Source organism: Eleutherodactylus coqui, chromosome 13 (genome assembly GCF_035609145.1).
Source record: "Eleutherodactylus coqui strain aEleCoq1 chromosome 13, aEleCoq1.hap1, whole genome shotgun sequence".
Taxonomy (NCBI): domain Eukaryota; kingdom Metazoa; phylum Chordata; class Amphibia; order Anura; family Eleutherodactylidae; genus Eleutherodactylus; species Eleutherodactylus coqui.
Window position 1 is genome coordinate 53632680 of NC_089849.1, and position 144179 is coordinate 53776858.

A 144179-nucleotide genomic window follows, 5' to 3' on the forward strand; every position below is an offset into this window, starting at 1 on the left:
CTGTGTACAGTTCTGGACACCGGTGCTCATCAAAGTTGGGATTATTAGCCCTGGAAAAAAGATGGCTTAGGGGCGATCAAATAACTATGTATAAATACATTAAGGGACAATAGAAGGAACTCTCTCATGATCTGTTTATACCCAGGACTGCGACGGTAACAAGAGGGCATCCTCTACGTCTAGAGGAATAAAGGCTTCATCACCAACACGGAAGGGGGTTCTCTACTGTAAGAGCAGTGAGACTGTGGAACTCTCTGCCTGAGGACGTGGTGATGGCAAAATCCATAGAGGAGTTTAAGAGGGGACTAGACGTCCTTTTAGAGTGCTACAATATTACAGGATATAGACATTAAATTACCAGCGAGGTTGTTGATTAGGTGGACATTGTCTGCTTTCAGCCTAACATACTATGTTACTATGTAGAGACAATGTGCTTTTAGTACACCTCACCAATATTCATAACCCCAATACATTTGCAAGAGACCCCACCTCTGTGCCTGCTCCCCTGTAATGGCAAATAGCCTCGGCTAATGTAACGTAATCCATATGATTTATGTCTAATTGAGCCTTTTAGTGATTGAATTGACAGTAATGAATGAATAACATCCTCCTAATACGCTTTTTCCATTTGGCTCCATCCTGGAAATTTCTCCCTCCTTCCTTCTCCACTTTCCACAGGGGGAGGGTGGCAGAATTTTCAGCTTATCCATACAATATGTTCCGAGGCTGCAATCTAATGTGCTGTTTACAATAAACGCCAAAGCATCCTGCATTGATTGTCCATCCAGCCTGGGTTACATTAGGTGGCTAGAAGGTTAATGCGAGTCCATTTGATTGGGGAGTTTGTGCTACCCAAATCCGCGTGGGACACGTCAGTGTTTAAGTAAACATGAGTAAATATCCGCATTTGTCAAAATATTGATCAGCTTTAAAAATAACAGGCTTGATTTATTCGTTCTCTGCAGGAGACGGACAAGTGTGCAAATCATCGCTCTTATATTCAATTTCTTGATAAAAGAACCCCGGCGGCAGAACGTTAAAAGGGTCATGTGCATTTAAAGCAATAGGACCGTGGGGAATTTAATACAATTATTGTTAAAAACACTATCAAGTTCATTGCGTCATTTCGGAGGCATTGATCGGAAATAATAGTCTGCTTTGTCTTAAGGAGTCTTTCAGCACAGTTAATCTGAGAAGGTAAGATTCCGATAACTTAGAATCATGTGCTGGATAATGGGAGAGTCTAAAGTACTGGAACTTTAGATGTCCTGTCTATCTCTCTTCGCCAATTTTATGATACTTAGATCAACCCTCCGGCTTTAGGATAAAATTCTATCCTGGGACTGAAGAGGTTGGGGTATATTACCTAGTTTTTCCAGTCCACCAGTTCAGGTCCTGGTTTTTGGCTATCCAAGATGGCGGCTACAGTTTTCTGCAATCAGAAATAACCGCTACTTCAGCATTCTAGCTAATGAACTCTATACACTTCCCTATGATTGGCCAGTGCTGATCACATCGGCAGCACTGACCAATCAAAGAGTGTTGGTAGTCTAACATTACCAATACATTAAGGGATTAGGCAATCTGAAGATTGCATCAGCCAATTTTAACGTTCAGAAATGGAATGCAGAACCAGAAGATCAGACAGCAGAGAAGAACAAGTGCAGGTAATATGCTGCCCACCCTCTCCAGTCCCAGGACAGAACTTTGTCCCGATAGCTAAGGGTTGCTTTAAAGGGGTTTTCTAGCTGAGGATTAAGGCAACATACTACCTCCGAGTTTTACTGAGCCATAATAAGGCACTCATAGGCTTGTTCCTGATTTCATATAGAGGAATGTTTTACAGTATGTAGGAGTAATAGAGACTACAGCAAACAAAAATGGTGGCATGATCCATCGGAGGCAGTATAATGGGACTATATTGTTCTAGATGAATTTCTACTATTGGAGAATAATCCCGTCATTAGTGTTGAGTGAAGTGAACCAAAAGAACCTTGTTTCTGGTCGTACTTTGCTAAAAGTTTGGTTCGGCACAAACCCGAACCGAGCTTTTAACAAAGTTTGACCCAAATAGGGTTTTACCTGTTGACTTCACTCTACACTGGTCCTAAACACTGGTTTGTAGCACTGTTTAAGACCCATAAAACCCTGTATAAGACTCAGAGGGTTATACAGGGCTGTTATGGCTCTTAGACAGTGTTGCAAACCAGTTTTAGTGCTTTCGATGAACTTATGCTTTAGTTCGAACTAATTCAGACCAAACCAAAATTTTTGCAAGAGTCCGGCGAACCGGCTAACCGAGCTTTTGAAATGTTTGTCATACAGAAAGTCACTGAACACCATACTGCAGCACATGGAGTGCCTATGGCTCCTTAGTGCACAGCCTCTGGAACTTCGTGTATAAACTCCCCCTTGTGCATAAGGCCTTGGTCTGTTCCTGTGATGTTCCCATAGCATATGCTATATGTAGTCTATCAAATGGGTCGTGACACATGGACAATAAAGTTACAAAACATGATCTACATTTGCTTTGTTTTATTGTGTTAATGAATTTCTACCATACCCAAAAAGAAATGGAACAAACACAAAAAAAAATGTTGAGAAGAAACAGAGTTACAACGCTTACTATCCTAACCACAAGGATTGATAATAGGCCTGACAAAGAACACTTCATCAGGAAACAGAAATTAGGTCTTATTAACCAGAAGTGATTGATCCAATCTGCTTAATGTTGATATACATCTCCCAATAGATGCAACGTTGACCTTGATTTTTCTGTCCATGTGGTTATGGAGCATGCATTAGTGAAATACATGTCGGAGATTGCGATCTGTTGTGGCCCTTACGAGTTACGCATGAGGGAAGAAAAAGCGAGAGAACACAAAATGAGATGTTCTGATAAAGTCTCCAGCAGTTTGATTTCTTTGTCATCTTTCCGTCGTGTCAGCAGAATGAAACTCACCCAAAACAAAAAAAAATTGTCCAGATACAGAGGACGGCATTTCCACCACTATAGTGACAGGTTTCGTAATAGTATTTTAATTTAGCGTGATAAACAGCCCAATCTCATGATCTGACCAAAAAGACTTGAAGTACATCAGTGTTAACACTTTACCCATTGTTCTCACCCACTGTATAGGATAAGAAAAAAGAGCAGACATCAAAGAAACGTTCAAAAGAAGGACATGTAGAGAGGACCACTGGCCCTATAGCAAAAATCAGGCTTTACGTCTAGTTATGGTTGACGCCAATTAATTATCTCAACCTTCACGGGATAGGAATGCCCATGAAGATGGAAGACTGTAGAAACCTAAGCTTGACTCCCTCTATACTCTGCCTCTATAGTATATACCCTACATCTTTGATTTATAGATATATCATGAGGGTTGGACTGTCCCACAACATTAGCGGTTAATCGTCTAGTGAACTAACCTACAAGAGTCCATGAGGTCTTACAAGGTATATATGCTGCTGATGTTCATCACATTTAAGGGTTAGCAATCAATATATTCTTCTGACTGTATGTGCAGAGTATAATATGCAGTTAAAAGTGGATATGCACTTGTTCTGTTAGCTGCTTGGTTGCCCGATCATATTACCTTTGGTTGTCCCAAGTTTCCACACAGGGATAAGCATTAGAGATGAGCGAGTATACTCGCTAAGACACATTACTCGAGTGAGTAGTGCCTTAGCTGAGTATCTCCCTGCTCGTCTCTAAAGATTCAGGGGCCGGCGGGGGGCGGGGAGCGGCGGAAGAGAGCGGGTAGGAACAGAGGGGAGATCTCTTTCTCCCTCTCTCCCCGTCGCAACTCACCTGTCACCTACGCTGGCCCCCGAATCTTTAGAGATGAGCGGGGAGATAGTCGGCTAAGGCACTACTCGCTCGAGTAATGTGCCTTAGCGAGTATACTCACTCATCTCTAATAATCATGTCATACATACATATTATTGTTATTTAAGGGGGCTTTGAATCGCATGAGGGAAGCTATGCAAAGATCAAATGATCCTCGATTAAGGTCTATCTTGTGCCACCTAGAAAAATGTGTTTGTTTCACCCTTCGAATACTTTCTAGTACCCTAAAGCCAATTACTTCTTTGCCAGCAGTGCAGTTGCTCTGAAGATGGAAGTCCTAGAGAGAATCTCACCACCCAGTAGCAAAAGACTTTGAGAAAAAAACAGAATCAGCTTTCCTTTCTCTAATGGACAGATAGAAAACGCATGGGCTTCCTCTATAGTATGTACGTACCATTGCAAAAAGAGTAATGTTTCCCCATGGTTGGTTAAAGGGGTTGTCTGCTCTCTTTTTTTACTGATAACTTATCCTCTGGATAGGCTATCAGTAATTGATGGACGGTGGTCCATCGCTCGGGACCCCCATCCATTGGCTGACCATCCAGTCCACTGTCCAGTGCTGCAAGCAGGATATTGTCATCGATGGACAGGGGAGGAAGTGCATGTGCCAGCTTCCCCCTTATTAAAATCTGTGGGAGAACCATGCTGTTACAGAACTTCCTACTTCTCTCAGGACTGGATGTGACACCTTGACCAGCAGGGATGCAAGAGGTGCTGTAACAGCGCTGCTCTCCTATTGACTTCAATGCCAGTGAAGCTGGCGTACAAACTTCCTGAACTGATGGCTAATGACAATGTCCATCCCGATGCAGTGACATTGCTCTGGACGATCAGCTGATGGACAAGGGTCCTGAGCAGCAGACCTCTGTCCATCAACTACTGATAGCTTATCCAAAGGGTAGGTCGTCAGTGAAAAAGAAGACAGGCAACTCCTTTAAGGTTTACTGGGTGCAGAAAACCAAGAGTGTCCCAAATCTCTTTCAGTCAGTATTCCTATGTTACCAAATGTCCTGGACACAAGTACCAATATTCTATGCTGATAGGTCCCTCACAATTAGGGCTTAAACAGATGGGTGTGATTTTGTCCCATTATACAGTCGTTACTATGTGCGAGAAAGATAGGGCAGGACCCATCTTCCCACTTTTTTTTTCAAACTTGCGCACACTAGCGGAGTTTGAATGGCCCGAAGACAAAAAAACCTGGTTCATGCACAACTATGCTCCACAGTGGTGAACGTAGTCCATCTATTTAAGCCCTTAGACCTGTCTGCTTAAGAAAACCCTCTGTCATCTATGACCACCCAACACAGTGCTATAAGGTGGGGACAGACAGTCCAACAGCACTTGCTTTCGAACGTTTTTCTTTACCCCATTGGACAACAATGTTTGTTGGTTATAATCTGTACAGCACACAACTCATGGCGGTTCTCATGGAGAGGTGGTCTGTTTCCCTGGCAACAAGCAGTAAACAACCAGAGGGCAGAGGAATCAATATCTGCAATGTCTGGAGAACGGAGCATTTTGGAAATAAACATCCTATGGGTAAGCGCATTGTTTTGTGATGTCTAACACATTGAAATAGGATTCCATGATGGGAATACCACTTTAAAGTGGCCCTCTGATTTTCGGACAACATTCTGGAGGTGATGAGTATATTTCCTGCACTTGTTTCTCTACCATCCGTATGATCAGCCGATTATGGGTCCTGTTTTCAGCCATCCAAAATGGCCAACGCAAACCTAAGACTACCTAATCCCCACAGTAGTGTTATACTTGTTCTCTGATTGGCCAGGGCTGCTCACGGGATCAGCATCAACCAATCAGAGAACATTGCACTGTGTGCATTAGCTAGATAGAAAATTGCAGCAACCACCTTGGCAGATCAGATGGATGAATGGCAGAGAAAAACAAGTACAGGTAATATACCCACCGCCACCTACGGTCCCGGGACAGAATTTTGTTCTGAAACTGAAGGGTTGCTTTAACTTCCCCCCACAGTTCCCCCTTGCTTATAGCACAACCTGAGTCCCAAGTTCAATTCAATAATTTTACTGAAAAATGGGTTAAAAATATTTGATTCCTTAATGATTCCTACCCAAGTCACCAAAATAATAGTAATAAGGGAAGGAATTGCAGTCTCTCCTTGAACTACTCTCAAAGCACAAGGGTAATAATAGGGGATAGGCACCTCCGCCCGGCCCCTACATGTGAACATCCCATTCAAATACCACAGCAATCCATTTCATTTATTTTCCCTCTAAACAAGTTCTTTTATCATGAAGCAATAAATTTGTCTCGGCTCTGGCAAATTTGTTGCGGGTGACAGAACACCGGCAAATTGATTAATCGCCCTTGTACGCTGCAAAATGAGAAAAGCAAGGGATTATTATGAATTGCGTCCTTCTTATGCAGTGGAGAGTCATTATTCACAGAGCATATGCTTCCTGTACCCTCTCCGTGCAGTGGATCCCATCTATTTGCTGCAATGCTTACACAAGTCAACAAACATGCATTTATTAAGATGTGAGGGGGATGTTATTAGAAGGTGAAAAATAGCTCCTTTTCAGATGTTTGCTGCTCAGGATATTTCAAGTGTGATGTATTTTCAAGACTATTACAGATTTTCACATTTTCTTTAATAGTTTCTGATGAAGAAAGTATGAAATTATCCACAAAATGAATACTATCTACATGTGCTCAACCTCCAGCAGGGGCAGTACAGCACCGGATAATAGTCATCCTTTTTCTTCTTTGAAAGCCACGTCGTATAATTTGAAGAAATTGACAAGAATAGGTTTTTGTAAGCGTCTACCAGCTGCTGCCATAAAACACTCATATAGCATTTTGTCTAGACAATGACTTACTGAAAAGTATTGCAATTTGCGTCTTGCCACTACTGAAATTCCATATTCTCCAAGAACCGATGTGGAACCGTTTACCAACCAGTATTGCCATGATACACTTGATTTGAGTCAATAAAGTGAGTAAATTAAAAGAGTATGTAAGGAGTAAAATACTCATGTATAGATACATATCAATATTGCTGTTGTACTATGTTTTATGGCCCTACCAGGACCTTCAAGAGAAAGGTCACATGACTTTATTCACTCTGATTCTGTTTCTATGGATTGACAGGACTTGAGCTACGCACTCATTGGTTGAAGGGCCGGGTATAAAAAAGAGGTCCTGTTCCTGAGCTCAGTGTGACTCAGGAGTTTTAAAGAGTGCAGAGAAGGGAGAGATATGGCTATTGGAGCTGCACTAGAGAGATACCTGCAGATGGAGTACCCAAGAGGGAGAGCCTTGGGTGAGCTGCAGCAGAGCTGACCTGCATCTGGATTTGTGTACCCAAGAGCTCAAGAGGAGGATTTTGGGGTAATCAGCTCAGCATCTCCGAACTCTACAGGAGTGTGAGGGAAGCCTGCACCTCTGGCCAGGGGTTTGCTCGCTGTTACAGGAAGGTGTTGGCTTGATGGGTACCCAACAGAACGAGCTCCAGGATCAAGTGTGCCAGACCCAGCTGCTTCAGGAATACCATTGTGCAATTATCCTCATAATCACACAGGGACATAAGTAGGGATTTGTGTCCTGGCTCTACTACACTGGTTCAGGAGATGGCTGAGCCTGGGAATAGACCCTGTTGCTAGCCATGGCATGGGGACTTTACTGGTAGCTAAATAAGGCTCTGGAACAGAGATACCTGCTTGTAACAATGAACTTTAATGAACTAGATGAACAATTGAACAATCAGAATCCATGTTCCCAGGTCAAATAAGTCCATATGTGGGTTGACAAATCCAGCTAGCAGTTTTAGCTATACAGTCACTGCCCATATATCAGGATCAACAAGTTCCTTACCAGGTAACCAGGAATAAGAGTCCTTATCTGGATAATGAGTGGATATAGTAGAAGGAAGGAGAACAAGGAAGCGTACAATTCCGAGGCCTACTTCGGCAATGTCCTTGCATAACCCAAGGAGACCGTGCCCGTAGGGCAGCAACTGCTTCCCTGCAATGTCTAACAGAAGAGGATCTCTAGCTTATTTCACCACAGCGTAGCTGCACACACATTTCGACTTCTGGTTCACGTTCCTGCGCAGAGATTCGCTCTTTGTTTCCACCCCTAAAGCCACAGTTCTAAAACACAAAAGAACATAATGCAAAACATTACAATTCTTAAAGAAACTGTACTCCACTTACAGGAGAACCAGAAGGTTGTGAAAATGGGCAGTGCCGCCACCTAATGCACTGTGGGGGGGTCCGGACCATCAAGGCCAATTTAAAGGGAACCTGTCATCACCATCTCACCCCCAAACTAAATTCACTGGCCTACAGTGTATGAAAAGTCAATCTCCTCTAGTGCCCTCTTTTTTTCCTAAAAAGTCCATGAATCCCTGCAATTAGGTTCCAAAGTTATCTTGCATAATATGCAAATTAGTAGAGAAGAGTCATCTAGCTGAGAAGAGTCATGCTGATTCATAAGCTGCCAAGCTAACCTCGCCTCCTTACTCTTGCTTACAGCGCTACTATATTTATATAGCTTTTTTATGTAGCAGTATTTTTAAAAATGAGACACCTTTTTTAAAAAAATGCTTTCTGTTGCCATTTTTTGACCCTAGTAACTTTTTCATTTTTCCATCACTAGGGCTGCGTGAGACTCGCTTTTGTGGGGCAACCTGTAGTTTTTATTAGTTCCATTTTGAGGTAATATCGCTTTCTATTCAACCTTTTATTGGTGACAGGGTAACCAAACAGCACAGTTCTTGCATTGTGTATTTTTTATCATGATGTTTACCGTGTGAAATTAATAATTTAATATTTTAATAAATTAGACCTTTACAGATGCGGTGATGCCAGTTTTGTTTTTTTTTAAATGTACCTTTTTTTAATGCAACAACTGGGAAAGGATGGATAAAACTTTTAATATTTTTTGTAAAAAATTAAAAAAGCATTGATTTATACTTTCTTTTTAGTCCCCATAGGGGACTTGAACTTGCAATTGTTTGATCACTTCTACAGCATAATGCAATACTATTGTATTGCATTTATACTGTAGTTTAATAGGATTCCTACTAAAGATGTGCCACAGGCATGTCATCATAGACGATCAATCTTGACAGCTCTGGAGGCTTTCAGAAGGCCCGAGGCTGCCATGACACACAGATGGCACTTATCATGGTTCGGCCATTTGGGACATTTCAATCCCAATCGATCAGGACATATGAATGCCGCTGTCAGAATTGACCGCAGCATCTTCAAGGGTTAACAGCCGCAATCTGAGTTATCTACAATCTCGGCTGTTGTGGGCAGATACCCGCCATGGCCATACCTGCCATGTGCTAGGTATGTCTATGTCCGGCCTAACTGCATTTGGCATATGCAGTCAGGTTTGCATCACACTGGCGTATTTGTGTGCATATTTGAGTGCTCAACATTTGTGCAGGCTATATGCCCACAAAAGAACCCATTGATTTCATTGGGTGTGCGCTCATCCCCTTCTTTTGCGTTCGCATTCCGCATGTGTGCAAAAAAAAAAAATACAGCATGCTCTACTCCTGTGCGGGTTGTTGTGTATGGGCGTTGCGCAATATGCTGTGTAATTCCACGTACTTTCTGGAATCAGACAGCAGACCAACCAAAAATACGCTCATGCGAATCAGCCCAAAGTCTACTCCTACCAGTAAATAGGTCTTATTGATGGCATGCATTTAGCAGGCTTCTACAATTTGGACCAAAGTGCCTTATAAACGTATCATTAGTAAATAATTGTTACACATTATAAATCCATAAAGAAAGGAACATTTATACAGTTATAATGAGACGACGCGTTTTATGCAGACCTCATCCATTCTGTGAGATTTACTGAGTCCCTTGTCAGGCCCATTACAGATTCTATGACTTATCAAACCTCTTCTGTTGTAATATAGTGGCTGCATATTCTTGCACATATAGATATGCGCCATCCTGTATATCTCTATCAGTTCTGCATCCCCATGAAATGGAGAATGATGCCCATATATATAGGAGTCTCCACCTTTACATTACTTCTAGTCATTGATTAGTGCATTACTAGGATAAAAGGAACCATTCACAGCACAATCAATTCTTCTCTCGCGAGCCAAACTACTTGATCAATTAAATACTAAGTCATTCACGCTGTGAGAAGCCAATTATTCATTTATTTGCTGGAGAATAACTTATCAGAGACAGGGATGTAAAACATCTTGTGACTCAAGTGTTCACTTGGAAGGCCTTAATTAATAATAGTAGGCACTAAATGCTACGAGGGCCACTAGAGGGCAAGTTCATTAGGGTACTACTTTGAAGTAGTTTTGAAGTACACCAGTCATCACATGACAACACTGATGGATGATCATTGGGAAAAGAGGTCCGGGTCATATCCAAGATATTAAACTAAATGGACCAAACCAACTGGACTGCGAATATGAAAGTCCATCATGTCCAGAGTATGAATAGACTGGTATTTTGGGTCAATGTGGTTCATCTATAGGAATCATTTTTTCCACTGTGTCTCTAATGGATTTTACTTTTGGCTAAGTCTGGGGGCTATACCTGGGACTTGGTGATTTTTATATGTCAACCCCACAAATTGGGATGTGGTCTTCACTGTGGGGTGCCCCACACTGCTTCCCTTGAAATAGTCTTGCTATAGAGACAGCTGATGTTACATGGTCAGAAAAACTGCAATGAAGTACCAGAAGGTGTAGACAAAGACGTAATTGAGGAACAGATTGAAGGTCAGGGTAGGTGGATGTCTTGCTTCGTCTAGAAACAGCTGGAGGATCAGGGCAGGCGGATATCTTACGTAGTTGAGAAACAGGCTGGCATTCAGAACAGGCAGCAGGCAGAGAAGTGTGTAATCAATAGATGAGCCAGGATCGGGAAGAGAGAAAATCAGAAAAGCTGATTGGTTTAGGCACAAGTTTATTACCCGGTGATCAAGGAAACAACTAGCCCCTTTGCACTTAGAGACTCAAAACTAAGGCACCTTCTGATGGTTGGACTAGCCGTAAATAGCCCAGGAAGTGTCAGGATTGGTTGGGGACTGGAAAGCTGGGTATGAACATTGACCATTTATGAGTCGGATTGGTTGCATGCTCACACTCTATTAAAACTATGAAATTGCCGGAAGGATATGTGTCATCTGCCACAGACAACAGAGGGGACACAGCACTACCTACATCCAATAGCAAGAGGAGGTAGCGTACGCTATAAGTCATTACCAGCTCCCATAACACGTTACTATGTAGGGACCACTGGGTCTTTACACCATCGAAAGCGTTGTCCTGGACCACACCAGCAAGGAAGGACTTGGGTTAGGAATGTAAAATGTATCATCACATTTTTGAGGATTGTGACTTATACTTGAGCTATGAAATGCGTGGGGACCTTTAGTAAAGTTTGATACGCACCACATTGGAAAAACACAACAATTCTATCAATCTACAAAAATGCATATGCCCGTGTGAAGAAGCCCCTACTGTCTGTAGGCTAATGCGAAGAACACTTAAGGTCAAACTACAGGATCAGGCTATGCATACAGTAGGCCTTGATTTGTTTTTCATGCTCGTCTTAATACAAACTATACCGGAGTAAGATGCGCCAACTCTATCAGAAGGCACACATTAAGCTATGAGCTGGTATAGATTCACACCATAATTTATACCCACGTCTCACGTAAATTATTTAAAAAAAACTCAGGCTGTTTTAGAACACCCCTCCCCCCATTCTTAAGCTCCACCCACCAAATATTTTGTGGGAAAAGAGCAGAACCAAACTTTGCATAACCAGTAAACTGCTGCAAGTACTTTCCCCACTATAGGGTTTGCTTATAGTCTCTAACCATAGACATGCATAAGTCTGTGTAGGACCTGTCTACTGAAAATGGTAAAATATGTCTAAACCAAATTATTTTCTAATTAGCATTTTTATTCTAGATCAATTGGACTAATAAACAAAAATGATTGCAAAAGCGTATATAGCCTGTAAAGAGACCGCTCTTAAAGAAGTAGAAGACGACATCTCCTGACGGAGTCCGTCAAAAGTAGGTTAACAGCAAGTTTGTGTGATGTGGATAATATGTGCACCTATGCTAAAAAGTTTCAGCTTGTTATACATCCCCATGGCCTACAAATGCCAGATGCCGACTTTTTGGACAGGCTGAAAAATGACAACACAGAGACCATGTCTAGTACTTGCTAATTGCCAATATCCTACCTCAGAGGTGGCTAAGTAACAAGACTCCGGCAGCATGGGCCTTTCTGCATAAGAAATGTTATGTAAATAGCGGAAATTATTCCATAAGAAGCAGGTCCAACATCTGACAGCTATGTCTGCCTCCAGAATATTGCAGATTTGCCCACCTCCCTACGTCCCCCCAACACACAAAAATAAGAATAAAATTCTCTTTGATACACATTCTTTTGTAAGTAAGCTGTGCAATGCCTGCAGTACACAGGACGCCTGGCATAAGCGAGGGAGAATTTAATTACCACTTCTGATGTTTGGCTGACGTCTGAACTCGGCATATATTTATAGCAAGCGTCTCATCCCTATAAATTCACTCACCTTTGAGGTTTTTATCTGAAGGGACGGAAGACTCTTTGCCCAGGGTAGACTATCTTACGCCAGTAGGTTTAGCCTGGAAGTTTTAGAGAATGGTTTTGAAAATGTGTGTGTTCAGCTAATAAGTTGTAGTTTTGATCGCGGTTCCAGGAATGAGAGAACTCACATGGAAGGAGAGAATATTCCAAAAGATAAATCCAACCTGTTTCATGTGGACTAGCCTTTCCTTGTCAACTTAAAACAACTTTAACCCCATTGAAGTTTGTTGACGGTAGACCTTTTTAGAATGTTTGAACCTGGCTCTGGTCTACAGAAGCTTTCTCGTAACTTCCACCATACGTAATTTTCAACATGTAGATAGACAAGTCACTTTAATAAGTGGTTTTCATCATACAGCTGGTGGAAATTGAAAGTCTTACAACCAGAAGGAATTGGTGGATTATCATGAAGCATGGTAGATGTGTTCCTAAATATGTACCTAGGTAGAGGCATACGTAGAACAAATGATAGCAAATTAGAAAGAATCAGACAAAGTTTATTACAGTTCGGTACAAGTTTCAGTAAGAAGTACCCACCATGGGAACCTGAACGCTCTTGGATCTTTGCAGGCATTGAATCAATAAGTGTTCGGATATCTTGTTGGGGTATGTCTCTCCATCCTGTTTGACTTGTGTAGTTAGTTGTTGTACAGTATGAGGTGTGTGGCCATGTGATGTAATGCGTCTACCTACAGCGTCCCAGACATGCTGTAGTGGAGATAAATCTGGGGACCGTGCAGGCCAATTCATGGTCGTGACACCTTGCAAGCATGTCTTGTGATGGCTACAATATGTGGAGTGGCATTATCTTGTTGGAAGATACCATTTTGGATGGTGGTCATGAAGGGTCTGACAACAAATTATACCACTCTGTCAACATACTGGTGGGCAGTCATTGTGCCTTCATCAACCACCAACTCCATACTGCTGTCATAACTGATTGTACCCTAAACCATGACTCCAGGGGTTGGTCCTGTGTGAAATTACAGCAGGGTGGTCCCTTTGTGCAAAACATGCCAATGGAAACTGTGACGATTATCACCTTGCCCCATACAGAATCGTGAATCATCACTAAACACAACTGTTCTTCATTCATGTGTCCAGTTGTGTCTATCACTACATCAGGGTAGTCGTTGCTGGCAGTGAAATCGGGTTAAGGGAACACACTGCATGGGGGTCCAAGAATTCAACCCAGCTTCAAGCAATTGGTTTATAATTGTTCATGGGGTGACTCTCACACCAGCCACTGCTTGGATCTGTTCTATAGTTGCCCGTCTATCAGCAGCTACCATCCTCAAAATTTGGCAGCCTTCAGAAGGCATTGCCCTTCTGTCTGGACATGTGCCAGATCTGAGAGAACTGGAGCCTTCATGTTCCCACTGAATAAGCACTCTTTATACCGACATTGCATTATGGCTAGTCCTTCAGGAGATTTAACAATATAATGCCTTCATTTCAAGCATGCCAATTATCCAACCTCTCTCAAAGTCAGACATTTGGGTGTATGGAGCTCAAACTCTACGATTTGGCATACCTCGTTGCCGACAATCTGGGGACAAAAAAGGACCTTCTTACATAACTCACTTTATGACTTAAACTAATGCTAAGTGAGTACATTTTCTGAAAAGGCTTCCCAACATGAGTAAAGCTTGTACCCATGGAAGTTATCCATGTCAGGGGGCAGAAAGACTGTCCACCTACTCATGGCCAGTCTCCTGATTGATGTTTGAGGAGGTGGAAGTAGAAGAAGAGGAAACTGGTTTATCTGGTTAATGATTAACCTCATCTGCAGAAAGTCTTCAACTTGGTAGACAGATTGATCTCCACTATGAGAGTGTTGCAGAGCGGCGTCCTGCTGAGGTGGTACAGAAGATCTGATTGTGTAGGAATCATTCCCTACTGTCAGTCCCAGAATAGGATACAGGCTGGAAAAGCTGGTCAGCAGAAATTAAGACGTGAGCGCTACAATATCCCAAACTAAATACCTCACATTCCTTCTTATGTCCGAAAAGTATCCAAGTGTGTAGATAGTAGGTCTAATAAATGAAATCTGCAGTATAATTCTCTTGAGGGACCTTTTTATTAAATATTAATAAATAGGTTTATCCGGTTAAGTTTAGCATGGCCTAGATATTTCGTATTGAGCAATGAAGGTATCTTATTTACTCTGTTTCAATGTACAGGGTATAAATACTTTTACTGCTATCATTTCTCAGTGCAATACAAGATTTTACTCAGCAGGACCAGTTTATGTGGTGCCTCATAGTACACAAACATGTATTAGTCCAGTTACGTTGTAGAGATGGAATATATTCATCCTTAAGGTGGTCTCATTAAAAGGAAATACGTATGCTTTAGATCAGGGCTTCTCAAGCTGTGATGATGGCCTCATTGATGAGGCATCCCCCACTTGTTGGAGAGGTACAGCTGGGACTATTGTATTATATGCCTCACAAGATTTTTAAGGTTTGCACCAATCTGGTTATTTTAATGTTCTACTGGGTTTAGGACACACATTTTAACAGAAATTGAGGTAGTTTTCAAAAATGTTTACATGGACTATCACCAATGGTAAGGCCCAAGCATCGTCATGTTCTGTCTGGTCATCAAAAGGGAAATGTTAGAAAATCTCATTTTTGATAACCTGCAGCCTATAGAATCATAAAAACCAATCAAAAGTGCCACACAGCAACCGTGGACTCACTGTGCCGCTGGCCAATTCGGTTTCAGGCTACTCCGGAGGGCATCACCTAAGGAATCCCTGTATTTTATTGTTTAGCCCCTACAATTAGGATATGGCCTTTAACTGCAGGAACCCTTAGGCCAGTACTTCAAGAGTAGTCTCGGTTCAGTGGCAGCAAACACGGACAGGTCAAAAGCATCGTAACATGACAAGAATAGGCAGAAATCTAGTCATTATACAGACCAAGGTCAGAGGGTCAACGAACAAGCCAAGGTTAGGACTGCAGAAGATGGGAAAGCTGAGTGAATCAGGAATGGATTGGAACCAGGAATCAGGCAGAAATCAGACGCACCTTTGAAGGAACAAACAGAACCTATTGCTCAGGAACCTTCCAGGGAAGTGTCCAGATTGGGTGGTAATGGGAAAGCTGGATGTGCTCACTGGTCATTTGTATACCCCTTCATTGCATCATAACCCGATATAACTGCAAACACAAGTCAGTTTGTTGAATAAGCCAAAAGAAGTGATTGACCCCAAAAGTAAGAGACATGCGCTAGTCTCTTCCTAAGGGAGCCGCCCAGGCTGGATCTGAGGGCATTATCCTGCTGAAAGAGACCACTGCTATTAGGGAATATTGTTACCATATAGGGGTGTACTTGGTCTTCAACAATGATTAGGTAGGAGGTACAGGTCAAAGTAATATCCATATGAATGCCAGGACCCAAGGTTTACTAGCAGAGCCTTGCCCAAAGCATCGCATTGCCTTCGCCATCTTGTCTTCCTCCCATAGGGCATCTTGATGCAATCTATTTCCCAGAGACTGTAAGTGATGCAGACATCCAGCCCTTCACATGATGTAAAAGAAAACGTGATTCATGATACCAGGTCACCTTTTATCATTCCTCGATGATCCAGTTCTGATGCTCGCATACCCATTGTAGGCACCTTCAAGGAACCTTCAGTGGTGGACAGAGGTCATAAAAGGCAAGCTGAGCAGTCTGTGCTTACACAGCCCCATACACAGCAACCTGAAATGCCCTGTGTGTTCTGGCACCTTTCTATTATAGTGACTAATAACTTTTTCAGTAATTAGTTGCTACAGTTACTCTTCTGTTGAATCAGACCAAATAGGCTAGCCTTTGATACCCAGTGTGTCTGATACTCATGACTAGAGATGAGCGAGCATACTCGTCCGAGCTTGATGCTCGTTCGAGTATTAGGGTGCTCGAGGTGCTCGTTACTCGAGACGAGCAGCACGCGGTACTCGTCTCGATTAAACGAGCACTGACCATTGAATTCAATGGAGCCGGCAATACAGCCGGCTCCATTGAAAGCAATGGGCTGCCGGTGAGCGCGGGATGAATTTTCGGGAAGGGCTTAAAAATATAAGCCCTTACCTGAAAATCATCCTAAAATGTGTAAAAATAAATTTATACTCACCTTTACGCTGCAGCCGGAGTTCAGCCGCGTCTGGCCAGCAGTTCTCCTGAACTGCTGTGAGTAGTATTCACCAGCCGGGGATTTAAAATCCCCGTCTGCTGAATGGGCTGCCTCTGATTGGTCCCTGCACTGAGCCAATCAGAGGCAGCACTCACTCACCCATTCATGAATTCATGAATGGGTGAGTGAGAGCTGCCTCTGATTGGTGAGAGCTGGGACCAATCAGAGGAAGCCCATTCAGCAGGCAGGGATTTTAAATCCCCACCTGCTGAATACTACAGAAAGCAGTTCAGGAGAACTGCCGGCCAGACGCGGCTGAACTCTGGCTGCAGCGGAAAGGTGAGTATACATTTTTTTTTTTTATACATTTTAGGATGATTTTCAGGTAAGGGCTTATATTTTTAAGCCCTTCCCAAAAATTCATCCCGCGCTCGCCGACAGCCCATTGCTTTCAATGGAGCCGGCTGTATTGCCGGCTCCATTGAATTCAATGGGCTAACATCGTTCTTCTCTGCCACAGCTGTTACAGCTGTGGCAGAGGAGAATGATCTTTATGCTGACAGTGCAGGGGGGGGGGTCTCACTCTTGCCACTATTGTGGCTTAATAGTGAGACCTCGGAGCCCGAAATGCAGCCCTGCATGTTGCTCCTTGCCTGCCCTATCCGTTTCTGTGTTTTTTACATGACTTTGGTGATTTGCTAAGATTTTCACAAATGAAAACCTTAGCGAGCATCGGCTATATACAAAAATGCTCGGGTCGCCCATTGACTTCAATGGGGCTCGTTACTCGAAATGAACTCTTGAGCATCACTGAAAGTTCGACTCGAGTACCGAGCACTCGAGCATTTTGGTGGTCGCTCATCTCTACTCATGACCCTGTTATTGGTTCACTGGTTGTCCTTTGATAGAACCATTTGGCCAGGGAGTGTCATTTTTTTGTTCCCCAAATGGAACAGGAAAACAGAACTCCCTAAAATTTATGTGAACAAGCCCTAAGTTAAACTTCAGGGATATCAATCCGTCCAGTTAGGAAGCCGAAGCGATTGTGAATCAATTTCACTTGCTTTGGTGCAAATGAAAGTGACAACAGGCAGACTGGAGAGGCAACAGCAGGACAACCCATTGATCATTGATACTTCATTTGGTTTTCAACAAATTACCCAATTTACATCAATAAAGTGTTTCAACTCAAATCTTGTGTTCTTTAAAATCCTCTGTGTGATTTAACCCTTTCCAATCCACTGTCTGACGTCTAAAGACATTAGGATTTTAAGGCTGTACAACTCCGATGTTGGAAGACATCTGTCGGGGTTCTCTTACTGTATATGGCCAGCCTCTCTGCTGTCAGAGTCTATCCAACATGTCCCCTTATGCTGTACTGGCTTTAGCCAGCATATAGCGCTGTTGTATAACGGCAGAAAAAGAGTAAGCCCCCTAGGAAAACTAGGATACAAATTGGATTGGAAAGGGTTAAGTGTTTCCTTACTTGTTTTGAGCCGTGTATATAATTGTATTCACTAATTCTATAATCATTAATACACTGTTATATGAATGTCTTCTGCCTCCTTATGAAGAAGACAAAAGAATATCAAAAGGTAATTCCTAAATGCATGTCTCTGCCACCTTAAGAAGGGTTGCACTCTCTTTAATGACCTACACGTAGGGCATATCTTATACTCTCTTCAAGCCGGTTACTCTTGTGAGAAAGGAAAGGGTTAAATTTAAAAAAAAGGAAAGGCCAGCCAGGCAAGCCTCCTCTCTTGTTAATATGGTGTCATTAAGACGCAGTCCCACACAGGTTAATATAATTGGGTCTGTGTAGGATCGCTGATCCGCAGCCAGTTACTGCACAGAACAAATGACATTTAAGTGTGAGATGTAGAAGTTGGCTTGTTATCCCTGGGACAGGAACGTCACTTCAGCAGTGGGGACAAGGATAAATTGGCCGGGAAGTGGAGAGAACAGTCTGCATTTATTAGAGAGGCAACTTAACACAGTGGGGAGTGCTGTGATTATCTCTACTCAGACTAACATGGAGACAGCCACATTACACTTTCTAGGAATGCAAGAAAAGATACATATGTGTAAATGTAGATGTGAATACATACTGTATATACTCGGATCACAGATGGAATTTGAAGCTCCTGGACCACAATGCAAAATTTGTAACAGGCCCCTCATGTACCATTTTTAATACTGGGATCTTTCTATGTAGTAGCGGGGTTTTTGGGCTTCCTCTGGCATCAGTGCTAGTCCAGCATCACCACTAGTCCCGACACCACTGCAAGCAGAGGCAATGGTGAGTGTCAAAGGCAGAACATGTAATGAGCATCATGAGACCAAATGTCTTCAAAAAAGCCCTGGAAATGGTTCTGACAGACACAGGGGCCTCTAACGATGGTGTCACTTCTCCCTGGACAGTAGGCGATGAAACAGTTGGAGCTGCTCATGCTTGTTGGACAATCAGATGGTTCTCTCTACTGGTGGTCTGATCCCGGTCTCCTTGTGTGCCCACAAGCATCCCCTGTCCCAACATGTCCTAACAGTCTGGTCAGAACGGCCCAAGTGGCAGACAATTAGTCGATACGACTGTCCAGCTTCTCGCATTCCAATAATGCGCCCCTCTCAGACTCTGGTAACGGGTGAAATCTCTTCTCTACATTGTAGAGGTGTCTAGTGGTCAACAAGCTCTACACAAGCGGAAGAAGAGGTCTCTACACAGAAGAAGCCTCCAAGAGCCTTTTATAGGCCAAGAGGGGAACCACTTTTAGGGCCTCAGATAACAAGAACATTCATCTAATTGCACGACTTATCATTTGCATATTTGCCTGAGATGTAACTGCATGCCGAGTTTTTCAGTAAAATGACAACTTCTTCTAGGGGCTTGATTTTTTTTTTTACAAAGAGTGTATTAACCCCTTTAGTGGCACGCCCAGAAAATCTCCTAAAAATCAGTGTTGAAATGTGCTTAAGACTACCTTAACCTGCCACTGAAGGGGTTAATAAGTACACCAGTCTGGAAAAACACTGACAAATCTCTCCAAATGTTTTTTTTACAGACTATACCAACAGGATTCAGTGAGCATGGCAGCCACAATTCCCTTATAATCATTTTAAGACAAGGTCATAACTATGCTTTTGGATTCTGAGTAAAGTAGAAATTCTGCAGGTGGTTTCAAAATCAAACAAAAAATCTTGACGAACTAGCACCAACAAAATCAGCTATAATTTCACCTTCAACCAGAGTCAAATCAAAATCTATTGAACCAGGCGCATTGCTATAAGTAGTACAGAACTAGTAGTTGTGTCAAGGTCATGCTGTCTCAGGGGGGCAAACGGCCCTCACCTCTGTTTCAAAGCCTAGATTGCCATAGGCCCCCTCAAACACGGTGGGCACTGTCATCTACCCAGGTTAGCTTGGTGCTAGTGCCAGCCCTACCTTCAATATATCAATCGGTATTGTAGAAAAACTGGAATTGCATTTATAGATGTGGAACCTGAGCCGCCACAGACACAGCGGCAACACTAGTACATTCCCATCACATGGTGGAGGAAGCCAAGGGCACTGATATAGATATAATATGGTCTGTGCATCTCTGAATAGCAAGACATTTCTAACTTAGCCACCATATCATGATAAGGGAGGCTCATATCACTCATATCAATGAAAATATATGCTGAATGGCTATTTTATTAGAGACACTGGTCCTTTCACAATTACACCTTCCTTGTACAGAAATGAGATGTGTGACGCAGAGTGCTAAGAAAGCAGAAATGCAGTCCTAAGTTCTCGACCTGAAGGTTGCATGTTCAATCCCCGCGTGGTTCAGGTAGCCGGCTCTTGGTTGACTCAGCCTTCCATCCATCTGAGGTCGGTAAAATGAGTACCCAGCTTGGTAGGGGGTAATAAATAAATTACTTGAAAGCACTGCGGAATAAGTTGATGCTATACAAATATCAAGATGTATGTATGATGCCGGAGTGCGGCATAAAATCAAATGACAACTTTCCCATGGATCAGTTTCAGAGTGAATCCTCATTAGAATGTATATCAAAGGTAAGATCAAGTGAGCTGAGCAACTATTATTAAGGCCTGGTCAACAGTGCTAGACTAGTCGGGGGCCAGGATTTCATACACTGCCAACATCGTGGAGTTTTTCTATTGCATGTGGATTGGTGACATTCTGACAAGATTCCGCATTAGTGTCCAAGGTTGGAAGGAAGGCCTATAAAAACAATAGCATTGTAGATAAGAAGGTGTTAATATGCCATTGTACATCCTAATATATGAAAGATTATGATAATACGGACACACAAAAATATGAAGATTATGTTTGGCTATGTTAGAAGATAAATGCTCAGAATTTCTTTGTATATCTATAAACCCTGAGGCAAAACAATATTGGTGAGGTCAAGTGTTGCAGTACTAAGTCACTGAAAGTAGGAAAGAGATTTATGATATGTCTCCTAGTACAGACTGCCCGGGGTTCAATACATGAAATGTACATGTAATTAGATATAATTTCTATGAATAAGTAAAATTAAGGAAACTTGGCAAGTTATAAGATCATTATGACTAAGATTAATGGCCCCCTCATGTTGTCCTGATGCTATCCTATTCGTTCTCCATGATGGAACTTCTAACCCGAAGAGTCCAAATTTGGTAACCAGATGTAAGCTAAGACGTAGAAGCAGTAGAACGTAGCTGAGGTCTTCCCGTCTTGTCCTGTAAAGTGAGATTTGTCACTGTCAGCAAGGAATCTGAAGTAATGATTTTACTGTACAACATTGGGTTGGGTACCTTAACCCTTTCCAATCCACTGTCTGACGTCTAAAGACATTTTGATTAAAGGCTGTACAGCTTCTGATGTCAGAAGACGTCCGGCAGGGTATTCTTACTGTAGATTACTGGCCGCTCTGTTGTCGGGGGCCTCTCCAGCATGTCCCATACCGCAGTACTGGCTATAGCCAGCAGATGGTGCCATTGCAGAATAGCAGAAAGAGAAAGCCTCCTAGGAAACCCTGAACCCAAAATTGGATTGCAAAGGGTTAAAGAGTAGTAGATGTCAGCGTGAGATAAAACAGACAGAAGGAAGACGCTCAATAATTTGTAGCGTAATTTGGATAAATCGCACTGGTTGAGCAAGGCTGTCCTCATGCTTCTTATCACTAGTGATGATACGCACTATTAGCATAAAGGTAAATAATATATTGGACAATCTACATCAAATCCGTGACCTTCAAAAAATCATATTGATGTTTGGCGGTATTACAAATATTAGTTTTAGCCATGTGGAAGGCATTTATAAGCCCAGATTAGGAAATGTTCAAAGGTAACTAAACTTTAGAAAAAACTTCTGACGGGTCACAGTGACGTATTAGAAGTTTTAATCAGTGTGGATCGGGGTGCTGAGACCCGCGATGATCATTGAATTGAAGGAGCAGACACACTCAGTCGAGCTCTATGCCTCTTCAACTACCATTGTATAGCAGTTTATGGGCTCACAGACTTCATATTGAACTCATACACGTCTCAGAGCAAAGACAAAAAGAACCAAGGGGGCGCAGTGTTCAGATGAGAAGGTCTTCCCATTTGTTTTAGCGATTAATGGGGTTCTCAGCACCCAGATCCCCACAAACCAAAACTTCTGACATATCACTATTAGTAGTTAGTGAACTGAATCCTCATGGCTCTGTTTCGACCCCTCTGATGTTCCAAAGTTCCACTATTAACCTATCAGCATTCCTGCAACACAATTGTTTCATTTTGCTCCTGTATTTATGCAGCGTCTGAGGAGCGGGCCTTCAGCCTAGGAGACAGCGGGGTAGAGTTTGGGCCTTCTCCCACCCTGAGGGTAGCCTGGGACCCGTCCAAGTAACCAAGGGCAGGCCTTTAAAAGGGTAACCCAATCTGTGATTTACCTTAAGTCCTTGTCACTTGTGATGCTACCGTTGCGTCCTCTGTGGTGAATCCATAAGATATCAATAAAGAGTCCACACACAGAGTTAACGTTTCAGAGCAAAACCGGGAACGGTCGGTAGAGCTCGTTTACTTGAAGTTTAAGTTATAGTCCAATACAGAGTACATCCACCATCAAGACACTGGTGCAGGCAAATTAGTGATGTGAGAGGGAGGTTCTCATGGGTTGCTCCAGACGATCCGTAGTCGAGTTATCTGTGTGACCAGGTCCCCGGCAAACTCCTTATCTCTTTCTCTCTCGCTCTCTACCAGTACACACTCACGTTTAGGTAAAGGGCACTCAGCGCTGCATGGCTGGTTCTCACACACTTGCAGTACTTCAAGTTACTAGCATAGAGGCCTGAGTAGATTGGGCCCCGGGCACACACCTGGCAACTGCTCAGCCTCTTCCATCTTCTTCACACACAGACTGAAGGTGTCTGTATGCAGGCAAACTCTCTTCTTGCCAAACTCCTCCCTAACTCACTCCAACCACACTCAACTCTCTCTCTCTAGGCACCTTGCAAACCACATATATATAACAAGGTCACATGCCACACAACAAGATACATTTTCCAGCCATAACACAGACAGTAACCCATTCAGTGCTGCAGAGGTGCAATACACATCAAATTCATGCAACATAGAAGACACTGACAATACATAAGCACAGGACAAATGTATTCATACTTATGGAGGGGCTCTGTTACTCTGGGCCACTACATTTCTGTTATGAGCTTGGTTCTGGTACTGTATTTATGTTATGAGTTTGGTTCTGGTGCCGTATTTATGTTAGGACCTTGTTTCTGCTACAGTTTTTATTTATTGAGCTGTTCTGATATGTGTATACTGCTATTTTGCTGTTTCTACATAAGGCATACAGGCAGACTGCCTATCAGTACAATATACATAGTTTTCTTTCAGGATGGAGGGGGAGGGGGGTGTAAAATAAATTACATATAGGTTGCCATCTAACCTAAGGCCAGCACTGATGGACAGTATGTATAGTACAGAGTGAGCACAAAAACAATTGATTTCAATCTCTATCTCTTGGAAATGAAGGATTGTTTTTGTGCTCACCCTGTACATGATGGAACTGAAAATCTGCCATGGAAGATCTGATCTGAAGGGTGATATTTTGGAGAGGTCTTAACATGTCATATTCTTACATTGCACCGTTTAAAGTGGTAAGAGACCTTTGATACGTCTTACGCAACTTCACACACAGTCATCAGAGAGTCAGATTTGTGTTCTTGTACTCTTATAGGGTTGTGTTGACTTTCTCATACAGCAAAAAGGATCCAGAAAAAACATGTACGGGTATTAATGAAAGTCAATTAAACATTAAATACACTGGTATTTATGGAAAACTCACTATATTCTTGTTGCGATCAATGTTCATCTCCTTCCATGTTACTGTATAGTAGTGAGCCGGGAGGGTGAAAATCAAAGCCCCAGTGAGAATGTCTTTTTATAGAGGATTTTTAGGTTTATGTTGGGTGTGCTATCCTCTACCTTAAAGGGATACATTTATATGTTCTCCTCTAGTGTTAACCAGTGTGGTCTATACTCCATCATGTTACGTCCTACGAAGAGGCCAGCAAGAGCCCTGTATGGTAGGATTGTCCTCATCAGACCCACAGATACTGTAGCAGCAGAACAGGACAAAGAAGACTACATTAAATGAGCAAGGAAATACAGGAGAGGGGTAGAAAAAGATAGTCAAAAAGGCGTATTACCGAGTAAGGGATAAAAGACAAGACTGACATAAGGTATAGCAGGAATGAAAGAGGAGCAGGCACTTTGTAAAGATTTGACAAGTTATATCTGACATTACAGGAAGAAATACCATTAATATTAATATGCACATAAGAGGAAAAGTTCTTCAAGACGTCGGCAAAAAATACTGTGTCAAAAAGGCAAAATAGATGTTTGAAGCCTTAATGCAGAAGAACGCACCAACACACCCAAAGCTATAAGCGATCAATCAGCCAATAGCTTTCAGATCACTAATAATTAGATCACTATAGGGTTAATGGCTTTCCTGCAGGGATTTTTTCATTAATGACCTAATAGTTATAAACCTTGGAAGGCAGAAACTCGGAATCTCCACATTCATCTCCAGCTTTCCAACACATACAGAACTGTTAAATGCTGATTCCTCTTTCATATTCATAAAAATAGTTAATTAGCGTTATTTTTCATTTAACCCCTTAAAGGGGTTGTCCCGCGCCGAAACGTTTTTTTTTTTTTTTTCAATAGGCCCCCCGTTCGGCGCGAGACAACCCCAATGCATGTGTTAAAAAAAAAAATGTTTAGTACTTACCCGAATCCCCACACTGCGGCGACTTCTTCCTTACCTTAGCAAGATGGCCGCCGGGATCTTCACCCACGATGCACCGCAGGTCTTCTCCCATGGTGCACCGTGGGCTCTGTGCGGTCCATTGCCGATTCCAGCCTCCTGATTGGCTGGAATCAGCACACGTGACGGGGCGGAGCTTCGAGGACCAGCTCTCCGGCACGAGCGGCCCCATTCACCAGGGAGAAGACCGGACTGCGCAAGCGCGTCTAATCGGGCAATTAGACGCTGAAATTAGACGGCACCATGGAGACGAGGACGCTAGCAACGGAACAGGTAAGTCAATAACTTCTGTATGGCTCATATTTAATGCACGATGTACATTACAAAGTGCATTAATATGGCCATACAGAAGTGTATAGACCCACTTGCTTTCGCGGGACAACCCCTTTAATGACACCGCCTATTTTAGCCATGAGGGCGCAATGATCTTTTGAGGATTTTCATCTCCATTTTTCAGAAGCCATAACTTTTTTATTTTTCCGTGGACATGGCCATTTAAGGGCTTGTTTTTCGCATGGCGAGCTGTATTTTGTATTGGCGCCATTTTGGGGTTATTTTAATGTATTGCAAAACTTTTATACATTTTTTTTGGAGGGCAGGGAGAGTAAACAGAAATTCTGCCATTGTTTTTTTTTTCTTCTTCTTTTTACAGCATCATCATGCTAACGTTTTTTTCTGCGGCTGGTCTGATTGCAAGGATACCAAAAAAAAAAAAAAAAATTCTAGGTTTTTCACTTTTGCACAATAAAAAAATTTGGGGGGGAATATTATAATTTCTTTCCACTTCGTTGCATTCAAAGTGTCATAAATTTTTTTTACTTTTCCATGGACGGAGATCTGTGAGGGCTTGTTTTTTGCCTGACAAGCTGTAGTTTTTATTGATACTATTTTGGGGTACATACAGCTTTTCTGATCCCTCTTAGGGCTTATCCAGACGTACATATATCGGCCGGGTTTTTACGCCCGGCCGATATACACTGTCCCTCCCACTCACAGGCTATCTGCTTCTCTCCTCCCCTCCGAGCGGTTTGCAATGGAAGTGAACCGGACGGGGCGGGAGCTTAGCTCCTTCCCGACCCTTGTCCATAGTCAGCAATGGTGGTGGGCGGGACAGAGTTGGACTTAGCTCCGCCCCCTCCCATTCCATACGCAGGAGTGGAGAAGAGAGGCAGAGAGTCGTTGAGTGGGAGGGAAGGGGGCACTGCTTAGATGAAAGCGTATGCTGTCCGGTCGTGAAAATGTCGGCCGATATACCCTTGTGGGAATAAGCCCTTACTGCGTTCTTTGAGAGGCAAAATGACCAATTTATTGTACAGCTCGTTACGGATATGATGATACCAAATATGAGAGATTTTTTTACATGTTTTATTTTTTGGTACTTGTGGGTTATCTGTCACTACTTTTTAATATAGAATAAAATTATAAATATCTATGTTTTGGAGAAATAAAGAGAGTTACTTAAAAAGTGGTGACTGATGACCTACAAGTACCTACTTTTTTTATACAAACAGTGGAAAGTGCATGCATTTTTTACATGTTTTTTTCTTACACGTTTTCTTTTTTACATTTTTTATTTCCCTGTTGGGAATTTGAACCATAAAACCCCCTATTGCTATGATAATGCATTGCAGTACTTCTGTACTGCAATGCATAATCGCTTACAATAGCGATCGAAGACCATGGCAGGCTGTGACAGCAGATAACATTTCGGAGAGCAGATGATGTCAAAGTGCGCTCCCTCTGTGAACCCTTTACATGTCGCAGTATACATTGAATGTGGCATGTAGGGGTTAACAGCAGGGATGGCTGTTCTCATCAATCCCCACAGTTGCAGCGGGAGGCCGGTTATCATTTACATCTAGCTCCCGCTGTGGGATGGCATGGACTCACTTCTGAGCCTGTACCATCCACAGAACATAAGTTCATTTTCTGTTGCACTAGATAACTTCAGCCAGCACATAAACTTATGCCTTGTGGTATTAAGGGGTTAAAAATATTTTCCACTTTCATAGCCATGCAGATGTAGGGGGGCCAGAAAGCTTGGGGTAACTGGCTATAGATTCTGAGGCTAAAGGGAATCAGCCTCCAGAAGGTCACGCCTAACATCAGAGGAGACCAAACCGTCATTCCCTGGGTGTGGCCACACTGGCTCTGTAGGTGGCCAGGTCTTAAGATGGACTTGCCTGCAAGGTAACACCCACAGAGTACATTGCTTGGTCATGGACTCTTTTGAAACCGCCATTGCAGTAACAACAACTTCTTTAATAATAACAGTACAACGGGGAACAGGCAAAATAGTTCTTCCCATGTGAATGGGTGTTGAGTCTCTAATGGGTGTTGAGTCTCTTTTATTATAATCGGGTGTATCAATTCTTCCATGTTGAAGCGGTGCAAAGTCCTGTGAAAACGGGTGTAAACCCTCTCCGGTATGAGCAGGGATACAGTCTTTTCTGTGCAGGCAGTTATGAAGGTCTTTTCACTGTTGACGGTTAGCGTTGCTGCCTCGACCCTCCCGGCACCAGTATCAATTACAGATTCTTTGGCCTTAGTCACACGGGCGTTTTTTCACGCGATTTGCGCATCGCATGACGGATGCGCATGCGCAAATCGCGTGACCGGCGCCGAAAAATCGGCCCAAAAATCGCCCGAAAATCTGCTCCTAGCCGCGTTTCATTAGAAACGGGCCGGAGCTGTCCAGCGCATTGCATTCAATGGAGCCGGCAATACAGCGGCTCCATTGAATGCAAGCGCTGCGGGCGTGCGCGGGGTTAATTGTCGGGAAGGGGTTAAATATATAACCCCTTACCTGCAATGCATCCTTAAATGTGAAAAAATAAAAAAAAAGGATGTACTCACCTGCTCCCGGCAGCTGGAGATCCCGGCGGTCGGCCTGCAGTGGGTGTGAAGGAGGTGTGACTCAGGCTTGCCCCTGATTGGCTCAGCGCTGAGCCAATCAGAAGCAAGTCTCAGTCACACCCATTCATGAATTCATGAATGGGTGTGACTGAGCTCAGCCTCTGATTGGCTCAGGCTGAGCCAATCAGGGGCAAGCCTGAGTCACACCTCCTTCACACCCACTGCAGGCCGACCGCCGGGATCTCCAGCTGCCGGGAGCAGGTGAGAACATCCTTTTTTTTTATTTTTTCACATTTAAGGATGCATTGCAGGTAAGGGGTTATATATTTAACCCCTTCCCGACAATTAACCCCGCGCACGCCGGCAGCCCATTGCTTTCAATGGAGCGGCTGTATTGCCGCTCCATTGAATTCAATGGGCAAACATCGTTCTTCTCTGCCACAGCTGTTCCAGCTGTGGCAGAGAAGAATGATTTGTCTTCTATATGTTCTCAATGGGGTCGGCGCTGCTGCCGCCGGCCCCGTTGAGCGCATATAGAGAAGAGAACAGGAATCGCAGATCGCAGATAGGTGCGATCTGCGATTTCTGTTCTCTAATTTATCGGACGAGCGCATAAAAAGCGCTCATGTGTCCGATACCATTGCAAAGCAATGGTTTTAAAAAGTCGCCGGACGCATGCGCATGCGCAAATCGCGGCAATAAACGCCCGTGTGACTAAGCCCTTTATCTGTGACCTTTTTTTTTAGTCCATTGGAGAGATCACAGCCAAGCAGCTACTCTAACCCTTCACACACACTTCCACCTTCCACTGCCCATACTTAAGACAACTCTTCCACATCCGCCCTTCTTAAAGGAACTCCAACCCATAACAAGCATAACAATTCCCCCCTACATAGGTAAAATTAAGCACTTTTGACAATAGTCTTAATTAAAAATTGCTTCGTGCCTTCAGGTTTTATTCAGAGCCACAAACTTGGTGTAGTCTGGGCCATCAGTTATATAGCTATCCATCTGTGCCCTACTACTCGCAAACCGACCATACATGAGTTAGTAAGAGGGACAGATGAAAAACCTGCAGGATCAGACTACATAGAATTTGTAGTCTGTTACCATAGAAATACAAAACTCTGCAAATAAGCTGTAAGGACACAAAAAATGGCCATATTTTGACCTTGAAACGAGCCTTAAGAAAACAGCATAGAGTGTATTCATTTATACAGATAGCCTGGTGGTTTGAGACACAACTCTGCACAAACATTAAGGTTGTAATGATCTGGAGAACATAGACTTGGAGGTCCACAATGAACGACTTAAAGAAACCCATCTAGTAGTACATTGGACACTCTTTGGCCATGGTGCAACAGAAATCTGGATCATCTGACCAGGTGATGTTTTTTCATTGCTCAGTGATCGCATTTTTGTGCTCTTTTGCCCATTGGAGTCTTGCCTTTGTGTTTCTTATAGATGGTAATATCACTGGAACTGATCTTCTGCTGTTGTAGCCCAACTTTGCTAAGGAAAGATGATTTATGCATTCAGAGTTATTCAAATCCACAGGCTCCCCTTTTGCTGGATGTTTTTACTCGATAACATTCTCCATATACTCTCCACAGCGCTGCATGGCAAAACCCTACAAGTTTGTCAGTTCTTGAAATCCTGACACTGGCTAGTCTAGTACTGATGTCTAGATCTCATTGGCAGTCGCTCAGACACTGGAGTTCCCCATTCTAATGTGGATTCACAATAATGGTGATCCACAGAAAAAGTGCTCCCTTGCTTTTATGCTGCAGTCCGTGGTCACAGGTCTAACTTCCGTATACAGAAGTTTCAATTATGAGAGGGCAGGTGACTCTAATAGAGATGAGCGAGCACGCTCGGATAAAGTAGTTACTCGTGCGAGCATCCCTTTTCTCGAGTAACTGCTTACTGGTCCGAGCAGGCTCGGGGAGTAGCGGGGGGAGAGTGAGAGAAATCTCTCTCCCTCCCCCCTCCCCGAGCCTGCTCGGACCAGTAAGCAGTTACTCGAGAAGAGCGACGCTCGCTCGAGTAACTTCTTTATCTGAGCGTGCTCGCTCATCTCTAGTCTCTAATTAAGTGTCATAATACACTCTTTTGGCATACCTTGCTGCTCCCTGACACGTTACCTCCTGTAATGATGAATATCAGTCAATTACACATCCACATGTGACTTTCAGTGTTCTCTGCATGGGTCCTATTGGCATATATTAAATAGCAGCTCACATTGCCATCCTCGGTCCATTATTTACATGTGATTAGCATGCTTGCCTTTCCCCATTAGATGACTCTCGTTTACCCTGTAGGGTACACAGTGCATGCTCCATCACTTGCCTGTTAGCAGTTGTCTGCTACTTCTAGACATCATTTAACCCCTTGAGTGGCGGGTTTCCTTTCACCCTGTCGTGCCCGCCAGGGCAGGTTTTTAAAAATGGTCTAATCATTGAATTTCAACTAATTTTGCAGTTGCATCTCAAGAGCCATAAGTTTTTCATTTTTCCATTGACATGGCCATATAAGGGCTTGTTTTTTGCGGGACAAGTTGTGATTTTTTAAACAGGAGGGAGGAAAAAAAAGAAATGGGGAAAAAAGAAAAAAAGGGGGCCATGTCATTAAGGGGTTAAATAATGTATTACCTTCCTTCTCTGGGTCATTACGACGCACGGATACCACATGTGTGATTGTATTTTTGATTTTTTACAAAGTAAAGGGAGACAAGTGTTTTTATAATTTTTTTTAATTTTTTTTATTTTTTTATTTTATTTTATTTTTTTGGTCCCTTTAGGGGACTTCCACAGGGACCCATCAGGACCCCTGATCACATTCCGGGGGTCCGATGGTGACAGCCCTTTACATGCTGCAGTCACATAGACTGCAGCATGTAAAGGGTTAACACAGCAGATATCGGAGGTTTTCTCTGATCTCTGCTGTAAGAGCTGGTACCTAGCTGTCCTCTGACAGCCAAGCACCAAGCTCTCCCTGCCACAGAGACCATCGGCTTGCTTCTGACAAGCCGATGGTCTCTATGGCAACCTGTAAACAAAGCAGGAGATTTGCCGGCATATCGGCAATATCTTCTGCTGGTTTTTCAAAGCCCTTGCTTTGTTCTCTGTGGGTCTGTGCAGGCAGAGCACACTGTCACAGCTTGTGGCATTGTGCTCTGCAGCTCCCATAGTGATACATAGCCCGGAAATCTTCCAGGCTATGTCACTATGAGCAGTGGAGCTCGTCCCGGAAAATTTCCGGGCGTGCCACTCAAGGGGTTAAGAGATATAGAATACAAATATATTGGATTGTATCTACTTAAAAAGACAAAAAATGTATGAGTCTAATATTGTAAACTTCCGACATTCTTAAACCTGTCCCCTTCTCTAGGACGGTGGAGTACATTTACATTGCAACATGAAATCTACTATTCATTATGTTCAACTATTGCAAAACTTAAACAAACTTGTATTTTTGCAACTGCTGGAGAGCGACAGGTTGGAGACATTATATTCAGTGGTGAGCCTATAGTAGAGGCAGCAGTCACACCCGAGCCCTCTTCTAAGGAGATACCAGTACTATAAATGGCACTTAGTAGGTGAGGCGTCCTGTTACAGATTTTGCACTGAGGTCCAGGAGATTCTAGTTTCACCTCACTTTATAATCCTCATAGGATTTTAATGATCACTTGTGTTGTCCAAAATGTCATTATTATTACATGAAAATACCCTGAATCAATATGGATGAAGGAGATGCCCGCCTAAGTAAATACATAGAAGAAACTGACCTGTAACCAATGCCAATCTGTAGGGCACCCAACTATCTGCACTAAGAAATGCATGTAGTATCCAGGTTAAAGAAGAGCAACACACACTTCAGGAGCAGGGACAGGCCAGTAGTAATGGTGCACTGTGAAGCCATATATCAACCGAATGGGGACCCCAACCCAGTGTCGGACTGGGGTGCTATGGCCCATCAGAAAAACTTATTTTTGGGTGCACTGTACAGCTATGTGTAAATAATACCTGTCCTCCCTGCTATTTACAGCAGAATTCTGGCTGCCTGGGCTTGACTTAAGACTGTTTCTGGCCCTGGCCTTGGACTAGTGGCCCTCTCAGTTCTGTGACACAGCACCAAGCCACAGGCTGCAGCAAGAGGCTGCATCATGATTAGTAGAGGGGGCCCTTACGTTGTTGCAAGAAGGCAGAGACCCAGGGATGGAGGGCACTGGCCACTGGATATATCAGCTTGGTTATTATAGGCTGGCTGAGATACTGCTATCTGTATGTAGTGCAGCAAGTGAACTGCACTGTGCATCACTTGCATTAAATTCTAGGGGCCCACTCTTGGCTTACAACCCACCAAAGGATTCACCTATTCCACTACAGACCTGTTTGATCCTGTGCTTACCATTGTTATACACTCCAGAAAGAAGTACTTTTTTTAATTATAAGATTCACTTTTTAGCAAAACAAAAACTTGCTAAAAAGTGTGTGCACATTATGGTCCAAAATCAGGGGGGTCTGACAGTACCAGAGCTCTCAAACAGCTTTATTAATGATCGGGAAGAGCGCTAATAAAGCATCTACCTGATCACTGAGAGAACTGAGTGGCTACACAGTTCTGGCTCTCTCTGCCCAGTGCTTATCTCTGTTATCAGCGTTGGGTAGGAAAAGATCGCACCTATAAGAATCACTGACCTTACAGCAGGCAGGTCCTCTCAGCCTCAACTGACCACGGAGCAAACTGCAGGCAGCAGCAGTGAGAGAGACCTTTTAGGACCTTCCAGTCTTCATGGTCATGTAGATAGATGTTGAGAGGATCAAACTGGGGCAGTAGAAGGCAGCAGGGTAAGGGAATTATAAACTCTCTTATTGGTGTCAGAACTATGTCTTATGTTTGTGTGAAGTGTATATTGTTTGTGGTCTTTAGCTGTGTGCATATGTACTTAGATGCAGCAGAGCTGTGTTTGTGCACTGTGTGCACTTCAGAGCTGTGATATGTGTTGCATGTGTAGTAGACCAGTACATCCATTCCTGGCCCCCATTATGTCATACATGTCATGTCACTGTGCAAAAGTGTCTAGTCATTCTGTTATATGTATTGCACAGCTGCAGCAAGTGAGGAGGTATGTGTTTGCAAAAGCCTGCAGATTGCCTGTGAATGTATCAGTTTATGTCCTGTCACGTGGTATAAGTGTGATGATAAATAGGAGTGTCTGAGAGTGGGAAGAGGTCCATGTCTTCTGTGTTCATGACCAGGAGTGCCAGCTACATGAGGGTAGATTAAACCCTCATGTAGTGAAGAATGAAAGAATAGGAGAGGTTCCCTGGATTGACTGTTCTAGCATGAGAGAAGAGTGAGCCCCTAGTGGAGAAAGAGAGTGAACAATCAGTAAGTGCACTTTTTCCCAAGGCCAAGTGCAAAAGTACTCTTTGTCTTTTCCTATGCGGATCACTGCGTAGAGGTACACCTATTTGTCTTTCACAGAAGTCTGGGATCACTGGATGGAGGTACTCTTAAGTCTATTGTTCACTCACGGCCATCCTAAAGTCTGGGATCACCGTGTGGAGAAACTACTTCACAAGTCTAACTTAAAGGGGTTGTCCCGCAAAAGCAAGTGGGGTTATACACTTCTGTATGGCCATATTAATGCACTTTGTAATGTACATTGTGCATTAATTATGAGCCATACAGAAGTTATCAGAAATTATTCACTTACCTGTTCCGTTGCTAGCGTCCTCGTCTCCATGGTGCCGTCTAATTTTCAGCGTCTAATCGCCGGATTAGACGCGCTTGCGCAGTCCGGTCTTCTTTTCTCAATGGGGCCGCTCGTGCCGGAGAGCGGCTCCGTGTAGCTCCGCCCCGGCACGTGCCGATTCCAGCCAATCAGGAGGCTGGAATCGGCAATGGACCGCACAGAAGCCCTGCGGTCCACCGAGGGAAATGATCCCGGCGGCCATCTTCACCAGGTAAGTAAGAAGTCACCAGAGCGCGGGGATTCAGGTAAGCGCTGTGCGGTTTTTTTTTTAAGTCCCTGCATCGGGTTTGTCTCGCGCCGAACGGGGGGCTGTTGAAAAAAAAAAAAAAACGTTTCGGCGCGGGACATCCCCTTTAATACCTGCACTTCAAGTACTGTCAATTGTGCCTTGTATTTTCCAAAGTTTATTCAAGTAAAGTTCTTCCAGGCCTTGATCATTCCCAGGGACCTGAGGTGCAGTAATTCTGTCTGCAGCTCATTTATTTACCGTTGAGGGTCATACTGATGGGTAATGGAATGGTGGCGTCACCTATGACAACCCTTATTCTTGTTCATATGTTTATTGGGCATCCCTCTCCGAGGGATGTTCGGAAGAGGCCTGGCGCTGCCCTGGCCGAGGCTACATGTGTCCCTCCAGGAGGGAGCGTGGTGCGTGCCCCCGTGACAAGCCAGCATCTTGCCCTCCCAGTTCCTCAACGTACATCCTGTGTCCAGCATCACCCTACGAGACACTGCACATGGGTGCGTTCACAAAAGTTGCAGATTTCGACGCAGATCTGCTTTGAAACCTGCAACAAATGGTGTGACATTTGGTGCAGATTTTCCTGCTGCAGAAAGTCCGTAAATCAATGGTTTAATTTCGTCCCGTTATGTGTCCGAGATTTTCACGGCCACATAACGGGACTAAAACATGCCCATCTGTTCTAGCCGTAAAATGATAAAAAAGCATAAAGCAACTGGACAAGAAGACATGTTATTCAGACATTTATGAGGATAGCAGAATGTAAGGTATGCACGTGCGCCATTGCAATTTGTTTCATTGGTTAATAGAGGAGGGCACATTAAGTTTAACTGGCCAGAAGCTCCCGGGCCCCAATGCAAAACCTGTAACAGGGCCCCCAAATATCATGCTTTAGTAACAGTACTGGGCTCCCTATATGGAGAAGAGAGGCCTTATGGGCCCCTTAAGGCTCCTGGGCCCAGGTGCAACCGCATCCCCTATAGTTACACACCTGCTATTGGTAGTTAACTCTTCACATAGCCCCTAGATTACCAAAAAAGGATGCACTACCTTAGACTATAGTTAGTGACGTTGACTCCTCAACTTCCTTAGGAAAGTTTGAATTTGTAGGAAACATTTGTTTCCATTTTTTATAGTGTAAACCAGGGGTGCAACTTGTAGTCAGCTGCATCTCGTGGTCCGAAAAATACGGGTTATGTGTTAGAGCCGGCTGTCTATGCATGTGGCTCTCTTTACTGAAGTTTATGGAAGTTGTAAAAAGTTAGACTGTTACCACAACAGCTATCCTCTACAAGGAAGAGAGACGCGTCCATGCATAGTCTCTTCTCTCTGCAATGCTGATTGCTCCACCAAGACATTTATGACATATACTTTTTAATATGCCATAAATGCTTCAGATGCCCCTTTAAGTTTAATTGCGTAACTTAGAAGCGGTTCAGTATGACAATGGGGCCCTCCAACCAAAGAAGGCTGTGCACCCCTGCTATATTCCAACGGTGTATAGAGGGTGTCCATATCAATTCAATCACATAGCTGGGTAGTATATATGTACATTTCTACATATAGGATTTCTATACTAGGGCGAACAACGACCAGACCCCAATTCATATTCAAAATTCCTGCCCACTTCTATTATTTATGGCCATTTGATGCCCGGTTTGGATAAGCAGTTTAATATCTAATTTGTCCCCTACTGAAACAGTAGACACATGAATTACGGGGCGCTTGAGAATCTGTTACAGCGCCATTATTTTATAGTAACATTGTTTATAATCCGTCTTTTATATCTATTGTTTCTTTTATGAACTGTTGCTAATGACCAGTGTTACACTGTGCGCTAGCGTTTTACATTCACATATTCGTGTTGGCTTTTTAATCTGTACAATATTCCCTTTATTAACAGTGCCTAATTAAAACATCTGTGTTAAGAGGCAGCCACATTAACTTTGCAGGCACAACGGAACAGAATTATTGTCGAACTGTCGGCTTTTAACAGTTTTTTTCCTTTTTAATTAGCCGCTTTCTCTGCCTCCCCCTTGTACAGAAACATTACGGAAATTAAAAAGCGGGACCCTTTCTCTTCTGTAGATCGGAGCGTGGTCAAAAGACTGATTGTGAATATGAGATGGAGTGTGGAAAATGCGCAGTAAGGTTTTGAAGGATGTAATATTTCACGTTTTTTGGTGTCTCTGTAATGGCTCGAAGAAGTGTTGGAGCCACTAGAATGAATTGAGGGGAATAAAAGGAAGGAGAACATGAATGTAGTCCTAAAATATATATTGTCGCTTAACATGGTTGACTATTCTTTCTTTGTGTGGTAGTACATACTCAATGTTAGGTTATATGAACATCATTAAAGGGTGTCCCACGCTAGGAACCCCATTCATTAGCCAGGGAAGAGGGACATATAATTCTGCAGGACTCAGCCCATCTGCATATTACATGGCTATTTATTTGGTTGGCACCTTTATACTCTCTCCGAGGGCAATATAATGTAATGACTGGCACGCTGATCGGAACGATACATCTGTCTTATATATCTGTGAAGCAGTTTGTCCAAAACTTACACTTTATCAGTAGCAGTACACACAGAAGACTACAGAAAGTCCTCCATGTTCATGAGCTACAGGCCATGCCCACTGTTTAGCACCCCATAGGGTATCGGGAAGGGGGTGAGAGGTATCAGGAACCGACACAGGGGTTTTAACCACCTCTGGGCTTGCACAACCCAGTTGCATCACTGTTTGGGCTCTTCTGCCTTCGAAATAGGTCCAGTCACATGGCCCCTAGTAGACTCCTCGCCAGGCATCATCCTGTCAATTGTTGCCAAAGTGAACTTTTATTTATGGCAATGAAACAGGCCTCAGTCTCTTATTGTCGGCCCATGGGAAACAAGAGATGCAGGGTTGGTATCTCTCAGGAATTAGTTGCTGCTTCACAGCTTTTGGGGACCTTCTTCAGGGTTCTTTCCAGTAAAGGAATTTTATCGCACAACGCAATCTGGAAGTGATTATGACAGTACTAAACTGCCACGTGCATAGCTCGCCACAGTACCTATGCCACGTGCATAGCTCACCACCGCAGATATTCTACAAAGCACAGAACGTGTTAGGGCTGGAGGTATACATTATGGTGTCACCTATTTTTAACTGATTAAGCCAGCATACTGTTACTAAATAAAGAACAATACAAAGATTGGTATAACCAATAATAAGAGCCAATTAATACTCCAGACTGGGAGAGAAAAAGACTGATCTACCGGTGGCAAAACATTTTTGTGGTCAGGGACACAGCGTAGAGCAGATGAGAGTTATTATACTGAAAGACAATTTCAAGTCGCAGCATCACAGAAGAATTTGGGACTACAAATTTATGGTCATGTTTGACACACTCAAGAATGGAATGAACCCCAGCCTGGGATTCTTGCACAAGTGGAAAATAAGAAAGGTCTGAAGGAGGTCAAGAGGGATGTCCTCTTCCCAATCATAATTTTTTTTTCTCTTGAAAACTTCATAAAAATTCAGAATTTGACTTGTAATAATGTTGCCATCCAATAGGTGCTGGTGCATCTCCTTCCATGTGCAGGTTGAAGGAGAGATAAGACACATCATAAAACTGTCCTGAGCTCAGTAGACTGAGTTCCAAATCTCTGTGTGTGAACATTTATTTAGATCAGGAGGAATGTGTCCCCCCTCCCCTCTGCATCTGTACATTATAATTATGTGCCATCCAAACTAGTTTCATTCATTAGCCTGACGAAGGGGGCGATATCCCTGAAAGCTTGCTGTAAAATCATGTATTTTTGTTAGCCATTAAAAGCTATCATATCTACAAGATTACTTGGTTTCTCTCACTGAGAACAATCACACAATACTCCAGACAACATAATACCACCATACTATTGTAGATAAAAAAAAACACTAATCAAAGACTAATTTTCTACATGCAGTGACCAGATAGCAGTAGATACCAGGTGTTCTGCAGGCTATATAAGTGATTCACAGTACCACTTTATACAGTGATCACAGGCAATATCTTCTCTGACTGAAGTCGTTCACTTTCTCTTTTCTTCTACATCCAGCCCAGACCATCATGATAATTTTTCAACAACTTGCTCTGCAGAATTTAACACACAGACATCTTTGGCTCCTCTCTTTTACAGCACCCTCCCTATGTTATCCATACCTCTACACAATCCCTCCTTCTATAGTGCCCAAAATAGTAATAATGCCACCTATGGTGCCCCACACAGTAATCGTATACCCTATTTTCGTACCCCCTGTAGGCCCCGCGTAATACATGCCACTTTTAGTGACCATCACACAGTACAAGTGTCTACACTTAGCAAGAATGTTTTTTTTTATGTTCCCACACAGTAATAATACCCCCTTTTGCCTCCAATTAGTAAAAATGACCTTTTTGCTTCCATTTACTAATAATAGCCCCTTTTGCTTCCATTCAGTAATAATGCCGCTTATGCCCTCAGCTAGTAGGAATGCCACCTTTTGTCCCCATTTAGCACCCCCTTTTGCTCCAGGCAGCCATAATGCCTCCTCTCGCCCCCTTTTAGAAATAATGGCACCTTTTGCCTCTTTTAGATATAATTCCAACTTTTGCCTCATTTTAAATATAATGCCACCTTTTGCCCCTCCAGATATAATGCCCCCTTTTCACTCAAACCAGAGGGTCCTGCTAATCCTGATACACCAACCAAGACCCCCGTAACTGGCCCACTGGTATTTCTCTTGGTGTGGTCAATGGCCAGTCTACCCCTGAACACTATGTAGTCGGGTCCTGCAGAAAACTCCCTTCCCTCTGGCCTCTATGTCTAATAAACCTACTGAATGTATGTTTTCAAGAAACACAGGACACACTAAAATAACTATTGAGACAATGACATCTGCATACGAGGCTTTAGACAAAAAATTGTAGATATTTATCATCTACAGGGTGTTTCACTGGAAATGCAGCACTTACTTTAGCTCATAATTTGTGTAGAACAGTACTCGGTTTCAGAAGGTTAATGTTTATCAGTGACTCGGGTTTCTGTTTCCCGCCATGAATATATTGATGACAGTGAAGAATAAGAATTAGACATGACATTTCCACAATTGATGTGGACATGTTGCAGTTTCAACAACATGGAGCACTGGGTTAGGAAATGCTTGGAGGTCACCACTTCCAACATCTTCTGTGAAGACTCAAAGCTCACCAAGAACCAAGGTAGACATCAGTATCTATTACAGAGATCATTGTCCCAAACACAACTATTGAGAAATTCCTGGATTTCACTTCAGGTAAAGTTGCTTCATTCTTTATTTTAGATTCATTGAAGCAATAAAAAAGATGGCTGTACAGGTGGAAATGAGCCAACCCAATGACATTTCAAATATGACACTGTGCTTATCAAATTGAATCCCATCTCTAAAGATTTGCCCGATTATACAAGATCAGAAAAATATTTTCCTAAATTCGAGACTTGTCTGCTGTGCGTCGACAGCGAGCGATGTTCCTATTATTGCACATTACCCTGAGTGTAAATGCATTAACTTTAGTGTATAATGCTTAAAGGCAACACTTAACCTTACCGAGAGGCCAATGCTAGCTAAGCATTCCCTTGGAATAAAAACTAATGTATAAGTCTCTTATCTTTTAACTACCTGGAAATCATTGCTCTGGACCTGAACTCTGCAGGGAGGAGAGCTAAACGTGGCTCAGACATAATCTTTTCTGATGAGTTCATGTAGTGTAATGAGAACTGTGTGGCCCCTGGAATCCGTCATTCTACAATGCACTGGAGATAGTGACTCGGCTTTTGTACCGGCTGGTGTGTTGCTCAGATCACATAATATAAAATAACACAATATAATGTGCTTATAATCTTTTTCTTTTCTGATTGCACTAACTTTTTTAGGAAAAAATTGTGTTGTGGGACCAAATGGGGCGGGGGTGGGGTGGAGGGAAATGCCTGAACTTGCTCTGCTATGCCGTCCATATGGTTCCAAACCTTACAAGATGGCCCATGCGATCTTCAGACTACCTAATTCCCACAGTGCATTGGTAGTGTTGGACTAATAATTTATTATAGCTGCTTTCTGATTGGCCAGTGCTGCTCATGTGATCAGTGCTGACCAATCAGAAAGCAGTGCACAGTGGCATTAGCTAAATAGAAAATTGCAGTGATCATCATGGACAGCTGAAAACTTGAACCAGAACTGGAGGATCAAACGGATGGTAATATATTCCTTCCCTCTCTGGTCCCCGTGCAGAATTTTGTCCCGAAACTGGAGGGTTACTTTAAGAGTTTTTTTCCTATACCGCACATTTATTATGTGAAAGTCCTTTTTACATTACCTTATTGATATGTAGAGATGTTATTGCTGATGTTACAGGGTTGATGCATAGTAAATCTAAGTTTCAATGTTCTCAGATAATACATCCTGTTCTGTGTGCTAGCTTTACCCCTTCTACCACCTATGTGGCTGTGGCTGGTAATTTGCTGACGCCTGCCTACTTGTGTTTGCCACACCTAATACATAAGGCCACTTTGTTTTTTTTTCAAGGGCCCTTTAAGTTCCCCTTCCATCCCTGAGAGTATTTGTTTATAGTCTTTCACCATGGCAACACCTAATTCTACATAGTTGCTGTAGATATGCTCAAAAGCCATCTTTTGAGCGCTAACTGTTGCGTCTAACTGCACTGCCATCGTGCACTATTCATTCATTGCTGATTTTTAGCAAGCTAGAAATCAGCGATGGCTCTTATCAGCGCCACACGCTGAGTTCTCAGTGGGTTACCGCTGATAGCATTCTTTCAGCTGGTATCCCACTCGGACTTCTCAGCGATAGCTTCGAGAACAAAGCAGCTCCTATTAGCTCTGCAGTATACCAGCTGAAAGCTCCGAGAACTAAGCAGCTGTTTGCATATACAAAGTAGCTGCTGTTCTCGGAGCTGTCAATGGTGTCCCGCGCCGCCTTCATTTAACTCTTAAGCAGCCAATTAGCTAATTAAGAGTTTATGCAAAGATGATCGCTCAAAATTGTCACTCAAACTTTCGTTTGAGCGATTTTTGAGCGATCATCTTTCAGTGTAAATGGGGCCTTAGGGACTATTTAATCATCTAAGCATAAGTGTGGAAGGAGACCAAGTATCAGGATAACACTTGTGTAAATGCAAGGAAAATAATCAAACAGATTTTGGCCTGGCCAGATTAATGGCCCAATATACCCATACAAGACATTCTTACTACAAATATAGTTACTGGGAAGCAGTGACATCATGGAGGTACATTATGCCTCAGCAATATGAAGACTTTCTGGAAAAATTAAAAGGCTTGATAACACTTCAACCCACCATATATCAATCTTCATTTTGTGATGGTGACAGCTATAGTTTATCAATGTCAAGGAGCGAAATGATTGCAGTATATTACTGGGATAAAGGGATGACTGATGGCTCTAAAACTGATCTGTTTTCAGGAATGTAAGTACTATATATACCTGGAAGTCATTGGTTTTTTTTTTCTTGAGTGGCATAAGAAGATCCTGCAGTGTAGAGAACAGTGGGGGACAGGAGAGAAGAAGGTGGTGGAAGGTTTCATTTGTATTGCATTTATGTCATTTTCAATTGTGTAACCATTTAACATCACAAGGATGGTATAAAAGGAGACACCTGGTACTATCATATTCAGAAGGTTATTGCTGGTTGTTTTCTCTTCATTTAGTAACTTTTTGGAGAAAAATATTGACTTAGAAAGAACAAGCTTAAAGGGGTTGTCCAACATACACCATCCTATGAAAAGTAATTGGACACCTGAGCAAGATACAAAAGTAGTATTTATTTACACATGTTAATATTTAGTGGGGCTCCTTTGGTCCTAATGACATAATATACTCTTCATGGTATACTTTCTACTAACATTTGATACACTTCAGCTGTATTTCCCTCTATTCATCCTGCAAACGTCCAGCAAGTTCTCTCAAAGAAATTGTATCAGCCCATCTACAATAGTGCAAGGAGTGTCGTCATTGGACAGTTGAGCAATGGAAGAATGTGTTATGGAGAGAAGAATCACACTACTCCATTTTCAAATTAGATGGGGCAATGCAGAGATCTCTCTCAGGATCTATTTAAACCCAGAACAGTGACGGTAACAAGGGGGCGCATTTAGGTCTAGTGGAAAGAATGTTTCTGCACCAACATATGGGGAGTTCTTTACTGTAGGAGCAGTGAGACTATGGAACTCTCAGCCTGAGGACGTGGTGATGGTGAACTCACTAAAAGAATACAAGAGGGGCCTGGAGTCGATGTTATAATATTACATGTTATGGTCACTGATTACTTCAGAAGGGTTGTTGATCAGGGATTTATTCTGACTGCCAGATTGGAGTCAGGAAGGAATTTTTTACCTGAGTTGAGATAAATTGGCTTTTTTTTTACCTTCCTCTGGATCAACATTGCAGGATAATAAGATTAACTGGATGGACAAATGTCTTTTTTTCAGTCTGACAAATTCTGTTACTGGAGGATCGAGAACTGGACATGTGTGAGATAAAGCAGTGACCATGGTGCAAGGATATTGCCCCCCGCCCTCGTGTTTTATTATATTATTAAGTTCTCAGTTTATAGACCATTGGCCACATTCCAAGGGTAGAGGCTAGTCACACTTACTGGTGAAATTAACTATGACCAGACAAGACTTGTTTTATCCTGATAGTCAGCTGCTGACTGTGTAAAGGTCAAAAGTAAAATGTTTGCATAGATGGATGCATCCAATAGAATTTATCTACAAGTGTTAAACATCCAGCTGGGATCAGCACTTGATGTATAATGAAGATTGTATGTGTACAAGTGGCCCTCCCATTCTGTGGCATCAGCTTGATTTGTGCTGGAGGTGTTAATGCTCCCGGTCAGCCAAGAATAAAGCTTATCTTCCTGAAGACGCTGTCCCTCTTGAGTGGTATTCCACAAGATCTTGAATGAGAAGGAGCTGCAATACCAGACACAGCCATGTTCTACTTTTTTCTATTTCTGGAAAACCCCTGTAAGAACTCTACGGTCGGCCTCTAGTGTCCAGAAATGACTTATACGGGTCAAGAGGGGAACAGTTTTTCCTTGTGGAGACTTATAAGGCCATGCAATGCTCCTCTGGGAAATTTGGTATGCAAATGAGAAATGTTATAATGCCTCACAATGCCATCTATAAGCTAACCATCCAGCCAGAATTCTACCAAGACTGATGAGGGGCCAAATCCCCCAAACATCTTGTCTATACATGGTTATCTTCGACACTGGTTTTGGCTTATATTCCCAGTCATGTTATAAGTAGAGATGATCTCTCCGCCCCCCGCTATCCCCCACCACCCCCGAGCCTGCTCGAACGAGAATGCAGTTACGCGAGAAGAGCGATGCTTGCTCGAGTAACTGCCTTATCCGAGCATGCTCGCTCATCTCTAGTTATAAGACCTTTTAAAAGGTTGGACATGGACATGTAGAAATGCTACCTTCCAATAGGAGGCGTTGTACCATTTTCCATGTCTATGCAAAATGACAGATAATCAAGGTGAACAGTAATTACATTCAACTAGAATTTCAAAAGGATAGACATTTTATTTAACATCTCTGTAAGTTCACAAAACCCCTGCTAGTACTCATATCTAGAAAACCATTGCCTTGATATATACTCATCATTCTCTTTCAGTATAACAGGCCTTATCTATACTGTCATGTAATACCTCATTGTGCTCCATATCCACATCCTACGTAACACCTAGCGTCCCGCCAGCTATATGCACCTTTCTTGTCTATAAGACAAATCTCATCCCATTTTTAGATGGCATGTTGTACAACAGCTCAGCCTATAAAGATTAATCACAACCAGGATGCCTTAGAGAGATGGATTTCACAGTGTCCCTAATCCCTATTGTTCCTCATATTTCACCTGCTGATTATTAATGTCTCCCGCGAACAAAGATCCGTGTATCAAGTCAACGCAGGTTAGCACTGTGTAAACAAACTCCGGCATGGAGAACATGGCCTGGTATGGGGGGAATACTTGTTATAGAGGCTTCTGAAAATGTCACAAGGCAACTGTGGTAACCTTGTCATATAGTACATTGCACACAAAAGCAAAATTATGCAAATCTACACTATGCTACCAAAAGTATTTGGACACCACAATCAGTAGAATGGATTGTGTCTTATTAGCATGCCATATGTCCTAAACCACATACATAAGATGCAAACCAAAAGGTGTCAGCCATAGTTTGTGATGGGAACTGCATGCTATTGGATATATGGGTTATGCTGCACACAAGCCGCCCATCATGAAGAAGAATAAGGGCCCGTCTACATTGATGCAAGGAGCGTCATCATTGGACAGTTGAGCAATGGAAGAACGTTCTATAGAAAAGAAAATCACTTTACTTCATCATCGTTAGGGATAATGCTGTGATGTCACAAGAATAATGCAAAATGTTATACTACACAGCATAGATAGCCATGGAGTCCTATAGTAAAACTTAAGCTGGGACTCCATGCAATTTTTCACATCTTCTTCCACAGTCATCATCAACTGACTTTAGGTCTCAGTGGAAATGGGCCCTTTAGTTGTTGGGCCTCATTGCATGCTACCCTGGTCATTACACTCATGGTTGGAAGGTGCTCTGACTATGCCCACATACCCGTTGCTGATCGTGCGGCTTTGGAACTTCAAAGCCTACTGCAATGGTTATTGGGAGCTCCGGCTGGAATGAATCAGGCATTGGATGAAGTCTTGAGGCGATTCTTTATGTACCATATCCACCTGTGGATCAGTTACATCCGCTGATGCCTTCATTCATTGAGGTCATCCTGTGGTACATCGGACTGTCAGCTTGTCTTGGGCTGTCAGTGGCTCTTTCTCATTGCACTCCTCACCTTCCACATATATTACTTCTGTGTATGGGGCCAGACTCTACTGCCTGAAGATGTATGGGCTATCTTCTCTTTGGGGTTTGTTTTGTGGTAAAAAGTGGAACATCCTGCGACAGAGGGTGGACTCTTGCACATATGACTCGGATCAGCTATTTTTCGGGACCCTACTCTCTCTGCTGCCGACCACTGCCCTTTATTTGACTACATGTACCTTGGTATATATTGCAACTATGGGTTTTAACTCATTACGAGCAGCCACAGCTTTGCTCAACGAATAGACAGAAACATTTGTTATAGAGCCCGGTGTACATCTGAAGGAGCAGCGTGGATCAGCCCCCAGGAGCCCACTGATATGATTACACTATGAAAGCACGATAGATTAACTTATGGTATTTATGTCATGAGAATGGAGGCTCATCCTCACCGGCTCGGGGAAAATCTGTTTCTCGGGCCTGTCATTTGTTTCAGTGAGTTTGGGACAAGAGACACTTCTGTGTTGCAATGTGACAGTCCCTGAGGTGTCTCTCGAATGCTAATTCCCTGCTCAACGGCTGCAGAAAGTCCCTTAGAATAAGGACAAGAGAGAGGAAATCAATGAACAAGTGCATTGATTAACATTAGCATCAACATGATTTTAACACGTAGCAGCTGTGGGATTCTTGTATAATACAAATAAAATGTTCCCTTCACACATGGAAAATCTGCAAATCTACAAGCCTTAAAACTGGGAAGTAATAGATAAAAGAGGAATGAAGGACTAATGGTTAAAACATGTCATTTTGCATGGTACCTGCGTCAAACCTTTGCTAGAAGAGGGTATTCCGTTTACTACAATTAGATCAACAGAAGGGACCGTGTTGTTCACTTGTGAAAGAGAGATATGTGCATTTCAGGTAGAAGAATCAGGAAGATTCCCCAAAAAGGTTAACCTAATATATGTACAGGCAGCCAAATCTAGTTGTCAGAGGGCCTCCAATAAACAATGCTTTCCTTACAATGTGCCTCCCAACCATTTGATTCATTAGGATGAGAAGGTAAAGCCCATTTTACTCCGGTTCCGGGGCGGAGCACATGCACCATCCCCTTAGTTCATCATTTTTGGCCATCCTATAGATGTCCCTGTCCAATAAACTCTTTTAAATATACTTACAATAACAATCCCTCTTTGTTATTGAGAAGTGTTAAAACTCATGGTCACCGTCTTACCTCTCCTTCCCCTGCTTGCAGCTGCGGCGTGCATTCTCCTCGGCTCCCCTACAGGCATTTGGCTCTGGTGTCTTCACAATTCCTACCTGCTGCCCAGAAGGCATGCACAAACGCACACACTCATGCGCATGTACAATGAGCTGAAGTTAGCAGGTGTAACCCGAAGGGATCTTTTCTGATTCAGGCTTGGTCACAGTCATTGTTATTATACCTGGAATGAGGACCAATGCAGCTAATGGCTTACACAAATATGGTCACTGACCACAGTAACAGAAGTTCTTCGTAACGCCAGTGCCTTTGAGTAGGATGTAGTATCAGGACAAAATAAAGAGTCAGTAGTCAAAGCGTTGTTAAAACCAGAGGCATGCGGTTTACTTAAGGCCGCCTGCAGACGACCGGGTCGGATCCCGCTGCGAGAATTCAATGGGCAGTAAAAGACATCGTACGGTGTGCAATGCAAGATTTCCCATTGAAAAATGTAGCATGCATTTGCCGATCCTCTAACGCGTCTGAAAGCTGCGCTGGTGGACCGCATCTTCATAGAAGTGATGGGAGGCATTTTTGCCAGAAAAACGCCTCGCATTGGCATGAAAACGCACACTGGTGAGGGCGATATCGGGCCGAGTTTCTCAGTGCGATATCGCGCTCGCCCGTGTGTAGGTAGTCACAGATTGTCATTTATATTGAGTTGCTATTCAGGAAATATGACTAAAAATACAGTTCCATTAAAAAATAAGTTTAGACTCTATATACTTATGAGCTATATATTAGATTTCTATTCAAAGGTCTTTGGACCCATCTCAAAACATAACTAGCTTTTGATAGTCTTTCAAGAACTTTTTACTCTCATCATGACAACCCCTTTTTATACTGAAGCTAACGCAATTGCTTTTGGTGAAGTGGAATTTTATTTTTTAGGCTAGCCTAATATATGGATAAGCCCAGATTTGCTAGAGTGAGAGCTCTCTGCTCAGGCTAATAAGAGGATCCGATTCTCGAACCTATTGAGCGAGCAGGAGTACTGATTGGCTGTCATAAAGAGACCCATTTAAAGGGTTTTCTTGGTTTCATATATTGATGACCTATCCTTAGGATAGGTCATTGCTATCAGATTGTGGAAGTTAGACTCCCAGCACCCTGACGATCAGAGGTTTGAATGGGCCGCAGCACTCGGGTAAGTGCTGCAGCCTCTTCATTGTACACCAGGCACAGTGCTATATATTGTATAGTGGCTGTGCCTGGTATTGCAGCTCATTCCTATTCATTTGAAAGGGATTGAGCTATAGAAAGGCAAAGTGACTAATGAATATGACATCACAGGCCAATGCAGAAGCATGAGAGCAGCAGCTTCTTCAAGTCAGACCAATGATTTAATATTGATTACCTATCCGAAGGATAGATCATCAGTATCTGGGTCACAGGAAACTCCTCTAAAGAGATTGTGCAATCATATACAACCCCTTTCAGATGTGCGCTAAGGGCAAACAGGTGATGATCACTGGCAATCAGATTATTTCGTTGTGGCAAACTGCAGCAAGCCAAACATTTACCTTGTGGCAGAAATGTAGTATTACAGGACATTCAATTGTCCTGGCGATGGTTGGCTTTGGAACTTTTTTCTAGTTGTCGATGTGGATACTTCCGTACCATACTCTGCCATTTACTCTCCGGCTCATAATGATGGACCCATGCTTCGCCACCAGTAGTGCTGAGCAAACTGAGACAGCAGAACCCTGTTTCAACTCTCCCTTTGTTAACTGTTGTGTTTAGCACAAACCCGAACTGAGCTTTTAGCAAAGCTCTACCCAAAACTGGTTCTACTGGTTCAGTTCAATAAACACTAGTCCTGGGCACTGGTGTATAAGACTAAGAGCCATGAACGTCCTTATAATACTCTGAGAGTGTTCTACAGGGCTTTTATGGCTTTTACACAGTGTTATATACCCGTTTTAGAGGTTTTGGTGAACTTCTGTATCAGTTTGAACTAATTTGGGCCAAATCAAACTTTTTGCAAAACTTCAACAATTTGACTGAAATGAACTTTTTAAAAGTTTGCTCATCTCTATTCACCAGTTATGATTCTGTCCAAGAAGGAATTAGCTTTGCTATCACAGCGATCAAAATTTTGTTAGTAGAGATGAGCGAGTATACTCGCTAAGGCACATTACTCGAGCGAGTAGTGCCTTAGCCGAGTATCTCCCCGCTCGTCTCTAAAGATTCGGGGGCCGGCGCGGGTGACAGGTGAGTTGCGGCGGGGAGCAGGGGGGGGAGAGAGGGAGAGAGAGATCTCCCCTCCGTTCCTCCCCGCTCTCCCCCGCCGCTCCCCGCCCCCGACGGCCCCCGAATCTTTAGAGACGAGCAGGCAGGTACTCGGCTAAGGCACTACTCGCTTGAGTAATGTGCCTTAGTGAGTATCCTCGCTCATCTCTAGTTGTTAGCATATGTCCAAAAGCTACATTGTGATTTGTTTTGGGCCCCATCTTGCATCCGGCTCCTTCTTCATGTGTAACATTTGTGGAACCATTTTTGAATTTTTCAATTCTGTCGCAACAAACTGTTTCTCTATTGTGCTGAAAGTCTTTGATGGATACACCTTCAGATGACAAAACATGGATCACTAAATGCAGCTCTTTGGTGCAAATGGATAGCAGAGCGGCCATGGTTAATATCATGGCTGCAACAATGGAACTGACCTAGCAACTTCCAACCTGCGCAGCAGTGATATGACGGAAACCATGCCTTGCAATGCAGCAGCGCTACCACCAGAAACACAAATGCAACTGCATTGCACATAAATATTGACTTTCTCTCATATATATTACATATATATATCACATGCAACAATTTCCTAATTCTAAGAACCTAATAACTGGGAGCTTCTCTTATCAGTATTGACCAGGAAAACTCACTTTGAACATCTCCTCACAATTAAAAGTAGTTCACCAAAGATAAACCTAAACTTTCTAAAAGTCATTTTCTACAAATCTCTGTGGTCCCTTCCATAATGGGAAGTTTTAATACTTTGTACAGCTGACAGTTGTTAAATCTGTCCGTTACATAATAAATTAATCATAGAACTGCTCCATGCTCTTCCTGTCAAGCAGCCATGTTAATGAGATTGTGCGTCTTTGTGTTCAGCGTCTATAGCCGTGCCGGGTACATGGCAGCTTTGTGATATCTTTATGTACTAGTCAGCAATCTGATTCACTGACTGCTGGTTAATATTTCATCCACTTCTCCATAGAATGATTGGCAAGTGATGAGCAGGACAGGAAGATGGCTTGTCAGGCTATAGAAAAAAAGGGAAATGGCCAATGACATCAAAGGAGGACAATAGCCGTGGCTAACGTCTGATGGATTAGACGACTCCTCTGACTCTTTCCATACTGCGGGAAGAATGTAGCATTATCATAGTAGGCTGGATATAGCAGAGCTGAAGCAGCATATGTTTTCGATAGCCAGCTGCGAGGAGAAGCTGCCGTAGACCTCCCTGATGGTAAAGTATCTAAGAGGTGGCTGCAGGATTCAAACATCATGATAAGACACTTTTATCGCAGTGATTGTTTCAATCCAGTTGAATGTCATATGACACAGTGACAATAACTAGAAGACATTTAATGAAACGTCACACACAAGGGGACAATCTTATCTGCAGAAATGATTAAAACTGCCCAATTATTCCAATTTTTATAAATGATATGCTGCTCTGGATGGAAATGTAGGGACTTCTGCAAGATAAAGAAGTGAGGTTTGGCTGTGTATAAACGGCTTACACACATTAGAATATGTATTTCTTCCTGCTCAAACTTTGTATCTTCTAAATACTTTTTATAACTTGAGATCATAACTGGAAAATTAGTAGTGGTGAAATGTCAGCTTAAGATGGAGAATAGTCTGCTTGTTAAAGAAGAATAAGAAGACAACTAAACCAATAAAGCTGGTCCAGCAGTGTCTCTGGGATCTTACATAGAACACATAGTGGAATATCAAAATTAAATGAAGTTTCTTTTACCTGGTGCTCAGATAATATAGTACATGTAATATAGGTAGTACAGGTAGAGAGCAGTACAGAACATGTAATACAGGTAGAGTGCATAGTACATGTAGTACAGGTAGAGTGCATAGTACATGTAGTACAGGTAGAGAGTACATTGCATGTAGCACAGGTAGAGAGCAGTACAGTACATGGAGTACAGGTAGAGTGCATAGTACATGTAGTACAGGTAGATAGCAGTACGGGTAGAGAGCAGTACAGTACAGGTAGATAGCAGTACGGGTAGAGAGCAGTACAGTACAGGTAGTACAGGTAGATAGCAGTACAGTACATGTAGTACAGATAGAGAGCAGTACAGTACAGGTAGTACAGGTAGATAGCAGTACAGTACATGTAGTACAGGTGGAGAGCAGTACAGTACAGGTAGTACAGGTAGATAGCAGTACAGTACATGTAGTACAGGTGGAGAGCAGTACAGTACAGGTAGTACAGGTAGAGAGAAGCACAGAACATGTAATACAGGTAGAGAGCAGCACAGTACATGTAGTACAGGAGGAGAGCAGTACAGTACATGTAGTACAGGAGGAGAGCAGTACAGTACATGTAGGACAGGTAGAGAGCAGTACAGTACATGTAGGACAGGTAGAGAGCAGTACAGTACAGGTAGACAGTACATATATTACAGGTAGAGAGCAGTACAGTACATGAAGTACAGGTAGATAGCAGTATAGCACATATAGTACAGGTAGAGAGCAATACAATACGGGTAGACAGTACATATAGTACAGGTAGATAGCAGTTCAGTACCTGTAGTACAGCTAGGGAGCAGAAGCACAGGAATATGTAGCAAAGGTAGAGAATCTAAGTGCTGTATGCTGTACAATACATGTAGTGCAGGGAGATAGTACAGGGAGTGTATATTGGAAGCAGTGCAGTACAGGTAGCACAGGTAGAGAACAGTACTGCACATGGATCATAGTAATGACCTTCTTACTGATTCTATTTCAGTCGTTTCTAAATACTTGAAGAGCTATTTTTATTATTATAGATGCTTAAATCATGTTTTTTGCTTTGTTCCACCAGAAACGTAGCTTTTCTTGCCTTTATCACCTTAGGGTGCCTACTAGAGATGAGCGAACGTACTCGTTTCGAGTACTTACGCACCCGAGTACCGCCATTTTCGAGTACTTCAGTACTCGGGTGAAAAGATTCGGGGGGCGCCGGGGGGCGGGGAGAGGCGTGGCGGTGCGGGGGGTAGCAGCAGGGAACAGGGGGGAGCCCTCTCTCTCTCCCTCTCCCCCCCACTGCTCCCCCCCCCCCCCCGTGCCGCCACGGCGCCCCCCGAATTTTTTCGCCCGAGTACGGAAGTACTCGGAAATCGCGGTATTCGGGCGAAAAAGGGGCGTGGCCGAGCACGTTCGCTCATCTCTAGTGCCTACCCACTACAGTTTTTTTTTCCCTGCGAAATTCGCAGCATTTTTTTTCTGCAGGGGTCTATGGGACTTGTAATGTTCAAATCGCGATCGCGCAAAATCGCAATTTACCGCGAAATCGCGATTTTGCACGATCGCGATTTTAATATTACAGGTCCCATAGACCCCTGCAGAAAATAAAATGCTGCAAATTTCGCAGGGAAAAAAAACTGTAGTGGGTAGTCACCCTTAAAAAGTACAGTATTTTTTCCTCCAAAGCCGGGGTAAAAAGTTGCTGCGTCCTATAGAGCGAATGTGCCGAAATGTATCACGATCACGCGTTAAACACGCGATCGCACAAACAAATGTGCAGTCAGTTAGCAGTTTTCTCTCCTCCCCACTGCCGCCCATATGTACTGCTGATTGGTGGGGAACGCTGGCGAGAACTGCTGCTACTTCCCCGCCGCCACCTAACAGCTTCTTCCCTTCCTCCTGCTGTACACAAGCGCCACTGTGACACGGAGCTCCGGTTTTCCAAACCCGTGCTGCTTCTTCTGGTCCATCGACTCGGTACTATCCCCTGCACTGTCCCTGGGTGAGTTCAAAATATTTTTTCCCTACTTTCCCCCTCTAAAACAGGGGTGCGTTCTATCGTCTGGTGCGTCTTAGGGCGCCTACCCACTTGCGATTTTTTTTCCTTTGCGTTTTGCGTTTTTTCTGAAGAGCAATTAGGATAGAATGTGTTCTTGTCCATTTGCGTTTTTTTTTTTCGGTCCGTTGCAATTTTTAACATAGGAACTGTCAGTTGCATATGTGTCCTTATTTTTCTCTTAATGCACCCATGAATGTCAATGAAAATTAAAGGAAAAGGCGCGAAAAAGCCGCGGAAAACGCGCCAAAAACACGTGGAAAGCGCTGCGTTTTTCACGCACGAAAATCGCAAACGCCAGTGGGTAGGCGCCCTTATAGAGTGAAAAATACGGTAATTATGACCCTCCCAGTCATCTATATGAATAAATATTGTATCTGCTGGATCCTATAGCATCCTGTAACTTTGTGCAGCCACTGAACAAGCAGAGATACAGTATACAGGAAGCCCTACTATTGTATAACTTGGAACCTTGTTGATTTCCTACAATATAGACCCTATGCTGAATTCAGGTCAAAGTGGCTTTGCTGTAAGAAAACCAAGACATATTACCATAGAGGAAAAATTACAAAATCGGTGAATGACATCATCGAATGGCTGTGATTGGCTCATCGAGCGCTGGCTGTGATTCGCTCCCGGAACTCAATTAGCCAACCACCACGCTCGCTTTGCTGGAGGTGGGTATTCAAAGCCCCGTCACCAGCAGAAGCTCTGCTGTGAGTTGAGGAGGACGCAGCTTACCGCAGCGCCGCCGAAGACCATCGGGACACCGCAGAGCAGGTGAGTATTATGTTTTTTTTGTGGGGCACCTCAGCTAGGGCCTTATATTTCAAGCCTCCTCCAAAATCCTGATAGGTCTTACTATTGGGGTAGGACCTATTTTCAGGGAAACACAGTAGATATCCAGTAGTAGATGAAGGGCTTTGTGTGAATCGGTAACAGCTGAGAGGAGTCAGGCTCCCTGTCTTGAGTTGCTATCTTTCCTGTCCAAGGTTAGAATCCTACCTGCTCTTATCAGCTGTTGCCTCCTAGAGCTTTCACTAAACTATCCTACCAAAAGTAATTGGACACCTGAGCAAGAATGAAACGTAGTATTTACTTACATATGATAATACTTAGTGGGGTCTTCTTTGGCCCTAATGACATTAGATACTCTCCGTGCCGTATATTCCACTAACTTCTGATACACTTTAGTTGATACTTCCCTTCATTCAGCCTGCAAAAGTCTGGAGAGCTCTCTCAAAGAAGATAGATACTGTTCATATTTCCTGACCTGATGTTCCAGTTCGTCCCAAAGATGTTCAGTAGGTTCAGGTCGGACTCTGTGCAGCCGGTCCAATCATGGAACATCCATATGTTTCAACCAACGTAAACCAGTGTTAGATTTGTGACAAGGCACGTTGTCTTGTTGGAAGTATGGCCGACCGTTCCCAGAGTATTACCACATTATTGTCTAGAATGTCAGGATACACCTCCATGTTTATGGTTCTTGCCACTACAACCAATGGACTGAGACCATGCCACGTAAAACATCCTCAGAACATAACAAAACCTGTTAACTGTTGGTACAACACACTCAGGCAAAAAGCGTTCCTGAGGCATCCACCACACCCAAGTACATCCATCTAATTTGAGGATGAAGTTGCATGATTTGCTCCATAGAATGCTTTTCCATTGCTCAACTGTCCAATGATGATGCTCCTTGCACCATTGTAGATGTGCTTCATGATGGACGGCTTGTGTGCAGCGGCATAACCCATATATCCAATAGCATGCACCTCCCGTCACAAACTATGGTCAACACCTCCAAGGGTCTGCACCTTAACTAGCATGGTATAGGACACATGGCATGCTCATAATACACGATTCATTCTCCTGATAGGCATGTCCAATAGGATAGTGTATGAAAACCTACCTTATGGGACCAAGTACGACAAGCTTAGGACCTCAGAATACAGATGATCACCAGCAGTCACTAGAGCCATTTTATCATTCTTCTAACATATACCTTTTCACCTTAACGTATAAACCTAGAAGTATATGCTAAAACTAGCATACTCCAACACACCCCATGCATGTGCATGTAAGTAATGATAAAGGATGGAAAGCATCTCCAGATGCGAAGGCTGTAAATAGATGAATTAATTTAATGTTTGCCGGTGATATGGAGCCCGCGCTAGAAGTGAGATTAATTAAATGGACCAGGATTTATCAAGGAACTGGGAGGAAGAGAGAGAAATAGAAAGGAATTCAGTCCTTTTGTAAGACAAATGGCGTTTGTCACCGGAATGAAGCATTGTCTAAGGTAAGAGAAGCAAGAAAGATATTGAATAAGTTAACCCTTAGCTATTCTCAAGGAAATTGATCAGTAAGATCTACTACTACTTGATATACAAACGCCAACAATGTGAAAAAGAAGTTTTAATATTAAAGGGATTTCCGTAAATACAAAACAGGGCTGTTTTTTTTTTCACAAACAGCGCCACTTCTTCCCAATAGGTGGTATCTGGTATAGCAGCTCAGCCCCATTCATTTATATACCAGGATTTTGGAATGATTTCAAAACAGGATTTTGTAGACTGCATCAATCACAGTAATATCTGACAAGAGTGATGTGAATGTTGAGATGGAGAAGGGTTAAGCTGTTAAGTGCAAGATCCCTGCCAAGTATTTAAGGGAATCATCATATACTTTAAAGAGGTGGTTACTGAAAAGCGTCTTGCCAAATTAAACAGTCAAATAAAGAGCTATGGCCAAACATAGAGGAATTAAATTGCATAGGGAGCTATGCTAACGGGTAATCATTGAATATAAGAGACCTTATCATGGATACCACTTCGAAACTGGAAGTTATGATGGATGGAAAGTTGGTCAGAAGGGTCAGGAGTAGAGATGAGCGAACACCAAAATGTTCGGGTGTTCGTTATTCGTAACGAACTTCCCGTGATGCTCGAGGGTTCGTTTCGAACAACGAACCCCATTGAAGTCAATGGGCGACCGGAACATTTTTGTATTTCGCCGATGCTCGCTAAGGTTTTCATGTGTGAAAATCTGGGCAATTCAGGAAAGTGATGGGAATGACACAGTGACGGATAGGGCAGGCGAGGGGCTACATGGTGGGCTGCATCTCAAGTTCACAGGTCCCACTATTAAGCCACAATAGCGGCAAGAGTGCCCCCCCCCCCCCCCCCCCCACTGTCAGCATAAAGATCGTCCTCCTCTGGCACAGCTGTAACAGCTGTAGCAGAGAAGAACGATGTTTGCCCATTGAATTCAATGGAACCGGCAATACAGCCGACTCCACTGAATGCAATGGGCTGCCGGCGATCGCAGGATGAATGGTCGGAAAGGGGTTAAATATATAACCCCTTTCCTGCAATTCATCCAGAAATGTGTTACACTAAAAATATATACCGGCGTATAAGGCGACCGGGCGTATAAGACGACCCCCCAACTGTCACCTTATACGCCGGTAATACAGTGGAGCAAAGAATAAAAAGCATTACTTACGTTTTTAGATGATCTGCGGCGCTCCTGCAGGCTGTCACTCCCTCCTGGTCCACGGCAGACAAGCTTTCTCCACGAAAGACTTTAAATCCCTGCCTCCAGAAGCACATGTGCCTTCAGCCAATCACAGCCAATGACAATGATGTCATTGAATGGCTGTGATTGGCTGTGTTTCTGGAGGCGGGGATTTCAAGCCTTGAAATCCCCGCCTCCAGAAACACAGCCAATCACAGCCATTCAATGACATCATTGTCATTGGCTGTGATTGGCTGAAGGCACATGTGCTTCTGGAGGCAGGGATTTAAAGTCTTTCGTGGAGAAAGCTTGTCTGCCGTGGACCAGGAGGGAGTGACAGCCTGCAGGAGCGCCGCAGATCATCTAAAAACGTAAGTAATGCTTTTTATTCTTTGCTCCACTGTATTACCGGCGTATAAGGTGACAGTTGGGGGGTCGTCTTATACGCCCCGTCGCCTTAAACGCCGGTATATATTTTTAGTGTAACACATTTCTGGATGAATTGCAGGAAAGGGGTTATATATTTAACCCCTTTCCGACCATTCATCCTGCGATCGCCGGCAGCCCATTGCATTCAGTGGAGTCGGCTGTATTGCCGGTTCCATTGAATTCAATGGGCAAACATCGTTCTTCTCTGCTACAGCTGTTACAGCTGTGCCAGAGAAGAAGGATTTGTCTTCTATATGTTCTCAATGGGGTCAGCGCTGCTGCCGCTGGCCCCATTGAGCGCATATAGAATGCATCCATAGCGAGCAGCGGGAGGGGCAGACTTTCATATCAGGCGGACACCTTATCTCCCCAGCCACTCACAGCAGGGGGGTGGTATAGGGCTTAAACGTTGCAGGGGGAAGTTGTAATGCCTTCCCTGTCTTTATATTGGCCAAAAAAAAGCGCTAACGTCTCAGGGAAGAAAGTTTAATTTACCAGAACACCGCATGGTGTTCGTTACGAATAACGAACATCCCGAACACCCTAATATTCGCACGAATAGCAAGCTCGGACGAACGCGTTCGCTCATCTCTAGTCAGGAGTCATTAGGATAATGGTATGCCAAAGTACATATCAGTACAATACTATATTACTGTTTTATAAAATGGATGGAAAACACTGGTTTGAGGACATCTTCCATAAAGTAACTCAACGATCGAATGGTAATTTTGTCTCACCAGTTTAACCAGTATTTGATCTTGGCATATATCCTGATCTGTGGCATTACTCCTATAAAATGATCCTGTTTGGGCCATTTTCAATTCCAATAGATCTACTCAACAAATCTGACAAATTCAAACTTCAAGGGCTAAATGGCAACTCAAGTGGCAAAACATCTTAGTAGAACATTTAGATAACTGTAGGCCTCTCTAGCCATAACCAAGGTCGGTTGTCATGAATCTTCAATAATACCTTAAATAACTTGGTCAATGCTAACACGGTAAAAACTGGAATCTTTTCGGCATTGTCTTCAAGGGCTAAATGGCAACTTAAGTAGCAAACATCCTAGCAGGAAGTTCAGATAACTGTAGGCTTCTCTAGCTGTAACCAAAGTCAGTCAATCTTCAATGATACCATAAATAACTTGGTCAATGCTAAGTCGGTAAAAACTGGAATTTTTTCGGCATTCTCTTCAAGGGCTAAATGGCAACTCAAGTAGCAAACATCCTAGCAGGACATTCAGATAACTGTAGGCTTCTCTAGCTGTAACCAAAGTCAGTCAATCTTCAATGATACCATGAATAACTTGGTCAATGCTAACACGGTAAAAACTGGAATCTTTTCAGCATTGTCTTCAATGATCAGCAAACAAAGTTACAATTTAGTAGCCTACATTTATTTTCTGTGTCGAGGAAAATACATTTTCACCCCAGACAAGGTCCTTCCTGGTTAAAAACACATTCAGAATTTGATACCAAATTTATATAGGTTTTTTTAGTTGTACTGTTTAAAAATATATCTTTTAAAAATTGCTTACTTAGCCATTTTTGACTCCTGTAACTTTTTAACTTTTTTGTTGATGGTACTGTGTGAGGGCTCATTTTTCACAGGGTGACCTATAATTTTTATTAGTACCATTTTGGGGTACCCAAACCCTTTTGATTGTTTTTTTTTTCCTTTTTTTTTATTGGAGGTGGGGAGGCCAAAAAGCACAATTCTAGCACTGTGTATTTTTTTCACTGTGCAGGATTAATAATGTCACATCTTACTAAACCGGACCTTTAGCGATCCATTGATAAAATTAATAATTATTAATTTTTTTCTGTCTTTTGATGTGATGACTAGGAAAAGATGGAGGGGTTAAAATTGTGAGATTTTATTTTTTTGTACTAATTAAAGTTTATTTTATTTACTTTTACTTTTTTTAATCCCAAAAGGGGTCTTGAACTTGCAATCATTTCATCGGTCCTACATTATAATGTAATACTGTAGTATTACATTACACTGTATTCTCACAGGCATCCTATTAAGACATGCCACTGTCACATCTTAATAGGCAATCATTCATGGCAGCCCTGCAGGCCTTCAGAAGGCCCCTGGCTACCATGACACCTAGATGACAGCTCACGACTTTATCACTTGGGACATCAGAAGCCCAATCACTACATTTAGACGACATTAGAAACAGCAGAAGTGGCCAATCTAGCTGTTTCCATAACTCCCATTGAAGGGAATGGGAAACAGCATAGAACAACCGGTTCAGCAGTCATGGCAGCAAGCCAGATTGGGGGACCTTAGTTCTTGAGATAACTGTGGGTCCACAGGTGGGACCCACATCTACCAGACATTTATGCCCTACCTGTGGATATGCAATAAAGGAATGAAATGGGGCTACCCATTCAACACAGAATACCCTAATAAAGTAATTAAAAATAGGCTTTCTGCAACAGACAACCCCTTTAAGAATACTGTTCAGTCTATCCGCTGAACATTGGACTATAGCCAAATGACTGAAGAGAGAAACAAGAAACGTTTTAGATAGATCCTCATTTGAACCCAACAATTTGGCAGGACCTGAAATATGCAGCCTTCTAATGTGCCCAAATTAAATTAGTCTACATAGAAGAGTGGAAGAATTTGGTTTCAAGTACTCATTTAAGGGGGCAGTTACCTATTTACATTGGTGATATGAACACTGGATAGCACTGTTCCTTTAATAAAAGTAACAATAATTCATAAACTGTGTTATATGCTACTGAGGTTCCTTTTATCTAGTAGGCTATTATTAAAAGTCATGTACCGTGCATTGAGATACTGCCGCCATCTACTCTTGCTCGGAGTCGACTGCACATGACAGGAGTCTCGGTACCATTATACTCAACAACATGTTCATTCTCAGAGTGATGTCTCAGTCCTGCACAAGAGACGCTGTTCTAAACATGTGTCAGCGAGATGGATGGATTTATTAAGTGAGGGAGGCTCACTGTGACAGTCTGGGCTATGTAATATACAGTTAAAGAGCCTCACGGAGCAGAGGGGATATGAGAATCAGCTGAAAGGAGAAGCAATGCTTGAACTCCTAATACATCTCGCCCGAAGCCTGGCAGAGGACGGAGAGTAACACTGAGTAACACTTATCATCAGAGTCAGGTCGAGCGGTGTAATACATGGAGAGTACTTTATAAGGCTTGATTTATAACCTCATCCTGGGCAACTAGTAACCAGTTGTTCTCCAGTTGTATCTTTCTGCAGTAATGCCCCATATGCTACATTGCTACAATAAACTGTGAAATTTGGGGGAATTTCTTAACATGATGCAAAGTATTAATTATATATGATACTAGTAGGCTACTGGTTATCAAAACTGTCCTACCTAAACAAGCAATAATGCCACTTTCAATAGACATAAGAGATCTGAGCAACTTTCAACGAGGCCTGGTCATCGGTGCTAGACTAACCAAGAACAGGGTCCCTAAAACTGCAAGCTTTATGGGGGGTTTTCTCATGCAAAGGTGTCGAAATAGTGATACTGAGAATGGTGTGATGGAAGAAGAACGTCCAGCAGAAGGGGATCCTGTGGACGTGGACAAATCATCGGAGAAAGGGGCTAGAGGAGGATGTCAAGAATTGTTCTAATGAACAGGCAGTGCACAGTCACACAAATGGCAGTCAAATACAACACTGGTTTTCCAACTAACATGTCCAAATGCACAACTCATTGTTTCTTAGCACAGATGGGCTATAATGACAGACTAGTTCCAGCTCCATGGCAGGGAAGTCAAAGCTATTTTCATTGAGGGCCACTTCAGTCTTATGGTTACCTCCAGAGGGCCGATTGTAATTGTAAAACTGTATAGTAATAGTACTCCCCATAGTGGCCCCAGTAGTAATAGTGTCCCCCCTAGTGTCCATAGTAGTAATACTGCCCCCATAGTGGTCCAAGGAGTAATAGTGCCCCCATAGTGGCCCTATTAGTAACAGTGACCCCCATAGTGACCCCAGGAGTAATAGTGTCCCCCTCTAGTGTCCCTAGTAGTAATAGTGCCCCATAGTGGCGTCAGTAGTAATAGTGTCCCTTATATTGCCCCCAGTAGTAATGAGTAACCCCCTAGTAGTTCTAGTAGTAACAGCAACTCACCTATTGGCCTCTGGACAGGCAGCATCCCTACAAGCGTTCCACTCACCCAGCCTGCAGCAGCAGTGCGGGGTCTGTGACCACTGACCTCTTCCCTCGTCGTCTGCACTGTGTACAGGATGGAGCAGACAGATAGTAGTGGCAGAGGTCAGCGGTCACAGACTTTGTACTGCTGCTACCGGACTGCTGCAGACTGGGTGAGTGAAATAGCTGTTAGCTTGCTGCAATGCTGGCGGTCCACATAATATGAGGTGGCGGGCTGAATTCAGCCAGCGGGCCTTGTGTTTGACATGTGATATCTAAGAGAAAAAGAAAAGCAAGACTCCAGTGGACAAAAGAGCACAACAACTGGATCTCTGAGCAGTGGAAAAACATTGCCTGGTCAGATGAATCCAGATATCAGTTGCACCGTGCTGATGGGACGGTGAGAATTTGACACAAGCAGCATGAATTGATGAACCCTTCCTGTTAGCTGTTCATAATATGTCAGTATCTCCATCTAATTTGCAGAAACTGCAAGAAGCTTCCAGTCCACAGAGGCCAAAATTCCTGCGAACAAGTGGAATCTATGCCATGAAGAACTGCTGTGGTTCTGGAGGCCAAAGGAAGTCTAACGCACTACTAATTGGTCCCATGCATGTGCTATTGGCAATAAATCTGGTGACTGGGCAGGCTACATATGTTGTGGAGACATTCCTGTGACACCCTTGCTGTGTGCGGCTGAACGTTACTCTGCTGGAAAATACCTCTTGAGAGGAACACATGTGGCTGCAGGATGTCCTGAACATATCGCTGAGGGTCATTGTCCCTCGTACCACTACTAGGGGGGACCAACTGTCATATGTGATGCCCCCCAGACCATCACACCAGTAGTGGAGGCAATGTGCACAGCAAAAGCAGAATTGATGCGCTCACCCATAGGTCTCCAGCCACGAACATGACCGCTGTCAGTACCCAAACTAAACCTGGATTCATCGCTAAAGACAACCCCCTGGCACTCCGTAACAGTCTGATTTCATTGTTCATGACACCCCTGCAAACAGAGGCAATGGTGGGTGAGGCCGTATAGATAATGGGTGCCGTAAGACCAAATGTCCTTAAGCCAAGGACCTAGAAATAGTTCTCACAGACACAGGGGTGTAATAATGGCACCACCTGTTTGTGGATGGCAGACAATAAACAGTTGGCGCTCCTTGTGTTTGTCAGATGATCCTCTCTACTGGTGGTCTGTCGAGGACATCCTGAGTCCAGTCACCTTGTGTGTGTGCCCTCACGCATCCACTGGTCCCAGCACCTCCTAACAGTCTGGTCAGAATGGCCAGGTGGGGGACAATTCATTGATACAACCATCCAGCTTCTCACATTCCAAGAATGCATCCCTCTCAAATTCTATTGACTGGACAAAATCTCTTCTTCGTGTTGTAGAGGCGTCTAGTGGTCAACAAGCTCTACACAAGCGGGAGAAGGTCACTACACACAAGGAGCCTCCAAGAGCCTCTTTATGGGCCAAGGGTGGAACCACTTTTAGGGCCTCATGGGGCAAGACCGTTCATCTAACCCCACCACAACTCTAAACATTTGCATATCTGCCTGACATGTAACAGTGAAACGACAACTCCTTCTAGGTGCTTGATATTTTTTTTTACTGAGAGCGTATCTCACTTGATAAATTATCACTTGTTAATTTAGCACTTGAACTTTTCTCACTTTGCGCCTAATGTTTAATATTTATTTAAAAACATCATCAACTTTTTCCATGACATCTGCAGCTAATAAAGATATTAACTGAGAAGTAGAGGTGTGAGGGACTTCTTCTACCAGGTCAGGTTAATGGAAGCCACCGGCAGTGATAATGAGATGCATCGTAAATAAAGCAGAAGAGTAATATGTAAATGATCACTCCCTGTTTTACTTACATATACTACCTCAACTGCGTGTAAAATCTCCCATAGCAGTCGAGTTCAGTAATAAAATAAAATTTGCGGACGATGGGGGCATTTTTGGACACGTAGTCTCTACCTCGTGCTTCAGTTCCATCAATAGAACACATGACCTGTTGATGGATCTGCCATAGGCAATACCAGATCCGACCTTGTGTAGTTTTCTAAATAGTCCAAAACTGCGTCTGAATAATGTCTATGTCAGTGTTTCCCGACCTTTTCAGCTTTACATCGGGGTCAGAGGGGAAGCTGCTGCTCCGACCCCTGTGTAGTGGCTGGCGCTGGTAATTGTAGGCGCAGCTCTCATTGAAATCAATGGAAGCTGAGCCTGTAGTGACAATTGTGGGAGGGGCTGTCATTGAAATCAATGGAAGCTGAGCTTGAAAATGCAGGTGCAGCTTCCATTGATTTCAATGAGATCTGTGCCTGCAATTATGAGTACCAGCCACTACACATGGATCAGAGCAACGGCTTCCACTCTGACCCCGGTGTATCATGGTGGGTGCTGCCTGGAAAAGCCATTTTATGTTGGCTGACTGAATGCAAGCATGGGAGTCGGGACAACTGATTCGGGAATCACTGGTCTATGTGTATCATATTATCCTAATAAAGGGCCATTGCACCAAAGATTTTCAAAACAGCTCAATGTGTATCACAAGAAGATGCAGATCTTGCAGATTTCTTTTTGGTTCATGTAGGTCAGCTGAAGCACACAGCGTTGGGGCCACCAGTAAATTTCAGGGTGGGTGCACTGTACAGCAAAGGATGTTGGAGCCTAAGATGGCAGGATAGTGGGTGGCCTACCAATATACCTACATATGTTTATAAATGGACAAACTAGCCAGTTTATTATATGGAAGTATAGACTGGCTGATATGCTAAATATCTGTATGTACTGCAGCGAGTGCACTGTGCCAAGGGCTACTCATACAAGGGTGAGGGGCTGGTGGCTCTCTCCTCACTCAAGGCCCACCAGGGGATCCACTAGTTCAACTGTGGGTCAATCTGAGCCTGGAAACATATGAGTTGTATATGTTTTTATGGACTCCCCAAGAACAGATTAGAGGATACTTTAATCATAGGACATTATTAAATCAAATTATTAAACAGCATGTATGCAAGTACTTGGATGAAAATGGAGTAATTAAGCAGAGACAGCATGGGTTTGTAACAAACAAGTCATGCCAGATGAATCTAATTTCCTTCTATGACAGAATCACCAACTGGGTTGATCAGGGAAATGCGGTGGATATAGTATATCTTGACTTCAGTAAAGCATTTGACAAAGTATCTCATTGCATACTTATTGAAAAAAATGACCAAATATGGGATTGACAAGGCAACTGTTAGGTGGAATCACAACTGGCTGAGTGATCGCACTCAAAGAGTGGTCATAAATGGCTGCACATCAAAGTGGAAGAATGTATCAAGTGGGGTACCACAAGGCTCTGTCCTAAGCCCAGTGTTGTTCAACATTTTTATAAATGACCTAGAGGAGGATATTGATGGGAAAATAATCAAATTTGCTGATGACACAAAGCTAGGAGGGATAGCTAACACTAGGGAAGAGAGAGAGTATTCAAAAAGATCTAGAAAAGCTTGAACAGTGGCAGCGACTAACAGAATGGTATTTAACAAGGAGAAATGCAAAGTCCTACATCGGGGCAAGGAAAATGAAAGAAGCACATACAGAATGGGAGGAATTGGGCTAAGCAGCAGCACATGTGAAAAAGACTTGGGTATACTAATAGATCACAGACTGAACATGAGTCAACAATGTGATGTAGCAGCCAAAAAGGCAAACAGAATTCTGGGATGTATTAAGAGAAGCATAGAGTCTAGATCACATGAAGTCATTATCCCCCTCTGGTCTTTCTTAGTCAGACCTCATCTGGAATACTGTGTCCAGTTCTGGGCATCCCACTTTAAAAAAAGACATCGACAAACTGGAGCAAGTTCAGAGAAGAATTACCAAGATGGTGAGCGGTCTGCAAATCATGTCCTATCAGGAATAGTTGAAGGATCTGGGAATGTTTAGCTTGTAATAAAGAAGGCTGAGAGAAGACTTAATAGCGGTCTACAAATATGTGAAGGGCTGTCACACTGCAGAGGGGTCAGCCCTATTCTCATGTGTACAAGGAAAGACTAGAAGCAATGGGATGAAACTGAAAGGGAGGAGACACAAATTAGATATTAGAAAAAACTTTCTGACAGTGAGGGTGATCAATGAGTGGAACAGGTTACCACGGGAGGTGGTGAGTTCTCCTTCCATGGAAGTCTTCAAAAAAAGGCTTGAAAAATATCTCTCTGGGATGATTTAGTGATCCTGTACTGAGCAGGGGGTTGGACCCGATGACCCTGGAGGTCCCTTCCAACTCTAGCATTCTATGACACTTGTACTGCAACCACACTATATGAACCCACTATATCCATAGGGATTGTCACTCCACATCCCTAAGCAAAACAATAGATGATACAAATATATTGATTTTTAGCATTTTCAGCTATAGTTGAAGGTCACGATGGTGAGAATCAGCGATCTTGGTTATGTATGATCATGTGTGGTATTTCTGTGTTTGAACCTGCTCATTAAAGATGTCGGTGGTATACCAGCTACTATTTCAGGTGGTTGTGTTCACGCACAGCATTTTTCTTGAAAATTGATGCCATTTTTCAAGCACTGTTTTTGAGCTAAAGCCAAAAATGGATTTAAAATAATGGGAAATATAAAGGAAGGACTTTTATTTCTTCCTCCTACTGCATCACGTTTGGCTTTGGCTCAAGAGGCTGCATCTAAAACTGCTAAAAAAAAAACCTGTGTGGGAAATCACCTTTAACCTGTTCAACTCTAGGAGAATAATACAGGATGGGCCTTGGAAAAGTAGTCTGCTCCGACAATACTGCAACAAGAAGAATGAGCTGATTATGGCTTTTCTTTTTTTTAAAAGCTTGGTCGATTTACCCACATTACAAAAGATGTTGTAAGTGGTCCCTGTTCACTTCTATGCACCTCTGGGTGCATCATAACATATTGGCTGAAACTGCCTGCAGCTCTTCAGCGGTGTTGCTGCAGATAGTGTTTGTGATTAGAGATGAGCGAGCACCAAAATGCTTGGGTGCTCGTTACTCGGGACGAAAATTTCGCGATGCTCGAGGGTTCGTTTCGAATAACGAACCCCATTGAAGTCAATGGGCGACCCGAGCATTTTTGTATATCGCCGATGCTCGCTAAGGTTTCCATTTGTGAAAATCTGGGCAATTCAAGAAAGTGATGGGAACGACACAGCAACGGATAGGGCAGGCGAGGGGCTACATGTTGGGCTGCATCTCAAGTTCACAGGTCCCACTATTAAGCCACAATAGCGGCAAGAGTGGGCTCCCCCCCCTCCCAACAATTTTTACTTCTGAAAAGCCCTCATTAGCAATGCATACCTTAGCTAAGCACCACAAAAACAAAGCACAATCACTTCCTGCATGACACTCCACTGCCACTTCTCCTGGGTTACATGCTGCCCAACCCCCCCCCCCCCCCCCCCACGCACGACCCAGTGTCCACAGCACACACCAAAGTGTCTCTGCGCAGCCTTCAGCTGCCCTCATGCCACGCCACCCTCATGTCTATTTATAAGTCCGTCTGCCATGAGGAGGAACCGCAAGCACACACTGCAGAGGGTTGGCACGGCTAGGCAGCGACCCTCTTTAAAAGGGGCAGGACGATAGCCCACAATGCTGTACAGAAGCAATGAGAAATATAATCCTGTGCCACCGCCATCAGGAGCTGCACACGTGGGCATAGCAATGGGGAACCTATGTGCCACACACTATTCATTCTGTCAAGGTGTCTGCATGCCCCAGTCAGACCGGGTTTTTTTATAAATAGTCACAGGCAGGTACAACTCCGCAATGGGATTCCGTGTGCACCCACAGCATGGGTGGCTCCCTGGAACCCACCGGCTGTACATAAATGTATCCCATTGCAGTGCCCTGGACAGCAGAGCTAACATCAGATTAAATGCATGTGGGCTTCGGCCCACACTGCATGCCCCAGTCAGACTGGGGTTTTTTATAAGTAGACACAGGCAGGTACAACTCCCTATTGTGAAGTCCGTGTGGACCGACAGCATGGGTGGGTCCCAGGAAGCCACCGGCAGTACATAAATATATCCCATTGCAGTACCCAGCACAGCTGAGGTAATGTCATGTTTAATGCAGGTGTGCTTGGGCCCACACTGCATGCCCCAGTCAGACTGGGGTTCTTAAGAAGTGGACACATGCAGATACAACTCAGTGTGGACCGACAGCATGGGTGGGGCCCAGGAAGCCACCGGCGGTACATAAATATATCCCATTGCATTGCCCATCACAGCTGAGGTAATGTCATGTTTAATGCAGGTGGGCTTGGGCCCACACTGCATGCCCCAGTCAGACTGGGGTTCTTTAGAAGTGGACACATGCAGTTACAACTCCGTGTGGACCGACAGCATGGGTGGGTCCCAGGAAGCCACCGGCGGTACAAAAATATATCCCATTGCATTGCCCATCACAGCTGAGGTAATGTCATGTTTAATGCAGGTGGGTTTGGGCCCACACTGCATGCCCCAGTCAGACTGGGGTTCTTTAGAAGTGGACACATGCAGTTACAACTCCGTGTGGACCGACAGCATGGGTGGGTGCCAGGAAGCCACCAGCGGTACATAAATATATCCCATTGCATTGCCCATCACAGCTGAGGCAATGTCATGTTTAATGCAGGTGGGCTTCGGCCCACACTGCATGCCCCAGTCAGACTGGGGTTCTTTAGAAGCGGACACATGCAGTTACAACACCGTGTGGACCGACAGCATGGGTGGGTGCCAGAAAGCCACCGGCGGTACATAAATATATCCCATTGCAGTGCCCAGCACAGCTGATGTAACGTCAGCTTTAATGCAGGTGGGCAAAAAATTAATTGGATTACACTGTAGGCGAGGGCCCAAAAAAATTGGTGTACCAACAGTATTAATGTACCTCAGAAAAATTGCCCATGCCCAACCAAGAGGGCAGGTGAAACCCATTAATCGCTTTGGTTAATGTGGCTTAATTTGTAACTAGGCCTGGAGGCAGCCCAGTTAAAATAAAAATTGGTTCAGGTGAAAGTTTCAACGCTTTAATGAGCATTGAAACGTATAAAAATTGTTTACAAAAATTATATGACTGAGCCTTGTGGGCCTAAGAAAAATTGCCCGTTCGGCGTGATGACTATCCAGCGACATACTGTCTTCCCCTGCCTCCGTTTCCAAGCGCAAAGCGTCTGCCTTTATGCTTTGCAGGGAACTTCTCAAGAGGCATAGCAGAGGAATGGTGACGCTAATGATTGCAGCATCCCCGCTCACCATCTGGGTAGACTCTTCAAAGTTTCCAAGAACCTGGCAGATGTCTGCCAACCAGGCCCACTCTTCTGTAAAGAATTGAGGAGGCTGACTCCCACTGCGCCGCCCATGTTGGAGTTGGTAATCCACTATAGCTCTACGCTGCTCATAGAGCCTGGCCAACATGTGGAGCGTAGAGTTCCACCGTGTGGGCACGTCGCGCAGCAGTCGGTGCACTGGCAGATGAAACCAATGTTGCAGGGTGCGCAGGGTGGCAGCGTCCGTGTGGGACTTGCGGAAATGTGCGCAGAGCCGGCGCACCTTTCCGAGCAGGTCTGACAAGCGTGGGTAGCTTTTCAGAAAGCGCTGAACCACCAAATTAAAGACGTGGGCCAGGCATGGCACGTGCGTGAGGCTGCCGAGCTGCAGAGCCGCCACCAGGTTACGGCCGTTGTCACACATGACCATGCCTGGTTGGAGGCTCAGCGGCGCAAGCCAGCGGTCGGTCTGCTCTGTCAGACCCTGCAGCAGTTCGTGGGCCGTGTGCCTCTTCTCTCCTAAGCTGAGTAGTTTCAGCACGGCCTGCTGACGCTTGCCCACCGCTGTGCTGCCACGCCGTGCGACACCGACTGCTGGCGATGTGCTGCTGCTGACACATCTTGATTGCGAGACAGAGGTTGCATAGGAGGAGGAGGGTGGTTTAGTGGAGGAAGCATACACCGCCGCAGATACCACCACCGAGCTGGGGCCCGCAATTCTGGGGGTGGGTAGGACGTGAGCGGTCCCAGGCTCTGACTCTGTCCCAGCCTCCACTAAATTCACCCAATGTGCCGTCAGGGAGATATAGTGGCCCTGCCCGCCTGTGCTTATCCACGTGTCCGTTGTTAAGTGGACCGTGGCAATAACCGCGTTGGTGAGGGCGCGTACAATGTTGCGGGAGACGTGGTCGTGCAGGGCTGGGACGGCACATTGGGAAAAGTAGTGGCGACTGGGAACTGAGTAGCGCGGGGCCGCCGCCGCCATCATACCTTTGAAAGCCTCCGTTTCCACAACCCTATACGGCAGCATCTCCAGGCTGATAAATTTGGCTATGTGCACGTTTAACGCTTGAGCGTGCAGGCGCGTAGCGGCGTACTTGCGCTTGCGTTCCAACACTTGCGCTAGCGACGGCTGGACGGTGCGCTGAGAGACATTGGTGGATGGGGCCGAGGACAGCGGAGGTGAGGGTGTGGGTGCAGACCAGGAGACGGTAGTGCCTGTGTCCTGAGAGGGGGGTTGGATCTCAGTGGCAGGTTGGGGCACAGGGGGAGAGGCAGCGGTGCAAACCGGAGGTGGTGAATGGCCTTCGTCCCACCTTGTGGGGTGCTTGGCCATCATATGTCTGCGCATGCTGGTGGTGGTGAGGCTGGTGGTGGTGGCTCCCCGGCTGATCTTGGTGCGACAAAGTTTGCACACCACTGTTCGTCGGTCGTCTGCACTCTCAGTGAAAAACTGCCAGACCTTTGAGCACCTCGGCCTCTGCAGGGTGGCATGGCGCGAGGGGGCGCTTTGGGAAACAGTTGGTGGATTATTCGGTCTGGCCCTGCCTCTACCCCTGGCCACCGTACTGCCTCTTCCAACCTGCCCTGCTGCTGCACTTGCCTCCCCCTCTGAAGACCTGTCCTCAGTAGGCATAGCAAACCAGGTGGGGTCAGTCACCTCATCGTCCTGCTGCTCTTCCTCCGAATCCTCTGTGCGCTCCTCCCTCGGACTTACTCCAATTACTACTACCTGAGTGATAGACAACTGTGTCTCATCGTCATCGTCCTCCTCACCCACTGAAAGCTCTTGAGACAGTTGCCGGAAGTCCCCAGCCTCATCCCCCGGACCCCGGGAACTTTCCAAAGGTTGGGCATCGGTCACGACAAACTCCTCCAGTTTGAGAGGATTCAGAACCATTGCTGCCCATTCTGGGCAGGGGCCTGAGAACAGTTCCTGGGAGTCTGCCTGCTCCTCAGAATGTGTCATTGTAATGGAGTGAGGAGGCTGGGAGGAAGGAGGAGCAGCAGCCAGAGGATTCAGAGTTGCAGCAGTGGACGGCGCAGAATTCTGGGTGGTCGATAGATTGCTGGATGCACTTTCTGCCATCCACGACAGGACCTGCTCACACTTCTCATTTTCTAATAAAGGTCTACCGCGTGGACCCATTAATTGTGAGATGAATGTGGGGACGCCAGAAACATGCCTCTCTCCTAATCCCGCAGCAGTCAGCTACGATACACCTGGATCAGGAGCTCGGCCTGTGCCCACACCCAGACTTGGGCCTCCGCGTCCTCGCCCGCGTCCACGTCCTCTAGGCCTACCCCTACCCCTCAGCATGGTGTATTACCAGTAGTGCAGAAACAGAACGCTGTAATTAAATGTGCCGCTTATTGGCCTGTGGTTGGAGGCTGACTTCGCTTACGGAACGCACAGCAGAGCCAGGAAAGAATTTTGCGCAAGCCTGCTGTAACACTTAGCTGGCTGCGTATTAATTAGAACTACTACCCCCAGCAGAGACGCAGTACACTCAGGACGGTCACAGGCAGCCCAAATAGAATGTTTTTTCCCAAATTGTCTTGGAAAAGCCCACTGCCTATATACACAGTATATCTCTTTCACTGTCCCTGGCTCACCACTACTGGCCCTGGACTATGTAAAATTACTGCAGACTGTTTCCCTCTGGACAGGATGACAGCGGTGATGTGTAACGCACAGCAGAGCCAGGAAAGAATTTTGCGCAACCCTGCTCTAACACTTAGCTGGCTGCGTATTAATTAGGACTACTACCCCCAGCAGAGACGCAGTACACTCAGGACGGTCACAGGCAGCCCAAATAGAATGTTTTTTCCCAAATTGTCTTGGAAAAGCCCACTGCCTATATACACAGTATATCTCTTTCACTGTCCCTGGCTCACCACTACTGGCCCTGGACTATGTAAAATTACTGCAGACTGTTTCCCTCTGGACAGAATGACAGCGGTGATGTGTAACACACAGCAGAGCCAGGAAAGAATTTTGCGCAAGCCTGCTGTAACACTTAGCTGGCTGCGTTTTAATTTAGGACTACTACCCCCAGCAGAGACGCAGTACACTCAGGACGGTCACAGGCAGCCTAAATAGAATGTTTTTTCCCACATTTTTTTGGAAAAGCCCACTGCCTATATACACAGTATATCTCTTTCACTGTCCCTGCCTCACCACTACTGGCCCTGGACTATGTAAAATTACTGCAGACTGAGGACGCAATGCTCTGCACGGCCGATATACAAAAAAAAAAATGTGCAACACTGCAAAAAGCAGCCTCAACAGTACTGCACACAGTCAGATGTGGCCCTAAGAAGGACCGTTGGGGTTCTTGAAGCCTAAAATCACTCCTAACACTCTCCCTATAGCAGCTCCACCATCAGCAGCACTTTTCCTGATCTATGTCAGAATGCATCTGTGGCGAGCCGCGGGCGGGGCAGATTTTAATACTTGGGTGTCACCTGATCTCCCCAGCCACTCACTGCAGGGGGGTGGTATAGGGCTTGAACGTCGCAGGAGGAAGTTGTAATGCCTTCCCTGTCTTTCTATTGGCCAGAAAAGCGCGCTAACGTCTCAGAGATGAAAGTGAAAGTAACTCGAACATCGCGTGGTGCTCGCCTCTAGTAACGAGCATCTCGAACACGCTAATACTCGAATGAGTACGTTCGCTCATCTCTATTTGTGATGTTTTTCTTAATTTCATCCAGGGTATGCGGATTATTCTATTTTAAATTTCCCCACAGATAAACATCACATGTAGACAGGTCTGGGGAATGGGATGGCCATAACCCCTTGCTTCCATTTCCCTCCTCTGTAAACAGTTCTTGAACCCACGTCAGTGAGTCATGGATGGTTTGACATGTTGCCCCATTTTGTTGGAAAACGCAGTATATTCCTTCTTCTGGTGTTAGTTGGTCATAAAGCTGCTCAAACATATCCAGATAAACCACAGAATTCGCAGGTGATTGGAAGAAAATTGGGCCATATTCTTGTTCCTGACACTAAGCCTCAGTTTTTCCATGTTTGCGACAGACCCAGTTTGGCGCTATTTCTGAACCAGGCTTTGAATACAATGTTCAGCAGGTGGTTTTGTACCTGGGAACTTGTTGGCGAAGACTTGTTGTGTTTCCTTAATTGATCCACTTCGCATATACTCTTCCACAATAACTATTGGCTGTTGCAGTACGAACACCATCTTTATGATGTGATGTGCACAGAAGGACTAAATAAATGTAGCAGGGTACAAATAAAGCCAGAACACTGCACACAGGACGTCACAACCTTACCGAACACTATGCAAGAAGCTATGACCTCCAAAGAAAGTGGTGCCAGGATCCGAGGTGGGCTACTATTCCGTGGCCCACCCTGTATAGTTTAAAAAAGTGGAACTTTGGTGTTTGATCCGTGTTGCCTATCATAAAACAAGCCCAACAAAGGTACAATAATCTTATTTTATCTGTTTACATACTTAGTAAGTTCTACATTGTTTTAGCTGACAGTGCGCTGATAGAGATCTCCCGATATATGAGACATTAAGTGCTTCGCAAGCACCAAGGAAGTTGTTAAAGCTAGCTTCCTACCTCACACCACTGTTTGCAATCTCCTGCACAAGACACATGGAGGAGGAATTATGATTATTCCTTTTGGAGCAGCAGCCCAAATGTATTGATGATCAGTCATCAAGAGAACCTATGTAACTTGTATCCACCGAAAAGTATAGGTAAGTAGTGATTAACATCATATCTCACATTAGAGTGAAATCTAGCAATAATACTATAATACAACTGCAAATGACCCTCCATAGTTATAACACCTATGGCCAATGGATCCAAAACTGTCTAATAGAGATGAGCGAGCATACTCGCTAAGGGCAAATACTCGAGAGAGTATTGTCCTTAGCGAGTACCTCCCCGCTCGTGAGAAAAGATTCGGGTGCCTGGGGAAGTGAGCGGTGAGTTGCGGGATTGAGCAGCAGGGTGCCGGGGGGAAGGGAGAGAGATATCCCCCACGTTCCTCAACGCTCTCCCCCCGCCGCTCCCCGGCCCCCGCCAGCACCCAAATCTTTTCTCACGAGCGGGCAGGTACTCGCTAAGGACAATACTCGCTCAATAACACATCCCTTGTTTTATCACACCATGTTCCTTTGCAGTTTTTCGGCACCTAGTAGTAAAGAGAATGTGATCAATATCCCTTCTCCGAGCCCCCCAGAGCAGCTGCATGGCCCATCTCTATGATATGTATGTCCTTGCCTGTGAGTGTCCTCAATAACAGAATTAGTCGTGACTTTCTTCATAGCGGACTTACATCATGCAAAATGCAATTATGTTATAATGGAGTTATGATATAAAGCTGTTTAAACCCAAATTGGTAGACAGTGGTGCATAGCCAATGAATTCAGTATTATCCCAACATTGGATTATACGTAAAGAATGACGGCCCAGTCTGCTGCAGATTACAGTATTTCATTTGACTTTCACAAAAATTTGCATTATGCATAGGATTTTACTTTATATTTACACTTTTTGCATTTCCGTGTATACAGATGTTGTTGCTAAACTGTGCATGAGAGTCACTAGGCCAATGTGTCAGGATTCTGGCATAAATCGTAGTAAAAACAGGAGAGTACATTGCATGTGCTAATTTATTATTCGTTTTACACACTTTTTCCTCCTTCTTCAAGAGTTTCAAAAGTTTTCTTTTTTAAGAATGAATAACATTTTTTCCAAAAATATTGGTTTAAACTTGATATTTATCATATAGAAGGTGTCAAATTGACGGAATTTGTCCAATTTTAGCATTTCATCACCACTGAAATTAGACAAAATCTGAACCATTTCAACAAGATCCATCAGCAGTAAATGGAGGGAATGATGATTGACCAGCCCTAATCTAAAGCCCCTGGGAAGAAGATGCAGCAAATGCATCAAGAGGAACAATTTGGTACATCTTGGGGAGTCCGTGTGCCGCAAACTGACCTAGGAGTTGGTGTTGATTTCTGCAATCATTTCTGGCATAGAATATATCACGTCTGTCAGACTACGGACAGCATCACTCCTCTGCAAAGCCTCAATCACTTTTTTAGAAACGTGAGAAGAGCAGCTGAAAAGAGCTATAAAGTTGTACATTTTTGGTAATAGGAAACTTTTTTTGTATCACAATAGTGTTGTGCGACCCTTCATTAATTCCTCCCCACGTACATGGATTTATTCGATTAAAATTATGTTTTTTTTGCACTGTTTTGGAAAGTTTGTTAATAAAGTTAATAAAATATCATCCTTTGCATTAAAAAAAAAAATTAAGAGTTTCTTGGTTTGTTTTGCTTGATAGATGACCCTAAGGCTGGTTTCATATATGGCCACATGTAAGCCTCTGTATAGCGGGTGAAGCACTAGGACCCCTATTATTTGCCATATCATTTGCCATGTGATATAGCAACAAGACAATTACATCTACTAATATAGTAACATAGTATGGAAGGTCAAAAAAAACATATGTCCATCCAATTCAGCCTATTATCTCCCCCCACCAATGTTGATCAAGAGGAAGGTTAAAAAAAAAAGACCAATGAGGTGGAAACCCATTTAAGGGAAAGAATTCCTTTCTGACTCCAATCTGGCAATCAGAATAATCCCTGGATCACCCACCCTTCTGAAGTAATTTGTGACTATAACATATAATATTGTAATGCTAAAGAAAGGAGTCCAGGCCCCCCTTGAACTCTTTTATCGAATTCACCATCACCACATCCTCAGGCAGAGAGTTCCATAGTCTCACTGCTCTTACAGTAAAGAACCTCCTTCTATGTTGGTGTAGAAACCTTTCCTCTAGATGTAGAGGGCGCCCCCTTGTTACAGTCACAGTCCTGGGTATAAATAGATGATGGGAGAGATCTCTGTATTGTTCCCGGATATTGATATTAATTATTTACTATTACATAGATTTGATTTCATAACATTTACGGGTCATTTCAGTTCTCGAAAACAAGCAACTAAAAGCCAATCCCCCTCCTTTCTCTGTTCCGAATTCTGGATGTTTTTGCTGAACTTTTAGTGATTCTATGAGCAGTGGCCATAAGAGACTCAATGGAATAATGGAGAAATGAGAGGGGAACAAAAGCAGTCGTGACTTCTCTTTTTTATGCTATGACTAACGTTTCTTTGGAAGTGTTTGTTACGTCCGAGCCAACTTGTCAAGAACACAGCTTACGGGAGCATGAGATTTGTTAAAAAAATACTTTTTTATAGCCAAATTTAAGTAGAAGTTTCTTCCCCTAGAAATACCATCGAAGACACAGAGGCTTTCTCTAAAGAAGATATACGGAGTAAACTAACAAAAATGTGTTATCTTTGTGAAAGGGCTTTTTCAGGACTCCAATATTGATGACGTATTCTTATAATTGGTCGTCAATATCAGATTGGTGTGGGTCCACCGTTCAGAACCCCATCTTGGGCGAGTGCTGTAACCTCTTCAATGCATACCCGGCATGGCACCATACATCTTGTAGTGGCGGTGCCAGGTAGAGTAGATCAATCTCATTTACTTGAATGGGACTGATTTGCTCTCAGGCCACGTGACAAATGAACATGACATCACAGGTCTGAGAAGAGGTGGCAGTGTTCACCCGAGCAGCGGACCCCACCAATCGGATACTGATGACTATCCTGAGGATGGGTCCTCAGTATTTTAGTCCTAGAATACTGATTTAACTAGTTCACTGTTGCAGCTAAGTCCTGGGTAATCAAGTTATTTTTGGTATTTACACCCTACGTTAACCGCTTCACGACAGCCATATATGTTCTATATACGTTCTAACTGCATGTACCCCATGCAGCTCGGAAATTGTATAAATAAAAGTCCACAGCATATACTGAGTATGCACTGGGCTCAGGAACCAGTACCCTCATGCAACAACCACGATCGGAGAAAAATCAGATCGCAACTGTTAACCCTTTAAATGCCCCAAGCAACCCTGCCAAAATAAGATAACGGGGGGAGGGGGGGTCATGACAACCTGTGGCCTTCTGAAGCTTGCTAGGGCTGCCATGATACTATAGCATTGCATTATGCTGTATAGGGGATCAAACAATGGCAAGTTCGATTCCCCTAAAATAACTAAGGTAAAGACATTTTGTATTCTTGCAAAAAATTTAAAAAAATGAAAGTATAAAAAACACCCCTTTTTCCTAGTTGTTGCATCAAAACATTTTAAAAAAATGTAAAAATTGGTATCACTGCATCTGTAAAGCTCCAACCTATTAACCCTTTGCAATCCACTGTCTGACGTCTGAAGACATTCTGATTAAAGGCTGTACAGCTCCAATGTCAAAAAACGTCCAGCAGGGTATTCTTACTGTATATTACTGGCCACTCTGTTGTCTGGGGCCTCTCCAGCATGTCTTATACTGCATTACTGTCTCTAGCCAGCAGACGGCGCCACTGTATAATGGCAGAAAGAGAAAGCCCCCTAGGAAACCCTGAATCCAAAATTGGATTGCAAAGGGTTAAAATATTACATTATTAATCCCACACTGTGAACGTTGAAAAAAGAATACGCAGTGCCACAATTCAGCTTTTTTTGGTCACCCTGTCTCCCCGAAAAAAAATTGAATAAGGCTGCCTGCAGACGGGCGGGTCGGATCCAGCGGTGAGAATTCTCGCCGCGGGACACGACCCGAGCGCCTGCAGGGTGAGTGAGTGACATTTCTGTGTGGAGCTCTGCGAGCCCCGCACAGAAATAGAGCATGCCGCGATTTGTTTGCCGCGCGATATTTCGCCAAATCGCGGCCGTCTGCATAGGATTGCGTTTGTTAACGCAATCCTATGCAGGCTTCCAGCAGCGGAAATTCCACAGGAAATCCCGCTGCGGAACTTCTGCTCGTGTGCAGGGGGCCTAAAAAGTAATTTTAAAAAATGTTATACGAACCCCAAAATGGAACCAATAAAAACTACAGGTCATCCTGCAAAAAACAAGCCCTCACACCGCGCTATCCCAGGGAAAAAAAAGTTATAATACTTTGAAAGTGGGAATGGGAATGCCAAAACTGCGGAATGTAAACCGGACACAGGAGCATCAATGACCCTTAGTCATGAAAGGGTTAATGTCCAAGTCAGACTTTAATTGCCTAATTAGACTTTTTGACTATGTTTTGTGGATAAAGTGTGATCGGAATTCCTATATAATGATGGTGATGGGCTATAGATGGATGATCCTATGTAAAAATAGTGGAAAAGGAGGAGTTTGGAGTTGAGGCTTTGCATGTTATATAGATATACTGTACAATATGACATAACAGCCACATGATAGGTATGATAGAGGGTTTGTATGGGTGAATAAGACAGACCTAGACCCCATTACTAGAATTAGAGCTGGGTATTGGATATCTGTGTTATCAATGACTGCCTTGTGTTATATAGCCGTCTGCTGTCTTCGCTTCCCTCCTCTCTCATTCATTTGCAGTCGTTAATGTAGTGCTTACTTGCGGTTCCCTCTAGGCCTCTGTAACACTCCCCATCTGACTTCAGACTGGCTGCGTTTAATAGGCAGCGTAAATAGAAGTTAGTGTACCGTTCACTAACATCTCTATCTATTGTCCGGAGATTAAATACATGCCACAAATGGTTCACGCTTCATCTGCCTGCAAACCTTGTTTCATTGCTCTCGACTCAGAGTATACGGGAATATTAAATTAATTTGCAGGTTCCAAGTAAGAGGCGAGAAGGGAAAAAGAGAAGAAAGGTTTCTTCTACAGGGCATTTAGAGACAGCATTAATCATGGTGTAAAGCCTGCAGAAGTGTGGGTGATGGCAGGAAGGACAGAAGCATGTCAGCCTGGATCTAGACTTGACTTCTGACATGACGTCTGGCATACATAAGTAGATATGAAGCGTATATACTCTAAGTATGGCATCGCAGGCACTTAAAGGTCTACAAACTTTCAAAAAACCATATGGCAGATCTACATAGGGAGGGTAGGGGTGGCCGCTCTAGGCCCGGGACACCTGGGGGCTTGTCCACCGGTATCTGCTCCCAATACTACAGCAGGTAGAACTTTCACTATATACACGCACGGACTGCCATCTCCAATCTGGTCAAGCAATGCGCTTTCCCTTCCCAGCAAAGGCCATTGAGTTCAGGATCCAAGGGAGGAGTGAGTTCCCACTGCAAGAAAACATGACCAGACGAGAAACTGTAGTCTGTGCATGTATGTAGTGAAAGTTTTACCTGCTACAGTATTAGAAGGCAAGAGGTAGGCTCTATACTGGATCATAGAGGGGTTGCTGTTACTTAGTGGGGCTACAGAGCGGCCATAGGGAGTGTACTATTACCTATGAGGGCCATAGCGGGCAAATTGCTACTATGGGGGGGCACTGAGAAGTTAACTAGAGGTTGTAGCAACACAATCGGGAGAATGTGCAGAGGTGCTGTGGTTGGAAGAAATCTCAGTTTTGGCCCAGAAGTAAGAATACTGAATACAGACAACTCCAAACAGAGATAACATCACCTATGATCACTGGAGGTAACTGCACTGTAATCACTATCACTGTGCTGCTATTTGAGCATATTATATGGTAACTGCATTATTTATAGGTAGCTGAGCCACTGTACATACATAAGTCAATAGTATCTAAGCTCACCGAATTGTGTTACAGAATATATATATTGTACGTAGTGAATGTTTTACCTGCTGCAGTATTAGGAGGCGAGAGGCAGGCTCTATACTGGAGCACCGAGGGGTTACCATTACTTAGTGGGGCTACATAGAGGCAAGAGTGGGTGCACTATTCATTTTCGGAGGGGTTGGCAAGTCATATAAGCAACCCCTGACCCATGGTCTAGTTAATCTGCCAAGCACATACGACAGTTGGCCAGTCCAACAGAAATCAGTGGGTTTTAACGACTTTTCTCCAATGTGTATGGGGGCCTTTAATAAGGGTCCTTTTACACAGAGCAGTTAATCATTGGACGAGTGAACGAGCCATTTGCTTTCATATGACGTCCATTTACATGCGCAGATGACCAGCTCATTCCGTCTGTCAAGGGAGTTCAGAAATGCCTGCGAATAGTTTATGAACTACTGACTGATCACCTTTTACATGCAACGACTGGCAAACGACGAGCAATGATTTTTATGCCTGCATTAAATGAACGCCGAATGATAAGCGAACAAATTATTGGTCAGGTTAAATTGTTGCCCGTGTTTACGCTGAATGATTCTTTCACGTTCGCATGACTTGAACGATAATGATTTTGCGTAAAAGGGCCCTAAGGATGGTTTCATACGGCCATATGCGCAACTGCGTTTGCTGCAACGGAGCATGGTTGTGCATGAAAGGGTTTTTTTATATAACCATATCACCCGTTTAAGTATTTCTTCTAATGTGGGAGCTATGGAGTCAAAACTACGTCAAGCCCATGAGTTGGCCCTATGACATCTCCCCAAAGGGTATGTGATTATCTTCTGGGCTTCTGCTCTCCTCAGGTCTCACAGCATTATTAGGGTGCATTCACATGAGTGTGCGCGTGTGCCGTATATAGGTGCACACAAAAGTGAATGCAGGTCCATGCCCATTGCCCTCAATGGGGCCGCGGCTGCTGCCGAAGGCCCATTGCAAGCAATGGGCTGCCGGCAACCCCTGCAGTGATTTTCAGGGAAGCGCTTTAAATATAAGCCCTTTCCTGAAAATCATCTTGTTTGTGTAAAAACACACCTCACCTCTCCACTGCTGACGTGTAAATATTCCCCATGGAGAGTCCCCTTGTCACTGAACACTGTGACAGCACTGTCACAGTGATCAGTTGCAAGGGGAGTAAAGAATGCCCTGCCACAGCTGTCACAGCTGTGGCAGAGGATCGCAATGTTCTCCCATTGCTTTCAATGGGACCGGCACTTCTACAGTCCCATTGAAAGCAATGGGCTGCTGGAAAGGCCCATCCCTGAAAATCATCACTAGAATGTGTTATAAATTTTTAAAAAATTATACTCACCTCTCCTCAGCTGCCGGAACTCTAGCCTGTTTTGTTGGTGCGCCTAGCCTGTCTTCTCCATGCATTGACAGCTGTCATTCAGTGAATGGCTGAGAACTGCCTATGATCGTCTGAGTGTTCAGCCAATCAAATGCAGCCCTTTCAGCTTTTCAGGGGATTTTAAATCCCTGCCTGCTGAAAGAGCTTCAGAGCAGTGCAGGGAGAAGACAGGTTAGACGCGCCTGAGCCCCGGCAGCTGAGGAGAGGTGAGTATAATTTTTTTTAACACATTTTAGGGATGATTTTCAGGGAAGGGTTTATATTTAAACCCCCTCCCTGAAAATCACTGCAGGGCTTGCCAGCAGCCCATTGCTTTCAATGGGACTGCAGAAGTGTCAGTCCCGTTGAAAGCAATGGGAGAACATCGCAATCCTCTGCCACAGCTGTCACAGCTGTGACAGCTGTGGCAGGGGATTCTTTACTCCCCGCGGTGAGTCCTCTTGGCACTGATCACTGTGACAAGGGGACGTCCCGCTGGGAAATATGACGCGCTCCACGGACCTATGGTGCACGCACGTCCTATATTTTGCAGGTACGTGCATTTGCACGCCTATAAAACACGGACATGTGAACACACCATAGAGAACCAATGTTTTTGTGCGCACAACTGTACACACATAAACACGCTGGTGTGAATCCACCCTTAAACTAGGATGGAGAAATTGGCAAGATGGTCACTCTATTCTTCTCTTCTGCAAATAATGGGAAGAGGCAAACAAGTACCGAGTCCTCTTGCTTAACCAAGGTGCAATGGGTGGTATGGACGAGCAATATACATGGCATTCCATTTAGAGTTTCAATGTGGGAGTATTAGATTGCAAGTAATTCTGGGTTTGTTCAGCATCATTTACATGGAGCAATCAGTGCTTCTGTATGTACCCAATTGCTCCTTAGCACATACAGTTTCATTGTTTCCAGCGGCTCATTGCTGTTTACATGAAGAGATCTGCTGCAGATAGCAAATAATTTATGGTGCCACATAGTAGATGCAATTGCAGCATCCCATACGGTGACCCCGGACACAGGGCATACGTTGAGGAGCTGGGAGGGTAAGGTGGACGCTTGTCACGGCAGCACTTACCAGGTTCCCTCCCGGAGGGACACACATCGCCTCGGCCAGGGCAGCGCTGGGCCTCTTTCGGACACCCGTAGGAGAGGGATGGCCAATAAACCTGCGAACAGGCATTGAAGTGGTCACCATTCCATTACCCACCAGAATGACCGTCGGAGGTAAATAAATGAGCCGCAGACTTGTGTAATATACCTCAGCTCCCTGGGAATGGTCAGGGCCTGGCAAAACTTTACTTAATATGAACTGGGTACAAGGCACAATTATGCAAGATGGCCGTGCAGGCAAAACAGTAGACTTAAGGTCCAGGAGGAAAACACAGGATGACACCGGTCCTGCAGGCCAAGTTATCTGACAAACAAGGAAAATCTCCAGAGAAGGATAAGGGTAGGGACACTCCACAGACACTCCTGGTTATAGTACCTCTGCACGGTGATCTCGACCTGGTCTCTCCACTCTGATGCTCACACTCTCTCTCTCTCTTCTCCAGCTCTCACTCCTCTGTGGTTACAAGTATATGGATCCTCAGAAACAGCTCTTCCTCTTCCATTCTTCACCACATGAGGGCTGAAGTTACCCCCATGTGGTTGGCACTCTGGCACTCTTACTCAGGAATCCAGAAGAAATGGAACCAACAACGACAACAGCCATTCCTCTCACCCCAACACTCATATATCTCAACTCAAGCATACCACATGACTAGACAAATATTGATACATTCCAGACATCTCCCAGGCTTATGCAAACATTTAACTCCTCACTTGCTGCAACTGTGCAATACACATAACAAATGACTAGACAATCACCACAGCGCATCTACAAAAGACATGACATGTATGACACTTATGGAGGGGCAAGCAACATAGACTTCTGGCCACTACACAATCACCCTACAAATGAGTGTTTGCTCGTTTGTCACATGATCGATGGCAGCTTTGCATGGACAAGTGTCAGAGTGAATGAACATTCAAACAAATGGTTGTTCCCAGTCCTCGGCCTATGTAAATAGCCCTTGCGTCCGGCTGCTTCAACAGTAAATATTAGAAGGTGGTCAGAGCCTAACCTGAAAAGAAGACCATAACAAATTTAGGGGATGGCACTTGGGCAGAGGAAATGGATGGACAGATTCATAAGTGAATATGTGTATGTGCTAGGCTAGCCTTATATGGTGTTTGGGCACTACATTCAAGATAAATAGACCAGATCCCAATTGGTGTTGCTGTCTTAATAGTATGTATACATTTCCTCTATGGGTGTGTGCATGAATTAAAGTATGTATACTGTGGTCATTTATGTATATGTAACTATACGTGTGTAACTCTATAGAAGAATCATCTGCTGAACCCACTGTCTGCTGCATGTGGCTCACTAAAAAAAAAATTCATGACTCATGGCCTCTTCTCTTACTCACTGCCTCCTCTATGCATTGATGTCAATGCTGATAGCGTTGAAATCTCACCAATGCACTGTGTACCCCTCCGGCCACATCTTCCTTGCACATGCATATACACTATGACTTGAATGACGAACCGTGTACATGTTTACCAGAACACACGGCCGACGCATTCGGACGATTTCAGTGCCACCAGCACTAACGTCAATACGCAGGGGAAGCTGGCAAGTGGGAGGAGAGGCCGGGTTTCTTCTGTGAGCATATTAGCCTCTTACTCCCCACTTCTACACGAGCCAACCTAACCAACCAATCACCGTGAACCAGCCAAACCAAATAACCAATCACCGAGAATGAGCCAATTCAAATAACCAATCACCGTGAATCAGCCAACCAAAATAACCAATCACCAGGAATGAGTAAATCCAAACAACCAATCAGGTTGCGAATGCTGTGCATTTGGGGAGTAATATAGATATATGCCTTCTGTGATGCGCTGACTCGGAAGCATGATGGCACCGCTTCTTTAACTTGAGATGGTGCATTTACATATCGGGCGTGCAACTTGCAAAATAAGAATTTTTGGTGAAGCTGAAAGGCTCCATTTGTGTACAACCATGTTTGCCCGGCTTGTGTCATGCTGCATAACCCTTTAATGGTTGGTCATAGTTTTCCAATATATTTTTTTTTCATATACCCTCACACTATCACTATCAACCGTTTGTATGAAAGTTGAATTAGTCTATGGAAATATGGAACAAAAAGAGGTAAAAATGTAAATTTCATATGATGACCACCTACTTGTACAATCCGCACAAGATGAATGACTTTGCAAGCTCCCTCACAGTGAACCCAATGAAGAGCTGTAACCAGATGATGTGGCTAATTAAACAAGTGAGAAATTATAATATCGCTGAGAATATTATATATCCTGCTGCTAGAGCAAAAGGTTTTAATGATTGCAGGGTGAGAGCTTCTATTTATGGACTGGATTGGTTGCAAGGTATGTCGCCCTTTTTAGGGTTAACCCAACCTATAACACAAAGAGGATGGGTCCATACCGTACGTGTACGTGCCTAAGATTTCATACAGAGGTTATTCCTTATGGATTGAGATTATAAATGGGGCCATTGTATGCCATGTTACAAAGTTATTTTCCCGAAACGCGTTGCATAAATAAATTAACCCTTTGAGATACGGGTTTACGGCTGATCTCTCTGAATTCCGGAGCGCGGGGATCTTTTTTCTTTCGTTGATCCAATTCATCCCAGTCCATAGTGGGTTGCATTCCCCAGGACGACTCTCCAGGGAGCTGGATTGGGAACCAGAGATATATGTTCAAGGAGATTGCGGATCTAGGTGCCGGTAGATTCTCTATCCAGAGAGGTCCACCGAGCACCAGGTGAGTGCACACCTTTTCATTCACCATTTTGTTTTTTTGACCTTTACGAGGCGCTGATCTATTTATGTGTTTGTTATTTTCCCTGGAAGTAAAACAGCACTTAATGGAAGCACACCGCGTGCCTATGGCTACTGAATATGGAGCTCTAGGTACTCCATGTGCATATGGCTTTGCATCCATGCCTATGAGAAACACTTTCTTTTGAGCTTGTGTCAATACCTGGACCATTGAATTTTAGGGAGTCCAATTTCCCAACTTGCCAAATTAAATGACACCACGATTGTAAATGCCATATTGTAAGAGGGACCCTAGAACAGATTTTCAAGTGACGCCTTTGTTCAGGCGTATCCATAATTGAGCATTTATGACTGCTGGCAGACACTGCTAACAATGGAGATCACAGCATCAGATATATGAAAATAATGACTGGGGAACCTGTTAGGAGATCGATTATACATTGTGTTTGCATAGATTGCGGGTAAGGAATGAAACACATGATTTCAATGGTTTCATTGTCACTATTGGGATTCTTGTGTGTTAATACTACAGGTTAATGTACTAATACGCTCCGTAGCGGCGAGTGTAATAGAGCATGCACCCATGTGTTTAAGCTTTAAAAGCATTATGACTCTTAGACAGTGTTATACACCAGTGTTGACTAGTGTTGAGCAAACTGAACTAGTAGAACCCTATTTCAGGTCAAACTTTGTTAAAAACTTGGCTTGGACTCTGGCTGAATCGAACTTTTGGCAAAGTTCAACCCAAAACAGGGTTCTAAGGGTTCGTCTCCCTAGTCATTGGACTTGTTAAAAGTTGGGTGGCACCATGTCCCACTGTATAGTTCCACTTGAGGCCAATATTAAGAAGGAAAGGTCCAAGCCACAAACAAGTTCAACCATATCTTTTTGAAGACTTTTTATGAGTACATAGATGTGTCTTTATATACCATAATGGTAGAGTGTACCTATATGACTACTCCCGATTTCAAGCCCCATTGTAACACCCTCTTAAAATTAAGTCTCATATGTCCTTCTGTGCTACCAACTAGTTCCAAAAATAGGAGCTACATTTAAAATATAAGGAAAAGCTTAAAAAATAAGAATCATACAAATTAAACCCAGTCAATGTATTATGCTGGGGTTAGAAGTAAACAGAAACTCAGCATTTTCTCTTTTCCAGATGTTAGAGGTAGAGAAGAGGGACATGTCCGATGTATAATGAACTCTCTGAGAGACATGCAGCAATGCCAAAACAGCAGAGACCTCACAAGTCCCCAACTCATCGATCATAGCGCTGACTCCCCACCACAGACTACTCTGGCTCAACACTGTTATATGGAGGAACACCTCTCCATTGTTCATTGCAGAGGTGACCATCATGTCTATGAATTGTGGCTATCTTCCTTCCTATTCTACTACCAGCAGTAATTACTATAAATTTTATTGTCTTCATCTAGAAAACCGTAATTGACTTTATGGACTAGGGCGATTCTCTCGCTATGAAACCCAAACAGCCAATGGGAGGCCGGCAGGAACTTCATCAGTGACGTCCCGTAGACCTGTCTTGGGACTTCTACATTAGAAGCACGTGACAGGTTTACGGGACCGCCTTCTTCAGTGAGTATTCTTTTACATGGTTTTGGGTAAGGGGAGCCCAAAACTATATAATAGAAATAACTCAGAAAACCCCTTTAATTTCTCTTCATCCAACACCGAATGACCCTAGGCAAGTGCTGGTGGGTGGATCATGTGGGCCGATGCTGAATCTGTGACGTCATCCCAGACCGGTGTCTGAATCTCTGAGATGGCCACGTCTTGACATTACCCTTCTGTTAATTGTCCTAATATGTTATTATCATTGTCACACCAAAAAAACTCCCATAACTATTAGGGAAAAATCATCCAAACCCAACGAATTCCAGAAGAACTGGCCAACTCTCATATGTGCATGGGGACCTCCCCTCTATCTCCTCACTGATGATGTCTTGGGGGAAGAAGGATGGAGCTCGCTGATTTTCAGTGCCCGATCCTTCCAGCATCATAGGAGTCTGGCTGCTGCTTTCTCCCCTGTCCCCATACAAAACACAAGAACGCTCAGACGAGTCGAGAGGAATAGAAAAAGTAAACCAGCAGTTATTGAAGCTTTTAAGGCTTTTAAGGACTTGACGCTCTTGGAGGATCAGGACCACCCAGATACAGATGGGAAAGGCATACCTATGGCTGGTATCACACGACCGCGTTTGAATTGCGGATTCCGCTCGGATGGCCTCAATAGAGGCGTCCAACCCACATCATCACTAAGCGAGTAATGCACGCAAAAAACCCTGTACTGCGCATGATCGTCTGCGAGCCTCCGCGGTCATGCGCAATACAGTAAAGTGCCATACGCAGGATCACCAGCCGGGCTCACAGCCCAAATCCACTGCGGGCCTTACACATGTGGAATCTGACCCACTGCTCTGCACCCAGCCTTAAGCAATGATCCCTGCATGCATGATCAGAGAGCAAGCAATACAAACTCCTCCTGGTGGAGGCCCCATTCATTTCAATGGAAGGTACAGCCTTGATAAAAACAGTTATAAAATCATAATAAAACATGTCATTTTTAAATGAATAATAAAATGCGCTGGTAATACACCCCTGGGGATACCGCAACACTTAACGATGATGGAGATCTGCTTTAATATTAATTACTGAATTGGTCTATATAGATGTAACTACAGCTTGAGGAAACCATCGGCAGATTACTATAATACTGAACAAATTGCTCACGTTGACAGGTCAAAAATAAAACCCGCCCGTCTGACACTGAGCTATTGAACGGAGCCGGGTAACATACACAACTCATGTTAGTGTAGCAAAAAACAGACTTTCCCCACCAGCACACAAATATTTCATGCAGAAGTAGAGCTTCTGACGGCCCACCGCTGTTCTCAATGAGGCTGAGCAAGGCTGGATTGCCAAATACCCAGCATGGTTCCTGCATCACAGCCACTGAACGGGTGATGTATGCTTGCTGCAATCTTTAATAACGCACCCAGTGGACGACTTCCAATCTGGCCTAGCACTTTATTTACATATCAGCTAAGCAGAAAGATGTCGGGAACCCTGCATAGTGTGCAGAAATATTCCTATTAAGCAACACAGTCATCTGCTGGTGGGGGATGGGGATTTATGCTCTGTGCAGAAATGTGGCCGTTGGATTTCTACTCGCAGTACAAATATAGATCTATTATGTGCTGCCGTTTATAAACATATTGGGTTATGATTGCTACATGTTTAAGTGTTTGTAAACATTCCACTGTTTTTCTTCAGTTCTATGTAATAAATGGTTGAAAATAGTTGAATAAAAAGTTTTGCAACTTTCTAAAAGACTTTAGGGCAGATGGACTAAAGATTGGCGATTCTATGCCGGTCTTTAGCAACAGTGATCCAATGAAAGATGTGCTAAATTAATTAGGAGGTGCTCACTTCTTAATGCGCTTGGTGCATCTTCAGATATCCATGCACCCACTGGCGTAACTATAGAGGATGCAGGGGATGCGATTGCACCCAGGCCCAGGAGCCTTAGGGGGGCCCATAAGGCCTCTCTTCTCCATATAGGGAGCCCAGTACTATGAATAAAGTATTATAGTTAGGGGCCCTGTTACAGGTTTTGCATTGGGGCCCAGGAGCTTCAAATTACGCCTCTGCATGCACCCAAAATGCAAATCTCAGGTTTCCTTTTTTTTACGGAAGAATAACACTTCAGACTGCGCTATTTTTCATCCAAAAAACTGACAATAGAATCAAGTTTTTTCCCATTTTTTTCTCCCCATTGAAATTGATCGGGAAAAATGGATCCGTTATTTTCAGTTTTATTTCAGTTTCGCTCCTCCAAAAAAGGAGCAGACAGACAGAAACCCTGAAAAAAGCCCTAACGCAGGTGTGAAAAAGTGAAAGTTTTGTCTAAGGGTGCTTTTACATAGGCACTAGAGATGAGCGAGCGTACTCGGAAAAGCACTACTCACTCGAGTAATTGGCTTTATCCGAGTACCGCTGTGCTCGGGGCTAAAGATTCGGGTGCCGGCACGGAGCGGGGAGCTGCAGGGGAGAGCGGGGAGGAACGGAGGGGAGATCTTTCTCTCCCTCTCTCCCGCCCGCTCTCCCCTGCTCCCCGCTGCGACTCACCTGTCAGCCGCAGCGGCACCCGAATCTGAAGGGACGAGCACAGCGATACTCGTATAAAGCACATTACTCGAGCGAGTAGTGCTTATCCGAGTACGCTCGCTCATCTCTAATAGGCACACATGTCCAACAGGTTGTTGCAGCTATAATCGTGAGCATCGCTAGTGAATGAAGGTAGAGTAGGACCAGGAATCGTTTTAGCCCGCTCGTCTCTATTCACAGTAAGCAGGTAGTCATTCATAAGTGAATGGCTGTCCTTTTACACAGACCGATGCAAAAACTGAATAACGAATGAGAAGCGAACAAATTCTCATTTGTCGTTCAGTCAGGGCATGCATTTACACTGAAAGATAATCGTTGGAAATCCAAACTATTGTTGGTCCATGTAAAGAGACCTTCAGGCTGAGTTCACATTTCATTTTTCTGTTTTGTTATATGGTGACAGGTATCGGGGCACTGTGGTATTTCAGCGGGTGTACAGTCCAGTGAGTTTACCTGGGGACCAATGACTACTTGGCACTTGAAGAATTTCCTATTACAGGGATTTGCCAGGATGGGAACATTCAGCAGTGAAGTCAGAGGTTGAGACTAGTAATGAGCGAGTTTTTGGAAAGTTAGGTTCAGCCAATTCACCAAAGTTTTGCAAAAAGTTTGGTTCTGTCCAATTTAGTTGGTACCAAACCAAAAGTTAACCAAAATCAGTAAAACTGGTGTCTAAGACTGTCTAAGAGCCATAAAAGCCCTGTATAGCACTCTAAGAGTGTTGCACATGGCCTTTATGGTTCTTAATGTTATACAACATTGTTGAGGACTAGTGTTGAGTTAGCCTGATCTTGCTTCTTGCTGCATCACCTAGCTACCCCCTTCCACACAAAAGACTTTGTAAGGTCTGCTACTCATGTGTGCCGCCCTCTTGCGGTTCCAGGTAGCCGCAAGCATCTTTCTGCTTTTCCTGTGCATTTGGATCCTTTTTCTTCATCCAGCGCTGAGAGAGTTAACAAGCCTTCCAGCTGTCAGCTCCGCTGCGGAGTTAATGGGCAATCGCTTTCCTATTTAAGCTGAGCTGGTCCACTACCTGGTTGCCTTAGTATTGGTGTTTCCTCTGGTCACTCCACTGCCAGGTCTCCTATTTCTGGACTTCTAGTCTATTTGACCGTTTGTCTGCTTGTTCCATTTGCATATTTGCCTTACCTGTATGCGTGTCCATTTCCTTTCTGTGTGTCCTTCTTGCTCATCTCAGTAGTAGTTGGTTGTGCAGTGTTGCCATTTCAGTGTTTCGTATTCCATCCCTGTTTCTCTCAGGGCTAGTCAGGCCCCAGTTCCAGCACGCGGTCACCCCTACCGGGGTGATTACTCTGCTTATAAGCAGGGCCCCTTTCCATCTCCCTCCTTAACTTAGGGCCAGCTACCCCTTCTGTAGGTACCCCCATCTGCTGGGGTCAGCTGCTAGTCCTCGGTCTGGCGTAATGACCAGGCTGGTTGGTTAGCCCAGTGGGTCCACTTTCCATAATACATAACACACCTTCTATATACCTACTGTGTGACCAATGTGTCTGCATGACCAGGGACTACAATATCCCACTGCTGACAAAGAAAAAAAGGTCAACAAAACATAAACTTTACTATGGTTACTTCACCACCTTGAACATATAATACCATAACTTAAGATTACGCTCCCCTGTAGAAAAACATTTAAAACAGGAAACCCCCATTGCAGATAGGGGCAATCAAATTAAAATGATGGCAATGTCGGATCTGGGGGGCAGACCCCCAGTGATTAACTATTAATGGCCTATCCTGAGAATAAACTATCAATAGATTATATAACAACGCCTTTGAGGCCATTGTTTTCAGCAGACAGCATGATGATAAGATGTACACTAGAAAAATTATTTTAAAAAAAAAACAGAAAACACGACCAAGTCAATAAAAATTAATTTATGCACAAGGGCAGCATTTCACATGGTTTCATTGTTTCAAACAGTATTTGGCACTAAGTCTGGCAGTAGAAATGAATGTCTTTCCATTAAAATGGATAGGAACTTGGCCTGCAATACCAAGCTGGGCCACAGCAGTGGGAATGGAGCTGACTGCTTCCTACAGAAACCAGCTTAGTACACAAATGCACCAGCCGGCCAACAGCTAATTAGCAGGGGTCCCAGATGTCGAACCCCCACCGGTCTACTATTGATGACCTATCCTGAGGATACGCCATCGATAGTTTACAAATGGACACCCCCCTTTAAGAGGTGATGGAGGTGCCAGAAGTGTTGGATCGAGGTTTCAAATGAGGGACTTCTCTTTATTAAGGGGTTGTCCAGCATTTTTTTTATTACAAAGCCTTGTTCCACATGTAACAAACTAACAAGTAATCATGTACTCACCTCTCCTGGCTCCCTGCGTTATGTTGCTTGGTCCAAGTGCCTGGTGTTTGTTTACAGGTTGCAGCCAGCCTGTGTGGGGGACATCACAAGCTGCTGCAGCTAATGAGAGAGCTCAGGGTTTGAGTGCTGAGTTATGTCATTGGCTGTAGCAGCCTGTGATTTCTCGAAAACAGACTGCTGCAGCCTGTAAGCATTACATCACAGGAGAGACCCGGAGCATCAGTGCTGCACACAGCGGGGAGCAGGGAGAGGTGAGCAGAAAACTGTTATTTTGTGGCACAGGGAACAGGTTTTGACAAAAAAAATCTCTGACAACTCCTTTAACTAAGAATTACCTTATAAACTACTTAAAATTGATCTTCTAAACCAGGTAAACCCTTTAGAGTTGTTCAGACTCCAACCATAATTTCCACCCCCAGATTTACTTTAGGTCTTGAGATTGGTATGCCGAAGAAAGGAGAAATAACACAGTGTGGTCACTTGATCTTCAGTTCTCTCACAGGCTAGACATTAGTCATCTATATCTTGAAGGATGGGAGATGAGAAATAAGTGCACTCAGAGCAGTATATCTGGTTTTGTGTGGCCATATTACTGAAAAACACTGCCAATGTTATATTCAGTACGTTAGTGGATGCCTAGAGTTTCATGACCACCCTTAGTTAAAACACTGGAAGACCCCACTTCACTAATGAGTAGAGAGTCAATGATGATCAGAATATGTTCAAGAAAAATGCTACGATGAACTAAAACAACCAGAAGAATTTTCTGATACAGTACTTTACTTAACTGGTCAATTACTTGATATTCGTCACAAATATATCAGCATATCCAGCAAAAGTAGAATCTGCAACTACCCACCCCCCAAACATCATCCAGCACCATTAAAGAGGCATCTGATTGGCTTAAAATTTATTCTGCAGCAGGAAACCGACCCGAAACATCCAGCCAATGTCATTAAGAACAATCTTCATCATAAAGAAGAACAAGGAGTCCTGGAAGTGATGATATGGCACCACAGATCCCTGATCTCATCATCATCCAGTCAGTCCAGTATTACATGAAAAGACAGAAAGATTTGAGCAAGCCGGCATCCACAGAAGATCTGCATGATGGTTGGAATAACCACCCTGACCAGGTCCTTCAAAAATGGAAGGAAGTGTACCCAGTTAATTGATGTTGTTTTGAAGGCACCAAGTATTGATTTGATTTACATTTCTCTTTTTTTTCATTTACTTTGCCTTCTGTTAATTGCTAAAATATAAACTATTAACATTTCTATTTTTTAAAGCATTCTTTCCACATCTGCCCAGACCTTGTTCACAGTACTGTGTATTTGGGGACTAGCTGATATTTCATATTTCATAACATAGATGCATATGTTACATATTATGTATCAAACGAATGTTGTTAAATTAAACAAATAACTGTAATTGTTTCACTTTTATTTCATTGTAATTTTGTTCCTAAACTGTAGAGTAAAACCATAGAAAAGTAAAACCCACAGTGTGATTTATTTTTTAATGTTTGTATACAAATTTTAATTGAACCCTCTTGGCACTGTTTACAGTCTCCCTGAGGGCTCCGTAAGTTCTATAAAAATATATGCTCCAGTAGCGCAGGTATATGGTGTATTGGTTTGGCAATGACCTTTCAAATCAGAGCTTGCGACCTTTGCTGTAGTAGCCAAGAGCGATAAGGCTCCAGAGAATACTATGACCCCCAAACTCAGCAATAATGCTACACCATGATTACAGAGTAGACACGGGGTCACACACCTACCCTCGCCCCAGCATATGCAAGAACTTGGCACATTTACAAAACTGTGCGGCAAAGCCAACTTACTCCTTTCACTTTATATTCAAAGCACCATCCTATTCCAGTGTGCTGTACATGTTGTAGAACATGTTAGTCCCCTGTAGGAATCACCACCTAATTTCACATAATAAGGAAAAGTCAGCATGTAAGAGTGGGAAAAACTGGAGTGCCCACAAAAGTATAGAGAGAATACGAATAATAACTTCATATAGATACTATTGCCAATGACAATCTCAACTGCACTACACTCATGGACAAAAAAAAATAATGCACCCAGATAGAAATGTCGGATTCCTGCAAAAGTAGTCCTGCAGTTATATCTCAGGCATATATGTAAATGATTACAGCTGTGGTCTGACCACCAGAGGCTGTAAAAGCGTTTCCCCCATTGCCCTATAAAGTGGCCCTCAGAGGCTGCTCTTGTGTAGTGGACCTCTTGTTGAGAGATTGCTGACCACTAGACGCACTGTTGCCCAGTTAACAGACTTTGAGAGGGCTAACACAGAAATCCAATTGGTATATAGGTATCCATGCCAAGATAGCCCTGATGCAGCAACTGAATAACGGCATATTCAAAAATGGGAAAAACTTCTAAAGCATCAAATCAGTGTGCAGACAAAAAAGAATATACTGGTAAAACTACCAATAATGCTCCAAAGGACCAATGAACATATAAAGTCCAATGACCAGCACCCATAGTCCAAAATCTCTAAGTGTCACAGAATCACCTAGACTAGTTTATGTGTAGACAAAGAATATGCTAAAAGAAAGAATTAAACAAAGATAAGATACAATGAAAATTATATTTAATATATGCTAGTGTACTTTGTAACAATCCTCTAAGAGCCAGTGCACACTGTATCCAAACCCCAGCATACATCAGTATGCATTGTGTACTATGTAGCACTCTGCTTGTCAAATAATAAGAGTAGTTGTCCTGGAGCTAGCAGAGTAAAAGAGTATGTAATAAAGCCCCTACACCACCACTCCTCAACTCTAATCAATAACAGAGCTAACCATGCAGAAGCTGGCAGCAAAAAATAGCATGCTTACTGGTGGATTGGTGTGTGAATGTAGGGCGATGCACTACCTCTGGATACCCCTCTGATGGTGGGCGGTATTGCGCTCCTGTGTAGCACATCGCCCTAAACAGGGGAGAGTATTCTCAGGTTGTGTTATTATTATATGTACAAGGTGGTGAAGTAATCACATTAAAGTTACTGTTTTATTGACCATTCTCTTTGTCAGGAGCCGGATATTGTTGTCCCGGGCCAGGCTGGCATATTGGTCACATACTAGGATGTTTTTTGTATGTGAGGAGTTAGCTAGTTGATGCAGCAGGAAGCAAGATCAAGCGGTTTAGGGTCCAGAACCCGACAAGCCTCAGAGGTGTTCTACACCAGATTGTCGGGACCAAGCTAAAAAGCTTGGATACTGGACAAGATATTAGAGAGAGACCAGCCAACCGGCACCTAATTTGGGGTCTGTAAATTTTCACAAGCTTCTCCATAGTGATTGATAGGTGACTTTGCTGTAGGATAGTTGTGGAATTAAAGATCTGGTTATCGCAAGGACAAGATGTGGTCTCTACTAGTGTTGACCGAACTGAACCAATGGAACTATGGTTCTTTGTCTCTACAGAAATTAGTCTAGGTGATTCTGTGACACTTAGAGATCCTGGAAGACTTTGAGAAGGGGCACATCATTGGAATTAGAGAAGCAGGATGGTCGTTTTGATGAATTGCCCGCCACCTAGACCGTTCTGACCAAGATTTTAGGAGGTGTTGGGCGTAGTGGTTACATCAGGTCTTGCAAATATGGCAAACAGGCTTCAGACGGCCCAGACAGACCACCAGTATTAAGGATCATTTGATCTGTTGACAAGCGCAAGCAGATCCAACGGTTTTGTTGTCCGTCATCCAGACACAATGTGGCACCTTCTGTCACATTCACCCTGAGTGTAATACACACCACGCATCTTTTCTGCACAATAGCAGAAGAAGGAACTCCACTTCTCTCTTTTTATTCACTTTCTTTGAATTCCCTACTCTAACAAGACAATTTAACCCCGGGAGTCCTGCCTACAAGTGGGGTGATTGTTCCAATATGGATAGCTCCGCGCTGGAACCTAGAGGCCAGGCTCACTCTAGATGGTATACAAGATATACGCTGAACAGGACTCAATTCACACATACAAACAGACAAGGGACATACACCTTGGCAGGGAGCTGATCACACATGGCAGGTCACATTCATAGACACTGAACACGACTCTGTTCATACCAACAAACAGGGAATCCCGCCCAGAACATCATGCAAGTAAGCAACACCACAGCAGAACATGCATGACTCCTAAAACCCAGGTTCTGAGAAGGACTGAGGAAAATAGCAAAATGAATAAATGACCAGCAACCGCTAGAAAGAGGGGCTGGTATTTATATGCAGCAGACCGGTGGTGATTAGCTGGCTGGAGAACTTCACACACAGCCAGCTCAATCATCTCACACCTCTGGAAATTTGTACCTGGAAACCCATAGAACTATAGGTCTCAGGAGCACAACGTGATAGCAACATAACACCTCCATTACAGAACTCTGTCTCTACACGGACCATTTCTAGATGCCTAGGAGAAGGAAATTTGGTGTCACGGTGCCCATTATGTGTCCCACCATTAACACTCCAAGGCCATCACCTTAATTTGCATTGGTGTCATGAGTGAGAAACCTGGACTGCTATGGACAGTTACTGTATCATCTTTAGTGATGATCCCAGGTTCTGTTTAGGAACCAACAATGGAGGCTTCATGGTGAGTGCCTCAATCCTGCCTTTGCTGTGGAGCAACACATTGCTCCAACTGCTGGTATGTTGATCTAGTGAGCCAGTACATACGACGGTCGTCACCCCTAGTAGTGGTAGGAGGGACAATGACGGCTCAGCGATGTGCCGGAAATACTGCAGCCACATGTGTTGCCTCTCGTAGCATGACTTCCAACAGGCATTTTTCAGCAGAATAAAGCTTGCTCACACACAACTAGGGTTTTCCAGGAATGCCTTCATAACATTGCAAAACCTCCATGGTTTGCCCGGTTATCAGATTTATTGCCGATCAAGCATTTATGTGACCTTCTGGCGTGCCAGCTTTGGCCGCCTATGGGTGGGAAGGTTCTAAAGTCCCAGTTGCAACATCTATGGGGAAATGTGTCGCAGGATAACATACAGAACCTCTATGCCTCGCTGTCTGACTGTATCTCATCATGTATCCAGGCTAGAAGTGACCAACAGGGTACCAGAGCCTCCTCTGAAATGTAGTTTCCCCAATAAATTATCCTTTTGCTCTAATATTGTAATAATTGACTTATATCATCAGTACATTCACATCTATAAAGTCTCATTCAATTCTAACTACTCCTTCTTGGTGCATTATTTTTTTTGTCATATCGTACAAACTCAGCATTGCTACATATGTATAGGTAGGTCTAGTCTCTCTTTCTGTCCCTGTAGATAGATAGATAGATAGATAGATAGATAGATAGATAGATAGATAGATAGATAGATAGATATGTGATTGATAGATAGATAGATAGATAGATAGATAGATAGATAGATATGTGAAAGATAGGAGATAGATAGATAGATAGATAGATAGATAGATATGTGATAGATAGGAGATAGATAGATAGATAGATAATGGCTAGATGGCATGATAGATAGATATGAGATAGATAGATAGATAGATAGATAGATAGATAGATAGATAGATAGATAGATAGATAGATAGATAGATAGATATGAGATAGATAGATAGATAGATAGATAGATAGATATGAGATAGATAGATATTAGATAGATATGAGATAGATAGATAGATGTGAGATAGATAGATAGATATGAGATAGATAGATAGATAGATATGAGATAGATAGAAAGATAGCTACATAGATAGATAGATAGATAGATAGATGGATGCAACTGTCTGCATTAGTACAGCTGACCCTATTTTTAGAGCTTACACCATTGTTTGCAAAAGTTATATTGTATCAAGCCTTTTCTCTCCCGTCTCTCTCTCTCTCTTTCTTCACCGCTCTCATTCTCTCTCTCTCTCATCCCTTGGGAGCTGTGAAATAAAACAGGGGAGGAGATCCTCAATGAGCGGCTTTATTCGTGTAGCCCATTAATTCACCCTAATGTTCTTCGATTCATGTATTTTATGTTTTATTTTTTGATTGCTTTTGTTTTTAATTGTGCCCGGCTAAGAAGAAATCCTTCAGAATGAGCCCGCTGGCAAATCGAGGAGAAGAATTTAAAAGGGCCATAGACCCCTGAAAATGATTAACCATTCCGGATCTATGATACCCACAACCCACTCATTAGCATCCATATTCCATTATAGCCACATACAATGCTGCCCTATTCTCATTAGCAACTTTACAAATAAGCAAGTCTTATATGTCTTTTATTCATGCAGTGTGTACAAGGCGCTGACCACTTGTCTGGTATCTTGTCTGGCATCGTCGACCACATATGGCAGTTCACATGCTACACGTTTTGAGTAATCTGTAAAAAGTATCATCCTGATTTTCCATAGTTTCTTAATCATATTATTAGTTTTCTACTGATTGAAATTGGTCTTAACCAAAGGTGTACTCACCATCCAGGTGGTCCATGCCATTCCCTGATGTGATGAGAACTTTGGCCCCCTGCACACGAGCAGAAATTGCAGTTATACAGGAGTGTGATAGTATCAGGCAGCATAGCCGGCCTTAGCTACGTGTGACCAGTTCAGTCACACAGGGTGCCAGCCACCAGCTTGTAGGGGGGCACCAGGAAGATGTAGGTAACAAGCGAATGTCCCCATTAGTGTTATATCTATATACTAAAATTTGTGTACAAAGGTTGGTTTGTGCATTATTTATGTCAAGAGCTTGGTTCTGGTATTGTGTTTATGTACTGAGCTTGGTTCTGTGGCTGTATTTATGTTTTGAGCTTGATTCAGGTGCTGTATTTATGTACTGAGGTTGATTTGTGCTGTTTTTATGTTAAAAGTTTGATTCTGGTATTTTGTCTATATGCTGAGCTTGGTTCTGGGGCTGTATTTGTGTGATGAGATTGGTTCTAGTATTGTGTCTATGTACTGAGCTAGACTCGAGGGTGTATTTATGTTATGAGTGTGGTTCTGGTGCTGTATTCATGTACTCAGCTTGGTACTAGTGTCATATTTATGTTATGAGCTTAGTTGTAGCTCTGAATTCATGTAATGAGCTTGATTCTGGTGCTTTATTTATGTTATGAGCTTGGTTGTGATGCAGCATTTATTCACTGTACTGTTTAGTGTTGGGTATGCTGCTATCCAGGGTAGGGGTTATTTTAGGCTTAGGTCTTACTTTTGGGGAAACTCTGTCTGGCTGTTTGTTACCTTTTCACGGCTAAACTGCTGAAGTGATTTTGATAAATGATTATTAAGCTAGCAGGGATACCCTGCATTGCCCTGGATTAAAACTTGAGTCGAAAGAGAAATTGTAGAGTATCTATCGGTGGATAATGTTATGGACACTGAACAAGTCATTTCCTACCCTGTAGAGTTCCTTAACTCTTTGAAATTGTCAGGAGTGCCTTCCCATAAGCTGAGGTTAAAAGTTGGTGTTCCGATCCTATTAATGCGTAATCTTGATGCGCCAAAACTGTGCAACGGCACACGATTACAAATTACATACCTGGGGTGAAATATTGTAAGAGCCATTATTATGACTGAAATAGCAAAAGGAGAAGGTGTTTTAATTCCATGCATTCCGGTAATACCTATAGTATCCGGTAATAGCATCAATAAAGCTCAAGGGCAAACACTTAAGGTAGCAGGTGTACATTTAGAAAAAACATGTTTTTCTCATGGACAACTGTATGTGGCGGCTCACGTGCCTACAGCCCACAAAACCTTTATATCCTAGCAAAAAATGACAAGACCAAAAACGTACAGAACTGTGCTGACATAGCATACTGCAGTTACATTCCTTTCACCATTTCAACTTTTTACTTTTCAATATACAGCAAAACACAGATTAGATAAAAAATAGTACAAATTCCATGCGGACGAAGTCGTGGGTAACAAGTAGTAGTCTATATCTATTGAATGCTATTTATGAATCAGGAGGCTCAGGATGAAAGGTGTTATACACTGAATGGCCACTTCATTAGAAACACTCATCTGGTAACACTTTGTAGCTCTTTTGGCCTTCAGGGCCGCAGCAGTTTGTCATTCTGTCCATCCACAGGTCTTAGAATGTACCAAGAAAACCTTCCCCACATCATTACTCCACTTCCACCAGCCTGAACTGTTGACAACTGACAAGAAGTATTCATTGATTCATGCTGCTTGAACCAAATTCTGACTCTTCCATCAGCATGGTGCAACCGAAATCTGGATTTATTTCATCAGGTGATGTTTTTCTACTGCCAGTGATCCAATTTTTTTTTACTATTTTTACAGTTTTTTTACTGTTTTGCCCAATCGAGTCTCACCTTTCTGTTTCTCTTAAACAGCAATGGTGCTGGAACAGGTCATCTGCTGTTTATAGCCCATCCTCGCTAAGGAAAAATGGCTTGTGCATTTGAACATGTTAGATGGCGCAAATGTGTTGTAATTGGCTGTAGTTTGCACGCCTCTTTATCAGAACAATTCTTTACACCCTCCTTTGACCCCTTTTTCTGTTAATGTCCACCGGATCCACTTTCACAATTCTGTGTATACTCTCCACACTGTTAGTAGTGCATGAAATCCCAGCCCCAGCTAGTCTAGCACAAATGACCAGGCCTCATTAGAAGTTGCTCAGATCGCTTGCTTTCCCTATCTAACGTGGATTCATACTGAAGCTAGTCCACGGAAAACTTGCTCACTTAATTTTATGCTCACGGGTCTAATTTCCCTACAGAGAAACTCCAACCGTGAAGATGTAGGTGTCTCTTATTAAGTCGACATTCAGTGTAGGTCCCTTGGAGAATTTTTGAGATATGATTGTAGTGAACGGAATGCAATCTCAGAAGGCTTCATAGCACTTCCAAGTATTCCCCTAAAAATCCTATCTTTATATTCATCAGGTCAGGACACGAACTTTGAAAAATTGTTTAAAAAAATCTTCAAAAATAGTCATTCACTGGGTAGGACTAATTTCTTGCAATCTGGCTTTTAAAAATTTAACTTTTTAGAGCAATGAGATAATGTTTCAGTTTATTGATGTTCTTCATTTTTTGGAATGTTCCTGTGATTCTTGACATTTGCAGAACGGAGACCTGAAGGCCTGGTTCCCAGACACTATTTTTCAAATTTCAAAGGTAATTGGAAAGACGTGAAGCTGAATATAGAGCCTGTTGTAGTATGTTAACTCATTGTAAAACAGAGGGCCAAGTACTAGCTAAAGTGTAATCTGTCTTATTACACTGTCTAATCTATCTTAACTAGGAGGCGGAGAACATAAGAAAACTGATTGTGGGATTTTTTTGGAGGACACATCTTATTGATCGAGAGAAGAATGGTTTTCGGCTGGCAAGTGTTGGGGGGGGCGGTGAAGTGACTGCTGGATTCTCAGGCTACTGTGAAAGTATCTTGGATCAGTTAAAGTTTAACTTCCTGCAGGATGCGACCCACCATGTGGTAGAATAGTGGACAAAAAGGTGGAGATGCATCCACTCCCATACTTCATACTATACAGATGTCTGAGACCGAGAGTAGCTAGGAAATAATCATAAGCCCTTTTACATTTCCAGTGCAGAGATTGAGCCTGTCATATTGAAGTACTATAGTTCATCTAGGTCAGTGGCTGACCTAGATGGATTATGTTATTGTATTACTTCTAAAGATTAAACTATGTTCTTGTCATGTGCGTCTATGTTGTCTCGTTTGATACATCCCATGATTTTATTTGCCTTGTCAGCAGCTGCCTGGCATTGGTTGCTAAAATTAAGTTTACCGCCCACCAATATTTCCAAATCTCTTTATAAGTGTTATTTTTAACCAATGTTTTACAATTCAATATGGAATTATAAAATGGGCTTCCTAGTAATACATACATAACCGTATATTTCTCGGTACTTCACTAGCATGTTGGCATTCATATATTCACAGAATTTTATAATAAATAGCGGTTATAGACCCTAGCTGACAATGGTGCAATCATATTTCGCCGGCCGTATCAGATCGGGACCGAGGTTATGTCACAATATCAGCCCAGGCCCAAGTGATTCACATGCCGACGCATGCACAGTGGCATTTCGGCACTAGGCGCCAACATGATCACTTCTCTGCGGGTGTGTCCAGGGATTGGTTGGCTGGGAGGCGTGTGTCCCAGTTGGCCAATTAGCACTTGTCTGTATACATTAATTCTGTTTCTTCCTCTTGGAGGACGCTGGTTATACTTTTTGTCAGCTGTTGTATCCTGTCCAGTTGTTGACTCTCGTCCTGCTCCAGAAATCAGATAAGTCTGTTTGGTTTATTTAGGCACTCTGTTGGGTGTTGTTATTACATCTTTTTACTGTCTGCTTTGCTATTTTTTTCCATCCGGTGCATAGTATAGTCTTTCAATCTTTTCTTGTCTCTTGTCATTTTCCGAAGCAACTAGCGTCCCTATATTCCACCTACGGAAAGTCAGAAACACCCCAGGTTCCTGACATGGGGTCACCCTGATCAGGGCAATTGCTTCACTTTTAGTTAAGGTATTTTCACATTAGTAGGTTAGGGTCAGATTTCAAATTTGCCCACTTTTTGGTTTTGGTTTAGGCCCTTTTAGATGGGACAAATGTCGGGCAAACGATGCCCAACACTTGTCCCCGCAGATGCTAGCTCCCGCGCTGCTGCATGGCAGCTAGTATCGCTCGCTCACAGCAGGGCGGCTGGAGGAGATTTCTCTCCTCTCGCTCCCCCGCCCCTCTCTATTGCCTTAACATAGCAGCCATTCAGTGCTGAATGGCTGCTATTTACACTGAACGATCATCGTTCAGCTCATCATCCATCGTCCATGCAGAATAAACGACGGACGATGGGCTGATTGTTCAGGGTAAATAGCGGCCGTTCAGTACTGAACGACCGCTATGTTAAGTCAGTGGAGAGGGGCGGGGAAGCAAGAGGAGAGAAATCTCCTGCAGCCGCCCTGCTCCCCTGCTGGCCGCTCCGTGTGCGAGCCAGCTCTGCTAGCTTCCGTGCAGGAGCACGGAGACACAGGGATGAGTGTCGGGCATCGTTTGCCAGACATTGGTCCCGTCTAAATGGACCCTTATTAATAGTTTTGTTCTCTGCATTTATAAATTGCGTGTATATCTGTCCTTTTAAGGACATCAAATTATGTCTGTTCCAGATGTAGTGTGTGACGTCCAGCTCAGATATAACAGATGCACAGTGAATCGATAATCCAAAGTACTATAATGTACAGATATTATATCCCACCAGACAAAGCTACCTTGCTACGGCAATATATACAGTATTTAATTATTGAAATGAATGTAGATTTTATATAGCAAGATATCAGATACTACAGTATGGCACATTCTTAAAGTTATGTGGTAGACTCAAATTTAAAGGGGTTGCCCACTTGTAAACTATTTATCACCTATCCCCAGGATAGGTCATCGATAATAGATTGGGAGGGATCTGTCATCCTGGATCCCTACAGATCAACTATTCACCAGGCTGGTGTACTCATGCATTTGATTTCTACAGGAAGCAGGCAGCTCTCTTCCCACTGCGGTGGCGCAACTTGGTACTGCATGCCAAGTTCCAATTCATTTCAGTGGAAATTTGGCCTATAATACCAAGCCTGGCCACTGCAGTGGGAACATAGCTGAGTGCTTCCTACAAAAGTCATCTCAGTGCAAGAGCACACAAGCCCAGAAAACATCCAATTGGTGGAGGTTCTAGGAAAAAGAGCCCTACCAATCTACTAATTCTCATATTAATGACCTGTTCTGAAGATAGGCCATAAATAGTTTATAACCAGATGACCCATTTAATTTTTATTCCAAGGTCCATAAACTTGAAGTTTGAAGAATATCAATGAATAAACTAGTAAGGCCATATGATAAAAATAAGCTGCAGGTTGACAGCTCTGACCCTCAATACCCTTCAAAGCATGTACATATGGATCAGGTATGAAGGGTATTATAATCGGTGATGTTTTAAAATCCAGCATGGTTGGATCATTGTTCCCAGCCAGGTTACCTCTCATCACAGTAAATTTTTGACCGTTTTGTAATGTTTTGGTCAGAATGCTCTGGGCCCCTTAATGGAGGCTAATGACCATACCATATTAACTGTCATGGAGGTAAATGTGCATCCACTGTGCCTCAGAACTAATTTCACTTTAGGATATTTCCAAGGGCAGCACCTACGGTTTCCTAGTTTTTCACCCTTTCAACCCAAGCATTTAGAATCTGGTCTTTACTGCATGGATCCCTAGACCAATACCTTAGAAGAAGTCTCAGTTAAGAGGCAGCTGATGCACTTCATCATTTTTTCTGTAATGTAGTACCCGGGGGTATAGACAGGGACGTAATCATAAGAATGAAGCTAGAGTCGGGGCAGGCGGAATAATTTCACAACATAGATCAGACCAAGCATCAGGGCAGGCAGCAGACAAGGAAAAGGTAGCCAAATAATAAGCTGAGGCCAGGATTGGAGAGGTCAGGAAAGCTGAGTGATTCCGCCATGGCTCAAATACCACAAGGTCAGACAGAAACACTTACACTTTCACACAGTATAGAAACTGATTGCTTAGGCATCTGCTGGTGCGCAGAGTAGCCCTTCAAAACTCAAGACCTCTCAGAATTGGTTGGGGACTGGAAGGTTGGGAGTATGTGTTGGCCCTTTAAAAGACAGGCTGGCATTAACACACACTCTGGGAGACCAGAAAACTGACAAGATATACTGCTACAGACAACATGGAGGACACGGCACTGGCCACACCCGATGACAGGAGCTAGTGGTGGATGCCATTGATCATGACCAGTGGCTATAACATCAATTAATGGACCCCTAAGGTGTCAGATCCTGTAAGTGTACTGATGGCATGTGAATGGGATCCATCTCTGGACGCCATTATCTATATGATACAAATACCTGTCCGGTGTGCGCCAGGTTTATGTTGTATGCATTGAACAGTGCTGGTTGTGTTTTTGTCTTATACACAAGGCGATTTATGTATATTCTATTGTTTCAGCAAGAAAAGTGTAAGGATTGAATTTCGGACCGTTCATGTCATGTAATTCTGTATATCTAAAAGAGTATATCTTTATTTCATACAAAGTATGCTATCTACAGGTCACTGCAGGGGTTAATCATTGCCTCACTCCTTTCTGCAGCTAAATGACCGCCGTTAACTCTCGACTCTACTTGATATCGCATGGAGTGCATAACCTTCATTTTTCTGTCCCCGGAGTCTCATGTATCAAGCAGCAAGAACTGTCTCCCTAATTCAGAGTTATAAAGGCGCATGGGGCCTCCAGGGAAGGCAGGAACGGAGGGCAGGCAGGTTGCATTTCAGAGCAATTTTTGACTTATCTATGGACCAGTCAGAAGAGACAGCAACAGAATTATTTCTATGTGTGAAAGGAACAGCAGAAGCAAAGTGGTTAGTTACTCGAAGAAGCGTTTTATCCATACTGAAGTGGTTTAATCTACTCTAATAGAGTGAAATGTTGCAGCTGTTACCGTGTCTTATATCGTAGCTTCAATACATCTCTAGATTAGGTTAACGGTATCTTCAGAGAAAGAAGGGCTATGTTGAAGAGCTCTTAAATGGGGACCACCACCTCCTAGTGGTGCAGAGCAACAAATTACCCCACCCCAGACACATGGCCTATAAACATCAGATCTTCATTTGCCTATCCTGCTAATTTTAGCAAGTTCTTACCAACACATTAATGTCATTGGGACCTACAGGCATTTACCTGAAGGGTGCTATGGAATTATTGACCAAACCGTGAATGTTACTAGATTCATAGGTGTTAGTAGAACAACGCTTCATTCGACATTTATCTAAAGTATGTAGCCACCCATCAATTTTTGTTAACCAACCACATGACAACAACTCTAGTTAATTTGCTATGTCTGACCGAGACGTATTGTTGGCTTCCTAAAAAGACGAATAAACACAAACTAGTATAAGTATGGCTAACACAAAGATGTTAAAAGGAAACACTAAACAGGGAAAGGGGGGTCTAACCCTAAGCCATCTGATGCAGAAGACCATACCTATAAGTGGAGCTCTCACCCTGATGAGGGTGACCCCACATCAGGAACTTGGGGCGACAACCTGGTATTAGCATTAGGACCCATCTGAGAGCTTGGTCACCTGGACGTTGGTAGATGGGACAATGTAATTTGATCAAATTATATACCAAGAACCTTGCATTATTTAATGTGATTAGAGTATTTATTATAGGTATGCATACCTCTGATAGTAAATGTATTATGAGTGCTGTTGCCGTTTTTTTGTTTCTGCTTGTATGTATCTTGTAACCATGGTTTAACGTGCACCTATAGATTTCTTTTGGGAAGTGCTGACCTATTTTATCCTTTTTTTTTTACAAATATTGTGAAGTTTTGGCTGCCTTCACCTGGTCATGCACACCCACCGCCCATTTACCTTCTGGCACTCCTACTGGACTATATAACTGGTCTCCTACCTTCCCTGGTTTTACTTGTAGGCTAAGTCCCAAGAGAGGAGCATTCTTAGAGGTAGGTACCCATCTTTCCCAGGTTAAGATTAAACCACCTGGTATTAGCGTTAGGACCCATCTGAAAGCTTGGTCACCTGGACGTTGGTAGATGGGCCAACATGATTTGATCAAATTATATACCAAGAACCTTGCATTATTTAATGTGGTTACAGTATTGATTATAGGTATGTATACCACTGATAGTAAATGTATTATGAGTGCTGTTGCCGTTTTTTGGTTTCTGCTTCTATTGATTCAGTGAGTCAGTCAGTGAGGGCTTTCACCTTTATATATATATAGGTAGAGCATCTGACATCACTGTGAGTGGGTGCTGTGAACCGCTGCGTTTTACCGATGGTGTGTGTGAGTGTTGCCTTATGCCCATGTGACACCGGCTAGTGCGCTCTCCTGCTGCGCAGCAATAAATTGCCCCTTTTATCTGGGAGCCTTAGCCAATCCACCAGTGTCCACTGGGAATGTTCAGGTCTACAGTGCCAAAAATTGGCGCATATGGTAATTTTGGTGCAATTTTTGTCGTATTTTACTATCCATCACCATGGCGACATTTTCACACTTCAGTGTAGCCCCTTATGATAACTTATTTTTATTACATCAAATCATCATTAAAAAAGCTAGTGTACACAAAACTTGGCATTCTCTCAGATCAATACTAACCTTGAGAAGCCAATGAGTGCTGGAATGAACTGATGCACAAGAGTACTAGAGGTTCCTTCGGAGAGCTCAAGCTGTTACACAATAATGGGCCCACGGTTGCAGTAGAAGACATCTGGAGATGATTCAGGCCCCTTACCTGCTGCTATGGACCACTCATATTGGACAGCATGGTTGTTTTGTTGCTTTGCAGAACTGGGGTTCTGGGTTCAAATCCAGCCAAGCACAACCTCTGCATGGTGTTTGTATGTTCTTCTTGTGTATTTGTAGGGGCTCTCTAGTTTCTTCCCAAAAACCTACTGATAGTTTATGCGTGCACAGTGATAACAGCATAATTTAGGATGTAATTAAAAGTAAACATGCACCAACTCTGGACACATCAAAGGTAGACCCTCAAAATCATTTCTGCTGGTGGGTCCAATGAAGACCAGTCCAACTTTCACCTTAGTTCCTCACTAGTTCTTATGAAGGACGTCCACCATATATTTTCCCATGGAAGTATTTAAAGCTTCTCAATTGTCTCTAGTGTTTGAAAGACCACAGTGAGGGAGACCACTAGTTATAATACGCTGTATTACTAAAGGAATCCCAGCATCACAAGGTAAAACCAGCTTCTCCCAGTAGCGGACTCCCTTAGCAGCCAACATTTACATGCATGATGTTAGCGATAACAGTGATTGGTATAGGATAAATGTCGGACACATTTGCCCACTAATGAATACACTCATTTTGCAACATTTTTGCATCCTTTTGCACAGCAGTTAGTGTTACAATTGCTAACTTTTGGTCACATTGTAACAATAATTGCCTCACATAAACACAGTCTTATAAGATCAGATTGCTCCCTAAAAACACCCAACGCAATTCCATTTCATGCTCATTATCCCCTAAGAACTTAGCATACAGATGCCTCTAATTCCATTTAACTGCATAATTGCCCTAATACAGACAGCTCTGTCTTGCTCATTTAGCCTCTGTCCTCCTCTTTAATCCACCCACTCTCTCGTTCCTCTGTCCATTCTTTTGCTTTTCAATGTAGCTGTCACCAGGAAACAGATGGGGACAAGATGTTTGGGTCTTGCTCAGTCTGGAGAGTCCGGTTAATGCCTCACACGGGGGCCAGTAGAAGTTTAACCAGCCTGTTATTGATGTGCTGGCTGGACCCTGTGTCTTGCGTTGAGGACAGATTGGCCCCTGTGTTGAGTACATGAATACTGAAGTTGAGAAGCAGGTGACATTACGCTGTCCTCCCCCTCATACACCCACAGAGCTATCACCAGCATACATCACTGCTCCATGGGTCAGAGGGAATTAATGTGCGGTTTATTACAAACCCCCCTGAGCATTCCTGACATCGTTTGGACATGAACAGGAAAGTCAATAGTTGATATGTATAGTCAGCTTATTGATGCTGCTGATTATCAGGGTACTGACAAATGACGTGAAAAAAACATAGTGCAGACTAGTTGGAACAGACGACACTGGGAGGGGAATAATAGTGCATAACCTAACGAGCAAAGAGATGGTGAAATGATAATGGGCCTCGTGTAAACCTGCATATCTGAACATTTTAAAGAAGAAAGCTAAGGAAAGCGTATGATGAGAAGCAGGTCCGGCTTTAGGTTTATATGGGTACTTGGGTGACAGAGTCACGGCAGGCTCCCTTAGTAATTTATAAGCTCCACTGTGTCCCTTTAGTAAATTATAGGCCACGCTGTGCCCCCTTAGTAATTTATAGACATCACTGTGCGACCTTAATGATCTATAGGCCCTACTATTCCCCTTAGTAATTTATAGGCCCTGATATCCCCCTAAGTAATTTATAGGCCCCACTATAACTGTTAGTAATTTATAGGCCCTGCTATCCCCCTTAGTAATTTATAGGCCCTGCTACCCCCCTTAGTAATTTATAGGCCATGCTCTCTCCCTTAGTAATTTTTAGGCCCCATGTGCCCCCTTAGTAATTTATAGGCCCTACAATCTCCGTTAGTAATTTTTAGGCCATGATGTCTCCCTTAGTAATTTATAGGCCCCACTGTGTCCTCTAAGAAATCTATAGGCTCCGCTTAACACTCTTAGTAATTTATAGACATCACTGCGCGACCTTAATAATTTATAGGCCCTACTATTCCCCTTAGTAATTTATAGGCCCTGATATCCCCCTTAGTAATTTATAGGCCCTGCTATCTCCCTTAGTCATTTGTACACCAAGCTGTCCCCCTTAGTAATTTATAGGCCATGCTTTGCTGCCTTATTAATTTATAGGTCCTGCTATGCCGCCTTAGTAATTTATAGGCCTTACTCTTCAACCTTAGTAATTTATAGGCCCTGCTGTGACCTAGGACATTTATAGGCCCCATTGTGCCCTCGGAGCAATTAATAAGGCCTCACTGTGTCTTGACAATAAAATAAAAAAAATAAACTCACCTCCATAACACTTCCACAACATTCTCAGTCTTCTGCCTTGACCTCTTCTAGCCAGGATCGCACAGAGCAACACAATGACATTAAGAAGGCGTCCGGCGGGGGAAGAGTCAGTGTTTGGCTTGCTGCAGTACCACTGCCATAGTAAGATATCTTAAAGACGCGAATACGAAGTGAGAAGTCGCTCATTTCAGAGAGCGACTAGCGACTAATGAGTGTTTTCTTGCTCAGTACTATGTCAGGTATTGCATTTACGTGGGACAACCATCAGTCAAAATCGCTCTGTTAAGTGATTTTTTCACCCAATAGTTGGCTCTTGTAAAAGTACCCTTAGATTGCTCATTATAGTAAAAACCTTATGATGAAATTGTGAAATATAATTAAAGTTTAAATACTCCTCCAACTTTTGCTCAGTCTGTACATAACTTGGAGTTATGTAGAGTTGGCCTTGGATTTTCCGTACGACGTGTTAAAACTGCCTGTAATATAGTGAAAACTGGGAATTCAGTGACAAACATGGTAATGAGATGTAATTACAAGCTTGCAAGTGATAGAGAGCACTCATGTACAACACATTGCTCTTTTGTTCCCACTCTTAGCTGAGTTTTGTAATCACAATGGAATATAGACAAAAGAAAAGGCTGCACAATAGTGATTTCAGGTTGTACACCTTAGAGAGTGGAGGAAGGGTAACAGAAAACTGCATGAAAAAAATCATATGGGAATGCATTGGGGCTAAAATGGCATTTTAACTAACATTTATATATGGTATTTTTTCAAATTGGCAAGTATCTACTAGTTATTATCTAAGTTAGTGTGAAGATTCTTCAACTTCAGTTTGCAGATTCAACATCAAAATCCTCTACCGATTGTCTTCCCAAAGGTGGCCATACACATTTAATAGGACCAGGTTGATGGCTATTAGAGATGAGCGAGCATACTCGCTAAGGCAAACTACTCGAGCGAGTAGTGCCTTATGCGAGTACCTGCCCGCTCGTCTCTAAAGATTCGGCTTCCGGCGGGGGGCGAGGAGCAGCGGGGGAGAGCGGGGAGGAAATCTCTCTCTTACTCTCTCCCCCCCCCCCCCCGCTCCTCCCTGCTCACCGCCGCAACTCACCGCTCTCCCGCACCGGCAGCCGAACCTTTAGAGACGAGCGGGCAGGTACTCGCATAAGGCACTACTCACTCGAGTAGTTTGCCTTAGCGAGTATGCTCGCTCATCTCTAATGGCTATGCAATCGTGATGGTGATCAATCATTCTGCTGACAATATTATATACATTTTAGCTCATACTTGCCATTCAAACTGGCCATACATGTTCACTGACACAGGTGAAGGGCAAACAATTTTTCTGGAAATGTTCTTTCAAGGAAAGACTGTTCGTGGATGAAAGATTTTTTGCCCAACTATTGAACAAAATTTTTAATGATGGTCGATTTCTTTCCAGATGATGATGTCATCAGTCAGCTAAATCTATCGTTCATTGCTAAATTAATTCTACCCGACAAACAATTGTTTTGGTTGAAATTGACCTTTTTCATCAAGTTTAGTCTAATGTGTATGGTCATCTTAAGACTTGGATCACACATGCAATTTTGATGCTGTTTTTTGAGCCAATCACGAAAGTGGATCCAAACTAGAGGAGATGTTTCTGTTAAGGCTATGGACGTGAAACCAATGGGTTCAACCTACCGGGTTGGCGAGGACCAATCCAGCGAGGTTGACAGCTGACCCTAGGTGATCAAAGGCAAATATACCAGACGAATGTGACACAGTCCGGAGAGGAGACTCGTGGATGAGATACCTAGCCCAGAAACAAGGAGAAAAGAGCAAGTCTGAAGAGCGGACCTAACAGTTTCATCTATACTTTTCCTTCAATTTGGATTCACTCTTGGCTATAAGTATGACTAAAAACTGCCTTAAAAACTGCACATGTGCTTCCAGTATTAAAGGGGGTCTGCTTAGGACATTAGAATTGTTATCTAGTGTGAGAGAATTTTAACAGTGTTTACCAAATTCCAGTTCTCCCAACCTCCCAACAGGTCATGATTAGGGTTGCCACCTTTGTCACCAAAAAAAACCAGTTAATGTGAAAGGGAGTGTGGTCAGAGGCTTGACTAGGGGCAAAGTTTACCATGGTGTATGATTCTACCTTGGTTATTCCTGTGGCTCCTATAATAATAGCCTCCCCCTCTCAGTGGCCCCTATAGTAATAGCACCCCTCTCACTGGCCCCTATAGTAATTGCACCCCCTTTTAGTGGCTCCATTGGTAATAGTGTGCCGCTTAGTGGCCCCATCAGTAATAGTGCCCTCGCTAATGGCTCCAATAGTAATAGTGCCCCTGTTAGTAGCCCCAAGTGTGATAGTTCCCCCACTGGTAGCCTCAATGGTAAAAATGTGCTCTCCTCACTCCTGAGCAACAACCACGGCAACAAGTAGTTTACCTCACTGAAGGAGGTCCGCTCTGGCCACTGAGGCTGCTGTACGCAGAGACCTTCCTATCTGCACTCCACCACGTATATACCGGGGAAGAAAGCAGGGTCTTTGCATACAGCAGCTTCAGTGGCCAGACTAGACCTGCTTCAGTGTGTAAACTACTTGCCACCATCATTGCTGCCAAGCCGGAAGTGCTCACAGAAAGCAGTTATTTTTTTTAGCCTTGGAATTGCCTGGGTTGGTAGTTTACCAGCCATGTGGCAACCATAGTCATGTTTTCAGGATATCCTATAGTAAGAACACCTATGGAAATGTCTGAAGCACTGACGATAATTAAATCACCTGTGCAATGCTGGGGAAATCCTGAAAACATGACCTGTTGGGGAGTCGTGAGAACTGGAGTTTGCTAAACCATTATTTATCATATCAGCGCAATTCCAGAAGTGGCCTGTGGTTCTGCCCTGGCTATGGCATCTCAGTAACACCATCATGCAACTCTTGGGAAATAGGAAATGCGCCAGTTATTGACCACCACATATATTAATGCCATTTTTTTTTTTGCCTCCACTGGTAAACATAAATGACGAGTTCACTGGGTGATGGGACAAACAGGAAACTTCTAACCCTATTGATTTTGAAATTGCATTTTTGCGGAATTTAACAGAATTTAAGACATTAGTGCAAGTCAGCTAGTCCGGCATGAGTGTGTTCTTAAGATGTCATGCTACCTGGCACTGATTCAGTAACGTAGACTAGTTCTGCTTTTTGTAGAGAAAGTAGTTGTATAGGTTGGGATATTTTACAATTGCTTCATTCTGTGGAACAATATGATCCACATCAGGTCCTTCATTGTACTTGCAGGTTAGCAGGAATACAATGCATCATGCAATTACACAATAATATGTAAAGCAAAACACAATTATGGAGAAATTCTAAATAATAAATAAACATATTGAAATGGGGAAGTCAGACAATAAACATTATTGCTAAATACATAACATGTTATGTGTGATGAGACCGAGGGGGAACTTTCTGGCCATAGTTCCAAAAGGTATGTTTGGCGCAAAGCCAACACTGCGCATCACCAAAAGAATACCATACCCGCAGTGAAGATGGTGGAGGCAGCATTATACTGCAGGGCTGTTTTTCTGCTGCTGGAACTGGGGCTTTAGTCAAGGTGGAGGGAATTATGAACAGTTCCAAAAATCAGTCCATTTTGGCAAAAAACCTTCTGGCCTCTGCTAAAAAGCTGAAGAGGAATGTCACCTTTTAGCACGACCCAAAGCATACCTCCAGATCATCAAAAGCATGGCTTTGACACAAGAAGATCAAAGTTTTGGAATGGTCGAGTCAGAGCCCAAACCTGAATGCCATTGTAGATCTGAAGGTTAACCTGAAGAGGGCAGTACATCCGAGATGGCCTCGCAATCTTACAGATTTGCGGCATTTTTGCAGGAAAGGTTGGGCAAAGATTGGCAAGTCAAGATGTGCCATGCTAATAGAGACCTACTCAAAAACACTGAAAGCTGTCATAAAGTCAGAGGGTACCGTGATTATTACGGCTGTATAAGGGAACGAAACAAAACCACTGATCTCAATAGGAGTTCAGTGGTTTCATTTTCACAGCCGGGATTTGTACGGCCGAGAAAAGATAGGACGTGCCCTATCTTCCCATACCTAGTAAATACATGGTGCAGGAAGATCGGGCAGACGCTATTTTCCCGCCTCTTTTTTCAAAGTCCTGCGCTCTGCCATGGAATTTGAACTGCGGGCAAGGGAGAAGAAATCTCCATAGTTCAGGTGCAGCTACGCTCCGTGCTGCCAAGCATAATTGTGCCCACGGCAGTGTGTTTTCAGGCTAAGGCTAATTTCACACAGGCAAGTGCGATATCAGGTTGCAAAACTTGGCCCGATATCATGCTCGTGCACGTGCGATGTCCCCACAGATGCGACGCGTTTTTGTCTTAAAAACCCCTCCCATCACTTCTGGGAAGTTGCAATTGAGCGCAAAATTTGAATAGTCAAAAAAAAACCTAGTTCATGCTCTAATACACTTCATAGCATCGAGTGCATTAGCTCATCTGCCAGTCTATTTAAGCCCTCAACCTGCGAAGTTGTCAAAAATTCAATTCTGACATTTCTGGGAAAGTTGGTTGACAACTGACATGGTCAATGTGTTATAACTTGTGTTACAATAGTGTGTGCGCCTCAGTGAAACACATTTGAGCTATGTACAAGGTTTTTTTGTGCACATGTCGGTGTATTTTACTATATTTTTTGCGTACGCCCCAATTTAAGAGGCAATTTAGCCTAATGAGGTCCAGATGTGTTCGTTTTTAACAAAATTGCACAGCGTACTGCACATTTGCGCGTGCATTCAGTGTGCATTCAAATACCTCCCATAGACTTATATGGGACATTTGGTGCACATCTTAAAAAAGGGAATAAGAACGGATCCATTTAAACTTAATGGGTTTTATGATCCCCTGCGTATTGCAAATACGTACAAAAATGGGTGTGAAGCCACCCTAAATGGTGTGGGTTTTGGCAAGGATTTAGTTACAAGTTGCAACCCTTGCATTTCAAAGGTTGAAAAGAAAAGTAATGACATCACAGCTAACTGTAACAACATAAAACCAAGAAAAGTAATGACATCACGGCTCATTGTGACAACATAAAACCAAGAAGCGTAATGATGACATCACAGCTCAATTTGACAACATAAAACCAAGAAAAGTAGTGACAGCATGGCTTACTGTGACAACATAAAACCAAGAAGAGTAATGATGACATCACGGCTCACTGTGACAACATAAAACCAAGAAAAGTAGTGACAGCACGGCTCACTGTAACAACATTAGACCAAGAAGAGTAATGAATCATGATGACATCAAGGCTCACTGTGACAACATAAAACCAAGAAGAGTAATGATGACATCACGGCTCACTGTGACAACATAAAACCAAGAAGAGTAATGATGACATCACGGCTCACTGGAACAACATAAAACCAAGAAGAGTAATGATGACATCACGGCTCACTGGGACAACATAAAACCAAGAAGAGTAATGATGACATCACAGTTCACTGTGATGACATAAAAGCAAGAAAAGTAATGATGACATAACAGCTCACTTTGACAACATAAAACCAAGAAGAGTAATGATGACATCACGGCTCATTATGACAACACCAAATTAGACATAGAATTGATGAAATAGCTCGCTATGACAACATAATACCCAATTCCCTCACTTACCCCACAAATTTATATGACAAGTCAAGTTGTGACATTGTGGAGCAGCTAGACTAAAGGATAAAATAAAACTCTTCAAACTTTGGGAGCGTCGCAGGTAATGAAGAAGCAATAAAAAAGACATAAGCATTTAATTCCATATTCTTTTTCTAACTAAATCAGTGGAACTTGTGATGTGACATAAATATAGTTTGTTAAAGGACCAAACAGCATCATTTATCTTTGGAGATGTCAGCTCTCAAAATGTTACCCGGTTTCACTGTCACACTAAATGCCAGGAATTGGCTGGGATGCCCGGGAAGAAAAAGGAATAATTAGCTGTGCTAGTCTTTCCGAGATGGCTAATTAATGTGCGGTGCTGTCAAATGTAGGAGCAGGTTTAACCCTTAAGTGCCTGAGAGGCATCATAGCAATGTCTTGGCACTTTTGCTACAGAAAAGCAGGATACTTTCCAAAAATACCATTTCTGAAATGCATTTTGGCCTACGGAGTCGGAGTGAAAGTGATTGGGTTTGATGACTAATACTGTTCAGTCCTATCGGATGTCACCGCGGGCGCTAAATGGGTCCACCTTTGTCTTCTACTTAGAAGCTCTATCACACTTGCATTTACCAAAGGGCGGTTTCGCACGTTGCGCTCTTGGAAAAATGCGACTTTTTCATGCTATTTTTAGGCCGCTTCACGCTATGCGTAGTCACTATAGGAATTCCGCAATGGAAATTCCGCAGCAATTACGTTGGAAAACCACAGTGGCCAAATCCGCACCCAAACAGTCCAGATTTGGCCTTGATTTATGTAGTGTATCTGCTGCTGGATTTAACCCCCTTGTGCTTTAATGGTTGAATTCGGCCGCAGAGATATACAGTATACGGGGTCCTTCTCATGAGCGTAAGCACAAATGTGCACGCTGCAGCGCAATGTATTTGCGCTATGAACGAGGTTGATCTATGCGATGCGATGTTGGGAAAAAAAATCACTTATGTGAATGACCCCATTCAAAACAAGGGGGTTCAAATTCGTGTGAGATTCGTACGTCGCGCAACACACAAATTTTGCACAATTTTCTCGTCCGTGTGAAAGCAGCCTAAATGCGGCAGAATTTCCACTGTGATTCCAGAAGTGCAAATTCTAAGCATTTCAGCCATCCATAAAAGCGTCCTTAATGTTTTTTCTGCGTTTTTCAAGTCCATTGTTAAATATTTAACGCACTACAAACAACACATTTCACTTTACGGTGCTTTTCAGTGGGTTTTTTGGGGGTGTTTCAGTGGTATTTTTTTTCAAAATGCATGTGCTCTGGGTAGGGTATTTTTTTCTGTCACCATTCGAGAATACTTTAATTCACATGGTAAAGCGCAATATCAGCCTGCGATACTCGGCCCGAAATTTACTTTGCTAACGAGCGTTTTTTACACACGTTAGCCTCGCTTTTGTGAAATTGTAATCCCCAGGCACGTGTTTCACGCGCGTCAGAGGATCGCAAGTGCTTCCCATTCATTTCTATGGTTCATTTAAAAAAATGGATTTCGTATTTGTGCGTGTTTTGTAGTTCTCGCACACAGCACTCACGTGAGATTCTCGCCTGTGTGAATAAGCCCTCATTGCACATTTTTTTAAAAATGACAGAAAAACATGTCAAAAATGCAATAAACTTTAAAAAACAGGAAAACTTTAAATTCCTGGAGTTTCTTTGAAAAAGAAAAAAGTTAGAGAAAAGCGTCATGAAGGAGGCTCTTGGCATTCAGCTGCATTTTAGGACACTTTCACTTGGGACGTAATATTACGCAGCACATCATGGAATATTCCACCATGCTGAAAAATCATCATCAGACTCTGCATCCCTAAAGGCTTATTTCTATGAACGCATTCGTGCAGCGTATTACACTGGCAAAGTTGCCCCAACTTTGCCAGTGTAATACGCTGCACAAATGCGTTCATAGAAATAAGCCCTTAGGGATGCAGAGCAATATACAGTGAATAGATAGATAAATATTAGATAGATATGATATAGATAGATTGATAGATAATAGATAGATAGATAGATAGATAGATAGATAGATAGATAGATAGATAGATAGATAGATGATAGATATGAGATAGATAGATAGATAGATATTAGATAGATAGATAGATAGATAGATAGATATGAGATAGATAGATAGATAGATAGATAGATAGATAGATAGATAGATAGATAGATAGATAGATAGGAGATAGATAGATAGATAGATAGATAGATAGATACATAGATAGATAGGTAGATAGATATGGGATAGATAGATAGATAGATATTAGATAGATAGATAGATAGATAGATAGATAGATAGATAGATATGAGATAGATAGATAGATAGATAGATAGATATGAGATAGATAGAAGATAGATAGATAGATAGATAGATAGATAGATGATAGATATGAGATAGATAGATAGATAGATAGATAGATAGATAGATAGATAGATGATAGATATGAGATAGATAGATAGATAGATAGATAGATAGATAGATAGATAGATAGATAGATAGATAGATATTAGATAGATAGATATGAGATAGATAGATAGATAGATAGATATGAGATAGATAGATAGAAGATATATAGATAGATAGATAGAAGATAGATAGATAGATATGAGATAGATAGATAGATAGATAGATAGATAGATAGATAGATAGATAGATAGATATGAGATAGATAGATAGAGAGATAGATAGATATGAGATAGATAGATATGAGATAGATAGATAGATAGATATGAGATAGATAGATAGATAAATAGATATGAGATAGATAGATAAATAGATAGATATGAGATAGATAGATAGATAGATAGATAGATAGATAGATAGATAGATAGATGATAGATATGAGATAGATAGATAGATAGATATGAGATAGATAGATATGAGATAGATAGATAGATATGAGATAGATAGATAGATAGATAGATAGATAGATAGATAGATAGATAGATAGATAGATATGAGATAGATAGATAGATATGAGATAGATAGATAGATATGAGATAGATATGAGATAGATAGATAGATATGAGATAGATAGATAGATAGATAGATAGATAGATAGATAGATAGATATGAGATAGATAGACAGATATGAGATAGATAGATAGATAGATAGATAGATAGATATGACATAGATAAATAGATATGACATAGATAGATAAATAGATAGATAGATAGATAGATAGATAGATAGATATGAGATAGATAAATAGATATGACATAGATAGATAGATAGAAGATAGATAGATAGATAGATAGATAGATAGATAGATAGATAGATAGATGAACAGATATAGATAGATGGATATAAGATAGATAGATATAGATAGAAGAATAGATATGGATATAAGATTGATAGATAGATAGATAGATAGATGTGAGACAGATAGAAAGTATATAGATGTATATATATGCACAGTATATGAGAGTGTAGACAGTATATATAATATGTAGGTGCGATGTGTCTATAATATCAACATAACAGTCCTTTTTTCTTCCCACCATAAATCTGGTGCTGTTTGCTCCACCGACATTGACAAATAGCCAAGACTGCCAGGAATCACCCAGCATTCCCCTCTCTGCAGATCAGGTTCATTTCGTAAAAATTAGTTGGGAAATGGGAAAAAAAGAAAGAAATTAAAAGAAGGTTCTATGATGCGCAGTCTATTAACGCTCCATTATTTCCCCCAGAACGTGATAAATGGCCCTGGAGAGACCAGTGGGCTCGGCCCCCAGAGTTCCCGCTTCATCCCCCCTCTGTCCCTTGGTGATTGATTGGAGGGAGGGTGGATGCTGAGTGCAGCTGGATGAAGACTGATGCTTCCTCCACTTAACACCCCTTCCAAAAAGTTTCTATTACCAAGGGAAAGTACTAACCGTGAGATTACAGAGCTGTGCACGCTCACATGTACACTGCTCCATATAATGTATATTGATAATTAGGTTAGAGATCTGTACAGATAAATTAAACTGTCACATATGTTATGGGGGCTGCATTTGTTATGTGGCTTCTCCTGGCTTTATGTATCCTACGGATTTTATTATGCATCCTAATAGAAGATTTTCCTTATCCTATACACAACAATGTGTTTATTACATCCGGATCAGACAGTATATAGTATAGTACATGCTCTGGAGATTATATAAATGGCTCACGTAAAAGAGTACATCTACCTTAAATGTCCTAAAACCTATACTGCTAAAGTAGGGAATATTATTGGTTGACCCCTGTTACATGGACAGGGTGCATACATTGCTCACTATGGCTATAATGTGTAGTATCAGTACCTGCAGACCTCCATAGACTGTATGACTGGTGGGATCCAACCGGTGGGGCCCCAAACCCCTACAAGTGAGAAGGGGGCCACTGTTGCCCCTAGGAGTATTATCAGACACAAGTTCACTCTTGTCATTGTGCTGTACAACTGTGCTGCAATATCAGCAGCTAACAACTCTATATATCGCTGCTATCTGAATTATCACACATGGGCCTCATTCACACAAGCAATGCGATTTTACACCAGCCGCATTGCAGCCGAAAATCACATCAATGAAGAATAGCCGCGATCGAGTCCTGGGATTAATTCACGTTCTGCCCATTCACACGTGCGTATTGCGTGGAAAGTACGCTGCAGCGTGGAATTCTGTCGATCAGCAGAAATCATCGGAATGACTTCTAATGCTTAAATAGAGCCAGCTGTCTTCATTTCCGAGTGCCGGATGCAGGTAAACTCCCTCCCTCCACTCCTTTTTTTTTTAGCTCCCATAGAAGTCTATGAGAGCTTCCAGTGATTTTCATCAAAAGATAAGTCAAAGACCTATCTTTTGACGCAGCGTAAAAAATTGGCAACCGAAAACGGTCGCCGATTTGACATTTTAACAATGCGATTTTTTCGTTTTAAAATTGCTGTCACTAGATCGCTCCCATAATTCACCGTGGAAAATTCCATGTGAAAACCACCTCCAAAATCCACGTCTTTTTGGAATTTTTTATTTTTTTGGCGTGGATCCACAGTTGGAGTTTGCTTCGTCAATCGGTAAAATCCCCATGTGGAATTCCAATGCAGAAAATTGCGTTTTTGCATCAAGAAGTGGCAAGTCCCCTAATCAGATCAACAGAGTAATTCACATAATGTAACCAGCAATTCACCTATGAGGGTTCAGTGCTTTTCTTCCTATGATACAGCGAATTAGTAGTAGAGTTTAGTTGAAGCTTCGGTATAAGGCTCAATCTTTAAATAGCCGTTTAAACGCCTTCTAATATCTCTGTCCCTATTCGCAGCCGGCCTGCCAGTGCGCATACTTATCTATTTGAGACCAGCCTCACTTACGGTTGCTTGTGCAGCAGTCACCCTGCATTTTCTAGATACACAGCTGAAATAGCCTGCTTTTATACTGGAGCATCATTTCACTAGAACTTTCCCAGTGACTATGCATAATACTTTCCCTCTCTTTTATCATTTTAGGACCTCCCAACAGCCAATAAAAGCACAGCACACAGGAGGCAATATCTGGGTGCAGTTTTTCAAACTAGAGGTCACTTCAGCCCAGGTTTCCAATGCTTATAGCAACATAACTCTTTAGGGATGCCCCTTAGGGGTGCAAAATTTGTAACAGGGACCCATCACACTTTGTACCATTAATACAACTGTTGTCTTCTAATGTGGCAGAGGGGCCTTTAAGTCCTGTTAGGCATCAGAGCCTCAAAGCAAATTAGGTTAACTACAATAAAAGGGGTTTTCTAAGATTTTAAAAAAATATACAGGGGGCAGATAACTGTATAAAACGAAAAAAACAATACCTTATAAAAGCCACACAGCTCAAGCATCTCCGCTTGGGTCCCAGAAGGTCCCATAGCGATCATGTGCCATTCATCCACATGTAAACTCTGAAGCCAATGATTGGCTGCTAAGCAGTTACATGAATGATGAACAGCAGGTAACTGCTGCAAGAGCTGGTGGGACCAGACTGAGGTGCTGGCGATGGAGTTACAGGACATTTAAAAGCTGAGTACTGGGTTTTTTTTGTCTTTTTTTTATACATTTATCTGCATCCTGTATGCTTTTGAAAAAGTTCAGAAACCCCATTAATTTACCATATTTTGAGTAAAGAGACTTGAAAATATTGAATATTGGTAAATTAAATAGACACTAACTTTTCAAATAGCTAGTGCCTATTTGATAGCCAGTGTGATAATTAGTTAAACTGGTGCAGTAAAACCTCTAGTTTCGTTGGTAATCCATCCGAAAGCATTCGGGTAAACTCGAAATCAATGAAACTAGAGGTAATTATTTCCATAGGACTCAATGTAAATACAATTAATTCATCCTAGACATTCCAAAAAACACACCAAACCACATTTTTGTACATCGTTTAGCGCTGCTTTTTCAGCGCAGCGCTAAACGCTGTACAACGCTCCCATTCATTTCAATGGTTCTGTTCACACAAGCCATTTTCGGCACTGCGTCGCCCATTGAAATGAATAGGCAGCTGTTTCAGTGCTGCCAAAAACGCTGCACAACTTGGTACCATGTTTTTTGGAAGCACTAAACACCCTAGCTACACTGCCTGAGAGAGAAAAAAATCAATATACGCACCTTACAGGTGTCGTCAGTGTCCCAGGGGCCGCTCTCCGGAGCTCCGTGCAGGCTGCAGAGCATCTTGCTAGTAATGGGGGATTGAAATCCCCCGCCTCCAGCAAGAGATTGCTCTGATTGGCTGAGTGACAGTCCACTTAGCCAATCACAGCCAGCGCTGGATGCTCCAATCACAGCCATTCATCCATGAATGGTTGTGATTGAAGCAATCTATGAATCATTGCGATGTCAGCAGCAAGGTCATGTGGGCTGGCGGCCGCCGGTGAAACCAGAAGCAGCCGGCAAAAAAAGAGGCAGAATCCAGCAAAGAATACTCAGTGAAACTGGAAACCGGCAAAAGAGGAAGGCGATGAAAGGGGAGGTATGACTGTATTTGCTTTACCTAAAATAATGTTTTTGTGCTAAAAAATCACTCCCTTCCTCCTACCTTGCTGTCTACTGTCTGCTTTCACATAACTCACAGGGAATGCTAGCAGAGCAGGGAACGAATCATCAGTGCTCATTGAACTGTATGCAGAGAGGAAGGGGAGAGAGACACACAGACATGAATGCTGGAGCTAATGCTGAGATATATGCTGCTGTTTATACATATCTACATTACTAAATCTTTCTATACACTTCTGCATGATGATAATGATGGTGTGTGTGTGTGAAACAGATAGATAGAGACCAGAATCTCTCTAATTCTCAGTGTACAATCTACAAAACACAGTACACAGGAAGGAGGGTCAATAACAGCGAAGATGGGAGCTGAAGAAGGATAAAGTGTGGAGATATAATAAAACATCCACTGGAAGCCCCTTGAAATAGTACAGACTCTCCTTCATAGGGATATCAAAACTTGTTTGCCCTCACCTTTTGGAGTGTGGTTTAAAACCAGATGTCCCAGAGTATCTGTTACATACCCCGATCCCTCAGCGTCTGTTCATACGGCGGGATTCACTGTGGAAAAATCCCATGTGAATTCCCTCTCTAAAATGTACGTCAAAATCGGTGTCTTTTTGACACGGATTGTCACAAGGATCCACAGACGGAATTTGCTCCGTCAATGGGAAAAATCCCCATGTGGAAATCCAATGCAGAAAATTGCATTTCCGTATCAAGAAGTGACATGTCACTCGATGTGGAAACACTATTTTTTTATGGAGGTATATGGAGGAACAGGAAATGTCCTATACAAGTCAGTAGGTGCCATATTGTGTACATTTGCATGAGGTTGTTGCTATGTGCCAGCCACAACAGGTAGTCGAATCAGGGTGGCATCTCTATATCAGTCTAGTCCATGTGGCCACTCCTTGGAGCGCAGCTGTGGTGCCGCCTGTTGGACATTACCTTAGGTTTCCCGTAGCTTCTGCAAGGTCCCTTTGGTGTTGTCTGTTGGGAATTCGTCTATGGGGCTTACCCCTCCACATCTCCTATGGTGTATGGAGTCATTGGTCAACAGGGAGGTGTGTTCCCAGAGCAGGCTAATCAGCCATGGTATGGGTGTACTTAACCCGGTCACGCCTATACCTGGATGTTGGTCATTTTGCTGTCTACTTGTTGGTGTGAGGATGGCTGCTTTGCATTTCTCTGTCTGTTTGTCTGATCCAGTTTGGAACTTCGAGTATTACTGGTGTGACTCTTGCCTCTGTGTGGAGTCAGATAGGTGTACCCTGATTATTGGTGTTTGAGCCTAGACTCAGTTCAGTCTGTGTTTTCCTGGATCCAGTTTAGAAATCTGTATTATTGCTGTCGCTGTGTCTAGTTATGGCATGTGGTGAAGCCTTGCAACTGTGTCTAGTCAAATAGGTGACAATTGAGTCTGGTCTCTGTATTGGCCATAGTAGTAAGGCCTGAATTCTTCTTTTGTGTGTTTGGCGTGTATATGGACGTCTGCGTGCTGAGTACCTATGGGACTTATTCACATCTGTCTAGTCTGTCAGCCTTTCCCTCTGCTGTACTCTATCCCTATTTGCCATCTAGGGACAGGCTAGGCCTTTGGTACAAGTTGTGGGGCAGCCCTTATCAGGGCAATCACCTTGCTTTTAGGCAGGGTCCACCACGCCAAAGTGGGTTAGAGGTAACTTTCCCTTTCTAGTATTCATGTTAGTGTTAAATTACATAAGTGTGGTCCATCTTGGACCTTAAATATCTTAATAAGACCCCTTCTTGGTAAATTTCATGTTGGACTGGTGAATAAGCCCTGCATCACCATAGTAGGTCTTTCTTTCCATTATTTTAGGGGATATTTAGTGATATAAAATGTATCCCATGGAATGCAGACATTAATAATGCTAAATAAAATGTTAATGGTCATTATTGCTACTACTAATCATGTCCAGGAGCAGATTTTATCACTTCACTGTTTGGAGCTGTTACTGAGACCAAGTATATCTATTCCAGGAATAACTGCCCTGTGAACATGGCTAATTGCCCCCTTTGCCATCACATATGCCACAATTTGAATTGCTGTGTGAATTTGGGAGAAGTAATTGGAATTTGGAAGTTAATCATTAGAGGAGAGGGAAGAATTTGGGGGGAAATCACAGAAGTCCAGTTTGGGGCTGATTGGGACGTGCGATGGAAAAGTGCTGTGCTTGCATTTTCTATTTCCAAAGTGATACAAAAGGAATAGAGCGCCAGGTGCCTTTAGAATAAGGCTGCGATTACGCAAGTAAAGCATCACATAGTTATCAGAGACAAAGGAAATTTTAACCCCTTCTTCTAAACAGAGAAAGCAAAACAAAGCACAGGCACGGAGACACCAGTATTCGCACCGGCTTACTTATATTAAAAGTTGTTACGTTCGTGGACGGCTGATTTATGCATGCCTGCATGAGTGAATAAGGGTGAATTTACATGGTCGAGTGCAATATCTGCCGATATTGTGATTCTCTACGGTGTGCGATTTGCATGCGCGTGAAAATCGCATGTTATTTCAATAGGAATATTTTTTAAATTGCATTGCATGAGACTCACATGGACATGCAAGTGAGATTTTTAACTTATTCATAGGAAATAATGGGCAATAATGGGCAAGAAAAATAGAATGTGCTGCAATTTGTCTATCTGCGAGAGAAAAATCAAATGTAAATAGACCCACTGAATTAAATGGCGTATATTTCCGTGTGAGCCTTGCATCTCTTCAAACGCCTGTGTAAATACAGCCTCAATTCATCTCAATTTTAGGGCAGCTTCACACTAGCGTATGCGCAAAAATGCACGCCACAACGTATTTGCGCATAGACAAGATTGGATGAGGTTGATTTGCACCCATGTCTGCGCATAGTATTAAATGGCCTTGCCCAAAAGGCTGGAAGTAAGGTGCAATCTTTTAATGGACTTGCACATACACAAGTGTTATCATTAGAGTTTTTCAAGTTTTGTGGATAATGCCAGCCTAAAAATACATTTGGAAGCAACACAGTGCTTCTTCTTCAGTATTCTTCAGTAGCGGGCGGGAACTGCAACTTTTGTAATGGAACAAATAGCGCAGTAGACTATGTTATTTGTTCCAGTAAAATCAATGGGGAAAAAACAGATCAGCTTTAACCCTTTGTAATCCAATTTTGGATTCAGGGTTTCCTAGGGGGCTTTCTCTTTCTGCCATTATACAATGGTGCCATCTGCTGGCTAGAGCCAGTACTGCAATATGTGACATACTGGAGAAGTCCCCCGACAACAGATCAGCCAGTAATCTACAGTAAGAATACCCTGCCAGACGTCTTCTGACATCGGAGCTGTACAGCTTTCAATCAGAATGTCTTTAGATGTCAGATAGTGGATTGGAAAGGGTTAAAAAGGAACCAAGAAACGCAAATTCAAAGTTGAGAAAAAAGCAAGTGTGAACAAACCCTAAGATGTCCTAAAAGCGCCGACTATGATAGCCATGCAGGGTTTATGCCTATATAGCCTGAATGGGCATCAATTTTATGAACAAGGAGGACAGTAAATTACCAGGAACAGAAACATGACAAACACAGATATGCCCCCCCCCCCCCGTGTCTTAAAGGGACAACATATATTAAAATAATAAATTCCCTCAGTATATTATGGAATATCATCAAAAGAGGAGGAAAATAAAGACTATCGATATTGAACCAGAGCTCCCTTGCTACAATAACTTCCAGCTCCTTAAACAGTCCCATCTGTCTGTAACCAGGGATCAAACCACAAAATCAGGTCTTGACAACTACTGACCACCTAGTTACAGTAGTCATCTGTCCGCCATCCAGACCTCACCAGTGCAGATCTCTAGCAATAGGACAGGACAGGATACTTCCTCCAATCCATCTTCCCGCAGCCACTCTGTTAAAATTCACACAGCAAGAATCACAAGTAGCAATAAAAATGTTAAAGAGAGAATCTAAAAATAGTGGAATGAGGAAATGGATTGTCGGAGATCGGCGAGCTGACAATGGAGGCAGGTGGCATCGCTTTGTGGATGCAGGACAGTCGGTGACATGAGAGACAAGAGATGACTTCCTAAACATGTAGGGACATTCTGTGCTGAGTTATACAGTAACCGCATCACATCCGCACCGGCTCGGAGGACAGGAGCGCTGGTCTCTATCCATCACTCCCCTGGCTTCCTCATCACTCACATTGGCTAGTCACATGGATCATTTTTCAAAGTCTGTAGCCGCTGTCACATTATCCACTCATCGAAGTGTTAAACCTACTTCTTAGTTCTTCAGTATCATATAAATATAGAAAGGCAATTTAGTGTGGGAGAATTCTTTTGCGCCAGTTTATATATTGGCTTTGTGACATTCGGGTGCCGTAACACTAGATTTTTTTATTCATAGTCAAGAAATACCTGGGTTAGTGTTAAAAAGCGACTTATGAGTAATTGGAAATGGTGTTAGGCCGGACAATGTAGGGCCTCCTTCACATGAGAGCTTGTGGGCGCAGAAATGTGGGCGCAGGAACCACAACCATAGGTTTCAATCGTTGCACTCACAGTGGCCACTGGCAAAAGTATGCAGCATGCTCTATTTTGGGCCATAGGAATCCATGGTGCACGCAAATGGGCCCTTGACCCAAACAAAATTGCGAATACCATTTGAAATTTTGGCCCCCTCCCCATTGCACACTCTATGGTTGCTGAGTCCACTGAGCGCACAAATACATGTGAGTCAGGGGCAAAGCTGAGGTAACAGTCACTACCGGGCCCTGAAACCAAAGATCCCTCTATCACATAAGAAGACACCACTATTATAAATGGCATATGGTAGGTAGGGGGCCCTGTTAAATATTTTGCATTGGGGCCCAGGAATTTGTAATGCTTTTGATCTGAGCGGTCTTCAACTGAACACTCACTACTGCAGTCTCTCGCTGGTTCGATTAAACAGTCAGTGTTGTGACCTCTCATTCTTCTCGCCTGCAAGGACTTTGTTTTTTCAGTCCTGTCGAGGCACACTCGCACATGTTTATGTGTTCTCAGGAACCAAAGAGCAGGGACCCTAACAGTAAAGGCACCCTAAAGTTCACCTATGCTGATGGTGTCAAAAGACTAGAAAGTAGACTCCATGAAAGGTCCCAACATACGTCTTTTTTCATCTGTATGTTAAGGTGCTATCACCCCCCCCTTCCTAATGCCATGCCCCTAGGCAGTACCCTATTGCTTAGTCACTCAGTTATGAGTAAATAATAGGGCTCTGTTCACACTGACATTGTGTCTTTCACCAAGAATTTGTAAATGGGGGAAAGCAGGGGTGAACTAAAAGCTGTTTTGTACCTATAGTCCTCAACATCTGGTGTCATTACATTGAGCACATGGTGCCAGAGGCTCTGAGTCCTAGCAAGTAGTCTTTAGGAAAGGTTCTACCACTGCGTTCTTTCATCCACATGGAAAAGTCCTGCAAACCCATCCCATGGCCTGCCCTGTTCTCAAGTACCACCACTTTGTCTAGTCACTCAGTCCACACTTGGTTGGAAGCAAATAATTAGACTCTGCTCATACGGGTGTCATTTACTTTTATAGTATGACAAAAAGGCCATACCAGCCATTATCCATTCATTTTCTTCCTAATTGTCATATATCGGGTCCAAATAATTTCCATGTTTTTCCTGGATAGAATAGTGCAGCATATCTAAAAGAAATTGACACTTAATAGAAAAGAATTAACACAAAGGGGTTAGGGGTTCAAGATTTTGACAGCTTCAAAATGAGCTAAAAGTAAGGTTAGGCAGTAGTTTCTGCATCCATCATACAGACATATGTCCAAACCCAACCGCGGGGATCACTGACCTGAGCTGTCACCATCATAGATTCCTTTGTTGGTGACAGTTCTGGTCAGTAAATCCCGGGGTCGGGCTGAGAGACACATTCGTACTGATGATGATGATTATTAACTATTCAGTCGTCACCATTTTCATCTATTAAGTACAGCTTAGTACAGCAAATAGTCATGCCAGTATCTGCCATCATGGCAGGCACATTCGTACTAAGGGCACAGAAATGTTGCCATTGTGCTAGTTAATTATTAGATATAATTACAGGGACCATGTAAGATTTTTAAAAAGGGTCCGTTATTTGTATCATGAAACAGCGCCACTCTTGTCTTCAGGTTGTGTTTTGCATTGCAGCTCAGCTCTGTTCCCTTGAATGGAAGGGCTGCAGTACTATACACAGCCAAGGACAAAAGTTGCCACTGTTTATGGAAAAACTTTTTCTTACCCTGCACAAGTCCTGTAATGTTAGTATATAGAATGTATGTATCGTTGTAGCCATATACAGGTGTCAAGATATTGCAACCTTTTGTCTATTTTGTTACATCTTTTAATCTTGGAGCACCTAGTGTACACCATGAATGACACACTTCTTTCATCATGCAAGAAGGACAGGGGGGGAGATAGAAGCAAATGGATTTGAGAGAGGTAGTTGAGTAGCGTAGCCATATAAAAGAAGCTATTAGAGATCTAATCTGTTTTGCAGTACTTCTTTAGATGTATGACCAGCTTTTTAAAAAAGTGTTGATTAGCAGCAGCGGAGTTATGCTTGGAAGCAGCGTTGAAGTGGTTGCACCTGTGATCAGGCGCCAACAGATTAAGGGATCCCACTGAGATCAAGGGTTGATTTCCTCACAGCGCAGTGCCGCAATATAAGTGTCTCTGATTAGAGTAACAATGAGATTGGAAAGAGTATTTTGGGCACGGATATAACTCTATGAGGATCTCCACATTTAGAAAAGTTGGGGAAGTCTCAAAAAGTCCAGATGACGTGAGAGAGGTTGCGGCATTCTAATAAGATAGACATAATAGGGTTATCCGCGATCTGAAAAAATGGTCTATCGTGTTTCTCCCAGATATAGCTCCACATTTGTCCTTTGGCTGTATTTGGTATTGCAATTCAATCTCATTCATATAAATATGGAAAAAATTGCAGTACCAGGAACAGCCAATGGATAGGAGTGGCACTGTTTCTGAAAATAAAGCAGACTCCCTTTTCTATTGTTGAACAACTTGTTGAAATATAACTCTTAAAGGGGTTTTCCGAGTTCTGATATTTTTTAAATTATATTAATGGCAGCCTGGGAATTTGGGTCTAAACCAATGCGTTACTTTGCTCATTGTAGCCTTATCTTCAACAATTATTTATTGCTTTATGTATATCCTGTTACACTGTGTGAGTGGCGGTCTCATCGGTGTCCTCCACAGGTGTAATTGTCCCCCTCATTTGGCAGTATGGCTGCCTGCATGCTGAGGTGGTGCACGTTTGCCCTCCTGTGTCAGTAAGTATATGGCCGTTTTCAGTGATTGTTTGTATATCCCTACATTCATAGTTGACATAGGTTGAAAAAAAAGACTCCGGTCCATCAAGTGCAACATTTTTTGGTACATTATACATAATTATTTGCTGGATAAATTATAATGCTAAATGCCATTTATCACTAGATCAGAATAGCCCCTTTTATTTGATGAAATAGTATCTTCCATTGCTACCTCTTCTAACTTAGAATAGTCAAACTATGGAATGTCCTACTAGAAGAGGTAGCAATGGAAGATACTATGTCAGTCAGAGGCGTAACTAGAAACTTCTGGGCCCCAATGCAAAATCTGTAACAGGGCCCCCAGCTATGATGCTTTATTCATAGTACCAGGCTCCCTATATGGAGAAAAGTGGCCTTATGGGCCCCCTAAGGCTCCTGGGCCTGGGTGCAGCTGCATCCCCTGCATCCACTATAGTTACTCCAATGATTCTAACTGTAAATAACCCTTTTCTATATAGATGTCTAAATAACCTTTCCTCCACTTGCAATGGTCCTTTGTACAGTCCTTCAGAAGAATAAATCCTTTGCCACTTTTCTGTCCTGACCACACATATATTTATAAACGTAAGATCATCTAAGATGTGTTCTTGCAAGTTGACCAAGCTCAGTTTTTCTAAGCTCTCACTATAAGAGTAGCCTCCTAACATATTTAATAGTCTAGTCACCCGCCTTTGAACACTCTCCAGCTCTCCTATATCCTTTTTAGAATGTGGAGCCCAAAAATTAATCCCATACTCAAGATGTGGTCTTAGAAGACCTCACAAATACCACTAGAACATGTCAATCAGTCAGATCAAGAAGGTCTGGCAGCTGAGACCCTCAGCAATATTGAGAACAAATGGATCCCAGTCCAGTTTTTCTTCCACAGTCATTGAAATGCTTAGGCATTATGGAAATCTTCAATTGAGAAGACTTGTAGATTTCCCTAACTAACCCCTTTCAATGTAGAAATGATGAGATGAGAATCACTACTCCTTCCTGGATTTTTGCAATGACAATTTAGCAGCAATTGTGTTTCTAAGCATACCTATACCTGGGGTATTATATATAATTTAATATGATATATCCTGTGCATACTGCTGAAGTTACTACTAAATATAACTTTGTGTTCAGTACTTTTCCCATAGCAATTTGATGGCCTTGTGCAGAGGCGTAACTTGAAGCTTCTGGGCCCCATGGCAAAACCTGTAACAGGGCCCCCAACTATAATGCTTTATTCATAGTACTAGGCTTGCTATATGGAGAATAGAGGCCTTATGGGCCCCCTAAGACTCCTGGGCCCGGGTGCAACCGCATCCCCTGCATCCCTATAGTTACGCCCCTGGCCTTGTGTAGTGTTGAGCCAACCGAAGTAGAACTCTGGTTTGGGTTGAACTTTGCAAACGTTCGATTTGGCACAAACCCAAACCAAGCTTTTAGCAAAGTTCTATCCAACACAAGGTTCTGTTGGTTTCATTCTCTCAACACTAGTCCTGAACGCTGGTGTATATCACTGTCTAAGAGCCATAAAAGCCCTGTATAATACTCTCAGTTATAACCAGTTTAAGGGGTTTGGGTGAACTTCTGGTTTGGTTCAAACTAATTTAGACTGAACCAAACTTTTTTCAAAAGTTTGCTCATCATTAGACATATTAATTACTATAATCGCCAATTCTATATTTAGCACCAATACATTTCTAGCACTATGCTCAATTCAACAACACATTAGGGAATGCCTTGACCATGGATGTCTCCTTACGCAGTGATATTCCATTTCTTGATTGCATTCTTACTCTTTAACCATGGTTTCAAATAATACACCACATGTCCAAAGCATTCAATTGGACGTCTACTTTTTAGATAGAGATAGACAGGCATATGGCAGGTAAATACGTTATTGACAATCATTGTAGTCAAGAAACAGTCCCATCCATCAGATTTTAGCTAAGATCATTGTCCTCCTTTGATGTCATTGGCCATTTCCCTTTTTTTCTATAGCCTGACAAGCCATCTTCCTGTCCTGCTCATCACTTGCCAATCATTCTATGGAGAAGTGGATGAAATATTAACCAGCAGTCAGTGAATCAGATTGCTGACTAGTACATAAAGATATCACAAAGCTGCCGTGTACCCGGCACGGCTATAGACGCTGAACACAAAGACGCGCAATCTCATTAACATGGCTGCTTGACTGCTGTGAGGGTCAAGAAGACTGAGAAGATATACATACTGCGTACAAGTGGACAGATGCTTATCTGAATTCAATTCTATGTTTCTTCCAAATGAATCAACATTTCCCTGTGATTTTACTCCTGACTCGTCTGGATTGGCAAGTTATCGGCGTAGTTAGTGCCATGTGAGATGCTTAATTGGCTCATGTTCCATAATAATCACACCTAATGACTTATACCCAGTGGGATTATCTATTTCTAATTGTGCTAATCAGTTAAGAAATTCTTTGGATTTTCAGAGAATGATACTTAGCAGATCCTAATAAATCAGTATTGATAATGTGTAAAACCAGGCACACATCCGTAATACAATTCTAAGGGCTTTGCTTATACTGGTGTCATGGCTGCCTTCATCTGTTAGTCAAATGATCATGTATTGACTTTAATGGGGTCCGTTGGGGTTCCAACAGGGTTTCTATCATTTTAACTGCAATAACGCCACATTGAGGTTGCAGTTTTTGCATTTGCGACTGGGCCCATATGCCTGGGGGACCCCAGGCCCGCTCATCACACAATGACTCTGCCCTTAATACTTGGGCGGAGCACTACTGAATCACTCTGCTTGATCAAAGGGAGAACTGTGTAGCCGTGGATAGGGGATAACTTTATGATCGGTGGCGCTCACCACTGAGACTCCTACCGATCCTGAGGACGGGGGTCCCGTGTCCCCCTCTTCTCATCACTACAGGGTCACTTATCCCACCTGCAGTGATAACTGACTGAATGTAGTGCTGAATGCACAGCCACTGCTTCATTCATTTCAATGGAGCTGCCAGAAAAAAAAACAGCACTTGTACTCGGTTACCTCCGGCAGTCCTATTAAAAGTGAATGGAGCACCGCACATGTGTGACCGACCCTCCATTCCATCATCTCCTCACTGTAGGGGATACAGTAAGCCCTCAGTCAGGAGGTGGAGAGTCACGGGACCTCTGTTCTTGGGATCGGTGAAGGTGTCAGCAGTGTGACACTGCACCTATCTTGTGGATAATACCTATCTTGTGGATAGGGGATGACAGTTTTAACCCTTTGGCTGCCATAGACCAAAAAGGAAGCTTACACAAGCCCTTTTCCTGCCCTAGACCACCAGGGATTCTGGTATTAGCCCTTTCACTGTCCTAGATCACCATGGATACTAACACCTTTACTACTATAGATCACCAGAAATATAGACATAAACCCCTTCACTGCCCTAGACCAGTCAAATATAAGAGGGCATTATATCTGGTCCTTTATATCTGGCAGCTTTATAGCTAATTATTAGGGCGCTTTACATTAATATTTGTTTAATCCAGTTCTGCATTGCACAGCTCAGAAGGAACAGCGCACAGGTCCAGAACTGTATTGCATACAAGGTAGAAAGACTTAAGGCGAAATGCAAGCTGGGGTGGACAGTTGTGAAAAGAAGTTGTGCGGGAGGGGGGGCACAAGCTGAACTTTTGGATTAGGGTCTATGTGCTTTCAGTTACGACCCTGAATGCAAATATAGACAGTTGCATCTGATACAAGCTTTTATAAGGATCAGGATGATCATTGGATCATTTATAGCCAATTATAGAGTGATTTTGGAAACAATGATGCTGAAGGTCACCACAGAACATTTTGTGATTGTGTGATTATTCCTTTAATCTCATAGATAGGAGAAAGCAATGTGTTATAAAGTTGTCTGGGACTTCAGCATTCATTCTAGCAATTGGTGCTGAAATCAACCCCAATCAATACATCATTTGGATTTACACCCACCAGACGGGTCACTTAGATACTGCACAGTGTGCACTTCTTGTGGTGTAGACAATCACGCAGTTCTGGGTTTGCACACAGAATACTAAATTCTACAAATAAAACCCAATAATTATAAGCCAATTTATCTCCTCTGTCACAGAAAGTCTAAACTTTTCAAGAATTACAACCTGAATATTCAGGCCTTGGAAAGCTAATTTCCGACATACTCAACTTCAGGGTTAGGCTTGATTCACATGAGCGTATATACACGGCTATGTTGCCGCGTTTGCATGCTGGGCCGATATACGCAACCATCTGAGGCATTGGATTCCAGTGCATTCGTTCACATGGGCAAATATGTGGCAGGTAAAAACATAGCACCATAAAAAATAGATCACATACGACCAAAATCCACGACTGCTATTATATGCTGGGTGAAAAAATAGTTCTGGATCTATCTTTCGACCTATATACGCTGGCGGCACCCTTAGACTCCTATGGGAGCTGGAAAAAAAGGGAGGGGGAGGGAGTTTAGCGGCATCCAACGCAGAAAAAAGCTTACAGGTGCCTCTGTATAGGCATTTAAAGTAATTCCGAGGATTTATGCTGAGCGAGGGATTTCCGGGCGGCGGAAGATTTTTTCGCTAAAGCATCACACCCAGCCGTGTGAACGGACGAGAAAATGCTGATTAAGCTCGGGACTTGATGGCAGAAAATCGTCCATTCAAGCGAATTCACGGCGTGTCCGAGCAAATGGTAAAAACGCATACGCTCATGTGAAGGAGCCCTTAGACTGTAAGATGATCCTCCAAATGACTCGGGCTATGACAGAATAATGGGCCCCCAACACAACCAAAGGTCTTGCAGAAGACAACCCCATTTGGAGCTAACCTTCCCCTCTCTGGGCACTAGGGTTTATTTCTTATGAGTTAATTCATAAATTAACTTATTAGATGTTATGGATGATAAGTTTTGTGTTTTTGGTGATAACTAAAATCCACATGCACAAGTAATGTTTAGATGGAGAGCGCAAGCTTTAGAATCATCTTTGGTGGACCAAGAGAGGCCCAGTCCAACACTGCTTATGACCATGGCAGAAGGTTTGGGAACCCGAAGTGGCCCTGGAAGCAAATGACAAAGTGGCCCCATGTTATAAGTGGGCCCAAATCAACAGCAAGTGGAGCAAACTCAAGCTTGGTTGCGCACTGCTTCTTTCAGTTGGTTGATATCAGCTTTGACACTATCAATACCAACATACTGTAACTGACTAAAGACCACTACAATGATCAGTATTATAACTAAAACTATATGAGGGCCAGATAATACCCCCAGACTGTGACCATAGTATTGCTGAAAAAAACATGATACAAAGACCATTATTACCTCCCAATACAGTGACAATATCATTGTAGATATAAGCTCTACAAAGACCGTATAAGGGATTACAGTACTGTTATATCCAGTGATCACAGGTCACATCCTCACTGACTGGAGTCGTTGTCTTTTCCTTTTCTTCTCCATCTGGCTCAGACCATCATGCCGACTTGTGCTGGTCACAATTTGTCTGGAATTTGATATAGGCATCTTTGACTCCTCCATTTTCCAGCCAAGCTAGCTTCATTTTCCAGACTTTTACATAATCTCCCCATCTGTGGTGGCCCACTCATTAATAGTAGTATTCCACATTTTTATGCGCCTTGTAGGCCCCACACAGCATGTGCTACTTTTAGTGTTCCAAAAGACAATAAAAATGCCCCCACTCAGAAATAATAATCCTCTCATTGGCCCTCACTCAGTAATAATCCTATCATAGGCCCCATTTAGTAATGTTGCCCCTCATGGGCTTGCACTTAGTAATAATGCCTCAGATAGGCCTCCTCTCAGGAATAATGCGAAATAATGCTCCACATAGGTCCCCACTCAATAATAATGCCTCTTATAGGCCTCCGCTCAGTAAAAATGTCCCTCCTGGGCCTGAAGTCAGTAATATTGCCCTATATAGGCCTCTACTCAGTAATAATGCTCTGTATAGGCCCCTACTCAGTAATAATGCCTCATATTGATTCCCACTCAGTAATAATGCCCCCAACTGGACTACACTCAGTAGTAATGTCCTACATAAGCTTCCACTCAGTAATAATGCCCCTCATAACTCCCCACACAGTAATTATGTGCTTCACAGACCCCCACTCTGTAATATTGCCCCATATAGGCTCCCACTCAGTAATAATGTTCCTTATTGGCCCCCTCTCAGTAACAATGCCCTTCATGGGCCTGAACTCAGTAATGTCGCCTCATGTAGGCCCCCATTCAGTAATATTGTTCCATATAGGCCCCTACTCAATAATAATTGCCCTCATAAACCCCCACTCAGTAGTAATGTCCTTTATAGACCCCGACTCAGTAATATTTCCCCCATGGGCCTCCATTCAGTAATAATGCCCCAAATAGGGCAATATTCAGTAACATTGCCCGATATAGGCTTCCACTCAGAAATAATGCCTCTCATGGCACTGCACGCAGTAGTAATAACCTATATAGGCCCCCCATGATGCACCTCACAGTTTCACAATCCATAATATTGCCTCTCATAGGCCCACACTCAGTAATAATGCTCGACATGAGTCTGCACTAAATAATATTGCTACATATAGGCCCTTCCAGCAGTAATAATGCCCCTCTCAGAGCCCTACTCAGTAATAATGCCCCTCATGGGCTCCAATTCAGTAATAATACTCAGTAATATGTTATCAGGTTATGGTCAGGGGACCTTTCTAACATATACAAATTGTCTAACATGGATAACTCTTTTAAGGGGTTATCCCAAGATATAAGCTTATATGCTATCTACAGGAATGAGAATAGGAGTCGCATGTGACCCCTAATGCATGGAGTAGAGGTTGAGCATGTACACTGTCATTCCATTCATTTCTATTGGATGGCGGAGATTGCTGTACTCGGCTTGTCTTCATCAGTACCATAGAGGTGACAAGTGTGTCATGGCTTACTGGCCGTGTCGGAGAATCGGATGCCATCAGCCCCTGCCCATGTAATTCTCATGCTGGCACATGCTCATAGTCATTTCAGTGCTGGACCCCAATGGGGACAATTCTCTGTTGGTGTGTGGATAGACTGGTTGGCTCGAAGGTGTGTATCTCAGACAGCCAAACAGCGTTAGTTTGTATACATTTATTCTGGCTCCTCCTCACAGAGGACGCCGGTTAAACTCTCAGTCTGACGGTGTCTCTTTTCCAGTCGGAGGCTTACAGTCTAGTCCATTTTCTTAGTTCAGATATGTTACTATGTTTAAGTCTGCCTGGTAATATATTTTATCTGGGCTGTTATTACATCTTATCTCCTGTACATTTTCTGTTCCATATACTTGTGCTGCCACAACTGTTGCCACATTCCTGTTGCCAGCGAGTTAGGGTTGCCTCAGGTCTCTGATGTTGGGCTGCCCTCATCAAGGCAAGCACGCTGCTCTTAAGTAGGGTTTACCTGTATCAGTAGGTTAGGGTCAGATTCCTTGTTTTCCACTTTTCAGTTTCCTTCTAAATTATTTTTGTGTTATCCGCATTTGTACTTTGTGTGTATATCCATCCTTCACAGGCACAAAATTACATCCATCTTGCACATAACAGAATGGCACACATGCTCTGTCACCACTCCATTTATATGTGGGACACAAAGGACCCTCATTCTCATGACTGGTAGGATCCAAATTGTCGAACCCCCACCTCCTTATTCCCTATTCACAGGATAGGGGATAAGTTCACATTTGGGATAACCACTTTAACGATGAAATATGGTTAGATATAGATTCTGCTCTCCAACTCAGTGAGCACCAAACCTACTGAGACACAAAGGATTTATACTCTTAAACTTGATAGTTAGAAACCCACAGCACAGCATCTCCACTTGTTCATTCAATCCTTTCTGTTAAGTATCTCCAAAGGCTTCAACAGGTAAATAGGGACTCACTATAGCATTCACTAAGTTACACACATCCATAAAGTTTATTCCACTGAAACCTGTGATATTTAAGCCCTAAATGATCCTTTTTTAAGCATTATGATAGTCCAACAGTAGAAATGTTCACAGGCTTGACTGTATACCTAAAATATACGGTATGGGCTTTTCATAGTAAGTAAGGACGACAACAGTCACCCAAGTCATCTTAGTGTTTTCAAGCATACTGCTGATATTCTAAAGTCTTACAGTCACTTGGAGGCAATGTTTCTCCTTTGTATAAAACTTTTTTTTTTCATTCCCCCGTTAATAAAGTCCTGTAATTGTAAATAAGTTACGACAAGGGGGCCTGGGTAAGGTTTAACAGCACCCCGCTCCATGCACGCAGCACTATGCAAGGAGTTCAGCTAGAAGTGAGGGCATCATAAAATGAATGAATAGCTCTCACTCTGCATAATTTTCTAGTTCAATATACGTTCGTATACCCACTAAATGAGGCATGTCACACATTACTGTTTGGCCCGATAGCAACTTTATCATCTCAATCCCAGGCTGGCAAATAAAAAGCAATTCTTGGGAAGTAATTGTACCTAATTAAAAGAAACATTAAAAAAAAGAGTGTAACCAAAGGGAATTTATTTAGGATGGGGGAGGGGGAAGAATTAATGCTGAAAGATTGCCCTGGAGCAAATTGCTGCCATCCATGGAAAAAATTAACTCTACATTATCCACAATGTCCTTTAATGGACTGTGGCCTGATTAACCCTGTCACTGCTGAAGGATGACGCCGTTAGCTTCTAGCTCTTCTTTTAACAAAGAGAGTCAATGTGACTATCGACGCTCTTTCGGTGATTTTATATACTTCAAGCCTCAGCGCTACAGCCGCCAGTCAGGTGATGCAGAAGTGGGCACATCACCTGACCGGCAGCCGCGATGCTTAGAACCGATTGCTGGGTGAGGGATGCTGCGGTGAGATGTGAAAGTAGTGTCAGGCCGAAATCAGCTGTGGATCCGCAACTGATTTTGAGTCATCGGCTTTTGATTCTATTTGTGATGCAAAAATGCTGCGGACTTTGTAGCGGAATTTACCCCTGCGGAAAACCCGCAGCATTTCCGCTACCTGTTAAAATACCCTTAAAGAGTCTTTTTCCATCATAGACATTTATGGCACAGTATATATCCATCTATCATGAGAATAAGGCTTCCCTGAATTACTTAATGAGGTTTCCTAACAAAAACATTTATGTTTGAGCACTATGGTTCTGACCGCTGAGGGATCATGAGTATGGCTCGCGGTGGAAGGATGGCGCAGTGGTGCACATGTATTACACTTCGCTAACCAATAGAAGTCAATGGAGCAGTGATCAGCCATTCCATTTTCTCTGGGGAGGTGTGCCATTCTTGCATTGCTGAGGATCTCAGCAGTAGGACCCCCAGCAATCCAACATTCATCACCTATAGATAGGTAGTAAATGTTTTTGGTGGGCAGAGTGAGCCATTCTGCCTCTATGGCTGGTGGCTGCTGCACCAGAAGGCCCTGGGGTCTGGGGATCCTTGTTCTAATGGTGCCCGCAGAGGTGGGCATATACAATAAATGTCTATGATACACATACCCACTTAACTTTTCCGATCAGCCTTTCCAGTGTGGTGGCTTTAGGCAATTGCTAAATAGCAAAGTATTCAACAATAAGCAGCAATCACCACATAGCAATAGGTTTTATTTCATTAAGATGCCCATTTACATGTAATACACGGTTGGCAATAGTAAAGTCACACTCTTAGAAAAGCTGTCTAAAAGAAAATCTTTGTTGCCTGTAACAACCAATCATAGCGCAGCTTTCATTGTACCTCAGCGGTATAGGAAATGTAAGCTGTGCTGTGATTGGCTGCCCTGGACAACAAAAACAGATTTTCTTTTAAACAGCTTTCATAAGAGGGTGGTGTTGGTGTTCTTTCATGACCCACCCTGTATAATATGTAGCACTAAAGAACAGCAAAATAGGATTTGTTGTGTAGAATGAGATTTTTTTCCAAAAACAGTACATTGGGTAGAATCTGGTAGATGAGCTCAGTTTCCAACAAGCATATTGTAACATGTCCGTAATACGGATACGTAATATGGACATTACAGCTGACATTGCAACCCTATACCATCAGGATTTCATCAGTATTTGATCTGTATTTGCCTCCATATTTGCTGACATTAGTTTTATTTTCTGCTGGGTAAATATGAATCTGTATTTGCCCAATAGAAAATAATAGCAATGGCAGCAAATATGGAGGCAAAAACAGACAAAATTAGTACATGCTGCATTTTTAAAACCAGGCTGTTAAAAATACAGGCATGTGAATAGATATATCATTTACATTATCTCCGTATTATAGTCCATTAACACGGACCAATATAGAATAAAAGTACGCTTATCTGAAAGAACCATATTCAAGGGATATGGGTCTGAGCTGTTATACCAGACATAGCCCTTGGATAAGAAGGGCGCTGTTTCTAGAAAACAATCTCTTTCTCCAATAACTCCTATTTCACTGTTGTGTGTTACCTATTGTATTATCTGTAAATGGTTGTCTTAGGGAGCTAACCTCAGACTACCCCGATTAAGCTAGTTGTAAAATTGGCTGATACACTCGACAAATCATCTGCTTCTGACAGGGAAAATCTGTTCCTCTTGTAAGAATTAATAGTTATTGGTTACATTTTTCCTCTGCTGATGCACATAATGCTTACAACTATAATGAATGGGAAATGCTTCATGCGGGTCACTGCAGGGGTTCAGGAGTTATGTGCAATGGGAGAAGCATGCCATAGCTAATTAACTGTAGATAGATAGATAGATAGATATGAGATAGATAGATAGATAGATAGGAGATAGATAGATATGAGATAGATAGATAGATATGAGATAGATATATATTAGATAGATAGATAGATAGATAGATAGATAGATAGATAGATAGATATGAGATAGATAGATAGGTAAATAGATAGATATGAGAGATAGATAGATAGATAGATAGATAGATAGATAGATATGAGATAGATAGATAGATAGATAGATAGATAGATAGATATGAGATAGATGGATACATAGATAAATAGATAGAAGATAGATATGAGATAGATAGATAGATAGATAGATAGATAGATAATAGCTATATATTAGATAGATAGATATGAGATAGATAGATAGATATGAGATAGATAGATATGAGATAGATAGATAGATAGATATGAAGTAGATACTGTAGATAGATAAATAGATAGAAGATAGATAGATACATATTAGATAGATGAATACATAGATATGAGATAGTTATGAGATAGATAGATAGATAGATAGATAGATAGATAGATAGGAGATAGATAGATAGATAGATAGATAGATAGATAGATAGATAGATAGATAAATAGATAGATATGAGATAGATGGATACATAGATAGATAAATAGATAGAAGATAGATATGAGATAGATAGATAGATAGATAGATAGATATGAGATAGATAGATAGATAGATAAATAGGTAGATATGAGAGATAAATAGATAGATATGAGAGATAGATAGATAGATATGAGAAAGATAGATAGATAGATAGATATGAGATAGATAGATAGATATATAGATATGAGATAAATAGATAGATATGAAGTAGATACTGTAGATAGATAAATAGATAGAAGATAGATAGATACATATTAGATAGATGAATACATAGATATGAGATAGTTATGAGATAGATAGATAGGAGATAGATAGATAGATAGATAGATAGATAGATAGAAGATAGATAGATAATAGATAAATATTAGATAGATAGATGTTAGATAGATAGATTAATATTAGATGGATAGATAGATAATAGATAACTATTAGATAGATAGATATGAGATAGATAGATAGATAAATAGATAGATATGAAGTAGATACTGTAGATAGATAAATAGATAGAAGATAGATAGATACATATTAGATAGATGAATACATAGATATGAGATAGTTATGAGATAGATAGATAGGAGATAGATAGATAGATAGATAGATAGATAGATAGGTAGATAGATAAATAGAAGATAGATAGATAGATAATAGATAAATATTAGATAGATAGATAGTTTAATATTAGATGGATAGATAGATAATAGATAAATATTAGATAGATAGATAGATAGATAGATAGATAGATAGATATGAGATAGATAGATAGATAGAGATATGAGATAGATAGATAGATAGATAGATAGATAGATATGAGATAGATAGATAGATAGATAGATAGATAGATAGATAGATAGATAGGAGATAGATAGATGGATAGATAGATAATAGATAAATATTAGATAGATAGATAGTTTAATATTAGATGGATAGATAGATAATAGATAAATATTAGATAGATAGATAGATAGATAGATAGATAGATAGATAGATAGATATGAGATAGATAGATAGATAGAGATATGAGATAGATAGATAGATAGATAGATAGATAGATAGATAGATAGATATGAGATAGATAGATAGATAGATAGATAGATAGATAGATAGATAGATAGATAGATAGATAGGAGATAGATAGATGGATAGATAGATAATAGATAAATATTAGATAGATAGATAGATAGATAGATAGATAGATAGATAGATAGATTAATATAAGATGGATAGATATGTGATAGTTATAAGGTAGATAGATAGATAGAAAGAAAAGTAAAACTCAGCATTTATATTCACTGTATACCTACCATAGGTTATGTGTGTACTATATATATAATACACTGTTGCATCTATCTGCTGATCTCTGATAATGCCTTGGAATACAGAAACCAGTCTAGTCAAGTCCCCTGATTTGCATGACAACAAGATGCTCTAAAGCCTTTTGATGAGAAATCTCAGAGGGGCTAGGGGCAGATGTTAGCATAGGCAAAAGGGGCAATTAAAATTGAGCCTCAATCTTTTCGAGGTCTTCACCCTCCTAACTGCTCTAAGCTTCCTTCCTGGCTGTCCAGCATGAATCTGTTTGCAGTATTATTTAGGCACTATATGGCACTATATTAAATGATTTAAATAGTATAATTCATCCATTACTTGGACATGCAAGGGTAAATTCTTTAAATACTATATTGCTCGATTATGTTATTTATGTATTTACAACTTGGCACTATTATCTATATAGGTGCTGTATGACAGTATAATGTGCGCATTGTATGGTACTAATATTTGCTACTGTATAGAGGTATTATTTACTATTAAAATATCCCCAACTGTCTTGCGGGGGCCTCCCTAGATCTTGGTCCAGCCTCTGAGGGGCTCAAAATGGGACTTCTTCAATGTATATAAAATAAATAGCATCATAAGCAGTAGATACATAGTACTATGTAAAGATTTTAGGCACAGTACTGTATATCTACTGTTATCTTATACTACACTCTTATAACTCTTATAGTATATTTGTACATTGTTATCTACAATACTGTGTAAAAGTTTTAGGCAGGTGTGGAAAAAATGCTGCAAAGTAAGAATGTTTCCAAAATAGAAGTGTTAATAGTTGTTTGGTCAAATAACAAAATGCAGAGTGAATGAACAGCAGAGAAATGTAATTCAAATCAACATTAGGTGTGACCAAAAACAGCATCAGTTCTTCTGGGGACATTTGCACACAGTTTTTGAAGGAACTCAGCAGGCAGGTTATTCCAAACATCTTGGAGAACTAACTACAGATCTTCTGTGGATGTAGATTTGCTCAAATCCTTCTGTCTATTCATGTGATCCCAGACAGACTGGATGATGAGATCAAGGCTCTGTGGGGCCATATCATCACTTCCAGGACTCCCTGTTCTTCTTTACATTTCAGATAGTTCTTAATGACATTGGTTGTATGCTTGTCATTGTTGTCCTACTATGGAATAAATTTGAAGTCAATCAGATGCCTTCTTTTTTTTTTTACAAAAAAAATTCTTACTTTGCAGTTATTTTGTGTTTTTTCCACACCCGCCTAAAACTTTTACACAGTACTGTAGATAACAATGTGCAATATACTAACTAAGGAAACACTTATGGCCAAGAAGTCCAGAAGAATGTGCATACAGTATTATGCGTGGTTGGGATTCCAGGTCACCTTAATGCATTATCCTATCCCACTGCACACACAGTGCAGTCTTAAAGAGTTAGATGACAAATTCAGCTCTGCAACATCTGTACACGGAACAGCTGTGATGTACTTCACCAACGTCACATTTATTCCGTACCGAGACTTCGTCTTACTGGCTTTTTAGAGACGAGCAGCATTTAGAATTCAGCACGCTGGCGTAAACCTCTTTCTGTCTGTAGCTACTGTCTAGATCTGAGCGAGCGAGCGACGGCCATCACATTGCGCTGAAGAGTTAAGAGGCATTTGGCTCGGAGCAGAGAGATAATCAGCAGGCCCAGGATCAAGGAATATAAAACCTTTAAATGTCTTTTATTGATCTTGGGATTTTATAGGGGTGTATAGAACATTCTCCAAAGTGATATCAGATTTAATGAGGATCTGGGAAATACAGATTTATTTTATTTTCATTTAAATAATTTGCAGCAGCATCAGGATGTCAGTGCGGAGCGAAAGGCATATTCTTCTTCTCCCAGCAGCACATAGATACAACTGCTTGTAAACAGTATACAGGAAACGACACATGCTTTGATACAAAACAAAACAATTGAAACAACATGATACAAAAAAGTACAATTGAAACAACAGCAAGTAATAGAATGGTTCCCATTAAATAACTGACATGTAATAAGTTCTATTATAAAATATTTCATTAAGCAGATGGATATAGAAACATATTGCATCAAGAAACAGATTGTTTGTTTGTTTACAAATACATTCAATACATTTGTAACTAAACAGGACTGTCTCCAATCATTGATATCAACTGGGAAATAATGTGTATAAAGTAAACACCCAAAACACTAAAAAAATGACTAAAATATCTTGCTATTTACAATATATTGTACTATGTTGTATACATGATTGTTATATTTAACATGTAAGTCTAAAATATGTTATATCTTCTATTGATGTATAAAGAGCCCTTGAGAAAGCAGTAGCACAACGCGTGCGTTGGAGGTGTGCCATCTTGAGGGGGTGCCAACTTGCTGGATTCCTATATTTGCTAATTACATTATTAGTTATGTTATATTCCTTGTATATGTTAAGTTGCAACTGTAGTACTTGTGCACATATGAATGTCTGCATGTTGTATTGAGTGGCTATTATTGGCCGGTCGGAACTACGTTTTGTTTGGTGATTATTTATGATTAGTTTGGCCAGTTTAACTTTGATATTTTTTAGCTTTTTTTGTATTAATAAAAGTTATATTTTTTGTGGATCGTTTTTCTTTTTTTTTGGTGTGCATTAGTCATTGAATCCACATTATAGTATTGTGTTTAGTCTTCTGGTATTGGGGGTGTGAGTCTCTAAACTGACATCTAGGCCACTTTCACACGAGCGCATTGTGGCGTGTTTCCGTAATACGGACATGTTACAATGACATTGCGATCATATGTCGTCAGTATTCCATCATTGTTTGAGCTGTTTTTGCTCCGTATTTGCTGACATTTGTTTTATTTTACTATGGATCCGGATTTACCCGGTAGATAATGATGTGAAATGAATGCAAATATAGAGGCAAAAATGGACAAAAGTAGAGAATGCTGCGTTTCTAAAACACGGCCATGAAAAATATGGCATGTAAATGGGTACATAGATTTATATTAGTTCCGTATTACAATCTGCAACACACAGAGCAAATACGGAATAAACAGCCTAACTGTAATTAATGCAATTGTCAATCCTTGTCATTAGGTGATTCTGACATTTTTAGAATGCCTCTTTCAGACCCCTTTCAGTCCGCAATTTGGAGGTATTACAGATGAAATTGCATCGGTACGTCATCAGTTTTTGCTTCATTGGTTTTATTTTCTGCTGAGCAAAAAAAAAGTTTTGGTTTTTTTTGCCCAATAGAAAATAATAGCAATGAATGCGAATACAGCTGCGTCCATTTTTTTAATCACTCTCCATAGACTTCAATGGGCGCAAAACGTATGAAACAAGCGCATGCTGTGTTTTTCAAATACGAACATATTTTATAGGTCCATGTAAACAGATTCACAGATTGTCATTAGCTCCGGATTACGGTCTGCAGAACATGGATTAAGTAGGTACCAATTTGAAACACGTGCGTCTGTAAGAGGCCTCAATGGGAAATACAATGCAAGAGAAAAAATGAGCTGGAAGTGGGTGACTTTGAAAATAAGTATAATTATTGGTCTAATATATAAACATGATTTAATACATATAATACCAGGATACATGCGGTTCCTGAAATGGGATTAAAATTGTACATATATATTTATATTTAAATTGACATCTATAGAAAACATTTTACATCTTATGGATTTCAATCTTTATTACATAGTTTTCTCCAATTCTTACATCAGTCTGTTAAAATCTGAACTAAAACAAGCATCGATAACTTTTAAAGGCCTACACACCGCAATATCCGCTCATGTATTATTTCCCAAGGACAGACTCTGCACATAGCGCCATCTATAGGTAAAGGTTAAAACAAAGCAGCACACAAATTGGTGTAATAATTTTAAGGATTACTTTTGTTTTTTCTCATCTTCGGAATAGTTTACTATAAGAATGTGATACAATTAGACAAAAGATAATCAGATAAACACAAGCAAATTAGAAAGGAGAGACATTTTCATTGCAGGAAAGCAGAATTCTG